At 38.3% G+C, this 130,134-nt stretch overlaps 5 protein-coding genes across 14 annotated transcripts in view; 3 read left to right on the top strand and 2 right to left on the bottom strand.

Annotated features, from left to right (window-relative positions):
- The window catches only part of tcea3 (transcription elongation factor A (SII), 3), a 14,524-nt gene extending 11,235 nt beyond the window's left edge, over positions 1-3,289 (top strand). For all 4 annotated transcript variants that reach the window (XM_038285435.1, XM_038285437.1, XM_038285441.1 and 1 more), the window contains 7 exons: positions 644-712; positions 960-1,120; positions 1,209-1,265; positions 1,361-1,515; positions 1,617-1,763; positions 3,004-3,075; positions 3,175-3,289. In XM_038285435.1, coding sequence (XP_038141363.1) covers positions 644-712; positions 960-1,120; positions 1,209-1,265; positions 1,361-1,515; positions 1,617-1,763; positions 3,004-3,075; positions 3,175-3,183 — 670 coding nt within the window. In that variant the 3' untranslated portion in view covers positions 3,184-3,289. The remainder of the gene's footprint in view (positions 1-643; positions 713-959; positions 1,121-1,208; positions 1,266-1,360; positions 1,516-1,616; positions 1,764-3,003; positions 3,076-3,174) is intronic.
- A 29,705-nt stretch (positions 3,290-32,994) lies between these two features.
- Positions 32,995-39,567, top strand: oprd1b (opioid receptor, delta 1b). Of its 2 annotated transcripts, none has more exons than XM_038285376.1 (3): positions 32,995-33,389; positions 36,757-37,112; positions 37,291-39,567. In XM_038285376.1, exons 1-3 carry the CDS (start codon positions 33,145-33,147, stop codon positions 37,818-37,820), a joined length of 1,131 nt encoding a protein of 376 aa, XP_038141304.1. In that variant the 5' UTR covers positions 32,995-33,144; the 3' UTR covers positions 37,821-39,567. The 2 variants fall into 2 exon arrangements, with proteins under 2 accessions (XP_038141304.1, XP_038141305.1); XM_038285377.1 differs by having other exon boundaries at positions 33,309-33,431.
- Positions 39,568-51,199: 11,632 nt separating this feature from the next.
- Positions 51,200-56,818, bottom strand: rcc1 (regulator of chromosome condensation 1). The gene is made up of 10 exons (XM_038285517.1): positions 56,714-56,818; positions 55,765-55,861; positions 54,921-55,108; positions 54,652-54,831; positions 54,141-54,237; positions 53,920-54,042; positions 53,698-53,838; positions 53,395-53,514; positions 53,103-53,252; positions 51,200-51,912 (listed from the first exon to the last, which is right to left on the bottom strand). The coding sequence occupies exons 2-10, from the start codon at positions 55,841-55,843 to the stop codon at positions 51,737-51,739; spliced, it is 1,254 nt and encodes a 417-aa protein (XP_038141445.1). The 5' UTR covers positions 55,844-55,861; positions 56,714-56,818; the 3' UTR covers positions 51,200-51,736.
- A 3,834-nt stretch (positions 56,819-60,652) lies between these two features.
- Positions 60,653-114,503, bottom strand: phactr4b (phosphatase and actin regulator 4b). Of its 6 annotated transcripts, none has more exons than XM_038285409.1 (16): positions 114,284-114,503; positions 95,324-95,441; positions 95,058-95,102; positions 79,657-79,827; positions 79,393-79,473; positions 76,097-76,597; positions 71,948-72,280; positions 69,768-69,899; positions 67,623-68,151; positions 65,578-65,861; positions 65,064-65,256; positions 64,841-64,896; positions 64,489-64,550; positions 64,258-64,395; positions 64,041-64,117; positions 60,653-62,218 (listed from the first exon to the last, which is right to left on the bottom strand). In XM_038285409.1, the coding sequence occupies exons 3-16, from the start codon at positions 95,068-95,070 to the stop codon at positions 62,203-62,205; spliced, it is 2,586 nt and encodes an 861-aa protein (XP_038141337.1). In that variant the 5' UTR covers positions 95,071-95,102; positions 95,324-95,441; positions 114,284-114,503; the 3' UTR covers positions 60,653-62,202. The 6 variants fall into 6 exon arrangements, with proteins under 6 accessions (XP_038141337.1, XP_038141338.1, XP_038141339.1 ...); XM_038285410.1 differs by lacking the exon at positions 114,284-114,503 and adding an exon at positions 111,797-111,942; XM_038285411.1 differs by lacking the exon at positions 95,324-95,441.
- LOC119783762 lies at positions 98,331-101,095 on the top strand. Its single transcript, XM_038285413.1, has 2 exons — positions 98,331-100,820; positions 100,907-101,095. Exons 1-2 carry the CDS (start codon positions 98,502-98,504, stop codon positions 100,955-100,957), a joined length of 2,370 nt encoding a protein of 789 aa, XP_038141341.1. The 5' UTR covers positions 98,331-98,501; the 3' UTR covers positions 100,958-101,095.
- Positions 114,504-130,134: the final 15,631 nt, after the last annotated feature.

Genomic DNA, 130,134 nt, shown 5'->3' on the forward strand with positions numbered 1-130,134 from the left:
TCACCATCCCCCATTAAGTGCTGCATTAAACCAAAGCGTCCTACTTTTTAAGTTACTTTAGTGCAGATTTCTGCAGTTGTGCTGCCTATGTTTTTAAGATGTAATCTTTTTGTAATTGTAAAGCCGGTAACCGGCAATGAGCTGCAGCTTCTTCACACAGCTCAGCTACGCTTATTGTCACTGAATTGTGCATGTAGGGATGTTGATTGCATGCTTGTAGTGTAAAATATGCTCCTTTAACATTATATACACTCATGGTGAATAAAAAAAAGGGGACATAATGCACCTGTGGAACATAATATACTTTCATGGTTCACTTTTGTCATAATCCTGACACCGTAGGATTACTATTTATTTGCTGGTCACATGTCCAGGATGTTTCTAAACAGTAGTAATACAGTCTGCGTGATATCCTTAAAAGGATTTTTAAATTTAACTGAATCCTATAATTATCAGATATATTTAAAGATTGGGGAGGAGATTAGCAAAAAAAAAAAAAAAAATTTAACAGCCTAATGAGGCCTTAAACAGAGACAACTTTATTAGAATATGATCAAGTTGAGTTAATAGAGGGATTAAATAATCATTCTATATGCTTTTTTTTATGCAAATCAGCATAACTTTTTTTTACTATGTTTTTTAGGAGAGAGTCTTTGGGTTCGAAGCCTCCTGGACAACCACTGAGAAAATCATCTACTGACAGCATTGAAAGGTATCTTTACTGAAATTATATAAAAATACAAAACACATAATGATATTTAAGTCCTTTTTAAGCTCTGAATGAAAAAAATGATATTTAAGCTGTTCCTGTAGCTTTTTAACCTGACAACAGCCAGATGCATGTCTCGCTCCGCCCAGCTCCACTCATGTGAGAGGAGCTGGGCGGAGCGAGACATGCATCTGGCTGTTGTCAGGTTAGTAGCTTTTTGGTTCAGAAGCATAATTTTTTTTGTATGTAGGAAGGGTAAAATTGAAGCACCGAGGACTCCCACCACCCCAACCAGCCCGATGTCTCCAAGTTTTAACTCTCCTGGAGGTCCTCTTCCCCCTCACCTTGCTACTGGAGACTCAGTCAGAGACAAGTGCATTGAGATGCTGGCAGCTGCCCTGCGCACAGACAGTGAGGCTGAAAGCTTACTGATTATAGATGACAAATACTAGAGGGGGTGGCGTTTACTGCTCTGTTTAATATATCCTGCTTTTCACAGATGATTACAAAGATTTTGGAGCAAACTGTGACAGCATGGCAGCAGAGATTGAAGATCATATCCTTTACTAAGGACAGCAGTTCACTATTTGACTAATCTTTGGTAGATGAATAAGGAGAAATTAGTTTTTGACCTTGACTGTGTAGATGCACATATCTACCAGGAGATCAGGGCCACGGATATGAAATACAAGAACAGAGTCCGTAGCCGCATCAGCAACCTGAAGGACCCCAAGAACCCAGGGCTTCGTAGAAACGTCCTCGCAGGAAGCATTGAGTTGAGCCGGATGGCCAGCATGTCAGCGGAGGTAACTCACCTTTTTCAAAGTGATCAGCTTTCATTACATCAGCTTTGATTTTCCTCCTCTTTGTTCGTCACACGTTCTCCTGTCATCCGTATTGCGTTAAGGAAATGGCCAGTGACGAGCTGAAACAGCTGAGGAACGTCCTCACCCAGGAGGCCATCAGGGAACACCAGATGGCCAAAACGGGTGGGACCACCACAGACCTGCTGCAGTGTGGCAAGTGCAAGAAGAAGAATTGCACTTACAACCAGGTAATCGGAGTTGCTCTAACAGCCGTCACAAAGGAAACGGAAGAAAGATAACTGAATATAAAAATTTCAAGCTTAAAGATGAGTGGGTGTTGCTTTGTCTTCTGTCCTTCTACTGAAGGAGGAATAGTGGTCTGAACAGCACCCCACAGATTTTTCTGCTTTGTCGCACTTGAATGTTAATATCAGACAAAAAATAACCCAAGCTTGTTAGAATTTAAGTTTTTCAATCATTATTTCTTCTGCTGAAGGAAAAAAAAAGACAATTTACTCTTCACCTCTCAAAACACAAATAATAACTCAGAATGCATGAACATTACACTGATAAATTGTTTACCAATATAAACATGTTAGACATCGTTGGAAAGCTTAGATTTTCCACAATTAATCCATCTAGTTCATTTTATGGACACAGTGAACACCAAAGCACAATTAACATAGATATAGCAGCATGTCAAAATGTACCAGGACAAACCAGTCACAACAAGCAATCATGTTTTGTTTTACTCACCCAATTTTCATGTATATATTCAGAAATTAGAAGGTGTTAGCTTTCAAATAATGTATCACACATGTAATTTGGGCTTACAGTTCCTGATATTTTCTTTTCCATTTGAGTATGCAAAATGTGAGAATTTTCCAAAATGAGGTGGATATTAAGAGGTTAAACCTAAAAACTGGATGTGCCAACATGTGCTGCTCTTAACTGTTTCCAGTAACTGATGAGTAGTGCTTTACTAAACTGTGTTTTAAAATCTTTACAAATCATTCAAAGATGGAGTCTCTTGAGCTTAATGCCATAACTCGATGGCGCAATATTCTTAAATCACAGCAGGTGAAACCATCATATTCGATGTTTCGGAATCAAAATGCAGACCATTTTGGACCAAATGACTGAGAAGTAAAGTTACTTGTAAAGACAAGGCCATATTCACTCCTCTAGATTAACTGCTGCATCAGAAATACAAAATATGTCTTATCGGATAGGTTTTATATCTGTATTAGCTTTGGTTTTTAGGTGTTTAGGGGGAGCTGAGACTTAAGTGAGTAGACCAACCCTTTTAAATTATATATGGAAAAGGGAGCATTAATATAAATCAACGTATGGACCTAAAGAATCACTAAATATATCTCAAATTAAACTAATACTTTGGCCAAAAGTTATGCAGTGTTGCTCTATGTCTAAGCTGCTTCTTTCAGCGTTGCTCTCCTCTTACCAGATCTTCATCTGTATATGTTTCAGGTTCAGACTCGCAGCGCTGATGAGCCCATGACAACATTCGTCCTATGCAATGAGTGTGGTAACCGCTGGAAGGTAGGCGTTTGATCTGATTTACAAATGGTTGCATTGGAAAAAAAAACCTGTTAATTAATATTAACTGTTTCTCTCTCTGATTCCTTTAAAACTTTTCAGTTCTGCTGATGCCTTCAAGGTGAAACGTTGTTCCTCAAAGGATATTGTATTGTTTCCTTCCCAAACGTGTCGCAGAATGAGTTGATATACAGCTGCAAATTATGGTTTCAACAAAGAAACGTCTTCTAAAGGTTTTTACTTGAGATTTATGAGCATAGATTAATAGTCAGAATTTAAATGTTAGACGACGGATTAATCATAAAATCAATAGGTTTGTAATTTAATAATTAGGATTCTGGACCTATCTCAATTATTTTACTATGCTCTGTCATAATACGGCCGTTTATTTTGTATATATACCTAACAATAAAACTGCCAGAATCCGTTGATCTCAGAAGTATTATTTAAGTGTGAAAAAATCAAATCCTTTTAATTTACTTTTACATCAGCTTCATCCATCTGTGAACCATGCGAACAAGCTTTCCAAATGTTGATACAAACTCATTGCTTTTCAAAACAAACATAGTTTAAGTTAGGTGTGAATACAGTTAAGATTATCTGCAATTATCCAAGAAGTTGTGAGCAGAAGTGAGTTGTATTTCTCAAAAGATAAAATAAGGTTATATGTGTGTCATGATTGGTGCCCTGATAGCTGACCTAATTGCTCACTTCACTCACTTGCCTAATCCTCCCCTGCCACTAATTATCATTCATCTTATCCACCTGCTCCTGCTGCTTAATATTCGGCTCAACCCAGCTATCAGGGGCCAGATCATTCTGTCAGGAATTCAGAATGTAGGACCCAGTATTCAGGCTAGACAGACAGTGGGAAGTTTCAGTGACAGTGGGTTATCAACAAAACAGAGAAAAAGCAGAGCTGTGGATCTACGGATCTGCAGCGACTGCTGGGGGAGGCGGGGCACCACCCATCACTGGCACTCCGGTTTAACAGTTCAGTCTATCCTCTTGGGTGAGGCAGGATCCAAGCGATCGACTGCCAACGAGATGCGGAGCCGGCAAGAGTGTCCCCGATGCAACAAACTCAGTAAACATGCAGGAGTCTGAGCCAGTTCAGGCAAACATTTCAGAACTGGATGGTTCTGAGATCCAGGAGTCCAAAACCTGATCAGGGATTCCAATCAGAACCAGGAACAGACAGAGCCAGGGTTCCAGAAATCCACAGAGCGTTAAGGCAGGTTCAGCATTTCATGAGTCCACAAAGACTTCAAGCAGAAAACGTTCAAATAGAAAACAGGTGAGCCCAGTAGTTGAGAGGCAGGACAAGACGTGACACCAAGAAAACATCAGAACTTTAGATTAAATCCCTCCACGGAGTCAAAACAGGATAGCTGGCCTGAGCCGAATATAAAGCAGCAGGAGTAGGTGGGTAAATTGAATAGTTATTGGTAACCGGGTAGGGTTAGAGAGGTGAGTAATTAGGTCAGCTATCACGGCACTGATCAATACGTGTATAACTGTTACAAATGAAAATAATTTACTTTACATTTAAATAAAGAAAAGCCATGTCCAATGTTATTTCTACCCTTCTAATGAACATATGAGTAATGCTTGATTAGATATTACTGAGACTAAGTGCTTCTCTTTATTACTGATCAGCTGTTTGCATGTTTCTGCTTCTATCCATGACCATTTCCAAGTCTTTGAATGACATGTTTTCCCATTTTGTGAGTTTCTTTTGAGGGTTGTTTTCAGAAATCCTTTTTGTTTATCATATTCTAACATGTTCTGCCATTTTCCCATGTTAATGTTGGTATTAGCTAAGTTGGCCTTGTTATTCCTTTATGCTTAGACTTTTATTTTTGTGTTCTGTTCTTTGTACATTTGCATTCTGTTTCTTTAACCACAGTGTGTCTTAGATCAGCTTCTTTTTTTAAGATTAATTCAACAGCTTCCCTGCCTTCTTTCTGCCCCAGCTGCTCCAGACTTCTACTGAACTGATATTTTGGTTTATTTGTCATTCTACAACCCTTACAAGCTCTCTCCGTGTCACAGTTGAATTTTTCTGTTGGACTCTCTTCCATACTCTCTCCATTTCCATGACAATTTTGCCTCTTGCCCACCCATGTTTCATGACTTATTACTACTGCGATTCCACTATAAATTTGCTTTTTTATTATTATTAAAAAAAATCATTTTTTTGCCATGCCACGGTCCTGTTCTTCACTTGGGGATTTTTCTACCGCAAACCATGACATTGAAGCTGAAAGTCCTGTATGTCATAACAGTACTGTTCTCCCCCCTCCACTGATTATCTGATTTATGCATTGATTCAAGGCAGAGTTTATTTGGGAAATTCCAAAATGTTAATTTTGACAGCAACCAATTTCTTCTCTAATTTATGTGCTTTGGATCACTGAATTGCTGAACAATCGAATTTTCCCCAAGAACAAGCTATTCTAATAAAAATGTGATGCTGTTGTTTTTGAGAACTTTTAGTATTTTTAGCATTATGATTATTTTTGATTATGTTGCCTGATTAGATTAAAAAATACCCCCTAATCATTATTTCACCACCTTCATTCCTGTCCAGTGATCCTTCAGTAATGTTCAGGGAGTTAATAATTCCATCCCTCCATCTATCCTGGCCAATCTCCAGCATTTATTGGGAAAAAGGTGGACAGGTCATTAGCCCATCTAGGGCAAAGACAAAACCATAGAGGGCAAACTATTTATTATCTTAACTAAACGCTTGCAGTGTACAGTGTCAATTTTTCAGCTATGTAAAGTAGCCACTGATGTGGCCTGTGGTACTAACATTTCCAATAATGGTGGCCTCTCTGACACTTTCAACTCTTCATGACTATATCTTCCATGCATTCCCAGAAAATGACAGTAGAGGGCGATGGGACACAGGTTGCAACTTTAAAACAAATGATGTTTTTGCACATTGCTACAAATTACAGGAATCCTGGCTTATATAAGATATGGTAGATGAAGGTAAAGACAAGAGAGGACAGAGAAAGAATTATCCTGCTTCAGCTTCACTAATCTGATAACCATGCCCCATCTGTCCTCCGAATCTTGGGAAATATGGACAGTGATTTTTGTTTTGCTCGTTGCTAATGTTAAAAAAATGCAAGTTTATTTTTTCTAAAAAAAAACAAACAAAAAAGCTAAGAGAGTTTCCTAACTGCCTCTTGGCTGCGGATCCACCATCTGTTTTAACCTGAGTGGAAACGCATTCATTTACTTTTTCTGCATCATTTCTGCCATTAAAACACTCTGCTGATCAGCAGGCAGTGATGTGCAAGCATAAACATTGACTCAGCTATGTGGCAGTGCTTCATTTTTATCTGCTTCACACTTTAAGCTTGAAATCTTCTGGAAAATGCTCCAAAAACTTGAGTTAACAGCCAGGAAAAGAAAACATATAGTTCCATTAAATAGAATATAATCCCCAGTGTGCTTACACAATCAACCGATATCATTCACAAAGCTAAAATATGTTTTCTACCATAATTTGTTAATGGGTTGTGCACCATAATGCTCCATATTTTGTGGCAGCTGCTCGATTCTGACCTCTTTCTGTTCTGAACAGTTGGTGATTCCTGATTAGAAAAAGCTAATTGGTCCTCTTAGGAATACACATGGTAAATTTCTCACTCTCTCCTACAATCATGCTATCAATAAAAAAAATAGCTGAAAGGGATAATATGATACAAACACATGAAGCTAAATCAATTTCAAATAAGTTATGCGAAGAAAAATGGCCTGAAACTGTAAAATTTCGAATGCTGCAGCGAATTATTAGCAAATCTATAAACTGCACAAGATGGGAAAACATCAATAAAACTAAGATTTTTTAAATGTTTAGTTCCAGTTTAGCTATTTCACCTAAGTATTTATTGACAGAACTTGCAAAAAAATCATTAAAAATGATTGTAATGAGCATTTTTCTTGGAAAAAAAAACTTGATCTTTAAGACAGCATTCTTTCAATTCTGCCAAATGTTTGCCTTTGTCAAAGTTTTACCATTTTGAATACTTCTTCCCTATTTGTCCACTAGCAAACTGATTTTAATCGTAATTTTAATTGGAATGGTATTTATATATTTGATTGCTTCTGAGTTTTTTAATGTTAGAGGAAGTCATGAACATTGTCATTGTTCTTACTTCTCTCTCAAAGTACTCCGGCTATCTCCCAAAGTACAAAAACATGTCTGCACAATATAAAACATCAGTGTACACCATATGTTATAAAGTCCAGCCTGACTTTATAAAGCTGCTTGATTAATAGTAACGAGAATATCAAAAGCAGGTTATGACATATAATAACTCAGAGGAGGTTCTGCTATGACCATTTTAATAAAATAGATGCTTCAGGTGTTTTTATTTTTCTAAGCTAAATATTTTAGTGGCTTTTGAAGACCTTTTTTTGTTCCTGCTTCTGTAACATATTTTTATAGTAGCACCTTGTAGCTCATGCTGTTATCTCTTTGAATGAGTCATCAAAACTATTTCCATTCTTTGAAATGTTGACACTGCAGCACTGAAGAAGACTGGTGGAGTTCACCAGCCTCTTTTACTAAAGATCTTTAAGTGTATTAAAACTTCCATCAGACTTTGTAAAGAGGGCTTCATTGTAATAAAAAATACTTTCTGTCTGATAGTGTGCTGGTTCCCGTTCTGCTGCCAGACACATCTCTAACTCATGGATGCCTGGAGCACAGCGGTCACTGAAGCTGTTTCTGGCATCTCAGTGTTGCCAGCAGACTCGTTTGGTTTCTTGGAAAAAGGCCTACGTAGCACAGTTCCTCTGGATTTATGGGAGGCGCTAAGTAGGCTTTTAAAAATTGTTCAAAATGTGGATAAGTTGTGTCATTTTTTTCATGGTTAGAGTGAGACTCTAGACTATTTTCTTTGGTGGAAGATGAGGCAAAATGGCTTTTTGGCACTAAAAGTGTCCTGCCCCTGCTATAGATGTGCTACTGGATTAGGATCTGGCCAAGTTAACAAGTCCAATTTGATATTTTGCTCCACAGACTATAACATACTCTGTTATATAAAGAGTATATTAATGTTCTGAAAGGAGTTCCAGCTGTCAGGGAATGTAATTTCAATGAAAGGTTTTAAATTTACTGCAGTAATACTTAAGTTTTATTTATAAAAGTGGCATCAGCATGAATATCTAAGCCAAAGATTTCCCAGCAGAATAATGCCCAAAGATTCACACTGATTCTGTAGATCGACCTTCTTCCCTTACTCACTGCATCCTAGTGCAGTTTTAGAAATAAGCATATGACATTTAAGCTGATTGACAGCTGTTCTTGATCAGGTTTTCTTGATTGCTCTTCTATATCTTTTTTAGCCAATGGTAAATTGAGGTGTAATGTTTAGGAGACTGCAGAAAGAAAATAGACCTGTTCTATTGTGGAATCACCACAATAGAACAGGTCAGGAGAACCTGAATTGTTAATATTGACATGGTATCTTGACCAGAAACCAACAGGATGGATCCAAGGGTGTACCTCCAATTCTCAAGTCAACTGATAGGGAGTTCATACATAACAGCTGAAATGAGCCTCCAAAGGCTCTGGGTTCTGGTTGTGTGGTCCCTCACTTTGGATTAATCTAAAACCAAACTCATTACCTCTCACCTGCGCTGCATTCTGATTCGACACCCACCACCACCATGAGGCCGAGTTGGAAACCAGGCAAACAGTTGAGTCAACCTTGTTAATTTATCCTTTTTCTTAGACATTGCAATTAAATACATGAAATATACTTGAGCTCGTCAGATTCCGTTTCTTCTTCCCCTCCGGATGTTTGTGTCATTAAGCTTTTGACGAGCTGACTGGGAGCAGGTGTGAAGAGAGCTGTCAAGGAAGGAGCTAGGGAAAAGGAGACCAACACAAGAGGGCAACAAATAAAAACCTGAGAACTCAAATATATCCAGAAAGTACAACAAAATAGGAATAAAACTAGAAAACATGGAGCAAAGTAAAACATAACAGAACCAAGACTGTGAAACTCACCTTAGTTTGCATGTCTCCTCACTTTGGCAGCAGGCCATGCAGTAGTGTCTCTGCACCACCATGGGTGAGGTTTCTTTACAGAGAATACTTGTAATTTACCGGGGTACGTACTACATAGAAATTGTAAGCTTGAAGTGGGATTGCTGTTATAACAAGATAAAGTATGAAAAATGAGTTTTTCCTAAATTCCAAAAAACAGAACCGTACTAGATACATCACTGACATTCAAAGTATATTTTAATTTGATAAATATTTGAGGAAATTTTCAATGTTAAAGGGGGCAAGGACATTTAACATTTTACAAACCACAAAAAAAAAACATTAAAAAGCTTTTTTTTTTCTTTAAATGTAAAGCACTGGATATATTAAGGTATTAGTGGTGCTGTCATTGCTTCACTTGTTGGTTTAGTTGAACTGCCATTGGTGCCTTAATCTAACCATTTCCAAATGACAAACTGAACAAAAAGCTTGGAGGATCCTTTCATAACCTGACTCTGCCTTAAAGTTCTCCAAAATCTCATACCAGACCTTCCTACTGAGTTCCTTGGTCGTAGTGCTGGTCAGGGCCGGTTCTAGCCCTTTGGTTGCCCTAGGCGAGATTGAGTTTTGCGCCCCCCCCCTGTGCGGTGAATTGTGCCTACAGTTGTGCAAAGTGTGTGTTACATAATTGCAAATTGAGTGCAAAGCAGTGTTTGTTCTTTTAGTTTTGTGAAGTGAGTGGATTTGCTATAAGTATTAATAGTTTTAGAAATTGTGCTATAAGAATCAAGGTTGTGTTTAAGCATTCAGAAAAAACTGTAACTTAGCATGGAGTGATGCATAGACAAATACCAGAATAGGTTTCAGTACCTTTTCTTTTTTATTATTTTAAATAATTTATTACACACTCAAAGTTAGGACTGTGCAAAAACACTTTCAACCATCTGTAAGGACACTTAGGTAAAGTATAGCTAAAAAACTGGATTGAATCATTGAATGAATTTATTTCAGACAATTAACAAATTTAACACACATTAAACAAATATTAAATAAATCAATTTCAGAAATTACCAAATAACAATAAAAAATAATAAATTTAAGAAATTCTTCAACCAAGGACTACATAAAAAAGTAATTGATAAACATTAAATTAAAATTTCTGTTCCAGTTCAATTAAATCATTTGAACATAAATAGAAATGAGATACACAAAATTTTCCTCTAAATAAAATATATCAGGTATATTTACCCTGATTTCTGACATTGATTAGTGATTAAAGAAAGGATTAACCCTCTACAAAAAAGTGCTTTTATGAATACCATTACAAAATTAAAAGTTTGAAGTTGTTGTTTTTTTTTTTTTCACATATTCTATGATGAACAGCCATAACTTCATATATTTTGATGATTATTTGTACATCCCTTTTGAATACTCAATGCAGATAATCACTACAAAATATTTTATTTATATTAGTATCTTCTACCCATTCTCAAGCTAATAATATAGCACATAATTCTGCTGCATATATACTGAGAAAAAAATGATGTCAACATTAGGGATGGGGATCGTTAATATTTATTGATATCGATACTCCTTATCGATCCGAGTCTTTATCGATACCACTATCGATACTTTTCTGTTATTTGGTGGAAAGACGATGCAACAACATTTTTTTAACAGAACTGGTATTGCTTCTATTGCTTAACAAGTGAGCATAACAAAAACGTTTCTAGCCTTCAATAAACATGGCTAATGTAATAGGCCACTTCGAAATGACATAAAACTAACTAGAATATATTTTCACAATAGGGCTTGGTCGTCATGACGTAAGCACTTTGCGTTGCCGCCATATTGACGGCCCCTTTTACCGCGGCTCAGACTACTGCCTATGACTACGGCATACTGTACTCCTTCTCAGCCTGATTAATTTCACCTTAACTTGATTTCAACCATGGTAAACCGTTGCTGTACTGTGGGCTATAGCAGCTCAACACATGATCGCCATGGGAACAACATAGAAAATGGGTTAACTTTCCACTGCTTTCCTGCCTGGAGGCGTAACCATGGAGACCAAGCGTCAGAGATAAAGAGTCGTCAGCTAGCTTGGATCGCGGCTGTAAGACGACCGAACATAACTTTCCACAGTATCCCGATGTCATTGAGAGTGTGTTCCCTGCATTTTCATTCTGGTAAGTTAAAGATGCACGGTTTTATTTTATAGCCTACAGTGTTTCTTTCCTTCAAAGTTGGGATCTTTTACGGGAAAATAATAAAATCGGCAGTGGGAAAAGGCTCAAATGCGTAAGAAACCCGGAGGGTTTAGGGAGGGTTGGCAGTTAACGTTACTAACTACACCTTTGAAACACATAGCAGCTAGTTAAAAGTACATTACATGCGTGAGTGGTTGTTTGCATTAGCGGTTAGCAGTTGCTAAACTAGCAGGTTCCAGAGCCCGTCTGATCACAGCTTACCTTCGTACGGATTACTGTGTTCCCACTGTTTGCTGGCTTTATGATCTGCAGCTCCTGAACCCATCCATTCATGAACTGCACATGAGACTCCAAGGACTTGTAGCTTCGGAACAGTTTTGAAGTATAGGCGCTCACTCATCGGGGCTCCACTCATTGTTTGGAACTTCATATGGATCCAAATTATTAATAATGCTGATTTTGTCAACATACCGGTCCCTGGCTTCTCTATTTAATGTGTCCTGGTAAATTCCAGATCTTTTTCGGGATTTTGACATCTTTTTTCTCTCTACTTCTACGTCTCTTCTTTCAACAACAACGTTGTATCAGAGCTATGTTTACAGTGTTTTAAAGTGTTTTAACAATATAAAACTGGGGAATAAATAACCAATATGCAGCTATGGACATTTTTACAGTAATGGATATTTGAAAATAGCAGCAGCATCAGAGATGTGCAAAATGACAGCAGCATGTTATTTAACTGACTAAGGTTTCTATCATTACATTTGATTTTATTTGTTCCTGCTCCCGGTGGTTGGAACCTTTATTCCACTCTGGATTCTTGTGAGTGTAGTCTTTGTTCACTTCAAAAAAAAAAAAAGAAAGAAATAAACAGTTTTGAAAACTTCTGTTTTCATTCTTTTCCTGCTTTGTGTGTCAACGTTCACGGTTGCTAAGCAACAGAGCATACGGCGGTAAAACCCGCCAAAGGGTAGACCTGGTCGAAGTCACAGCCAAAACTCTTCCGGTCTCCTTATTTTCAAGGACTTCGAAGGATCCAGTCTAGGTAGACCGCGTCCTTGGAGGACCCGTCCTAGGTTTTCGAACAGAGCCTTTCATTACTGGACGAACTGATTAATCCAGGTGTGTCTGGCCAGTTACTTAGGTCATACACACCTGGATTAATCAGTGCATCCAATCATGAAAGACAGGAAACAAAGGAGCTGCCTTAAATTCAGGAAGTAGTGGAGCTGTGCATAGAGCCTATTACTATTTTTAACTGACCGGACAAGCTAGAAAGTCTGTGTGCGCTTACCATTGGTACTCTGAGTGGATGATTAAGATGGGCCCGACTGCGGCGGCAGGAGGAGGAGGAAAAGTTAAGTGCCAGACTTCACTTGTTTTACTTTTAATATCTGTTTGCTTACAATTTCATTCCAAAATATTGGTGTACATGCTGCAGTGATTGACGTCACGACTTCCGGGTTGGAGGGCGCTTGAAAAGTGATCAGAATCTTTTCCGATTTTCTCTTAAATGTGAAAAAATAAATAAAAAAACGGTGGTATATTTATTTGTTCATATTTTGCTATTTATATATACGTAAGGTTAAGTCAAACTGACGGACGCTTCATAACCGGTTTAATTCGCTTTTTTTTCTAATTCTATGATTAATGGGAAGTAAGCCTAAGGGCGACGCTAGAGGGCGCCCCCAACACATTTGTCGCCCTAGGCAATTGCCTAGCTCGCCTATAGCAATCGCCGGCCCTGGTGCTGGTTGTTCTCTAATGTTCTCTATTTAATCTCTGAGATTAAATGGAGCTTTACTTTTTATAAAACATTTTAAATACCATGTATTAAAACTCAATGATTTTCTACTTTAATTTAAAATCAAATGCATTAAGATGGCTGTGATATCATGTGCCAAGAAGTTAGAAAGCTATAAATATGTTTGCATGGAGTATTTTTTTACTGATCTAAACTTACATTTTTTAAAAGGTGAGGTGGAAACCAACACAGAGTAAGCAGCAGTCATGTACTAACATTGCTTTGTTGTTTTCCGTAAATGTTCTAAATATGTGAAATGATGTAAGTGATACTTTATCAAAGACTATTTATGGATGTAAAAAGTGAGAACATTTCACATTTTTACATTTCAAAACTATTTTCACAATTGTTTTTCTGCTGACACTTTTACAGACAGAGCTAATGTGATTCTGCCAAACTCAGTCATGTGGATAAATGCATCTGATCTTTGCCTCTTTAGGTGTTATATATATCCGTTTCTGTTTTGTTTGTTTTTTTTTTTTGTTTTTTTATGCATGTTTTATTCTTTAATTGTTGGTAGAAGTAATGACAGGGTTTTAACTGTTTGTTTTTGTTAGCATGCATCTTGTATCACGTGTAGATGTGCATGCAAGTGTGTGTGTGTGTGTGTGTGTGTGTGTGTGTGTGTGTGTGTGTGTGTGTGTGTGTGTAAGCAGGCAGGGCTACTGGGCTACATTATTCTCCACCATCTCATTTCACACCTGCCTGGCACCCAGCTACCACCTTCAGTTTGAGTTAGTGCAGGTCTGCAGTGACCCTGAACTATGTGCTGCAGTTGCACTAAAAATAAGACATTTTCACTGAGTTATTGGGATAAAAATGCAGGTAATTCGGTGAAATTATTAAAAAGAAACAAACAACAACAAAAAAATTGTTTCTTAAGAATATACTTTAAAGTTCAATTCTGGAGATATGATCAAATCTCTTTAGATTATAAGGTGATTTTTCTATATTGTATGCATTGATCTTAGAATAGAGTATAAAATAGAAAATCCCATTGTCTCATTATTGTCCCACAATAGGGAAATTGTGGTGTTACAGCCGCAAAAAGATTATAGCAAAAGTGGTCACACAAATGTGGACCTTTAAAAAAAAAGGTGTATAGAAAAAAAGACTAAGTGACCAAGTTAAGAAAATATCAAAGAAAATACTGGACTGTATAGTGTTTTTACAATGTAAATACTGTGCTTCTGGGAAGAATAGATAATATATACAGCTGTTGACATTTTTACAGTAGAGGATATGTGAAAAAATAGCAGCAACACCACAGATGTGCAAAAATTACATCTTTGGGGATTTTTTTTAATAAGCATCAATGTTTATAATCAGTTTCCTGTCTTTCTATCCTCACTTTGTTTTGTGTTTTGATTTAATTAAAATATTTTTATGTCATTATGCTTCATTGTTTATTACAATTAATAGAATCTGGCAATTTTATATTAATTATGTCAATAGTTAGGCATTTTTGTAAAATAAATGTGAAAATGAAATCATGTTTGTTTCTCTTGCTTATACTGTGTCTGAAATGTGTCTGAAACAAGTAAGCATCTAAGGCATTTTAAAGGCAGAGCTAAGGATTTCTGTTATGCTCCTTCCTCAGCTTAAAGCATTCATACAGCGTTTTGCAGAGTATTACTAGTTTCTCCTTGAATGTTTTTTAGGTCAGGATTGAGGTTCTGCCTAATGACTCAGTTGCTTCATAGGAAGAACTGCTTTGAAAAGAATGGGACGAACATCAATCACTGCAGCATGGAGGCTGTATCTGCCTCCCCTCTGCTTTGTTTGTTTTTTTCGTTCAATCATCAGTCATGACGTCATGGCTTTTCAAAGTCATACAATGATTTGGACATTTTGAAAGTACTGTACCTCAATGCCAGCTCTGAAGGCTGTGAATCTATGTGCAGATTTTCCAACACATTAAATCTCTGTAACACTAACAGGATTTTTCATTTGAGAGTCTCCGTTTGTGCCTTGTCTTATCTGAGCCATTTGCCCCCACCAGACGCAAATCAGGGAACTAATCAAGTCCTAGACCCACACAAATCACTGTTGCATAACTAATTGTCAGCTGAAGCTTCAACAACAAATGGAACCGCTGGCTGTTATCACCGAACACTGCTGTGAAGGAGCTTAAAAAAACAAATAGAGAAGAAAATAACATCCTCTGAGATTTCCATTTAGCGGCTACAGTCGGTGAATAGCTGCCTGTCACAACTATCATGCCACAGGAGCTTCCTCTGTGAAGATTTCACAGTTTACTCAAGGAGTGATACCGGTATATTGAATGATGTAAAGGGGTTGAAAACACTAACTAGAGCTATTGAGATTCAAATAACACCTGCTATGAGTTTTCTTTAAAGTAACAACATCTGACAGTTTCCTGTATTTTTTTTTTTTTATTTCAGTGTCAAATAACTGAATTGGTTATGAAAAATTTGGTTGGATATTTCTGTAGGATGCCTAAAGTTAAATGTCAGAGTATCAGTTCCATTCTTGAGAGTATTGATTTCTGTTATTCATCCGCTTCTGAGGGGAAAAAAGTCAATAAAAGTCCTTACACCAAAGCCTTCATCACATAAACGATAATAGTCCCCTTTCTTCTAAATGATTACCGTCATGCTCAATACTTCATAATTTACTGATTTACAAAAGCCTTACAGCAAGATTTTTGTTTGTCTATGAAACATTGATGTTCTGAGCCTGTTGGAATCAAAACACCACATGTTGATTTGCAACACATCAAGAATTAGACTGAAAAAACATCATAAAAATGTATAGTTTAGAGATTAAATATATTAAAAGTGCCAAGCACTGCTACAGCAAATAAGTCTGGATTTCCTGGGCAGGATGGCAGAATTTCTGCTTTGGCGTTACTTTGTACTGAAATAAAGGCATTACTTGAAGGAATATATCTATCCTGTACCTTCTTTCATTTGTGTTGAATAAACATTAAGGTATAAACACAGAAATTTCCAGAAGTGAATTAATTCTAATGAGATGCCCGAGGAAGAGACTAAGGCCACGTTCACACTGCAGGCCTTGATGCTCAATTCCGATTTTTTTTGTGAAATCCGATTTGTTTTGCGTTGCCGTTCACATTTCCAAATATATGCGACTTGTATGTGATCTCCTGTGTGAACTGCATTCATACAGCCTAAGTCTCCCGCATGCGCAGCAGAGGACGCAATGACGTCACAAGCAATGCTCTATGTTAACGTAAGTAAACATGGATGGTAGTGCTGGAGCACATCTAGCGATCTTTCCCAACCTTAAAAACTCAATCTTTCCAAGATGGTTAAACATAAATACTGCTCTCTGCATTATCGTCCACCATTGTTGTTGTTTTTCTTGCCACTTCTGCTTAGCAAGAAGCAGTAGAGTGACCACTGTTGGGTTTTAATGGCATTCAGGTCGGATGGATGCAACCTGGCTGTTCAGACACAGACCGCATTTGAAAAGTATCGTATCGGATTCAGGACAACATAGCCAAGTGGCCTGGGTTGCATTGGAAAAAATCGGATCTGTGTTGTTCAGACTGTCATGAAAAGATCAGCTCCAGGTCGCATATGGACAAAAAAATTGGATTTGGGTCACTTCAGGCTGCGGTGTGAACGTTGCCTAAGATTTTTCCAGCTTTATGGAACAAACAGTAACTTCGTGCTCCCTTATGAACCGGAATTGTCATCATCACTGCCCTGATAGCTGACCTAATTGCTCATTTGACTCACTTGCCTAACTCTGCCCGGTTACTAATTGTCACACAATCTTATCCACCTGCTCCTGTTGCTTTATATTCAGCTCAGCCCAGCTATCGGGGCCAGATCATTGACATTGTTTCAGTTTGTGTTGTAGGTCATTGATGATTTCCATAGTTCTGTAAATTCCTGGAACTCTTGATCTGTCTGTTCTTGTTCTGTTCGGGATCCTTGACTGGGCTATGGACTCCTTGGTCTCAGAACCATCCTGTTCTGAACTGTTTCCCTGACCTGGCTCAGACTCCTGCTCGTTCGCTGTGGCTGCAGCATCTGGTTCACTCTGTGTGGCTCCTGCCGCATCTTGTTGGCAGTCCATAGCTGGAACCTGCCTTGCTCTATCTGAGCAGACAGCCCCACTAATTAGCTAGCTGATATCAGACTTAGAATGCCATGTCTGTATAGTAACATTTTAAATGAATATATTGAGGATAAATATCTATGTTTAATTTCAACAGGAAGACAACATTGTTTTCTTAAAGAAGAGAATCTGATATTTCTTAAATCTTGAATATTAAATGTTTAAGAAATCTATATTTCTTAAATATAGTAGTAGTGGCACTACTATATTTCTCTGTGTAAATTATCATACAATGAGACTTCAAATCAATTTAAAACAAATTATCTTACACTTAGGTTCTACTCTTTTTCTCCATGGTTCTTTTAGATCAAACAGAGCAAGTTCAGATATTCTTTTTTACCATCCAATTTTTATAGAGATAAATTGCAGCAGGGTAAAATATTCAGACGTTAAAAGTCATTTCTACAGTTCAGATTTTAAAAATTTGAAAAGTTTTAGGGTTTTTTTGGGATGTTGCGGGTAACATTATAGTGAGCTTAAAGCATTGCTTGCAGCGGTTATACAGTCAGGTTGTAGTGGGGATGGATGGCAGTTTGTTACTAATGCACAGGCAATCAAAGAGATGCAGGGTAGTCCATGGATGGATAACAATTTAATTTAGCTTCACGTTTGTCTCATATATCACCTTCAAGGACAATTTATAAACAACACTCACCTTTAAAGCCGCTGCCATGGAGGTAGCATGCAAACCTTCTGCAGAGTGTTGCCAATCAAGGTGACATTTCCCATTTCTGGAACATCAGCATAGAGTTCCTCTTAGCATTTATATACTCATTGTAGGTGATTTTTTTTCTTCCTGACTAATGTCCTAAAGCTGCTGACCTCCAAATGTAATCACCTGCTGTTTTTACATGAACATCCTACTAACGACAAATGGAACAACAAACTGTTTCAATGTTTATAGAGCTCCAGTCAGCTCCAGTTATTGGCAGAAAGCAGCGCACTTCTCAAGGCTATTCAACATGACAGCTAACAGATGCCCAGCTCTCCAATGGGCTTTAGTTCTGACAGACATGCATATGATTTACTATATTGTCATGGCTTCAACAAGCACATCACCTTCTTAGATTTCTTTCAGGTATATAAGGTGTTTCAGAAATAATCAAATCTTGCAAATAAAATAGAGAATAAGGAATAAGAAGAGACAATTCATGGCTTTAAGTTTTTTTTATTCTATGCTTCTAAATTTATGGAATATAGCTCACTTCGACGGACATAAGTGTCACTTAGATAACCTGGCAGTCTGACAGATATAAGATTTAATGATGCCTATTGCTAGCAAACTTAAACAATACAGAAATGAATAGGAGCGAATTATAATACCGCAGAATACACCTATGCAGTGTTATGAATGAAGGAAATGTCAGAATCTAATATGTTTCTTCATCTTGTTTCATCTTTAAAAATTGAATGGAGATCCTCATTACGCAACAACCCAGTAACATCCAGACTTAAAAGTGTCTCCTGCCATGAGGGAGAAGGTTGAGAAGACAGCCTAATGTTTCCCAAGGTTTCCATTGGACTGATGACTGATGTGGGTAATCACGCTGCCTGTACAGACTAATGATGAGTGATTTCCCCTTAGGGGAGCAGAGGGAAATAAAGACACGACATCAGCTTTCTGTTTTTGCATTCTAATGTCAAACTCATTTCTCGTTCTTTTCCGCTTCCACCAGAGGTCTCAGAACTCTGCAAGCAAGGAGATGATCGTATAGATTCTTTCTCTGCAGGGAGCACTGACATCTCATTATATTACTCTGTTATTAGCCCTTCTTTGTGAAATTATTGGGTCTGTTTAATTAATCTGTATTTTATTGCAACAGAGCAGGTGGGAGAACTACTTACATGACTTGTATCTCATAGCTTTGCTCTTGTCTAGACTTCTGTTTCAGCTGCTATCAGAGCTTCAGTGTCAGACGTCTGTATTTATATGAGACTGAATGAATGTAGAGGCCGGGATGTTCTGAGGAGACATTAAGGGATGTGCTTGGGTAAGTTCATCAAATGAGGACCCCTCTTTATATATCCACAGTGAATTTTCACAACTGGCTTGAGAAATATATAACGGCAGTCATGCCGATTAAAGCAGAAATTAGATTTCTGAGCATTCACATTCTGGGAACTTTCTTCAGCATTGGTTTTTTCTGCCATGGGCAGTCCAGCAATTTTGCAAAAAATACAACAACAACACAAACACTAGAGCTGCCCTTATATTTCTTATCATGCAGAAGCAAAGTTGTGCTTTTGTATAAATCAAATGGTGATCACTCCTTTTAACATGTTAGATTGGCATTTTTGAATTCCACTGTTTTACTACTGTATGAAACTTTGTGTTGAATTATTTGATTTGACAAAACTACATCCACCTCATAATCTAAAGATCTTAATAACAAAAAATCCAGGAAACAGATACAACACCCACCCAGGAAATGCACTGTTTAACCCACTTCCATCAGAAAAGGATTCAACTGCATTGGATCAAGCATGTTCATGTTTTTCTTCAAAGGTTGTTTTATATTACTTACAAGTGATTTTAGTTTGTTTTTTTCTGCATGTCAAGTGTGTTCTCTAAGTCAACAAATAAATGAAGGATTCAAGATAAACCACTTGAAACCTCTAGCTCTGATTTTTATCAAAGGTTATCAGTCTTCCAGGAGTATAAAGAAAAAAATCATAGATTTCTGTCCTAATGTCTGATGTAATTTATTAAAAAAAGGAAAACCTTGTGTTTTACTCTGCCTATGGGGAAAATGCAGGATATAGAAATGTTCCTTACGCTCAATGGTCACTCAAATCAATGGCTCAGATCACTGGGTGGACCACTACTGCGTGTGTTTCCTCTGCCACTACTTTACCGTTACACTCGTTGCCAAATTTCAGCGAGCCTGCACTGATGCAGATATTTAAGAGCTGAACGCTTCACTTGCCCTACCCACTACGTGGTTTGAGATGGCTCTTAATGTGGTGGACCCTCTGCGGGAATGCTCAGGGAATGCTCAGATGAAGGGAATGCTCAGATGAAGGGTTAGTCCTTATGGTTAATGTTTAGGGGCCGGTTTGGGATTTGGCCCCTAAGAGGTTTAGCCTCAGTGGAAGTGATGTATTTTGGCGACTTATCCAATCAGGGCTCTACTTTCTTGCTGTTTACCTCAATAGGCCGAGGCTAAAACCTCAAAAGGGATTTCTAATGAAGGCTGACAGGGAGTGTCCTGCTGCTCCAGAGCAGAGGGGAGAGGAGAGAGCTGATTAATGCACATTAGATCAGGCGCTTCCAAAAAAATCAAACAGAACTCATTGGCAGGACTAACAGCTTATTAATCATTAATACAGATTCGGAAAAAAGTTTAATATTTGCGAACTTAGACATGTTTAATGATCATTGCTTCGAAGTTTCTCTGAATTTCTAAAAAGTCAAAATAAGACCCCTTTACAGAGAACTTTAATATATTAACAGATTCAGAGCAAATTATTTTTGGTTATAAAACAATTCAGATCTTCTAAAGCACAAGAATGCCATTTGTTTGGTGGGAAAAAAACATGTTGTGACTGATATAATAATAATAAGATCAACTGAGGATATCTTTCATGATACTTGAAGAACTCAGCCATAGTCAAACCCCCTTCTAGTCTAACTCGTCCAGAGCACTGCAATCTGCTTCTGAAATAAGCCGCTTTATCACAGCTGAACCTCAGAGGATTTGGCTTTGTAAATAATAAAACACAATTGCTTCTCTCTCTCAATATATAGCAGACAACTTTGTATCTATTTGCTATTTCGGATCAAAATCTAACAAATTATCCCCTGTCCATAAAATGTTTAAAAGACCCTAGATGTTCACAAAATGTCGGGAGAGACACAATTTTTTTACTCTTTGAACATCATGATTTCATACTAAACCCTTCCTGCTTGAGACAGAGAGGATTACCAGAACTTTTTCAAATCCTTAATGACTTTTGTTTGGCAGCAAATAAATCCCATGCATACATTCAAATCAAGAAAAGAATAACTAAAATAATAATAAAAACATTTTGCCATAGCCTTCTATGGATCCAGATCTTATACTGACCGAAACTCACTAGGTTTTCTTGGAGACCAATGTGAGCAGGAGATATCTTCAGTTTTTGTTGTTTTTTTTGTTTTTTTTGCCATAGCAAATATTTCCAAGCAAAGAAATTAAATCATGACAATCTCTTTGCAAAAAAGACTGAATGCTGGAAAGCAAATGGCATTTCTGCAAAATATTAGTTTATGTGTTTGATAACCTAGACCTATTTATGTCAAACTGCACAAGATGCATCGGGTGTGTACACCTTTAAAGCATGTCATTTATGTCATTTAACCAAAGTCTGACAAAAGAGAACTATGGAGGGATTCATCAGGGGGAAATAAAATATAAATAGTTCAGAGAACACGAAACATTGTTTTCAAACACAGATTGACCACCAGAGAATAGACCTTAACACTAAGAGTGTAGCAGAGTAGAATTACCACAACAGTGGGGCTTTATATTTTTTCCTCTCATAAGGTGCTCTAACATGCTTAAAAACCCTTGTGGGTAATGATCCAAGCTGAAGAAATTACGACAAAATGTTAGTCTTTCTTTCTGCAAGTATCTTAGAGGCACGCTGGCCGTCTCTATCATATTTGTTTTAGTTTTCTCTTATGAAATGCATATAGCCCTGTCACAATATTCACTATCAGCTTTCTACTTTCATGCAGCATAAAGATATTTCCTGTCCATTCATTTTTTTAGGAGATCTGATTTGGCGTTAATCTAAATCAGACCATGTATTATTCTGATCACATTTTACAATTTTGAGCTGTAACCCACGTATTAGCATCACTGATTAGAAACTGTTGTAAGCCACTGAGGTGTTGCTGCAATAATAATCTGTGTTAATCTCTTTACATGCTCTTTTTGCTCTATTTAGTGTTTATTCTACATAACAAATGCTCCGAGTGGCTCTAATTGGGATAGTTTTATCTGAGTAACTCAACTAATGATTATTTAACCATTTGGACCACCGAAAAAATAAACACAAAACAACAACCAAACATTCAAAACAAAACAGTGATGGGATTGTTGAACCGACTAAGAATAATGGGACACTGAAATCCTAGTAAAGCCAGCTCTGTTCTCACATAGAAGTCAACCATACATTATTGTATTATAAATTTCATAAAACACAGTAACTATAACTTATAAATGCCACTGGCAGGACTTGATATTGGTCCAAAGTACATCTAATTTAGTAATTTTACATTTAAAATATATATATTTTTAACAAAGACAACATATACAGAGTTAAGAAAAAGTGTAGCACCAGTTCAACAAAATAATTTCCAAAATAGCCTAGATCCTAATATATACACCTTCTCTTGCTGCAATATGTAATATTCAGGTGATCTGATTCGCCTTATATCCTTTACTCAATACGGCAGTGTAGCTTTCATTATCTTGGCGCTGATGACTAGCTTAATTACTAATTTCATTCACCTTCACAACTCCATCCGTTTTCTCATTACTGGTAATCTGATCCACCTGCTCCTGCTTCTATTTAAGCAGCCTGTTACAAGTCATCAGTGCCAGATTATTTTTCTTGAGCCAGTTGGGAGAGTGCGCCAACTTGCCTTCCCTTCAGTCATCAGGTGAGATTATTCTCGAGCCAGTGATGAAAGTGATTCACTGTTATCTTAGTGTTTCTAATTACCTGATTCTGTTCTGCCTCTTTACCACTGGGTCTCCCTTTTCCCATCAAATCTGTTTGCCAGAACTGTCTATGGACTCCTGCTGGATTCTTGACACTGACACTGACCTGGATATCCCTTTGGAACCTTTTTGGACTCCTAAACTCTGTTCACTATCAGCTTTCTGCTTTCATGCAGCATAAAGAAATTTCCTATGCATTCATCTTTTTAGGAGATCTGATTTTGTGTTAATCTAAATCAGATTGCAATGTATTATTCTGATCACATTTTAAAATTCAGAACTGCAACCAATATATCAGCATCACTGATTGGGAACTGATGTAAGCCACTGAAATGTTGCTGCAATAATATTCTGTGTTAATCAGAAAGTGAAGAGACCTGCCTAATCACCAAGGGAAGGTCATTCCACAGTTTAGGGTCTGCAGCAGAATGAGCACGGTCACCTCTGCTTGCATTTAGACTTTGGCACCCTCAGTAACAACGGGTCAGCTGATCTTAGGTATCATTATGTCTTAGCTCAGAAAGACAGGGCGGACTATTTAGAGCTTTAAATGTAAATGGAATGATTTAAAAATCAATCCTGGCTAAAATAGGGTAAATAGCCTCTAATTTACTTGTACCTGTTCAAAAACGTGCAGCAGCATTCTGCACCCTCTGAAGCTAGGAAACGCATGAATCACTGATAACCTTCTAAAGTGCCTTACAGTAATCCAGCTGAGGGGTTACAAAGGCATGGACCACTGTTTCAAAAAGCTGAGGTGAAAGGATAGGTCTAAGGTTTGCTAGCTGCCTCAAGTGGAAGAAGCTGGATTTTACAACAGCTCTAATGTGAGATTCAAACTTCACACTAGAATCTATTTTAACCCCTAAATTTGTAACAATAGGCTTGGCATACTGGACCAAGCCTATTACTGGGCTGAGCCTCTGTTTTTTCTTCTTTGGGTTTTAAGAAATTTAGGGTCATCCAGGCTTTCCCAGAGTGAATCAAATGTTCTGGGAAAAACAATCCAGGTGACCATCACACCTCTTTGAAGGATTTTTTTTTTTAACAGGTATAATCATCAATTTTAAACGTGATGGTATCTGTTTACACATCCCACAATGGCTACAAAATCATCTACAGTTAGCAAAAACTACACACTTGGTTTTTGACTTTTTATGTAAATTAACAATAGTAAATTAATCTGAGGACCATGTGTTCAATAAAAGTGTAAATAAAAAGATTTGTCCTGCTGTTTAGCAACCATATATTTTCATTTTAGTCTGGCATCCTCTTAGAGTGGTATACACAGTCTGTAGTTACTGCAGAGGGAAAGGCTCTCAACCTTTTCCTTATACCATCGCTGATTCATAAAGGTCATTTTCCAGAGGGTGGCAATTAAGAATATGGTAGAGATAAACAGAAGATAATTACAATCTGTCAGTGGTATAGAAAAAAACTTTTTAGACGCCATTCTTCAGAGCCATCAATAAAATAGGTGGTTAGAGTAAACATTGCTTATAATTTTACTAAGGTTTTAGAAACCAGTAGTGATAAAGTGACAGCAAAGTGAAGTTGTTGCCTTTTCCAATACACTGTCTTAGCTAAGCTCTTGCTCAATATTTTATGCATTTCTCAAAAACTTGAAGCTCATTAAGGCATATGTTTATTTAAAAAAAATTTTAAAAGCTAAACAAACCTAAACAAAAAAAAAAAACCTGCCATCTCAACTAACTTATATGTGATGGATCAACACAATATAGGTGTGAAGTTTGTTGATGGGGTTGCTACTTCTCTAAGTACTTCTTTAGACAATGCAGCCCCTTTGAAAAAGAAAAACATTAGAAATAGAAAGCTGGTTCACTGGTTTAATGCAGAGCTGCGCACTCTGAAGCAAAATGCAAAGAAACTGGAGAGAAAATCACGCTCCACAGACCTACGGGAATCAGTCCAGCTTTAGAGCTCATCATAGCACTGAAAGACTTCTAGTGAAAGTCACTAATGATATTTTCATGGCCTCAGATAATGAACTTGTTTCTGCACTTCTCCTGATAGATCTCAGTGCTGCATTTGATACAGTTGATCATAATATCTTTTAGAAAGACTATAATATATTCAGTAGAAAGACTGCTGAATATTTTGTAGGAATTAAAGGGACAGCTCTAGACTGGTTTAAATCTTATCCATCTGAGCGATTTCAGTTTGTTCACCTTAATGACAAATCTTCCTCATGCTCAAGGGTTACTTGTGGAGTACAACAGGAATCAGTCTTAGGAACAATTCTCTTTACTATATATATGCTCCAAATCGGTAGAATTGTTAGACAGCATCGGATTAATTTATCATCTGTGTATAAATCCAGATGAAGCTAACCCACTACATACAGTAGATTACAGGCATGTCTTGAAGACATCAAAACCTGGATGACTCTTAACTTTCTCCTTCTGAATGCAGACAAAACAGAAGTTATAGTCTTTGGACCAGAGTATTTGAAAAAGAAGCTGATTAGGGTAGTCAATGGATGGGATTAAACTGATTTCAGATAATAAATTAAAAGATCTTGGTGTTGTTTTTGATCAGGACCTGTCATTTAAATCCCATATAAAAGAGTTTTCTAGAATTTCCTTCTTTCATCTGAGGAATATTGCAAAAATTAGAAATATCCTGTCCAGGGGTGATGCTGAGAAACTAGTCCATGAATTTGTTACTTCGAGGCTGGACTATTGTAATTCTTTACTATCAGGAAGTCCACAAACTGTAGTTAAAAGCCTTCAGCTGATCCAAAATGCTGCAGCCAGAGTTCTGATGAAAATTTAATATAGAGATCATATCTCGCCTATCCTGGCTTCTCTTCATTGGCTTCCTGTTAAATCCAGAATAGAAATTAAAATCCTCCTTCTCACATATAAAGCCTTAAATGACCAAGCTCCATCAGAGATATATGACTGTTCCTTATGTTCCTAGCAGAGCACTTCGCTCTCAATCTGCAGGTTTACTAGTTGTTCCTATAATTTCTAATAGTAGAATGGGAGGCAGATCTTTTAGTTATCAGGCTCCTCTCCTGTGGAACCAACTACCAGTTTTAGTCCGTGAGGCAGACACCCTGTCTAATTTTAAGGCTAGGCTTAAAACTTTCCTTTTTTATAAAGCTTATAGTTAGAGTGGCTCAGGTTATCCTGAGCTATCTCTATAGTTATGCTGCTATAGCCTTAGACTTCTGGAGGACATAGGGACCCCTATTTCATCATTCTGCTTCATTCTATCTTTATTTTTCCACTCTGCAGAATCTGTTAGTTCAATCTCTAACGTTATGCTCTCTCTGCTTTTTCTCATAGTAGCTTTGCCTCGTCTGTTTCTGTTTGGCTGTGACACCGTCCTGGAGAGAAATATCAGCTGTGCTGCTGCCATCAACACCTTTGTTTATAGATCAGCCTATTTTTCATGTTAGTCATGTTTCTCTGACGGTGACTGGCTGGATGTGCTCTCTTCATCCTCTGACATGGGAGCTGGCTCAGTGCTCATCGGCCTGGCTGTGTGTTTCCTGGACGGGGCCGCCTTTTACAGTTGCTTTTTGTATCTCTGCTTCTGTCTCCTTGAACCCCAGTCGGCCTCTGCAGATGGCGGAGGCTCTTCCTGTTAAAAGGGAGTTTTTCCTCTCCACTGTCACTACATGCATGCTTAGTGTGAAGGATTGCATTCAAGTCAGTGAGTCGATGCAATCAGCTGGTTTTCCTTAGATAGAAAACTTAAATCAAATGGTATGTATGATCTGGTGAACTGTAAATAGCCGTGAGATGACGTGTTGTTAATTGGCGCTATATAAATAACCTGAATTGAATTGAAGAGGAAGGGAAAAAAGCTACATAGGTTTTTTTTAATCCCAAAAAAGCCTGAAAAATATGCTTTAAATGTGTACTCAGGGTCCCCAAGCCAGTGTTTTTCAGGTCAATCTCTACCAGCTTTTCACACATAGAGACAGAATTTTTGGTCCATTCTTTGCCCATTCTGTCACATTAGATGGTGTATATCTGTGAACCTCAGCTATCAAGCCGAGCCATCTAATCTCCACAGGTTTGATAATGTGTTGAGCTTGAGCTACCTGGTCTTATGTCCTTCATATCAGACAGGTGTTTTTTCTTCCAGTATTGCCTTTTATTTAGCACAAATGAACTTTTCATCAACAGATCACATTCCCTTTTCGTGCTGATGAAACAGAAGAATCAGCTGGCATTATCATCTATCACCATGTAGCGCATACATTCATGAAATGTGCACATATATATTGTTTTTTTTTATGTTTGCCAAGTTTGTCTTTGTCCCATGCCTTGCAGAAAACGTAGCACCATTTTTTTCTCTAATTTTTGTGTCGTGCATGACTAATAGGTGTTTGTTCTCAGGTTCTGCCACCTGGGCTGTGGATCCCTACAGCTCCTCCAGTCTCCTTGTTTGACCATCAAGGTCAAGTGTATAGCCATATATGACTCCACACTTTTCCTTTTTGGATGATGGGTACTTTAGAAGTACAACCCCTCATACAATTTAGAAAAACTGGTCTTGGTCTCATGTAATATTCTAAACTTTACTGTTGGTCTTTGTTAACTGCAACTGGGAAATCATCATTGTTAACAGAAATAAGGCTTGAAAACATCTGTCTGTGCTTGATTTGTCTGTATTATTTGTTTTACTGTGTGAATTGAGTTCCTGAATTATATCAGCTTTTCATTAATATCAAATTCTATGAATATGACTGTAAATCCATGAAACATTTCAAGGCTAAAAACTTTGTAAAAGTTTTTCCAATCTACTGAAACAATTTTCTCCATCACAGTTGCCTCCTTGCCCTCTGTGCTACAATGACATAAACAGTCTATATTAGAAATCTGAGGGCATCGTGTCGGCCCTAATCTTCTCGCTATCACTGCTCTGTGCTGAGCTGATGTTGGCTCTGTGAAAGCAGAAATTGGTAAAGGTCATTTTATATAGAGGTAGCTGAAAAGACAGCAGACACAACAATAGCCACAGAAGCAGTCTGAGTCTGAAACCATCAGACAGATCCTCTTGAATGCTATTCACATCGGCAAGCATTCATGATCACATTGAGTGACAGAGTTGTGAAGGTTTCTGATATTATTGGGAGGAAATGGACAAAAGAAACACCAATCCACTAATTATATCTAGTGATTTTAGAAAAATGTTCTGGATATAAGCACAGCAGGTTTCATTATTTTGTACATTTATTCAGTAGGCAATGATTCATTTAACACATTTCTCTATATCTCTTTACAATAGATTTAAAAAAATATTTCCTCTAAGGGAATTAATGTAAAAAGAAAAAAAATTGTGTGCTTTACCTCTAATAATGAATGCAGAATCCTCAAATGAATGTGCCTGCACATTTGGACTATTTAATTACCATTGAACGAAAAAAAAAAAAAGGACCATGATCACCTTTTTAGTTCTGCCTTTAAAAATCCATATAATTGACTGATACTTCCTAGGACTTCAACCCACATTAAATATTTACACAGCCGTGGCAGGTAACTGCGTCAAACTTGTGCTTTAGTGAGGTAATTTCAAGGCGCTGACTGACTGGTGAAAACAGCCCATCCTCCAATGAAGCCCCATTAGATCCACAATTCAGCTCAGACATGTTTGATCAAGCTGTTAGGGGATATTTTACTCAGAGCAGGTGCCTGTTTGGTGAGCTGCTTTGTAGACAGTGGAAAAAAAATGTTTTTAGACGGGAAGGAAATAAAATGTGAACTGTTGGAGTAAATATGATTAAGTAGATGCTGAAAATGGTTGCACTATTTTTTCAGTGTACATTGGGAAAACAATGTATTTCAAAGATCTGTAGATTTTCTTATTTTCTAATTGCACTTTTTGTTGTAGATTTTAATGACAGTTTATGTATTACAGCCAATTACTAATCTATTAATTGAAAAGAGATTAACTCTGAAAAAATTAGATAGGTTCTTTTAAAATTCTTAATGAAAGCATAACCTCTGGAGTGAAGGATGTTCTGTACTGGGATTCTGCCCTTAAAACATTTTTTATGGACTTAGCTGTATGGTATTGCATTAATCAAAATGTACTTTAAATCCTACCTGAAAGTAAGACTATATATCAGAGCCTCTAAGCTCACGTTTCTCTCCTGGATGAAGCAAATTATAAAATTTCTGCCATTTTTTGTTTCCCTATAGGTGGCTGTACTCCCTTGGGCTTAGTGCTGCTGATTGCTTGCTCAAAACAGGGAAAGCTCGATTCAGTGGGCTGACCTTATAATACCAGTATACCATACCATACCATACCAACTTTATTTATGAAGCACTTTATACACCGAACAGGACCAAAGTGCTGTACACAATCATAAAATACAATAAAATTATAAAATAGAGAAAAAACGAGTGTAAAATACATATTAGTATACAAAAAGAATAAAACAAAGTAAAACGTCTCAAATTGTGTCAAAAGCCAAGGAAAAAAGATGAGTCTTAAGAAGGGACTTAAAAGCAGTAAGAGAAGAGGCCTGTCTTATGCTTAGAGGCAGATCGTTCCACAGCTTAGGAGCTGCCACAGAAAAAGCACGGTCTCCTCTGAGCTTGCATTTCGTCTTTGGGACCCTCAGAAGCAACTGATCAGCTGACCTGAGGGAACGGGAGGGTGTATAAGAATGTAACAGCTCAGACAGATAAGAAGGAGCAAGGCCATTAAGAGTTTTAAAAACAAATAAAAGAATTTTAAAATTAATCCTAAAATGTACTGGCAGCCAGTGTAAGGAAGCTAAAACAGGGGAAATGTGGTCGAATTTTCGTGTACCTGTTAAAAGACGTGCAGCAGCATTTTGAACCCTCTGAAGATGAGAAATATACATGTCGCTGACCCCTGTATAAAGTGAGTTACAGTAATCCAGCCGTGTCGTCACAAATGCATGGATCACTGTTTCGAAATGCTGTCTGGAAAGAATGGGTTTTACTTTTGCTAGCTGCCTTAAGTGGAAAAAGCTGGACTTTATAACGGCTCTGATGTGCGCTTCCATTTTAAGACCAGCATCCATCTTAACCCCTAAATTTGTAATAACCGGCTTAACGTACTGAGCCAAGGAGCCAAGACTAGTCACGGAATCAGCAGTGGATCTGCCAAAGATCATTACGTCCGTCTTGTCCTCATTGAGTTTTAAAAAATTTAGGGCCACCCAGGCCTTCACATCTTCAAGACATAAAAACAGAGACCGAAGAGAGATGGAGTTTACATTCTTTAGCGGTAAGTATATCTGTGTGTCATCTGCATAGCAGTGAAAGGCAATCCCATGTTTTCTGAAAATAGAGCTGAGCGGAAGAAGGTAAAGTGAGAAAAGGAGCGGGCCTAGAACTGAGCCCTGTGGGACACCACACGACAGTGGAGCAGAGGGGGACCTATGGCCATCAAGACAGACACAAAAAGTACGTTCAGCCAAATATGATCTAAACCAATCTAGAGCTATGTGACCGACGCCCACCCACTGTTCCAGACGGGAAAGTAAAATGACATGATCAACTGTGTCAAAAGCAGATGATAAATCCAACAGCACCAAAACAACAACGTCACCTGAATCAGTTGCTAAAAGTATATCATTAAAAACTTTTAAAAGGGCTGACTCTGTGCTATGAAATGGTTTAAAACCAGACTGAAAAACCTCTAATACATTATGTTCATTAAGATAGGCCATTAGCTGATTACAGACTACCTTCTCAAGAATTTTTGAAATAAAAGGCAATTTAGAGATAGGTCGATAATTTGCCAGAACAGTAGGATCCAAAGCTGGTTTCTTAAGTAGAGGCTGCAGAACTGCATGCTTCAGAGCGTTAGGAACAATGCCTGAGGACAAGCTACTATTTACAAGAGCAAGGACAGAAGGACCTATAGCAGAGAAAGCTTCTTTAAATAATTGGGGCGAAATAACATCATCTGGAGAACCAGTTGGCCTTAAGTGATTAACCACCTCCTGCAATAATTGCAAGTTCACACATTCAAAGCTGTGGAAAACACCAGAACAAGGCACCACAACTGAAGGATCATAAGAAGAGGGGATAATCTGGGCCCTAATAGAAGCAACTTTCTCATCAAAAAAGTGTAAGAAGTTTTCACATGCAGCAGGTGAGGTCTCCATAAAGCCACTATGTGAATCGTTTAGAACAGAGTTAATAATTTTAAATAGGATAGCAGGATTCTGACTATTTGATACAATCAAACCCGACAGGTATTTTCTTTGGCTGCCTTTTGCAATCCTTTGATAACAGCGCCAACATTCCTTTAATGTTTGGAGAGACACCTGTAATTTGTCCTTTCTCCATTTGCGTTCTGCTCTGCGGCAGTCTCTCCTGGCAGCCCGAGTGACCTCATTTAACCAGGGTTCATGCTTGGATTTTGGAAATCTAATTTTTAGAGGTGCCACCAAATCCAAGGCTGCTTTACTGGTAGAATAAAACCAGTTGCTGAGTTCCTCAGTGTTATTTCCCACATCCTCTGGAATAGTACAGTTCTGATTAAAAACAGAAGAAAACTGACCAGCAGTAGTAGGGTTAAAAACACGACAGAGCCGAGCTGCAGCCCGAGTTTTAGCTTTTCCATGGGACAGCGTTGTCTCAAACAAAACAGTATAACCTTCTGCATTATGAATTAAATTTGAATCAAATGTATTGAATCTGGACTGTCAGTGTAATCACAATCATTTGATTATAGAAAGCATTCAGACATAAATTGGATCAGTTTGTCTAGTTAATCATATTGGGATGCCGTCTGATGTGAATAGGGCTTGGTCGTCGTGACGCAAGCACTTCGCGTCGCCGCCATGTTGAATGCGTCTTTTACCGCGGCTCAGACTACTGCCTATGAATACCGCGTACTGTACTCCCTCTCAGCCGTGTTTTAATTTGATTAATTTCACCTTAACTAGATTTCAACCATGGTAAACCGTTGCTGTATTGTGGGCTGTAACAGCTCAACACATGATCGCCATGGAAACATAGAAAATGGGTTAACTTTCCACCGCTTTCCTGACTGGAGGCGTAACCATGGAGACCAAGCGTCAGAGATAAAGAGTCGTCGGCTAGCTTGGATCGCGGCTGTAAGACGACCGAACATAACTTTCCACAGTATTCCAATGTCATTGAGAGTGTGTTCCCTGCATTTTCATTCTGGTAAGTTAAAGATGCACGGTTTTATTTTATAGCCTACTTTGTTTCTTTCCTTCAAAGTTGGGATCTTTTACGGGAAAATAATAAAAACGGCAGCGGGAAAAGGCTCAAATACGTGAGAAACCCGGAGGGTTGGCAGTTAACGTTACTAACTACACCTTTGAAACACATAGCAGCTAGTTAAAAGTACATTACATGCGTGAGTGGTTGTTAGCATTAGCGGTTAGCAGTTACTAAACTAGCAGGTTCCAGAGCCCGTCTGATCACAGCTTACCTTCGTACGGATTACTGTGTCCGCACTGTTTGCTGGCTTTATGATCTGCAGCTCCTGAACCCATCCATTCATGAACTGCACATGAGACTCCAAGGACTTGTAGCTTGGGAACTGTTTTGAAGTATAGGCGCTCACTCATCGGTGCTCCACTCATTGTTTGGAACTTTATATGGATCCAAATGATTAATAATGCTGATTTTGTCACCGTACCGGTCCCTGGCTTCTCTATTTAATGTGTCCCGGTAAATTCCAGATCCTTTTCGGGATTTTAACATCTTTTTTCTCTCTACTTCTGTCTCTTCTTTCAACAACAACGTTGTGTCAGAGCTAAGTTTACGTTTGCGTAGCAGTCAGTATGGCTGCGACGTCCCACAATGCAACGTGGATCCCGAGCCCTATTGGCGCTATCGGCTAAAAATGACCAAAATACATTTATTTGAAAAATGAAATAAATCTGATTTTAAAATATTTGTTGCATATTTTATTCTCTACAAATGGGCTATAGTAGTGTTTTAGAAAAGATGCAAAAACCATGTTCTCTTGTGATCTTGGTAGGAAGCCTGTGGAATAGCCTTCTTTTGAATCGTGCACCAATGCGCGCTGCGGCTGGGAGCGCGCACGGACGCACGGAAAGGCGCGAGCAGGAGAGAGACACAAGTCCAGCATCCTCCATATCTCTCCTCTCACAGAACTGTTTTGTTGTGCGCTCCTGAACACCTGTCGTGGGGGAGAGAAAAAAGGCAAACAACTAAGATTTCTCTGCGCGTTGAAACTCTCACTTCAGTTGTGATGGAGTTCCCAACAGTTCCTTCAGAGGACTTTCGGGAGGTCTATTCCGTATCTGTCATTCCTTATTTGAATGCAACATTCCTGGAGGATCTGCTGACTGAGTCCTCTAAAAGCAACCAAACCAGCGGAGTCCAAACCAGAAACACCACAGGTCTCATCATCGCAGTCTGCATCACGGCTCTCTACTCTCTCATCTGTGTGTTAGGACTGCTTGGGAACGTGCTTGTTATGTACGGAGTGATCCGGTAAGCAGACCTGTCACCATTTAAATGAATAAAAAATCACAAGTGATTCTATTTAATTTTTTCTATTTTTGTTTTTTGTTTTTTTTTGATTGGTATAAATCATTATTGTCCAGGGGAAAAAAAGAAAAAAGCAGTAGGGTTGATCACTTTCATTTATAAATGATTAAAACAACTATTTACCAACTTAGGACATTTGATAGGGATTGGTATAAAATCTATTTTCATTCCCTTATATTCAATATGGGTGTTCTATGGCAAGCAATTTGTTGAAATACTTGATGTTCTATTTAGGGCTGAAACAATTCATCAGATTAATCGTGATTAATCGATTACTGAAATAATTGTCAACTAGTCTAGTAATCGATTAATCATTAGTTGGAGTATAGAGACTATAAAACATGCCTTTATCTACAGAGCGACGCACTTAAAGCAGTAATTATATCAAAATATAACAATATGTGAGATAAAAGATCAAAAAATGAAAAACAAAAGACATTTTCGTTCATCAATATGCTCTATCCAGAATTCCGTGGAAAAGCTTCAGTTTTACCTGGTTTCATTTCGTAAAAATCTTCTTTAAGGAACCTTTGACTATCTGATTATTAATAGATTGATCGAAAAAACAATCGACAGCTTAATTGATTTGCAAAATAATCGTTATGTGCGGCCCTAGTTCTAGTATTTAATCATTACACTACACTAATTAGACACTAGCACTGCGCCGGCAGAACTCCTATTACTGGTTACACTATATATAGTGCCACAAATGTCCAAACTGGCAGGCTATCGTAGTTAAGAGCTCACATTTTGGTTGCTCTCTACTGAAATTAACCCAGACATTTGTAGTAAAAAGCAAAAAAAAAAAAAAGAAGTTGTTACCTAATGCACCTTTTCATGCACACTGGTTAACTATTTAACATTATTGCACCGCTTACCTACTTTGCCCCAATAAATTGTTAAACTCTTGACATGTAAGCCTAAAGCAGCATTACTAATTAAGTAGCATCCATTTGCCAGCTACTATAGTTCACTAGTTCAGGTTCTCAGTTCACTTGTCAACAACTTTTCCCTTTTTGGTTGCATGGCTTTACTACTAAGGCTTATGTTTAACTATGGAGGATTTCAAACTCTGAGGCCAAAGCTTTTGTTTCCAGTAAAGTAGTGTGCGGTTTTTGTTTTCTTTGTTGTGCCAGTTCACAATAAATCAAATTAAAATAAAATAATCAGTTAGTTAACTTGGTAAGCTCTTTTTTTTTTCAATATGTTTCATTCTGGGGTCGGGGAAATTAACACATTTACGATTCAGTAATGAGTTGAGAAACTTGAGTTGATGATGAGATTTATTAGGGTCTAATTGTAACTTGTTTAGTAATCAGTTGGTTTGGTTTAGTTATTAAGAAACTGTCATGAAGCCTGTATATTTTGATGTTTATGCTTCTAGTTTGGCACTTCAGACTTGCTATTGAATGGGCAAAAGAACCATTATCAGCAACTGATGCGACTATTATATATTTTTCTTAAGAAGGAAAACATCATGGCAGTTCTGCTGTAACAGCCAAAAGCTCTTGCTTGGCACACATAAACATACCTTCACATTTACAACAGCAGAGAGGGGAGGGGAGGAAGCACCCTGTGATCTAGTTTCATGTTCAAATGACTTTACTGAGCCAATTAGTCCTGTTAGCAACAGCAGTGAAGACAGGGAACAAATGTATTAACCTTCAAAGGCAATAACAGGCATCTTACATTCTGAATCCGATTGTTTGAGATCAGAATTATTGTGGGTTAAATAAATGAGCACAATGTAATGTCAAAGTTTGTTTCAATCATAAACTTTGCATCTGACAGGAAATGGAACAGACCTCTGCCACAAAATGATAAGAAGTTCAAGTTTCTGGTAGTTTTGATTATTTACTTTTATGCAGTGAGCTTCAAGTCTATGTGACTGGAAGCCTCTTAATCTTTCGCTCTCTCAAAAGCCGGGGTCTCCAGCTTCCCTCCTCCAGCACTATTACCCTTTAACTTTTAATTTTTTTCCTAGCTCTAATGCATGGAAGAGGCTGTTGGATCAAATAATTTATTATCTGCTCAGCCTTGCCAAACAGTTTGATAAAAGCCTAGAAATGAGCCACTCGTTTTATTCCGGTTTGGTAGAGCAAGAACACATCCATAAACTGAAGGGCAGTAGCACTTGAGGACTGGAAATTTAGGCTTTAATGGTATATTTGATATCTGATTTCATATGTATAGCTTTTCCTATCACACCTTCTCCTTCCACTCAATGTTCCATCAAAAGGCAATCATACAGCACAGATTTTTCAGCAGGTAGCCTTTTTGGCCTTTTTCTCCTCTCCTTGTGGATGGCATTCAAATCCTCATGATTGTGAGAAACTGTAAGAGTTTTGTATCAGATATGCTTTTTTGACATGTTTACAGTGTTAGAAGATATAACCTTCAATCATTAAAATTCAGGGGAAAAAAAGTAAAAAGTACAACTACACTGTATTGCATGACACTACTTCCCGTGTGATCTTGTCTGCAAGGCCCCATCATTGAGGAGGCTTACAGAAGAGGTGTGTCTCCGCCCAACCTGTCAAAACACATTTTTCTTTTCGCGAGGAGAAAATCAGTCTGAGGTCAGAGACACTTTCGAGAAGCGCAGCCATCCTCGAGCGTGGCCGCTGGATAGAAAATCGTGCGTGGGGTGAGATCCGAGCACGATCCAGAGCACACGTGGAAGGAGTTGGCGTGCGCAGAGAGCGATTTTCTCCTCTCGAAGCAGCAGTTTCTCGCACAACTGTGATTTTTTTTTGTGCAATGGTAGATAAACCATGCGCGGGTGTTTTGAAATAAATGTGAAGCCATACATATGTTTCTGTCTTTGAGTTAAATTACTGCTATAAAGTGCTTTTCACTGACATTATAAGTTGTGAAGACAGTCCTTGATAGTACATCCAGTCCCCCCCCCCAGAAAGGCATATAATCTTATTAGTGTTCATCTACTGTCATTAAAACAAACATTATTTTGGGAAAATAAACAAAACACATAATTAAGATAGCAAATCAATATGATCCTCTGTTAGATTTCTCTGTTGTAGTAGACTCATGTCATTTCAATCAGGCTTCCACACTCATTTCTGAGGTTTACAAAGGCTTCTGGGCATGTATGGCACTTGAGCTACGAATCCTATCTTATTAGATGCTTTTTAACTCAAAGATTTTGTTTTCCAGTAAAATGATTAAAAGCAATAACTGTTTGAATATTTTATGTGAATTGATGCAGCTAATAAAGCATCCGTGCTTTTCAGCAAATGCTTCTTACTTCTAATTCTAATGAATTCCTTGACTTCTCTTCCAAACAAACCAGGTACACCAAGATGAAGACCGCCACCAACATTTACATCTTCAACCTAGCTTTGGCCGACGCTCTGGCCACCAGCACCCTCCCCTTCCAAAGTGCCAAATACTTGATGAACACTTGGCCTTTTGGGGAGCTCCTGTGCAAAGTGGTCATCGCTATTGACTACTACAACATGTTCACCAGCATCTTTACCCTCACCATGATGAGTGTTGACCGCTACATTGCTGTGTGCCATCCGGTGAAAGCCCTGGACTTCCGGACGCCTGCCAAAGCGAAGGTCATTAATGTTTGTATCTGGATCCTGTCCTCTGTTGTGGGAGTGCCAGTGATGATCATGGCTGCTACCAGGGTGACGGATAAAGGTGAGAAGAAATAAACAACGAAAATTCTGCTTTATTAAAAACTTTCTGTATCACTACAGCTGTAAGTGTTGATTTCAGGCAGTTCACACACCAGGAAGGGTGATTTGAACTGGGTTATTAACTAAATTAGCCTCTGCACATGGCCTCCTATTAAAGCTCTAATTGTTCGCCCCCCCAGGTAACACTGCCTGCATGCTCAGATTTCCTGAGCCTGAATGGTACTGGGATACAGTGATGAAAATCTCTGTGTTCATTTTTGCCTTCGTGGTTCCCGTCCTCGTCATCACCATCTGCTACGGCCTGATGATCCTGCGGCTGAAGAATGTCCGGATCCTGTCCGGCTCCAAGGAGAAGGACAGGAACTTACGGCGCATCACTCGCATGGTTCTGGTGGTCGTGGCAGCTTTCATCGTCTGCTGGACACCCATCCACATCTTCATCATCGTAAAGACGATTGTGGAGATCAACCACAAGAATCTGCTGGTGATGGCCAGTTGGCATCTATGCATTGCCCTGGGCTACACAAACAGCAGTCTAAACCCCATGCTGTATGCTTTTCTGGATGAGAATTTCAAGAGATGCTTCAAGGATTTCTGTCTGCCGTATCGCTCCCGCTCTGAGCAGAGCAGCTTCTCCAGGGCGCGGAATAGTGCAAGGGAGCCTGTATCTGTTTGTGTGCCTGCAGGGGTGCAGAGGGCGCCTGGCTGACTAAGCGTGGATCAGTCAGATGAGGAAGGGGGTCAGGATGGACTGCTGACTGATGACACACAGTACTCAACCACAGGAGTCTGATTCTTTGACCTTCAAATGAACAGTAAATAGAGTTTCAGAAGATCTTAGAAATATGCGAGTGCCTCTAGTCAAGGAATCTTAAGAAACCAGTTTTTCCTCTTGAGCTCTGCATGAGATGCTAATTTAATTTAGGAAAAATGTGGGAATAAACTAAAAAGCTAGTAATTTAGTTCCTTTTTATAGAGAATTATTTTTTAAAGTCCAGTAAGTTTTAGTTTCACAAAGCCAGAGATCAATATAAGGGGTCAGTGATTGACCATAACATAACATCAAGACTCTAGTAATCTAGAAATGAACAGGATTGTGGTTAAATGTTATATGGTATCTGATTTTTAATGTGCAAGAGTTACTTTTTCTTCTGGAAGTTGTAGGGACCTGTAAAGGATGGAGGACTTCAAAGCGGTTTAATTGGACAGTATCAGGATCACTTTGTTTTCAAATGTAATCATATTTTTAATAGATGTCTTAAGAACAATCAAAAGCTGTAAACTAGGTTGTAGCTTCAAGTGAAATCTTTTTTTAAAAATGCCATTCGTGTTTATTCTGATCTTATATTTGAATAAAACAAAATCAGTTCCTTAAAAAAAAATAGATCAAACAGAATAAAAAGACATAAATAGAGAACATGTTCGCTCTGGAGAGTTTTGTCTAACACTGTCATTATACAAATCTTAGATAGAGTTTAGTTGTGTAATAATTTATCGTAATTGAAAAAAAAGGAAAGAACATTCTTTAAGCTCTCTGGAGAAACCCCATGTAACATTATGTGAATGTAAGACATTTTATGTACTATATTTAGATTTACTGAATGTATTCAGCTCTGTGACACAGAAGCAGTGCCGTCATGAATGCGTAGCAATCACCTGTCAGCTCTCCTCAGCTTTACATAATGTAATATATATGGACTTGTAAGTTGCATTTATTAAGACGTATCAAGGATTGAGCAAAATTTAGTGCCAATGAAGACATAACTGAGGGGTTGCCATATTTAACATTGTGTACCATATAAAATGAAAAGATAGGATATTATAATAGCTAACTTTTATAGCAATGTGAATTATTTTTTGGCTTTTACTTAATCATGCTATTGAAACAGATGAGCTACAGCTGGGCAAATAAAGTGTTGTGTCATTTTTAATACTGTAAATATGCATTTTCTAGCTTAAAAATAATAATATAATTCACAGTTACATGTTTGTATTATTGGTGTGTCCGTAGCTGATAGGAAAGTATTTAAACTCAGCACAAAAAGTACAACATTTGTGGTTGATTCATTATTTGAGTCATGAAAATAAATCTTATTCTCTTGAAATCTTGGCGGAAAACACATTTAGGGGTTTGGAAGTAGAGCTGATCCCATGAAAAACTACTAAATCCTCTGCAGCTGTCAGTAATTCTCTATTTGGTTTGGTTTATGGGACTAGAGGCTTAAAGTTTGAAGAAATAAAAACTTCTGATTATTCAGCCATTTCTCATTTGATCAAAATGGGGTCTTGTTGTGTGTAAGGAATTTTATACTGCCTCCAAAGCCTTGAACATCCACCCTTTAGTGCTGGAAAGCATCGATTAAAAACAAAGAAGTTCTGCTTGCTTTCCAATAAAAGCTCACTGATAGGACTGAATTGCTCTAGAAGAAAGAGGGAGGCATTATCTATCTTTCTTTTTGTTTCAAAATAGTCATTCTTTTACAGAGGGAAACTATGTTTGATCTGTAAAAATGCAGTATCTGTTTACACATTACATATACAATATTTGTAGTAATATATTATATTTACTGCTTTTTTCTGTGGTCTTTTAATTTAGGAAAACTGACACAGCCTTTTTCTGATGCTTCTATTTTAAAATATTGGTGGACAGTAGTTTAATCATGTATTTCCTTTTCTGTGATATTTGTAACCTATCCTGTGAACAAACAAGTTGTGTGAGAACTTCTTGTGAAATTGGTTGAGTTTGTACAGAAGTGTGTACAAATGGTAAATAAATAAGACATGACTCAATAATACAGCCAAGCTGGTGAGATTTTTGATGTCCAAAAGAAAATCATAATTAGATTTTTTTCATTTTTAGTGAAAAATAATCTTTTAAGAATAAATCAAAAGGCATCTTTCCATTTTGCATTAGATTTCTATTTATCAGCGGCTAGATGGTTCATTAATCATAAAAGATACATATATTTTTTTACTTTTTATCTCAATCACAAATTGATTTATGATAGCACATGGAAAAGCATGCATGGGCTTTTAAAGAGTTTGACAAATAAAAATCCAAAAGAGCAGCATACACTTATATTTACTGTTCTGGGGTTAGTATATATAATTTATAAGTTATCTGGATAGTTAGTTTTCTGGTTATATCCATAGTTATCTGGATAACAGTTTTGCAAACATAGAAACAAAAATCAAAATGTTTTCTCCAACAAAATAATTTCAGTAAGATAGAATATGCCATAAACCCATGTCTGAGTCACTCCAGCACCTGCATACTATGCTTTTAGTTCTGTTATATTGTCTTCCAGGACTGCCATATTTATAGCTCCAACTTCTCCTCTCAGCAGCTTTTCTGTCCTTGCTAAACAAAGACTTCTGCACACTCTTTCCTGTAATTTTATTTTTTTTTTTTATCCTTTATTTAACCAGGTAATACCCATTGAGATTAAAAATCTCTTTTGCAAGGGAGACCTGTCCAAGATAGGCATCAAAATTACATCACATCATTACATATGTATAAAAGACACACACATAAAAGCCAAATATGCACTTACAATAAAATTTCAATTAAAACATTGACATGTGAGGGAGTCTAACTCAAAACATCTAATTCTCAACTTAAAAGTATTCAAAGGAACCAATTTACTAAGTTTCATGTTATTTTGCAGCAAATTCCATGTAAAGGGAGCAGAGTAAGCAAAGGCCTTTTTACCCAGCTCAGTACTGACACGTGGGACAGAAAACAAGACAACAGCCTGAGAACGGAGAGAGTAATGACCAGTACTTTTTTTCATAAGAAGTGAACATAAATAAGATGGAAGCGCACCAAGAATAGCCTTATATATAAATATATACCAATGACAAAGCCTCCGTGTAGCCAAGGCAGACCACCCTACACGAGAATACAGCTCACAGTGATGGGTGCGAGCTTTACAATTAGTAATAAATCTCAATGATGCGTGATAGGCTGCGTCTATCATCTGCAGGCATTGAGCAGATGAATGCATATATAATATATCACCATAGTCCAGCACAGTTAAAAAAGTGGATGCCACCAACCGTTTTTTTACATTAAAAGAAAAGCACAGCTTATTTCGAAAGTAAAAACCCAATTTTAGTCTCAACTTTCTCACTAGACAGTGAACATGAGGCTTAAATGATAGGTTGTCATCAATGACAATACCAAGATACTTATAAGTTGAAACTATCTGTATTTCACGACCATCAAGAGTAACCACTGAAGGAACATTCAGTGACCTGTTCCGAAGGTCTGTGAAAAGCATACATTTAGTTTTTTCTGCATTGAGCACAAGTTTCAACTGTAGCAAAGTATTTTGGACCACATTAAAAGCATTCTGTAAGTGTGCAATGGCTTGTTTAAGAGAAGGTGCACAGCAGTAAATAACTGTATCATCTGCATAAAAATGAAAATTTGCATCAGACACATGCCGATTAAGATCATTTATATAAATAGTAAATAAAAGAGGGCCTATAATGTAGTGTAATGCTGTCACTACTATTTTTTTAGAGTCAGATCCTGTCTTTAGTAACAAGTGATTTTAGTTTTCCACATAGATTGCATATAAGGAATGATTGACACAAAGGAATAGTTTGGGTAATATCATTTCCTGTGTCTCCCATATGGCTTATGGCTTTCTTTCAACAACAATAGCTGCTTGCTTATCACTTCTCTATAGTAGCTTATTTTTTATGGACTTAGAAACTAATAACCATTGAGTTTGTAAATTCTCTTTCATATGTTTTAGATCTCTGCTGCTCCTCCCCATGAATCTGCTTCTATAGCTGTATTTCTATTCACCGTCAAATTGTTGAAATTTTTATTTCTAAAACGTGCTTGTTTTTCAATCAAATGATTTACACTAAGATTAGCTGTTTTTTCAGCTGGTGTATTTCCCAAATACACCATCAAGTGACTCATATGTGTCACTTGATTAACAACCTGATGTTATAATGGATGAAAAAGACAGAGAAGATAAAAGAAATGCTCCAGGTTGACATGGGTGCCATTGTTTTTAAGTTTTCATGTTAACAAACTTATTCACATGGGATTTTGATTGCATTTCTTATTTAATGGAAAGAGTAATTGTGTTATTTTTTTCATATTTTTCTTGTTCTGGCTTTTCGAAGTGAAGAAGGACTGCATGTCAGCAAATTTGTGGTTGTGCCATTTTCTTTCATTTTCATTGATAAATTGAAATCCGTTCAGGAGGCTGGCCTACTGTAGACAACTGTCAATTTGCTACTCGAGGGAAAGATTATTCAAATCTGACATTAACAAAAATTATTCAACATAGCTGTTACCAAAGCATGATATAGTCATGGGTTTACTATAAAATTAATTTATGCATTTAACAGAGCAGTTAGATATGATATTATTATCATTTTAATTAAGCTATAACCAAGAATTATGATTCAGAAACAACCCAATATGAAGCTTTCAACTGATTATTTGATTCTCTTTTGAATTTGAGGATTACAAACCAAAGGCAAATTGACACAGATAAAATGACATAATTCTTTCCTCACATGAAGATGAAATGATAACAGGAGGATTTTATGGAAGCATTTATTACCTCCAGTACATAATGTGTGAAATGTAACAGATGCGAGGTTACAGCCCACGGTGGACTTAGTGGCATATTGTAATTGAAGCTTTCATGTAACACTGATGAGAACTGCTGAGTAAGTGCTACATAACCCAGAACTTAATATGCACCATAAGAGACATTATGATTATTAGATAATATGATGTGGGCTTGATATTTTCTGCAGCAAATGCTTGTAAAAGGAAAGGATTTGACTAAGGCTGAAAAACAAAAGGCTGTGAAGCATATTTTTTCACTTGAGAAGAGCACAGGCTTGATATTGAACAGGCTTGCCATCTGCTAGCGGCCGTAACAGACTGCATGACAATAAGGATACTGCTGAAGTGAAGCCTAACCCCTACATTTTATTCTGTAAAAAAAAATTAGAATTGCATTTTAATCTTTTTACTTAAACCATATATTTTCTAACTACAGAATATTTTGGCTAACCCACCATCTGGTGGGTGACAGCTGTTAGGATCTGCTGTTTTATGTTCACATAGAGAGACCTTTTAGAAAAAAATACATAAAAAAAATATATATATAGATATAGATATATATATAGATATAGATATATCTATATCTATATATATAATTTTACATATTCCCTGTCTAGGATGTAGTCCAGTGACCTCTTAATACATTAACCCTGTAATGCCAAATGTATCATATTTGATACATACGGTTTCTGAAATGTTTTGCGTCTGACACCTTTTGCATTATTTAATGGTAAAAACTTTGCTCAAAATCCTATTGTACACAATCAGGTATACCTGTTAACAGAGGGCAGAAGACTACACAAAAAATAATCTTGACTTATCGCATAGTAATAAATTATTAATATCAAAAATGTATTTTTGTTTTCTCTTTTTACATATTTTGTTAAAAGGCCAAATAAGGACTTCAAACCAAAAAAAAGTAATTTTCTGTTTTGTTTTATTCTTGGATTGGGCTTTAAAGGGTTAATTGAGGCAGTATTTCTGTTACCAGTATTTTGACGATTAAAGCTTCCAGCTAATTAGAATCTTGAAATTCGTTTTCTCTGATATTTAAAATGTCACATAAGATGAAACAGTTTTTTATGTAGAAATGTTGCCCAATGTACTGTACGATACATGCTATCAATACCTGGTCAGGCTCAGTTTTGCATGAAGTGCTGCATCATAGCAGCACTGCATGGATGCAATCAAAACAATGCTCTGCTGAGTGAAACCCCAGCATGCTTTAAAAGCAGCCTTCAAGATATATGCTGTGTTTGGTCTGGGGTCTCTCATCTTCCAGATGTTTGTACTTTTGGCAGTGTGAACAGATCACGAGTCCTGCATCTCTGTTGATCTGATTACCTGGGCTTGATAAGACAAGTGTGCAGTAACAGCAGATTAGTCATTTCTGTAAATTGTCACTGACTGGGGAATCTTCCAATTGGACCTCAATTAATTTGGGTTCTATGACTCTCCACTCTTCATCCATACTCTGGAATGAACAAATTGAGCTTTAAAATGTACTTTCATATTGAAGAGGGCTTTAAAAAACTGAGCCAGGGTCCAGTCCTTTTTTTCATTGACAAGTGAATTCTCACTATCTTAATGGTTCATGAGTGACTTAAAACAGAAAAGAAGAGATGGAGCCAAGTGCGTAGCTCCTGAAGCTCCTATTCTAACTACAGGCTCTGTCATTAATATTGTTCAAACTTTTGATAGGCCTCTCCCAGGACTGCTTTTATCCTTCAGTTTTGTGCACTTATTTAATCAAACGTTTTCCTTCCAGTTAAAGGTATAGTGAAGGATGTTCTTTTTCCCTGTGGATCATCAAAATAAGTGGTCCTCCTGTCAATGATTCTGGTGATATGTTTACGTAAGACCGTCCTGTGTGCTTGTCTCCATTTTTACTTACCAGTGGTGAATCTGGAATAGAGGAAAAATTGCAAGTCCTCTTTTGGAAAGTAAGCTTGTATGAGCGATGCAAACAGCAACTTTTAAACAGAGCGTGCACAAGCCAATTTCTCTTCATGCATGCTCTGTTTGAAACTAGCTGTTTGTATCACTGATACAAGCTCATGCACGCTCTTGTACACATGTATAGGAGTTCCCTTTGGGGAACGGGTACAGGGTTGTGCATGGAGTGGAGAGGGTGTTTTGTTTTGTTTTTTATTTGCGAAGATCTTCCACTTTACCTTTAAATTTGCTTAAATAGACCATTAATTGGAAAGCCGATTTCTTTCTCCCCCTTTTTTTTAAACTTGGCTCATGCTAAGTCAACAGTCTTTCCCATAACCTTATATTCCCTAAAAAAAATGTTTAGTTTTAAATCCTTTTTAATGGTCTTATGCAACATTTTTATTTCCAAGGAACTTGAAATTCATTTTTTCTTTCTTGTTTGGCATACAGTTAAAAATTAAAAGGAATAAAATATTTGACATGACATGTCTGTGCAATATAGAAGTTTCCCTCTTGAATGAATTTAACTCGATTACTTTCTGATGATATTCTGCTTTATAAAAATGCCTGACAGCTTATGCAACGCATGATATAAGCTCTTGCTTTAAACTTAAGCACTTTTATAGAAGGTAAAAATATCTCTCTGATAAACCAATTAGTGAAAAAGAAGTAGCACCTCTCCTCTTATGCCAACCAACCACCTCGCATGTGATATCCCTGAGAGTCGCCCTTGGCAAATCCTTTTATCACATCATACATCATAAGTCAGACTCCTGCTTAGCTGCTGCCTAACAAGAAGCATTTTATTCTAACCTGCCCAGCACAGCCCTTTGAAACTAATTACCACACAATCAATATGAGAGAGAAAAAAGTCCATCAGAGGGATGAGTCACACATCAGCATGTCCTCCTTTCACAGCTGCCGCTATACTACTGTGGCCTCCAGAGAAGCCTTCAACCCACGGGATGAACGGACAATCTATCAAGCAAATCACCAGTAATTACTGGTGCAGTTTGCAGGCGGTGGGGGACCTGCAGTTTAACAGCAAAAGACATGTTCATCTGCAAACGATCCCTATTTGTTTTCCGGCATACTTACTCACAGGAAGCACGTATTCTCAGAAAATACCATTAACGTGCCTCAGTCACAACAGCAGAGTATTTTTTAATGTTTAGATGATGGCTAATGCATGTGTAAAAGCAGTGGCATTTGTTGATTCAGTGTACTGAGAGGTAGCTGTTTGTTTATCAGACAGGAAGCGTGACGATATTAACCGTTTAAACGCACAGGACGAATGTGTACTGTGATGTGCCCTCGGATAACAAATAAACCCACGGATCATGTGTTTTATTCCCACCTGTAAAGCGCAAGCCGTAAAACAATGCTCGCCTAAAGAGGAATCCAGCCCACGCGTTTGATGAAAAAGTTGCGTGGGTTAAATGTTTTCTCATACAAACACAAACACACTCACTTAGCATTTCATCATAGCACTGATAGAGAAATGACAAGCGCTGAAGAAGTGGATTAGGAGGTTGACACTGATGGTTTCTATCAACCCCTTTTTTTGTATGTCTGCTATCACATGGATAGAATATAATGTCTTGCAAAAGTATTCATACCTGTGAATTTTTTTCACATTTTGTCCCCTAAAAATCAAGATCCCATGGGTTATTAAATAACAAGTTAAAACAAATGACCCACAATGGGAAGATTGATGGAGCTAAGTGAAGGCAATACTGGAGTGGCTAAAGACTCGAGACTAGGGTAGAGGTTTACCTACAAATAGCACTAGATTTAAAGGTATAGTGGAGTAGATCAGCAAAATAAGCTCCACTTATTTTGCTCGTCCCCATTTTTACTTACTGGCGGTGGGTTTGACATAGTGGAAAAATTGCAAACCTTCTTCTGGAGAGTAAGCTTGTATGTCTTTCCGTAAAAGTAAAAAAAAAAAAACAATCCAATGGACTTAGTTTCGAAGATTTGAAGACGTTTTGCTTCCCCTCCAGGAAGCTTTCTCAATACAAATGAGTTTGAGTCTTTATAGTGACAAGGCCTTGTGTTGCTTGGAAACATGCAAATTGAAACAGACGAGTGGGCCGTTTGGTTTCATTGTTAGCATGTAATATCCGAAACCTGTCTATGATTCTGAAGGTCGGTCATTAAAGGGGGGATTGTCTCCTCTAATACCTGAAACCTGTCTATGATTGTTAAAGGTTTGTCGTTAAGGAGGTGTTGTTCACCGGCTGAAGAGAGTTTCTCTGTGATGGGGTGGGGGGTGTGGTGATATCTGGAAGGGAACATCTCTATAACTGAGTTGTAAGTTTTTGGAAGCTGGAATCTGAGTCCACCACCACTGTTTAAAGTTGTTTTTTCTCTCTTAACAAAGATGGCTTCCTTCACGCCCCTCTCAAACCACCTATTTTCTTTATCTAGAATGTGAACACTCTGGTCCTCTGCTGATGAAGATTCTCAGTCATCCAGGTCATAGTCATTCCCTTAAACTTTTACGGAATGACTATGACCTGGATAACTGAGAATCTTCATCAGCATAAGCTTGTATGAGCGAAGCAAACAGCAACTTTTAAACAGAGCGTGCATAAGGAGAAATGGGCTTGTGCATGCTCTCGCAAGCGTTTAATAGCCGTTCCCTCTCAGGAGCGGGTGCAGGCTTTTTTTAAAGGGGAGAGGGTCAATCTTTAAAAAAAAATCACGAAAATCTTCCCCTATACATTTTATCTAATGTGCCATTAGGGCCAAGTCAAAGTCCAGACTTCCACCAAAAAAATAATTTTTGAGAATTAATGGTCTCCACCAAATGTGATTTTGAGCTCATACGCAAAGGAGAGAGTCAAAAAAGCTAGATCAAGGCTTAAAAGACTAACAGGTGTCACTTTAGGAGGTTTTATCAAGTATACGACTCACGATTACGAATAGAAAGACGCATAAAGAACAAAGATGTGTTACCTCTGAATGGAAGTGAATTCATTAGATTATATTTAAGGGTATCAGAATACAGAGGCCAGAAATTCTTGCTAAACATTTAAGATTTTCATTTGTAAATAATACACCATGTTCACTTTTCCTTCCACTTTACAGTCCTTTAAATAACATTCAGTTTGTTTTTCATGATGTTTGGAGTCTGCTTTCTTTAGAAATGACTGTATTGTTAAATGATTTGCCCCAGCCTTACGATAACGAATGAAATTTGGCTCTGGTGCTAACATCGGCATATTTATGTTAAAGTATATGTTGACGCATTGATTAATGAACACTGTCTGTCCTAATTAGAAAAGAGAAAAAAAAAATCAAAAAGATCTCATTATGTTTTTTTTTTATCTCTGTCTTTTTTCTATCTTTATTCTGTTGTCTCTGGTTGCCTTATTAGTTCTGTTTGTTTACTTGTGCCAGGTGTTTTCTATTTAATTTCTCTTGTGTATTTTTTTTTTTGTTTTTATGTTTTTTGTTTTTGTTTTTTCTTTCCTGGTTATTTTTCTCTTAGTTTTTGGTTTAGATTCTGTTTGTGATGATTTTCCCTGTTACCTCTGTGTTATGTTATTTTTTATTTAGCCGGACTCATCGCTGGATGGGTTCCAATAACCCTTGTTATTCTTAATAACTGCACCTGTGTTCAGCCATGCTTAACACGTCATTCCCCTGTTCCATGCCCAAATTTTTTTTATTTGTACCTCTTATTAAAATATCCTTGATTCACCATATGATTAAACATAAACTTCACTTATTAAATGAAACATAGTTGAGGAACTGTAATAGATATACATTTAAACAGCGTGGTAATTAAGTAAGCATCCATGCAATTTAAAAGCTTCCAAGTTACATACAATGAAACAAAAACTGCAATGCTTCTCTCCTTTATTAAATCAGTTATGAATGCCGACCCACACATGCAGCTTAGAGCCGAACGTATGCGTTCTGTAGTGGATCAGTTGGCTGCTGTGATTAATGGGACTTTGTCTGTTATTAGGATTGAATGAGCAGCAGTGCAGGTGCCGGAGATTTCTCAGTCTCCCTTCTGATTAGTCAAGAAGAACATTAGAGCCCACACTCATGATGACAAATCCATTTTCAGCCTGTGTGAATGAAAGGAATTAATCACAGGATTCCATTGCTGCCTTTCAGTGAGAAGGCCTGTTTTTAAGCTGGGAATGTTGGAGGGTTTTTTTTTATTTTCCCCAGCATTATAAATCACTAAATGCTCCTGCTATTTCAAAGCTTACAAAAGCATTCATCCTTGACACCTGTTAACCATTTAGAGCTGAAGTCTCTCAATAATTTGAAAAAAGTCAAAACCCGTATTTTTAAAATGCTGTTTGCTTCTCAGCTTTTGTTTTATGGAAGCCCTGCAGGTGCAGCTTCTGAACATGTATGTGAGATAGGAAAAAAAAGAGCTCATTAATGAAAAAAAAAAATATCCAAAAAGTTATTAAGGTAAAAATGGTTACAGGAGGAAACTTCTGCAGTAAAAGTTGTTGAATGATGCCCACTAAGAGGAGCGGTCAAGGTCTTTGACTAACAACCCACATAAACTGCTGCAGTTTCACCCATAAGGAAGCAAAGTACTAGAAAAATAATCTTTTAAAAATCTCAAGGTGTGCAAACATCAGTCTTTTGTTAAAGCTGAGCCCACATTTCTTGACCATCAGGGCACAGCACCATGCAAATAAACAACTGATGCTCTCAGACCAGTTCAGTGCTTCTAAATGTTAAATTAATGTGACACATCCTTCTGACGCTTGTTTTTACCTTGAGAACTCAGGAGTCCAACAGCGCATCCTCAGTCCAGCTGGTCAGATGAAAGGAAGAGGAGACCAAAGGGGACGAGTGAACGCAATTCACTTTCACAAATGAGACTTTAGCTTTAATGCATGTGCTTGTACTGTCATTCATATCCTTTAAGCCTTTCTGTTGATTAAAATGCATGACTGTTTGTCTGGAATGCACGGTTTCCAATTGAAATGGACATAAAATGAGTCAGAGTCAAACTCTTGAGCACTTAAGATCAATACACTTACATTATTCTTTTTAAAGGCTCAACAGGACCTCATCTAGCTTTCATTAATGACCCTATAGCAGTGATGCTCAGTAGGCTTTATTCTAATGGAGAGTCGAAGACCACTTAAAGTGCATGTTTAAAACTTAAAGAAAATAGTTGGACTGGTGGTGAGCTAATAAAAAGCTAAATATATGGGTCTTATCCCCCTTAAGATATATATATATATATATATACACACACACACACACACACACACATGTGCCATCATTTTTAATAAGAATCCTTGCACAAAATCCTGCTTTGCTAATTAAGAAGTTAAATGTTATTACTTAAATCGTTTGCATTTAGGTAGGGTCCATTAGATTTGAAAGACTAATCATGTTTAGGTCAATTGCTAATTTGGTGTTATATGCCTTTAACTCGGTGGTTGTAAATCCTGAACCTCAAGTAGTTTTTAACGACAACGATAAAAACTTAAAAGGGGGCATACCTACCCTTACAGTAGTGTTTTTCAACCCTAGTCCTCAAGGCACACTGCCCTGCATGTTAACCCGTCTCCCTGCCTTCACACACCTGACCTGGGTTAAAGGTAATGAACGGGCTTTTGCAGGCGGTCGAGGAGGAAATGCAATAATTTGAATCAAGTGTGCTTGAGTAGAGAAACATCCAAAACATGAACAGTGGGCCCTGAGAACCAGGGTTGAAAAACACTTCTTTACAGGAACTAACAATAAACTTACATCGAGTTAAGGTTTTCGCTGTGAAATTAAATATACACACATCTTTCTCTTCTAGACAGCTCTATATGATCAATAGATCACGACTAGTTTTGAAAGGATATATTTTGGCCAGAGGAAAAAACAAACCTGAAGCTTTAATTCTTGTGCAGTCTAATCAGAGGCTCAACTAAAATCAAAGATGCCATTTATTTCACATGCAACACACATCAAGATTCAGACTGAAAGTAATTTTCTATCCAATGGTTTGCGATACAAGATTTGAGTAATATGCAAATACCTAAATGTACAACTGTCATAAGGGCATCAATCAAAAGAACAATCCTCACTCGCCTTGGAACCTGGTTAAGACAAAAATAATTTATAACTAAAAGAAACAAACAGGAATTCTGCTCAGTTTCATATGAAGGTGTCGATACACATCACTAGTATTTTGACATACCATAATTTGGTAGTATGGTGGGACTTCCAGCATAAGGGAGTTTAACCAGTACTAATAAAAAATAAAATAGGTCACTAGTAAGAGAATTTGAGATTTTTATTTCATTTTTTGACTTCATTTTTATCTAGATTGTCCTTTGTTGAAAAGTGACACCGACCTTTATTTAGAACTTTTTCACCTAATGTTAATGTTTGAAACGACTATTAAATGTTCCTTTTCAGATCCTTGTCCCAAAAGACCATTATGATACACATAAAAATGTAGAGCCTATGCTTGAATATAAAGTGTTTTCAGAACAAAAATATTGGACATATGCATTTGACGTCGAAATTTAAATTATGCTGCAAATTAAAAACAGGTTTTAAAAATCACTTTTATTGTCAGACAGGAAAGGCAACAAGATGCAGAAACCAAAATGTGTTATTAAATTTCCAGTCACAACAGCTGTGTTTGCAGATATGACATGAACAGTAGTTGCACATCTTAAACTCATTATGAATGTCCTGTCTGAATCATAATCAAGTTATTGCTTAAGAAAAATACTTTAAAAACTAGCATTCAGTGGCTTAATCCAACAGCTTCTAGCTTCATTTTTGAACATGCAGTTTCTTTCACAAACACACTAAACCCTCACAGTCATACAAAATGGTTTAATGGGAATTTAAAGGAACAAAAACACATTAAAAAAATAGTTTTTTGATTAACCAAAAACATGTACTTTTCACCCATGTTAAGAAAAGTTCTACTAAAAGACGCCAAGTCTCCTCTGGCCTTTGTGGTCTGAACATTGCTCTCCTAAAGCACAGAGCCACAAATAGGCTCCTGAATATGAAATCTGAACAGGCCCCATCAAAAATGATCAAAACTATTCCAGCTGTGTGTCAGGTGGATATCAGCTTTCCTGCTTCTCTTTAACAAGTAAGACTGTGTGCTGCCCTCCACTGGAAGCTAGCAGAACTACACGGTTATCTAGCTGCTTCCCGGTCATCTTCACTGGACTCCACTCGTCATCTTCCTCTCCTGTGCCGAGCTGCAGGTTGGTTCCCATGCCCCAGGCATACACAGAACCTGTAGTTTGGGGTTGGTGAGGAAAACAAGGCCGTAGGTCAGCAAGGAGATACAAAATTACAACTAGAAGTCAAGTGCAGCATTAAACAAAATGTACAAAATCATAATTTGGGAAAGGGAACAAAAAAATTAAAATAAACATTTGATCAAGATGGAGAATTAAAGGGAGTCTCATCTAAGATCATTACATTCTTAAAGTAGAACATTTCCCGCTTTCTGGTGTTAAAATAGTAACCCAGCTTCTCTTTAGATTGTTTACACGTCTCAGGAAAACACCACAGGTCTAACACTTTATCAGAAAGCAGAAATGCCTGGACAATTACTTCCACAACAGAGACCAGGAAATGGACTGAGGAGAAACTCTACTCTACCAGTAGCATTGAGTCCAGCATGAATCTCTATAGCTGAACAAAAAAGCAAGAAAACAAAGCAATAAAATTCACAAACAAATAGAAATCTACAGGTCCTCTCCGGCTAAATAGCAAGCATAACTGCTGATGCACCAACGAATCAGCCGGCAGGTGGTTCCCATAATTGTATCATTTATCATCAGGAAATACACACTCCCCCTCTGAAAGAATCCATCATGAAGCTTTTAAAGGTCTAACTGACCAAGCGTGAGACGCATAGAAACTAACAGTAAGGCTAAGATTATTATTTTTTTCTAACAAGACAACTTCGTCACTAAAAAGTTTAAATGGAATTGCCGAAACAAAATCCAGTGGATCTTTTCCGCAGGAGTCCTGTGTTTTCATTATACTGGACGAGTTGGTACAAAGATGAAGCCCAAGAAAAAGTAAAGATCCTTAGAAACAAGACAGAAGAGAATAGGAAGAAATGAAACATTAATATATGCACTGATCTGAGTTAAGAATATATTAATCTGCATAAGTAACTTGAAGGTTTTCCATGCTTAAATCAAGCCAGGGGAAGAGCAAGAGAGAGCAGCTGAAACAACAGCTAGGAAAACAAGGTGGAAAACGAAACCGACCATGAAAGTTACTTGTTCATGTCCTGTTGGGACTTGACATGTTTATGTGGATCAAGAGACACTCCGCACCAAAATTTTATAAAAGTTAAATTGACGAGACTTCGAAAGCATAGCAAGATACCAAGGTAAAATCGAACCCAGGGAGCTCTTAACCATGATCACGCTGAAAAACAATAACTGCCTTTAGCTAGTTCCTCACCTTCTCTGGTAACAGCACAGCTGACAGAAGCTCCACATGACACTCCCATTGCTGGATCCATTATCACAGGAGTTGGCTCACTCTTCTCTTCAGCTCCTGGACCCAGACCCAAGCGACCGTACTCTGCCCTACCCAGGCTATAAACCTGCCCTACAATAAAAAAAGGCAAAACGATTATTTTTTTTCTCACATATATATATATTTTATTCAACAATAACATTGTGTCTACATAATATTAACCAGAGTCAGTGTGTATTTATCTGAAAGCCTGCATAAGGCGTTGTCTGCTTACCTTTAGCATCAAGGCAGAGCGTGTGATGCTGTCCTCCAGAAAAGTCCACCCAGGCAGTGGTAGAGTTCTTGAAGCACGTCAGTTTTACGGGAACAAAACACATCTTGGTGCTCTTAGTGCCTGAACAGATGCAGAAAAATTTTAGATTTTATTGAACATTAATATGCTAAGAACTTTGACTATCAAAGTGAATTAGTTCAGTAAATGGTGCTGATAGTTATACAGTCGACTATAGAGTTGCATATAAAACTTCCATGAGAACAGATCAATGATCTCTCCAAACAGAAAAAACCCCATACTTACCCAGCTGATGATAGTTTGAAAGACCAAATCCGTACACATATCCTTCAGTAGACACAGCGAATGTAAAATAGGCTCCACAGAATGCATCAGTGAAGTGAACTTTCCCTTTAAGCTTCACCATCTGTGGGACCAGCAGTCGCTCTGAAAGGGAAGGATCATTAGATTTCCCATTGTATAAAATTAAAGGTTCAAAACAAGGTATGGGCTATAAAAGTTACCCACCAAGACCTTTCCTCCCTCCTCTGTTGGAGAAATGCTCTGGTACTCTTCCCAGCTGCCCCTGCTCTGCGCACCCCGATGTATACAGATTTCCATCCAATGTCAGCAACACCAAATGATCGTTACCTATCATTGGATATTCAGTTGTTTCAAAACAAGCAAATGAGTTAGCTTATCCTGCAAAACTAGGAAACAGAATAAATGTAAAATCAAGTATAGTGTACCTGAGGCAATTTTCACTACAGGTTCTGTGAGGGGGATTTTGACTGGAACAGGACATGGTTTCATAGCCTCCAGAAGACCAATAACACCACTGTTGTCCTGGAAAATGTCAAGTTCAGTAAAAGAAACTTCAGTTGAAAAAAAAAAAAAAAGGAGGAGCAAAAGCCATAACAAAAATGAAAAGTGGGGCTAAAAACATGGGAGGGCAAAGCTTTTTTAACAATAGCATTTGTCAAACCAAAACTTTTTAATATTACATAATTCAGCAAAAGCAGCACAGTAGAAAGATTAAAAAAATGCAATAATCAAATGGTCTATTGACATAATCATCCCTTATCCAATGCATTTCACAATTAAATGATTTGTAATATCATGCTAACTGAATTTAAGTTCCCAAAGTAAACATCTCTCACACAAAAAATGGATAAAGGAGACAATAGTCAGCACACACAGGTTTCAAAATGTACAGGAAGTTGATTTATGATAAAAGATATAACAAATAAACAAACAAACCCTGAAGGAGCCCCAGATATACACCGATCCATCCTCTACGAGTGCAGCAGTGTGGCTGTCCCCTGCAGACACCTGGACTACTTTCTCATTCAACGCAACTTTACCAGGAACCATCTCAGATCCTTCTTCTGACGTGTCCCTACCCAGAGCGCCGTCATCGTTGCAGCCAAATGTGTAGATCTTAAAAGAAAAATCAATAATTGAGATATTCTGTTTTCCCCTTTCTGCAACCTTAATGAAAAAAAAAAAAAAGATAAATGCTGACTTACATGACCGCTTTCACTGAGACACACTGTGTGCATGCCTCCTGCCACCACCTGCACAATCTTTTCAGGTAGTGAGACAAGAGCTGGCTTCTTCCTCTCAGTGATGTCCTCACCTAACCCCAGCTGTCCAACATCACCCTGGCCCAAAACTAGAACCTGACCCGCCTCTTTACAATGACTCCTGTGTGACACTGGAACACAAACAGAGATTATAAATGAACTACAACCTCATGAAAGGTCATTCTTCATTAAAGGCACAGCACAGCTTTTCTAATAGACGGTGCTAAAAACAAAACAAAGGTTATCTGTTCTTCTTTACATGAACTGATCAACAACCAGGTGATAAAAACACACTCCAAGAAAGAGGATTGGGTAATCACAGCAGGAATATTTGTCTAGCTGGAGCCAGGTTCCTCTTGGTGTGATAAGCACCAAGTAAAACTGAACTTTAACACAACAATTAAAATGTGCTCTTAAATTTGTTTTGAGTTACAAAGACACATTCATAAAAATATAAAAACTTTAGACAAAAGTTAAATGTACCTACTATAATCTATTAATGTGGTTATTTTGACCCCTCCATGTTTGCTTAATTTCTAAATTACTATTTTTATCAAATAGCCAGAAACACATTTGTGAGCTAAAAGAAATCAGCCAAATTCAGTAACAAAAGGTCAAATCTGAAATAACTACACCTCTGTACCATATGGTCAAAGTTGAACTCTAATCAAATGCTGTCTATTGCCAACAAATCAAGAAATTCTGAATACAATGCATGCTTTGAATGATTGGAAGTAATCCTAAAGGATTTTTAGAACTTCTATAACAACTCAGTTATCCATTTTACCTTTTGTTTTCTTGGAGTCGTTAGCATCTTCAGTAATTAGTGCACTCTTCCTCTTGGTGGTGGTCTTTTTGGCAGGCATGGCAGCAATGCATTCAAACTGTAGAAAATAAGGCACACTGGAAAACCAGAATTATCTTTAAAACATCCGAAAATTTCTAAAAAATAAATGAACAAGAGATATACATGCAGATGTCTGCAATATGATGCATAAAATTATTTTTAAAAAACTTTCAAATTTAGGACTTAAATAGAAACCTAAAGTTCTCCTCTAGCCCTACTCCTACAAACAGACAACAAACAGCCTTTATTTCACCGAGCAGTGGCTGATGGAATTCAACAGCTGTTAAAGGATCGTTTTACACAGGAAATATCTGTACCTTCTCCACATCTGCTCCCAAACTCTGGCGAACAGCACCATCCAATCGTACCATGCATGGGTAATCCACTAAAATGTGTTAACTATGGTCTGAGATTCTTTACACCAATGAAATGATCCCAATTGCTCATTTTACCCAAATGTATACATGCCGATTTATCATTTTCGTCCTTATTTAGAATACTCTTGCATTCAGCTGCGTGGAACAGCATTTCACACGTCTGCTGGTTAAATGTAGCTAACATTGTAGACAATAGTCGTTAACATTAAATAACCCGTGAAACAAAATAGCATAGCTTATCAGCAAACTGAAAACAAAACAACAGTTAATACTTCTACAAGAACGAGCCACTGGTTTCAGACAAATGTGAAACTCTAGTGTTCAGAAGTCAAAGCTAGCTAGCTAGCTCGTGGCTAGCATCACAGATGTTAATGAATGAAGAGCGGTTAAAAAACAAACCAAAAATAACATTCTAACCCTCAGCCGTGAACTATGGTGATGAGGGGTTAATTTAATCGATGTTACCTTATCGTGATGAGTTCTAAAGTATTACATTTGAGTTATTTACTCACCCTAAAAGTTGTCTCAGTCCGTAATTTGAGCAGAGGTGAACATTCACAGCCTGTTCCCGGTTTTCACACGCGGCATACACGTCACGTTCTGCGGAACGTGCAGGACGCACGTTTTCTTAAAGAGACAGCGACGCTTCGAGCTGGCCCCTAAAAGTGTAGACATTAAAAGGCTTCTTCTTCTTCTTATGGGATTTTATGGCGGTTGGCAGACTTGTGAATTGTGCATTACCGCCACCAACTGATATGGAGTAAAGCAAGATAACAGGAAACGATTCACCCCCCCCCAAAAAAAAAAAAAAAAAAAAAAAAAAAAAAAAAAAAAAAAAAAAAAAACCTGTGTAACTTAAACCAACATAATACTAAATCACATTTGCCCATATAATTTTAATTTACTCTAGGTCATCTTAACTCTGCCAGTTTCTGATGGTCCCATCGGTCCTCCCATCATACTTCCAACCATCTCCCAGTTCAAATCTTTAATGTCCAGATATTTTTCTGCAGCCTTCACTATTATTTTGATTTTTTCCGTTTTTTTTTCGTTGTCTGTGCAGTACAATTAATTACTTCTACCATGAAAAGAACAAAATTTGTCTTTTTAACAATAAGTGAGTCTTCATTAATTTTTGGAGATTTCTCTAGAGGTTTGGAATTTGCTGTGTGTTGAACTGTAGGTTTGGGTTTTTCTGACTGAGATGGGATCCTTTTTGCAGCTTCAGCGTAGGTTATTCCGAGCTCAAATTTCATTTTTTTAATTTCCTCAGACCTTTTGCTTGCTTCACAGCCGCGATAGGCAGCAGTATGTTCTCCACCACAATTACAGCATTTTATTTTAGCTTCTTTTCCACATTTTCCGTACTCATGTTCTCCTGCACACCTTCCACACCTCTGTTTCCCTTTACAAACTGCTGCAACGTGACCGAATTTTTGGCATTTGAAACATCTCAATGGTGGAGGATTGTAGATTTTGACATTATAGCTTATGTAACCGATGAATACTTTGCTTGGTAATTGCTCTTCTTCGAATTTAATTAGCACAGATAAACTGTCAGATCTTTCTCCGTTTCTTGTTGTTTTTAACCGTTTTACTTCTTTTACTTTTGCACCGCTTATGTTTTCCAGAATCTCTTTTTCAGAAATTTTTAGAGGAACTCCTCCAATGACTCCCCTGCTGATCTTTTTGTTCTCCATTAGGCTGCACTGAACTCTTATCCCGTCAATTTTGTTGATACGTATTGCTTTGCCTTGCTGGGCGCTGTCTCTGCAGTTAATTAGCAGGTCTCCACTGTACAGAATTCTGGCACCTTTGACTTCTCCGACAAGTTTATTGATGGTTTTTGTTAAGTGAACCGGATTCCAATTTGTAAAAGAGTCTGCCTGATTAACGACTTTGAATATGACTTTGAATTCATTTTGTTGTGCTGTGGAATGTATGGAATGATCATCACTGGATTGTTCTGAACTAGATTCCCCTTGAACTGATCTCTGTTTTTTCCGCTTTTTCTCATTTTTTGATGTTGCTATTTTCCAACCTTCATTGTCACTATTTCCCTCTTCCATCCCACAAGAATCGCTTCCTGTTTCCTCGACATTAAAAGGCGACACTTTTTAAATCTTTTATACGTAGGGCACTCAGTGAAAGACTTTAACTTTCAAGCAAAGAGTGCACTGCAAAAAACTGAAATGTAAGTACGTATTTTTTTCTTTAAATAAGTGCATTTTTTCTTGAACTGAACAAGTAAGTGAGATACTTTGCAAATGGAATAAGAAAATTTACATTTAAAATAAGGGGAAAACAATGCAGTCTCCTATTTTAAGTGCATAATGTCCAATAATATGATTTGATGGATAAAAATGCTCCTTCCACTGGGAGATTCTTATTTACCTACTCAAATTAAGTATTAATATACTTATGTTTAGACATTTTCACTCATTTTTAGATCATCTCTGTAGGTAATTCATGAAAGAAACACATTTTTATTTTAGGTTCAGCAAAACTTTAGAGGCTTATTAACCTTTTAACTTTACTTTTTAACTTTTCAATTAGCTTTTTATCTTTGTCTTTTTACTTATTAACTTTTTTCAACTTCATTTACAGTAGAAAATATATCATATTTTTGTTTTTAAGCAATATATCATTTAATATGTTATATTGAATAATTTTAGATACAATAGATGTTGAAACAAATTTAATGTAAAGAAAAAATGAAAATGTTTCAAATTAAAGTTGCAATACCATCTAAAAATCTAAGGCAAGGCACACATTTTTTTATGCATAGCACAATTCAGTACAAAGACAGTTTAAAGTACTTTACATGAATTAAACTGATACCTCGATTAAAAGATTAACAGTCAATAGCAGCTCTGAACAAATGGGTTTTTAACTTTGACTTAAAACAACTTAGGCTTTTAGCAAATTCACAGTCTTCTTGGAGTTTGCTCCAGATAAGTGGAGCATAGGAACTAAATGCTGCTTCTCCATGTTTAGTTCTAGTTCTGGGTGTACAGAGTAGGCTTTAACTAGAGGACCTGTGTGGCCAGGGGGGTTGATACATGTATTCCTGTGCGATCCATTCATTGATTTATAGACTAACAGAAGGATTTACAGTCTATTCTCTGAGCTACAGGGAGCTAGTGGAAGGACTTCAGAACTGGACTGGTGCACTCTATTTTCTTAGTTCTAGTGAGAACACGGGCAGCAGGGTTTTGGATCAGCTGCAGCTGTCTGACCTTTTTCGCAAACCTATGGAGACACTGTTGCAGTAATCAATTCTACTAAAGATAAACGTATTGATGTGTTTTTCTAAATCTTGGTTGGACATTATTCCTTTAATCCTGGAGATGTTCTTCCGGTGAAAGGCTGATTAATTGCCTTTATGTGCGCAAAGGTTCAGGACTGAGTCCATCAAGACAACAAAATTTTGGCCATAATCAGTGGTTTCTATCTGTAGTATGTAATTGAAGATGTGAGTTAACACTGGACCTCTCCTCCTTTGGTCCGAAAATTATTATCTGTTTTGTTGTTATTCCTTCGGAGAGAATTGTGGCACATCCACGTTCTGTTCTAAGCAGCCAACGCTCTGATGGATTCATAGTCACCTGGTGGCATTGTGATGGAAAGCTGTGTGTTGTCTGCGTAGTTATGGTTACTGATCTTGTTTGCAATAATTTGAGCTAAGGGGAGTATGTAGATATTGAATAGAAGGGGCCCCAGAATGAAGTCTTGAGGAATTCCACTTGTGATGTTTCTGGTCTCTCTGGTCCACTGTGGTACCAGACAGACTGACCCAGTTAATATAGTAAAATCACTAATACTAATTATTGCAAGCTATACAGCATTTAAAAAATTATCAAACTCTATGTTGAAAGCAATTTAAACTATATCTGTATCTCTTCTAACATACTGCCCATATCAATTAAAATATAAAAAAAAAACCCTCATATTTCATTGTATTATAAATGCAATGCCATAGAAACATTAGCACCTTTGGTAAATCTGGTGAAATAATGAAGTATTCTGACATTATGCCAATTTTAACCTCACACTAAGCATATTTAGTGGTTAAAAAGTCCCATTAGCAATCTAAATTAGAGAAATAGATAAAAAAAATATATTTTTTTGTAAATGGATAAGAGTAGCCTAGTATTTTTTCTTTCAGATGAGATGAAGCTTTACTGCATCAGCAAACCAGGTTGGTGTGCCATAAAAACAAAGGCAACAGAAGACAGCCATTTCCGAATGTGGAATAATTTCTATTTTCACCAAATAAATTTTCTGTAAATAAAATTTGTATCAGTGTGTGTATACAAGTGCAATAGAATATGAATATAATTCAATGTTTTTATTTGTAAATCCCTACAAAACTATTCAACTGTGGGGGGCGCTGTTTGACAATCATAATGTGCGGGGAAAAAAAGTCAGACACAGCTTTACTTCAGATAAGATAATTATAACATTATTTATTTAGATCCAGATGTGATTATTTACAGTTAAAAAGAAAAATTCATCAGTTCACACAATTCAACTTCCAATTAAACTGTAACTTAGAGATGTTGTTTTTTTTTTTTACAAAAAAAGAAAGGCTTTCACATTCCCATTTTTGTTGCATTTAATCATGAACTAATGTTTTGTACTTAAAAAAATAGCAACCTATAATACCTTTTTTTTCCAAATGAAAGGAAGACAAGATATACAGAAGCATCAGTTAAACCTTTATGAACACAACATGGAGAACCCTGTAAGCTACTGGCCAGAAAAAAAAAATAAAAATACAAAAAAACATTCCTGCAGCTTCAAAATTCTCCAACCAAAACTGACTCCCTGTTGACCGATTATACTTCAGATTTTTTTGTGTGTGTTGTATAAATCCCTGATCTATGCTCACAGCAACTTATATTCAAGCTCTTATTACAGACACTATGAGAATGACCTTATTTAAAATGGCTACAGAATGCGTTGCTTGTTCATCCCTCAAAAGGAAGTACAAAAACTCATAAAAAAAAAGGTATAAATGAAGGAAGATCATCCAGATCCAATGTCACTGGACGTCCAGTTGGCTCATGCATTGGATTGCAAAAAGCAGCTTCCTATAGTCCTTCAGGCATTGCTCATGTTGGCACGCATAAAAACGCAGACTGTCTCACTGACCTGAACTTTTTTTCTAAAGCTAATTTGATGCTAAATTGGCCACCTTACATCACATCCACAAATACAGGCAAAGCCAAACAATGAAATAAAAAGGCTCAAATGAGAGCTCTCACTACTCATGTGGTAACAATTATAAAATAAAAAGTTTGTGCATAACAGAATATTTTTATCATAACTTCTTTCCCCAGTTGCATTCTAAGATATAACAACAGCAGTCTGTACATAACTAATACAAAACACAATATCCCAGAGATGCCAAATCCTAAAGTGGAAAATGTCCAAATCTTCACATTCCAGTCCTTCAGTCTCTGTTATCTATTATTACTATGTGAAATATGATAGGTCCTCATCATTATTACTGTTTTATTGTATGCTATTACATTAACAAGATGAGCTATTGTTTCCATATACAGTAAAGAGAGAAAAAGGCAATACAGAATGAGGCCGCGTTAAAGGTTTTAACTAGATCCAAGTCCCTGAAGGGCAGCACACAGCAGCAGAGTGAGAGTCAGCCTGTAGTGTAGCTCCTCTGCTGCCTCACTCCCTCGTTGGCACGTTGGGTCTCCTCCCCTCCTTCACCCCGCCATCATCTAGAAAAAATACTGCATCTGGACCTCGCCCGCCACTGCCTTGGTTCTTCAAGCAAAAAGCAATATAGAGAGGGGAGGCAATGAAGGAAAGCGGCGGGCGTTCTCGCTGTGAGTGACTTCCAGGCTCTTTCCCTGATTAAACAGTACAGCAAAGTCTGGAAGTGGCGGGAGGAAAAAAAAAAAGGGCAATCTGCAGTCGGAGCCCCTTCTTTTCACAGAAATCTTAAGTGCTTCTTTATCCAAGCGCCTGAATGCTAAGGCCGATGAAACCTATGATAAAAGAGAAATCAAATGAGTTATGAAAACATATTTATCATCCTAAAACAAATTATTTCTACGGCTTATGGTGTGTATTCCCTAAAAACAAAATCTGCATATCTTTATAAGAATACCTAAAAGATTGCTTTGCTAAGGGGTTTCCACCCTTTAAGCTTAAACTACTGCTATTCAGTTGTTTTTTAATGCCGATACTGCTAAATGAAAGAGGCTTTCTGGTCTGCATTATAAAGACAGCTGTTCCAACATCCCCACTGAACTTCAGGCAGCTTGGATCCTGGGTCTCAGCACTCTTCTCTCTGACCTACTATCCTTATTTTGCATCGCTAACTATAGTCCAGTATGCTAGACACTTCCAACATAATCTCTGGTTCAAGAGTGGCTTGAAACGAGAGCAGCATCACATAGTTGTATCCATGTTCTGGATACATCGATGTGAGGCGCTCTTAACCTCTTACACCCTAAGGGGGTATAAATAAATTTCTGCCTGACAAAAACACGCAAAAGTAAATAAATTATAGCCTCAAAGCTATTAGATTTAAGAAGAAACTTTTGGTACGTCTGTAAAGGTAAGATGTCATAGAATGGTTTTCTGGTGTCAGCACCATTGTAGCTTTGACCCTGCCTGAAATATTAGGGACAAAATACAAAATATTTTGCATTTTTTGAACCTCGCCAAAATTCTTTTTGAAATAAACATTGCAAAACACTACCAAAATATTATTTATAGCACAAAAAAGTAGTACAGACTTTCAAATCTAAATGTTGTGTAAAAATATACAAAATGTGGACTCAATCAGATGAATCATATTTATTTTAGAATGGTATTAGTGAGAAATTTCTTAGGCGGAGAGGCCATTTTGGCACATTTATCCATAAATGTCACCAAACTGTGCCAAATATGTTTTTTACATCAATACTGGGGGTTTGGTAAAATTACGAGGTCATGTAGCAGCTGGACCCGCCGGTGGGTCCGTAGGGTTCAAGGGGTTAAACTGCAGATTTCGACTGCAGCCAGAGACTGAAGCCGAGTTATCCACAAGTCAGTGAATACACCTGTCTATTCCGAATCAAAGTGAATGCATCATCAAACATGCTTAGCGATTACTCTCCCTGTATAAGCTTGAGATCAGTAGCTGGTGTTCCCCATGTTTTAATCGCCTGATTTGGACCCACTCCGCCAGCTTTAAAGGAGCCTTTCTTTACCATCTTCACAAGCTGCATTCATATTTGTTGTTTATGCAATTTTTTATTTTTTTTTTACCAGGTTTTCCTTCCACTTAAACTTTCAAATTTGTTTATATTTGTCCCTGTATGGCCTACTCTTCTTGTGGATGTCAGTTCTCTATAAAAACAGGCCAAAGGCCCAAATTACATAAGCCATAATCATGTTGAACAGAAATAAACCCTTCAATGTCAATTTTTATAGTTCCAGTTTTACCATTTGAATTGAAACGATGAAATAAACTTTTCTATATGCTTCAGATTTAATTCATTTCAACTTAGTTCATTTATATGGTGCAAACTCACAATGCACGTCATCTCAAGGCACTTTACAGAGACAAATCAAACAGATCATACAGTCAAATTGATTGAAAGTTTTCTATCTAAGCAAAACCAGTTGATTGCATCGACTCATTGATTCGAAGGCAATTCCTCACACCAAACTTGCTTGGAGCGACAGTGGAGAGGAAAAACTCCCTTTTAACGGGAAGAGACCTCCAGCAGAACCAGACTCCATCTGCCGAGGCCGACTTGGGTTTAAGGAGGTTAATTGAAGTGCACCTATCATATAAAGTTAATATAAAAAGCACACCTTGTATAAATTCTGCTTTCTTCATGAACCTCCATTTCAGTGCTTTTATAGTCGTTGAGCTCCTTTCGGATGGCAGCCTATAGAAAGCAAAGCTTACAGTTAAAACAAGGATTTTAGAAAAAAGACAGGACATCACACAGAATTTATCTGGCCAGAAAACAAGATTTTCCACAAAAAGTAATCTCTACTTCAGAGATTTGTAGAGAAAAAGAAACACCTTGTCAGCAGGAGTCAGCTTAGTCCACGGCTTGTCCGCCCTTCTGTCGTAGTCTTGGGCCTCTGTGACTTCCACATACTCGTGGAAGCGCAGGATCTTTCTCGCCTGCAGCTCTGCGACTGTGGGTCTTTGACTCAGCTACGACAGAGGAATCATTTTTGTTAGTGTTCAATATTTCCAGGGAAAACAAAATATGACACCTGGGTGTTTGCTGTTGATGTTTTGGTTCACCTTTCTGGTCAGACGCCGTTTGATCTCCCTAACCTCCGCCTGCCTGTCAGCCTGATTTTTAGCTAAAAAAAGAACAGGGACAGAGCTTATTTTAGACTTGGATATGAAAGCGTGGTTTGATGTGAAGGAACGGCAAAGAAGAAAGAAGACTTTCCAAAATTAGAACTCTCAACTGATTTGAAAGACCTTTTTAAGCACAAATTATATAGGCAGATTTGCTGCACGTTTGAATGTAGTACGGCAACAGTGAAAAACAAAAAGTCATTCACAGATTGAACTATTATAGCAGAAATTGATGAGCTATTCCTGTGTCTTACTGACAGATTTTAGGAGAGAGACAGTTAATACTGACGCTGAAGGATGTTTCTTTGTTCAAGCTCCTCAGCAGTTGGTCTCTGACTAAGCCGCCTGGAAAAAAAAACACAAAAAACATTATTACTACACTGTTTTCAATTTTTTAGTCAAGCAATAGATAGGAAAATGATCTAAGCATCTTTTTGTGTATTAACTTTTAAAGGTTCCGTTTAACTTTGTCTGTTTATGCCTCAAACCAGTGTGACAGACTTTATAATAACCTTGTGAGTGCAGTGCCAATCTGTGTACGAATGGCCTCCCACTGCTCCCTGCTCTGCCAGGTTAGGCCGGTCTGCCCTGGAGGCTGATCCTCTCGGTTGTTTCTCTCCTGCGGGAACCTATCCGGGGCGCAGGGACGGCCGCTCAGCTTCAGAGCCAAAGTGTCCTTCCTCTTGACCCTGCTGGCCAGGGCACCTGCATGACAGAAATGCAAAAAAAGGTGAGAGGTGGTAGCTGCAAAGAAGGCTCAGAACTCTGCATTACTTAACATAACAAAACAATAAAACGGGTCCCTAAATAGTTTAATATCCATATCCCTGCAAAAATCTTAGGCTGTAAGGATAAAAACTATCTTTAAACAGATAGGAAATACCAATATTTTTCTACACTTTTCTTTTGCAAACTAATTCAGAGCTAAAAAAAAAATAAATAATCAAATTTCATGCTTTTCCCTCTGCAGAAACGTTGCAAATTATCATTTAAATGACTTCTCTGTTAAATCGAGGCTAAGCTTACTGAGTGGGGGCTCATCCTCTTCATCAGAGTCTTCCTCTTTATGAAGCACAGGACCGTCTGAATCACTGTCTTCCCCGTGCCCGTCTTGCTGTCCCCGCTCATCGTCTTCCTCATCTTCCTCCTCCTCGCTGCTATTTTCACCAGGAAGGACACAAACACCAGCATCACCGACCAGGCAGCGGCGACTCCGAGGTTCCAGCTCCGGCTGCGGGATCTCCCCATCGTACTCCTCCTCTTCCTCATCATCTTCCTCCTCTTCTTCCTCTGAGTAGTCATCTTCAGATCTGACAGCGAGGGCAAAATGATTAACGGTTATTTAACCTGATGATGAACTCGTCTTTACTTATTCGTCAGCGACATTTACAATCATTTTTCTGTCCAGGGAGCATATCCCAGAGTCAGCCTTATATCTAAAAAGTTTACAACAGACAGTTGTTGGGGAGACTCTGTTACTGAATTGAATATTTAGGTTTTGCAGAAATTAAATAATTCAAAAAATATTTCTAAAACTCCACACATTTTACAGGCCAGAGACCAATGCATGTCCGGTTAGTTAGAGAAAAAGAAAAGAGTGAAAGTTTTTTATGTTCAGTATCAGTGGCGCTAGAGGAGCTCGGACATGTAAGAAGATATAAACTAATTTGTATGGCATATTGATAAACGTCTGGTGTTCATTTGGGCTGCATTTAAAGGGCTTCTAAGTTTTCAACCCGAGTTTGTGGTGAAACATGCTCATTTGGAAATATTGGCAGCCATCTTTGAATTGAGGTGCTCACTGCATTCTCTGAGGGATAAACCTGGATTATGAGGTTTTAGCTACGGACGCTGCATAACCACAAATATAAGCTCTTAAAAATATTCAAACACTGTCCTACTTTTGTCTTGCTTTCAAATGTTAATAAAATATGGTTTCACAGCAACTGGTTTTCTCTTAACTCTGCTTCTAACATACCTTATGTCAAATATATTGTACTTTATTATATATTCCTATCTATCGTTTAGAATGGGAAATCTGCTTAAATCAGTATTGGCAATTGAAATGCTTTAAAAACAGAGGACTGAAAATCTACTGTAAGGTTTTGAGCAGAGCATGTTTAGTTGTGATTGTAAGGAATGTAACTGATCCTGTGTCATTAAGGTGCGACCATATTCTTCATTAAACCCAAGTCTGTCTTACTAAGCATTCTTTAGTCTGTCTACTAGTTTAGAATACAAAGGAGAGGGCCACTGTTTGACATATTGTTTCAATGCAGTGAATTGGTGTCTCATTAGTAGCTATAGAAAACAGGTTAGGTGTCTGTTTTTTGGCTTCTTTGATTGCTTAAAAGATATTTTACAATACTAAAGGAGTCTTCCCTACATGTGAACATCTCTGATCTTTAATTAAAATTACATTTCCTTAGCCTGATAAACCAGACTAAATGTGAGATTAAATGTGTAATTTAGTCTGGCCCCGATGAATGAGACATTGGAAGATTGTTGATGAGAACAACCTGTTGCATTTCAAACCATGCCTGCGCCTATTGGCCAACGCTCTGACCAATGAGCACAACTGACTGTAACGTAGTAAGCGCGACAGAAAGCTGATGGGGGAGTGTAAACCAACAGCCTGTCAGTAAAACGGCGAATACGTCCTTCTTAAAAAGGAATGAGCGTAGAGCCTATTCCTGCTCATGTTTCAACAAAAAAAAGTCTAATCCTTCCAAAACTGATACCAAAGCTGAGTCAAACGAGAACTGTTCAATAGTTGTTGCCATCTTCCATGTTGTGCTTTCTCCAGCGTCATGCAGCTTTGTCGTCACACCACTCGCAGGCAAAACTGATTTTGGCCGCTGGCGGGTGGGGCTAGTTTACTAGGCTAACATTTCCTGGTTAAATCTAAATATAAAGATTTTACGTCAAACTTTATAATATGCAAGATACTGCATCCAAACAGATTCTTGGAGTTTTACATTTCAAACACTGATGTTGCAGTAATGACTGCTATTTTCTGTACTGTTCAATGCCAGAACTTCTCCACATGACACTTTAAAACAAAGACTTACAGTTTTAGTGGCTGAATGCTGACAGGCAGAGGTCGGCCGCGATCCGCTTGATACTCTGGAGGGGTTTCAAAGAGCAACGCATGCGCTCGCTGTGCCCCGTCTGGATGAGGCTGCGCCGGGCCAGGACTGGACAGGGCTCTCTGGATCATGATGTGAAGCGGGACAGGGGCTGGTCTCTGGGGCGACTCCACCGTTGGACTCGGTGGGTCGAACAGCATCGGTATGGGCTGAGGCAGAGGGTGTGGGTAGGAATGCTGATGGTGGAGGTGATGGGAGTGCATGTGCTGGCGGAGCGGAGAGGGCGGTATGTGGGTTGGCAGGGGTGGGGAGGGAGGAGGAGGGGGGAGCTGGAAGCCCACAGTGTGGCTGCTGTGGTCCTCCACAGAGTGTGGGGACGGGGTGACGGGATGGCTCGGAGTAGAGTCCTCAGTGCTGCGTTTAGTGACCGGGGTCGTTCTCTTAGGGGGCATTGGAGGAGAGGGCTTCGATGGATGAAGACTTGCACCCCCTGTGACTTGGTGGAACTCAGCTACAAATGAAAAAAGAAAAACACACATTTCTTTTTTTTATCAAATAGTTTCAATCATAATCAGAAAGTTACAGATTAAACATAGCAGTCAGCTGCTGGCAAGATTCCTTTTTTCAGCGCAGTTTGCCCCAGTGACATGTGTGCACAAACTTCAGTCACACGTGCAATCATTAAATACACATGAAAAAACACTTTTATTACATGTGTGACTGAGCATCGGAGCACATATGCAGCGTTTGCCAGAGACACACACTCTGCCCGAGTAGAGCAGAGTGCTGCATGTGCCTCAGGTCAGAGAGACAAACAAGATGCATACATGCTCTTCACAGCCAGATTCTAAACAGTCCATCAAAGCTTACATAATTTGCCTCATATCGAGCAAAATAGGCTCCTAAACACAAAGCTTCAGCTCTTTACATGCACAGCTATATACTTACTACAGTGCTTGCACAATTATGTGTACTCCTTGAACATTTTATCACTCTACAGCCACAAACTAAAATGCCTGCAGAACCAAAACATGCTCTGCAGGCATTTCATGTGATAGACATCTTTAAAAACAGGGTGCAACTCTGACATGGAAGAAAATTATATGTGGTTTTTAAATTAGGACCATTATAACGAGAATGTCGGATAGCGTATCAGTTTAGCTGCATGGTTATGTCCTGGTAGGTTTGCACAGCTTTTACATTTTCAAAATTTGGGATGTTTTTTTTAACCTCACCCTGAGTTCAGCGTCTCCATTGCTTTCTCTCTGACCTGCCTGCTATGTTCCTTGGTCTTTATGATGCTTTTTGCTTATTAATCTTATCTAACTATCTTCTGAAACAAACACAGGCTTTAAAATACAAAAAAACAAACAACAACATTTATTTATCTAAGAATAAATGTACACAAATGCAGGATATATTTTCACTTTTAAAGAAATAGAAAGCTAGCAATCCCTTTCCTTCCAGGTCACAATTAGGATCTATTTTATATGCATCTAAAATGTCTAAAAGTTTGTGGCTATAATGTAAAAAATGTTATATTAAAAAAAAACAAAAAACTTTGCATAGCACTGTATATAGCCCTCCAAACCTTTTCAGAACAGTTGAAAAAGCACAGCTTTTTCTAGAGGCGCAGTGAGAGAGCAGCAGAGGTCTCAGGGTTATAACATGCAGTTGGTTATGCCTGAGAGGAAAACATCCTCCTCTCTACCTGAAGTCAAGCTGTTATCTCAAACCATTTCTCCACTCTACTTCCAAGTTCCTTCATATGCACTTGTCCATTCTTTCTTATCATAATATGATCTTAATTCATAATATTATACGTAAAAAATGACGCAGTGCAGCTAAAATCTGCTCAAGGAGTGTCCTTATTCACACATATAGCCTCTAAAACAAATCAAAACAAAGAAGCTTCCTTGTCTTAACACAAAGCAATGCTCAGTATCAGCTTATTGGAAGCATGCAACTCTTATTTAGAGCATCAAAAGAAAGGAATTCAATCAAGAAGTTAAAGGTATAGCAGCAGAAAAAAACATGTTGGCAGCAAGAAGGGGCGTGAAACGATGAAGAAGAAAGACTCTGAAGTGAGGAGGGGGCGACCTGCTGACATAAGCATCTCCCTTTTACCTGAGCGCAGGCCCCCAGCCCGCCGGCACAGGTAGACGGGCAGAGACAAGTAGACGTCGTAGTCACACTCCCGCTTCCAGCAGGACCAGTAGAGGGGAAGCTGAGCGTTTTCTCCCCCCTGCAGGGCGGATACTAGTAGGGAGGAGATGGAGGCCTTTCAACGAGTGCTTATTAGATTAATGAAGCTACGTGGAGGTGCTGTCAAAGCTGTTGGTTGTATAGTTATACTATACTATGATAAAAAACAAACAAAACAAAAAAACAAAGGCAGTTGAATAATATTATGAATGACTGTAACCTGAAAGAAATATCTGCTTCCTCATCATCTAAAAAAATAAATACAAAAAAAGTATAATGCGAGTAAATACAGAAAGCAGTTTGCAAATGATAATCTTTCCTTGAAAACGTCCCTGTTTGGTATTGCAGTGATTCTACCGAAGGTACACAGTGAGAGCCATTATTCACAAATGGAGAAAAAGTGGATCACCTCTGAACCCTACCATGAGTACTTTAAAAACAGCTCCAAGAGGACATAAATGACTCATGTAGGAGGTTGCGAAAGAACCCAAAACAAAATCTGAAGCACTGCAGGCATTTCTTGCCTTAGTGAAGGTCAGTAGGGCTGAAACAATTAAGATTAATAGTGATTAATCGACTATTGATAAATAGTAACTGGAGTATAGAGACTCTAAAACATAACTTTTGCTGACAAAGCAACCCACTTAGAGCAGACGTTATACCAACATTGTAAAAAAAAAAAAAAACATTTTGCATTGAAGATAAAAAAACAAACAAAACATTTTTGTCCATCAATACGTCCTATCCAGAACTCCTTCAGTGGAAAAGTTTTAGTTTCACCTGGTTTGATTTTGTAAAAATTCTTCTTTAAGAACCTTTGGCTATCCAATCATCAAATGACTGACATGAATTCTGCTCTCTGCCAAGCTCTCTACCAGGATGCCATCTCTGAATGGCTTATAAATGAAAACTAAATGTTTTAGGTATGGCCAAGTCTAAGTCTTAGTTTAAACGGGATTTAATGTTGTAGCATAACCTCCAACAAGCTCAGCTTTAAAAGATTGAGCACTGTTGTTGAATGGGCTCTATGCACAACTCCACTACTTGCTGACTTCAGGCAGCTCTTTTGTTTCCTGTTTTTTTTTCTACTGGGTGAACTTATTAATCCAGGTGTTTCCGACCTCAGTATCCATGGCCACTCACACCTGCATTAATCAGTTCATCCAGTAATGAAAGACAGGAAACAAAAGAGCCGCCGTCATTTCGGGAAGTAGTGGAGTTGTGCATAGTTGAGTTGTGCCCACTGAAGCAGCTCTGCTAAAATTCACCCTCAATGACGAAATGTTTGTGGATATTTTGTGGCCACCAGGAGGCAGTGCAACCAATTCTTTAATTCTGGGGGCCAAATGGCTTTTTTTAAATATGGTTTGGACAGTTTTTTCTCCAAACTAAATAAAATTATCAATTAAAACCAACATTTAGCATTTCTCAGGTTTTTGTTTTAAAAATATTGGTAATTTATATGAGGAAAAATAAGCCAAAACTTAAGAAATCTGTAAGACATTGTAATTTTTATTCTTTAACATTATCTAAACCGAGTTACCGGTAGTTGTTTTGAATTTTGAATTATTCCAGTACTGCACAGGACAATGATAACTGTTCATGCTTTCCAAAGCTGGAACAGTGAATCATCCAATAACAACTGTCTCTTTAAAGCAAACCATGCACCTCATTACAAACATGGATGGCTAGTTTCTCTAACGTCAGGAACAAGGAGTATGCTCATTTATCATGAAGCTAAATATCAACAGATGTGCTGTTAAGACGAGAGCAAATAATAGCGAGTCTTGGCCAAGAGGGAATTAAAGCAAGATCCCAGATGAGACAAAACACCTCACTGTAAACAACAACTACTGTCTGCACTAAAGCACAGTCACTAGAGGCTCTGTTATCTTCAGAGTGTAAAATGCTGAAAATGTTGACGCCAAAAGAGTCGATGCATGATAAATAAGTAGCCTGGGAAAATCTTCTCAAGCTGTTCAAATGACATCATTGGCACAATGTCAGAAAGTGAGTAAGTGGAGTTTCTCAGGTCTAAAACATGAAAATGTCGACATTTCCTGAGTTCACAGTATTCACCTCTGTGATTTTGCAGCACTTACCCAGCATGGCGTTGTTCCTATTTACAGGCTTCGGTGGAGGCGGAGGAGCCTGCTTGGTGCCCTGAGAGGTGGGCGTTAGGGCCGAAGGTGAAGGCTGATGAGTATTGGTACCCGCAGAAGACACAGATCGAACTGGTTTGGAAGTCCCAGCTGAGGGGGAGGAGTATTGGATGGTGGGGTGATTGGATGGGGTTCGAGGTGGGCCGTCACTGCCAGGTTCAGCGGGGGAGCTCATCAGCCACTTGGGAGGCATAACTGACTGTTTAGGTGGCAGAGGTTCACGAAGGGTGTCCTGCAGCGCCTCTTGGTCAGGCACAAAATGGCTGTCTGACTCTACGAACACAGAGCAGCAGACAGGTTATATGTAATATACAGTTGTGTTTCAAAGTTTACTTAAAAATTTAAATCGTGACAGTGAGTTTGAATATATATTTACATATGCATACATTAATATGGGTCCTTTGATTATTACACAGCAGCCAGGGACATTTGATCACTAGAAATGAGTTGCATTTTTTACAGATTTTGCAGTTTTAGCATGTAAAAATATCTTAAGATATTTTCACTTTCTGTCACAATATAACATAATCTGATGAGGCATATTAGTCTATAATGCAAATATGAATGGTTTGATTTTATTTGCTAATAAGCAATTCTTGACATTCTGTGTGTTACTGATTGACTCAAACGATGAAGACTCCTCGTCAGGGTATTTTTTTTACAAACCAAAGGAGTCAAGGAAGCTCCATCACTTGCAAACAGTTTGTGTGGCAGCATTTTTCAGTGCTCAATAGGGAAATGTGACAGCCATTGTCATGCAGTGATAAAAATAACAAGAACAGCACAACATTAGCTGCAGTTAACACTAAATTGAACAACTTTAGGCTGTTTCATGGTGGTGTGAAGGATATCACAGGGCAGGTTGACCATATTTCCTGGCAGGATAAAATCTTGTAAATACAACCTAGTAACTGTCAGGTTTTTGTATTTGGATGACTAATTAAGCTAAGCTTAAGAGCTCCAGATATGAAGGTGTTACTGTGTTTTATGAATAGAAAAGTTGAAAGGAGTCTGTTTTTCCTTCTGTGTAGTAAGTTGGTGGATCCAGAAGGATGAAACGCATGGGCTTCCTGGGGGAAGGGGATGTATAAGATGTTGCTGCTGTGGACTGTATTTTACTTTTTCATTATGGTTTTTCCCGTTTATTTAGGTCAGGGAGGTAAATTATTTTTCATGTGGTCTATTTATTTATTTTAAAGAAGGTTAGTTCTTTTGAGACATTAGATAGTTTTCTTTTTTTTTTTTTTTTTGGCTGATGGTTCAGTCTGAAGTCATTTTGTTCTTCTTCATTGAAAAATAATTTAATGTTTTCACCATGGAAAATAAAACTACCATTTATTCTCTGGCAGTCTGACAAGGATGGATCATTTTCATGTTGTTGTCTTTTCACACCCCTTCACACTGTTTCTCTAAACTAAAAAAGATGCAGGCATTGAGCTGTTATAGGCAACATAACAGGATTTTTTAAAATTTCCTTTCCCCTATTTAGACTATTTTCTCAAAATTCATCACATAAAACCAGATTTAAAAACAGTTTCATGTTGAAATTTAAAAAGATAAGGAATAAATCTAATAAAAACGTAAAAATTGGCTTAAATATCTGACAGGAATGGCGGGTGTATTAAATGAATAAAAAAGAGAAACAAAATACTATCTGGGAAAGCTGCCGTTTACTGTTTAATATTGGCTTTTTTTCATTATTTTCATTCTATTTGAAATAGATATTTCGTGGCAGGGTTTTTTTTTGCTCTCATACATAATTTTAAAATACAAAAAAACTACGGCTGCAACTAACGATTATTTTGCATCAATTAATCCGTCAGTTATTTTTTAGATTAATCGCTTAATAATCTGATAGCCAAAGGTTCCTTAAAGAAGATTTTTTACTAAATTACACCAGGTTAAACTAAAACTTTTCCACTTGAGGAGTTCTGGATAAAGCATATTGACAGACAAACAAGTTCTTTTTTTATCTTAAATTAAAAATGTTTACATATATTTTTATAATTTTTATAAAATTACTGCTCTGAGAGGGTTTCTCTGTCAGCTAAAGGCATCATTTACAGTCTCTATAATACATTTAATTATTAATCGATTACTTAAAGAGTTGACGATTATTTCAATAATCATATTCATTAATCACGATTAATCCCATTCATTGTTTCAGCCCTACAAAAAAAGTATTGTGATGCTATTTCTCATATCCACTGATTGGGTTTTGTGATTACAGTCTCTTGAAAAATGATTGCTATTTCAGGCTTAGGTTATTAGGGTTCAAAATAGACATTGTAAAGCTACTTCACTATTGTGAGATTTTTAGGATAGATTAAAACTTAAAGAATGTAACATTTTTAAGTCTCTACATGGATGTTTCCAGGTGGGTATTAGGCTGACATCTGTTGCCAGTGCTGAAACTGTTCTTTGCCAGCACCGGTCAACCATGTCTCCACAGCTGGTCTAACAAGCGGTGCATATGTTGCAGTGTAAGCATATTCTATGCGTCCATGCCGAGCCAGACCAGTTTTACAATGTGGGGAAGTTGTCATGGGCTTGTGGCATAAAAGTTACATTAAAATAACACAAAAATAGACAACTTGCCAGACGCAATTACTGTTTGAATAATTTATCTTTAATTTATTCTAAAAAAGAAAATGCAACTGGCAGGAAACGTAAAAAGCAGATCCTTACTAAATAGCTTTCTGCAAAGCTCCGAACGTTACAGCTAAGAGCATAAGTGAGCAATTCTACAGCTGCACCACTCGAAGCACCGTCTACTGCAGCTCTTGTTTGAGAACGGGTATTATCTGGGGATCAGCTGTGAAGGTAAACAGTGTGGGCAGCTGCAATTACGACCACAAAAAGCCCACCTCCTTCTGACCAGCCCACTGCTGCTCCCAGGCCATTTCTCAAAGTCACAGCTCCGAGGTACAGAGCTATTTATTTACAGAGGAACCTTTATCAACATGACATCACCGAACCAAAGAGGAAATCATCCGGAGTAAAGCAGGAAGTCCAAATCAAGCACAGAGGAGGCAGAGAGAAAGAAAACCAGGACAGAAAGCGGGATATGTGATAAAGATAGAAAGAGAGTAGGAGAGGAAGAGAAAGGGTCGTCAGAGAGAGAGAGAGAGAGAGAAAAGGAAAATACAAGGTGAGATTTAGGAACAAGCTGCAAGAGGCACAAGGAAGGAATAAATTATTCCCATTAAATTAACAATTTCATTCATTACAATCCTTTTACATCATACAATTTTTAAGGATTTGTTGTTAGAAATATATTCTTTTGTCTTTATCCCTCTTGTACATTTTTTACATGTCCTTGTTACAAAGACAAACAGTCTATTTTAGAGTGGTTTCATTTGGTGTAACATCATAAGGGAGTTTGTAACTACAGTATGAATGTTAGATTGGTTTTCAATATTCTCTATCTCAGATACATCCTAAAAACAGTTTGGCATTTGATTGTATTTAGGAGTTTTTAATTTAATAGAAAGATCTAGTGAAACTAACTGCATAAATAAGTAACCTAACCAGAAAAGTGAGACAACGGATGTGTAATTTAATCTAAATACAGATGTTGAATGTACAGGTCAAAGATAATTTTATTTATCACATTAAAAGGAAAAGCAGTAAATTTTTTAGAGGTCAGAGTTAATAAAAAAACTATTATTATCTTCCATGTCCAGTTTAGCTGTTAGCTTTGTGTTTTTGGAGCCATTGTGAGCTCACAGTATGAGCATTCAAGAGCAATAATGGGTGTAGTGATCATGACAGATTAATTAGGAGAGGCGAAGGGAGGACGATCTGTTCTCTCCTGTTCCTGAATAAGAAGCATAGCTGGAGCAAGCCTCCTGGGAGCCGACAGGAGGCTGTCTATATCTGGGAGAACAGCACTATGAGCTGAGGAGTGACAGCAAGATGGAGGGAAAAAATACAGAGCTGAAGGTGCACCTCTTACCTTCATGATACGTCATCGAGGTCAGGTTGGGTAATGGTAATGTTTTCTATGATTTTCATTACAACACCTAGCTAGGATTCTATCATTGCAGTTTTTAGAACATTTTGGGCAGCAGGAGGGTAGAGACTTACCTCTGCGGGTTCTTCCCTCCTCTGCAGAAGCATGACGAGGGAGCGTTGGCTTCCAGTCCGCCTCTGCAGGCCTCCTTCTGCCATCCTCCGATGGGGCTTTCTGCAGCCCCAGTCTCCTCTGCCCATCGTCGGGGTGAAGCCTGCCCACCCGCCTGCCTTCATCCATCTGAGCGTGGATCTGTCCCTGCCAGGCCAAGTTGGATTTCCACTCACCATCCCCATGTGAACGTGCCCCCACCCCCCCACCTCTCCACCCTTCTTCATGGAGTCCAGCCCCCCTGGAGCACAAAGCTCCACGCCGGTCTCCGTCTGAGGGAGAGCGGCCCCTGTGGTCCTCTGGCTGGGTGAGCCTCCCAGGGTTCATCCTAAAGTCTGTCTCTCCGTGGTGCTTGACCTGGTTACCAGGGCTCCTCCCGGTGCCGATGACTCCTCCACCTCCACTGACTGGAAGTGTGTGGCCATTCTTAACGTAAGACTGTTTCACATTTTGTGCCTCTCCATCTGAAAAGGTTGAAACACAAGCAAAGCAATAAGTTAACATAAAACAGTAATAAGTGTAACAGTAGGTAAGAACAAACTGTTTGTCCTGCAAAAGGATGCCTGCAAACAGGGCGACAGCATGCAGACAGTGTCAAATAGCTGTTACCGTCATTATGACCTGTGACACCACTGTTTGTCACATTATATAATATCTAGTCTTTGAAATAAACAGCTAACTGTAATCTAATGTCTACCTTGGGTTAATAAAGCTTTCTAAATCTGAATCAGTTATACTTGCTTTAATTATAGCTCAGGTTGTAGATAGGGCTATGCTAAGTTTAAAATATATCCCTGTCTATAGGTGGGGGAAATCAAAGAAGAAGGCGCTAATTATCTTTTAGCAAAGGCCATGCTAGCAGCATGAACAGGGAAGAACATTCATTCCATCATTCATTTTCTTCTGCTTTATCCGGGGCTGTGTTGCAGAGGCAGCATTCTAAGCAGAGATGCCCAGACTTCCCGATCCACACACACTTCCTCCAGCTGCTCTGCGGGGACCCCAAGGCGACACCAGGCCAGCCTAGAGACATAGTCCTACCACATCCAGAGACTTAAGGTACTCAGGATGAATCTCATCCACCCACAGGGTTCTTGCCACCAAGAAGCTCTCTAACTACCTTGGTGACTTCAGCCTGGCTGATGGATGAGTCCGCCTCTAAAGGGCTGGTTATACTTCCGCAGCAGTGTGTCGCACTGAGCTTGTTGCAGGTATGATCCAGTAATTTTTGATTTATGCTCAATTTTAAAGCGTAGTCTGCACTATGTTTTTCCACGTCACAATGCAAGAAGGGCAATCATAAAGTAGCTGTGGGTCTAGATACGGCCCGAGGCGGTGAGGAAGTGGGGCAAGTTTGTGCGACAATGGAGGGACATGAGGGTGGAAAAGAGTGGGGATCCAGGTGGAAAAAGGGTCCCAGCGTTCTCACGCACCTCGCTCTTCTAGATGGTCCATCTTCACAAGTCGTTTTCCGCAATGGCGGTAATACAAACAAAGCAAGCCGGTAAGGTACCAAACAAGAGATACGCCTAGTGTAGAGCGGATGTAGATTTGACCAATCAGAGGCCTCCTGTCTGCGGCACTGTCTGCGGTCACCTACAATTTGGGAGAGGTGCAGCAGAGTGTCTGTGGAAGGGGCTCGGACGTCTCTGCGTTCATTGCGACACCCACAAAAACGCACGCTTGGCCTGCCGGTACCTCTCAGCTGACTCCGGAGTCCTACTAGCTAAAAATGCCAAGTAGGCCTCATTCTTCAGCTTGACGACGGAGAACAAATATCCTAAATTCACACATTTTAACATTTATTTGATGCATTAAAGCTTTAGCACTGATCATATTAAAAACACACACCACAGATTGAGGCTTATAGTAGCTTAGATCTATTTCTGAAAACAAAAAAGGGGAAATTACAGTGCATTTTCAATATAGGCAAAAATTAAGCATTACTCAAGCATTAAAAGCCATATGCAGGTTTGTGAAAACAGAATTAGGATTTTGAATCTTTGCTTATTTGAATCCTTAGCAAACCTAAAGTTGATAAAGGAAGGGAAACTCCCTGAAAGTTCCCCTATTAAAAACAAAATGAGGCGTTTAGATGTTTTTCTACTAGCCAAGAAAACAGAGATGGACCGCTTCTTAGAGCAGAGACCCTCTTTACTCTGTAAAGGTAGCACTGGTTTCAAAGTTTTTGGCAACGAGTCAAGGAAGGGTAAAATAAATGGCTACTATAGAAACTAACATAATCTTATTACCAGTGTAAAAACAAAATTTGCATTTTTATGTTAAATTTTGTAAAATGTAAAATAATTTTTCTTGCTAGAAATAATTATTCAAATAGAAACTGCTAATAAAACCCTGTATTTACATAAATTTGTTTTTATACTTTCTCTAGTGTTTAGTGCAATAATAACAGGAGAAAAACTGTAGTCAGGCTTTAACAGTTACTCAGAAGGAATCATGACTGATCAGTTATTAAAATAATTGTCAAATTATTTAATAATAAAATAATTATTAACTGGAGTAAACTGACTCTAAAACATGCTATTTGTAAAAAAAGAGAAATGATTAAATTATGCATTTAAGATAATAAACACCTTGATTGTTTTCAAATATTCTCTTTCAAGAAGTCCTTAATTGGAACAGTTTGGGTAAATTCTGTAAAGGTTCATCTGTTAATCACCTTTTGCTATCTGATTATATGGATAAATTTAAATTAATTAATCGATTAGAAAAACAATAATTAGTTACAGCCTTAAATTTTATTGACATCTTTTATGGATCTGATTTTGAGGTACTGAAGTTTCTTTCTTAATATGTATATGCTAAGAAATATAGTAAAAAAAAAGGAATTTGTATCCAAAAGAGAGTAATGGAAAACAAAACAACCTACATAAATCAGTGTTTGTTGATGTGATGCAGAAGCAGCTGTAGGTTTAATGAATGGGCCTCAGCGCTAGCGGGGCCAGCAGAAAGCTTGCACACGCCCCTCTTGAAGCTATTTTACTGCAGGGCACAATTTGTTCCACTTTTCCAAAGCTCTGGAGAGGGGAATGTTATTTTAAACTTATATCACATTAAGATAAAAAAACAGCCAATACGTTTCCTTGTCTTAGTGAGTCTCAGACACCTGATGGATGCTGTTCCTGCGACAGTGTACTGGTGACCTAACTGTAGTGTCTGTGATCGCCTCTGGGCAGCTTCTGTCAGAAACAGATATGGCTGTTCAAAGATTTCAAACGAATCACAGAGGACTTCCTACCATTATCTGGGACCTCCTTCAGCAGCCCTTGCTCTATGAGCTCCTGTCGAGTACGTCTTGTCGACATCTTTCTCTCCAGTTCTGTAGAGAACAAACACAATTCAAATAAACAGAGAAAAAACAAAACATACGGCAGCATTAAGGTAGGAACACACGCTTATGACTTGGTTGAAAGTTAAAAGTAACCGATATGAACAGGGAGAAAGGCTGGGTGGAGACCGTTCTGACCCTGTCCCAAAAAAGGAGCTTAGTTACAACACAAACCTTCGGATGTTTGAGTGAACTGCGCGCTGCTTTTCTTCTTCCGCCACTTCCAGGGTTTGAAGATCTTACCAATGGTAGAAAACTTGCCTTTACGCTTCGGGGTAAGCGTAGTGTCCCCCATGCTGCTCGCCTCTCCCACCATTGTGCTGTGGTGCTGCTCCGCTTCATCATCTGAAAGCAACAAATGGTAAAGCGTAAAATTTCAAGCTACAGCATAACGGGAGGAACTGTGACGTCAGAGCAAAGGCCCTTTAACAGCAGAGATGCATAGAGAAATCAGCTGGTGACAGGAATCTGCTGAATTACTAGCCCTGACTGCTTACCAGCCGGATGGAAACTTATGAACACTTATTCACAATAATAATAGGAGTTCTTTCTGCAGCATAGGCAGACAAATCAGTGGTTTTTATCTGTTAGAGAGTAAGACTCCTGGCAGATAACAAGAAGGCTCAACAAAGGACAGTCATTTCTCTTCCTCCAATTAATTCCTCTGTCTTTCCTGGAACAGGATGGATCTAAACAATGTGGCATCCTTTTAAAAATCACAACCTTTAAAGTACAAAATTAAAAGAATTAAAAACATTATTTTAGCTTTTAATAATGCTAGTCATTAGCATGCAAATCCCCTTGGTTATTGAACATGGAACTGGAACACACTTTATTTGGGTTTGATGCAGTTCCTAACAAGAATACAAAATATATATGGTGTTATTCTGGACTCACTGTTGTCCAATACATTAGAATTTATTTGCTCTTTTTCAGCTGGGATACAACCATTCTAAAAATCTCCAAATGAATAAAACTAGAGGAGTCTTGCAGTAGTACGCTGTGGCTCGACCAGCAACGCCAATAGACAACCACTGTAATTAAAGCAGACTGTAATATTTCCTGTTTTGCTCTAACCTTAGAACCCTGTTTTTCAGGGGTTGCTCTCCCATGCATGGTGGGGTGTCAATGCCTCCAGTCATAAGATATATAAGAAATAAGGCAAGAGAAATATTTTCAGTGCTATCATATATATTAAATATTACCATTTTCAAAGGTAAAATAAGATTCAATTAAAATCAAAATCAGCAGTTCAAGGCTTAACTGTAGGAGACTGATAGGTGCATCTTTTAGTAGACGTCATGTTTTTTTTATTTCTATCTGGATTGAGCGACTGAGCTTTTGTAAAACACACTGTCTCATCATGGCTGATATCATGTTTCACTGTTCTTGGGCACTGAGTGTGCTTTGGGAGGGTGATGCTGAGAGCTTGTGGACTCCTCCAAAGAGCTATCGTTAACACAGGACACTGCTGCTGGCTTTAAGCCAGCTTTTCTCACTGTCAAGAGCTCACATTCCTGAACTGGATGGAGACTAGTTCCTTATCAGCACTTCAGGCCTTGCTTGGTGCAAAAGACGGGCACACAACTGATGAGGCAAAAAGCAGCAGAAAAACACTGAAAAAACACATGATACAGCTAACGTTCAAGAAATAAGAGCATTTGTTAAAGAACGCTGCTCACCACGGGATGTTAATGAGGCAGGGAGCACTCCATCAAATGACACTGCAGTAATGGCTAAATATTCTGGGATGCAAGACTGACAGCTCCATCGAAGGAGTGCTGAGCTCAGGGAGAGCTTCAAGCATTAGGTTTGTGTAAAGGCTGCAGCTGCAGCATTGAGCAGACATAATATTTACCACTGGAAAGAGAAGAGAGTGTAAAACTCCCAGCGTGATGCACACACAGGATGTCTTGGCGTCAACAGGCTGATTCCCACAACAATACGCAGTAAAACAATACCATTGCAGGTCACTTGGTAGATGACTAAAAAGCCCCACAAAAGCAGAATAAGAACATTGTTCTTTCCTACAAGGAAAATCTACATTTCAAGGATTCGGGTTCGTCAAGGAATGACATATAGCCCCCCATCCAGGGTTTGGTATGATGAAAGATTGCTGAAAAAGGATTCAAATCCATTTCAGAGCCAAAACAAACTCTTAGGTATTTGCCATCACTTCAAACAGTAAAGAAACAAATATTTTTTCAGGACAGAAAAGTTTTGGCCAGTGACTGTTATTATGGACAGACTAAGTACAGGAGCCCAGAGTTTCCTGTCTGAATAGAGCAAAGAGTAATGTGTCTGGCTACTGCTGGCTAAAGATAAAGCTAAACCATCTTCTCTAAGCTGACAACAGACTAATTAACCATGTATTATAAGCAAGTTATACTTGAATTACAAAAGATTACAAGAGAGCAGAATGCCAAAACTGAACCAACCTCTAAAGATAAGCACTTAAATTTGGCTTATAGTTGTTATATATATCTTTTCTCAAATATATGTGTGTCAAAATATTTAATGGTATATATTCTACTGCCCATTAATGCAACTAAAGCTACTGATCACAGAAAAAATGGACAGACAGGACAAAAGACCATGCCTCCACTCACTCCTTCAAGAGACACCAATTAACCTTCACACAGGTTTTCAGACTGTAGGAGGAAGCCAGAGCAAACGGACAGAACCCACGCAGGTAAGGGGAGAGTATGCCAAAAAAAGAAAGTCATTATTGCTTTGTTGCTGAATAATGCAATGATAATACTAGTTAATATATTACCCACTTTTTCTCCATGCTCCACTTTGTTTCCATCTCTAAGATTACCCATCCATCTACTGTACATCGGCTGTCAGTACCAAAGGAGGTAAAGTCCTTCCAAATGGCCAGGCACTTACTTAGCAAGCAGAATATTCATGTATAGCACCATAGTATACATTATCACAGTGCTTAAATATAAAATTATCATATTAGTGAAAGTCAATGGTATTACTTCAGCAGCATTAGGTATCAGTTTTAATTTGGGGTTTTAAACCAAATCAGTTCAATCTAAGACATTTTTCAAAATTGTTATTATATGTATAACTAAATTGTTATTATATGCATAAATACCATGATTGTGTAAAAGTGGCATCGTCATTAAAGGTTACTATGCAGTGAGAGTCTCATACCTCATAAAAGATTGAAATCTGCCAATTTTCCTTGAATGGATTAGTGATCATCAGCAAAAAAAAAGATGTATTTTTTTCATACTCAATAAATGCTTCAAAACTAAGAATTTTCCCTTCTCTTCCAGTTCTTCAAATGGATTGACCAAAAATGTTTGATTTGGAGATTAATGATAAAGCTGACTGAGAATCTTGAAAGAATAAAATGTATTCTATCATTATAATTATTTAATTCCTTAATCTCCTGTTGATTCAAAACTACTCCCTCTAAAAAAAAAAAAAAAAGATTGTATTACTTTCTTTTGTTTTGCTTTTATGTTTTATATAGAGTTTGGTCAAAATGGCAAACAATGGCATGCAGGTCAGAACTCAAAGAAATCCAGGGTCGGCAGATCCTTGCTAAAACCGGATCCTGATCTACCTGGAAGTGCAGTGTTAAGCGTCCAGCTTCCATGGTGGTGGGACCTGAAACAGCATGCCATGAGGAAGCAGGCAACATTCAGAAATCCAAAATTTCCAGCTGTCCTGTGTGTATCCCTGGAACCCAATCAAACAGGAGGAAAATCCAGATGAGCATGTTCCAGCGGAAAAATTAAAGCATAGAATATCCAGATTCAAGGAGCAGGAAAATCCATCTCATCTCCGCAGGCAGGAATGTAAGGATTTGGAGAAGCTGCTATTAAGCATAGGAAAAAGCAGCTTCTCTGTGATCCAGCTTGGATAGCGTTTCACACACAGAGCAGACTGCTCTGTCAGAAACGCCTCTGATACAGAGGCTCAGCTGAGCATGTGAAGCAGGATAAGAGCCGTGCCTGCGCACACGCTGTGCAGATGACGACTGTGCAGGAAAGCCAGTCCAGCAGGGTTCTGTTTGAAAAAAATCCCTGACAACACGCATTCAATAAAATGTGTCAATCCGATGCTGGAAAGACTAAAACTATCACTTGGATACGCTAAAAAGAAATTAATATTTCAATGAAAAATTCTCCAATTTGTTTCCGTTGAAGTGAGAAGTGATTCAGAGTCTGGTGGTACTGAGGCTGTCTGTTCCTGTGAGTTTGAAAATGGCTGTAGATGGGATAAAAAGAGCTACAAAGAGAGAAAAAGTACAGGCGTGATTGGTGGTGGTAGGGTACTGGAAACGCAGTCACACAATCAGGGTGGAGTGCCATTTCCTCCCCGAGAACAAAGACTGCCTCTTCCCCTTAAACTCAACACAGTCGACAAGAGAGACGTAAAAAAACAAAAAACAAAAGAAAAATAAGTCTGATGAAATAAAAACACAATAATAATATAATTTAGGATTTTAGAACACAAAATATGTTCTATACTCAGAAGCTCTGACAAGATGAGGCCTATCAGTCAGAAAACGTGGGAGTCTGATGACGTGTGGGTGGTTTCTCTGGCATATACCATTCTAACACTCTGTCAAGCATCTTCTCGAGAGGGCGAGACTGGACAGGTAATGGTGTGGCATAAGGAGCTAAAGGAGCTTGCTTTTTAGTGAGTCTGGATGAAAAGCTTATATAAGACACCCAAATGCACTCAAAGAGTCCTCCATCTGGGAAATACCTGCAACTTTACAATAACCCTTAACCTGGCAGGGTAGATAATTACATTTTATATACTTAATTTAGCACAGTGCTTATAATCAATGTTACTGGATCTTGAGGAAATTACAGTAATTCACGACTTTAAGGCAAGATTGTGTCAAAGAAATACCAGTAGGAGAACAGAGTCATATTAGTTAGCTTATTTATATGAACATGTAATGAACATTTCAGTTTGACAAATTCCTTTTACCTTTATTTGTTGGCGACTGGTGGAGTTTTCTCCAGGGGGGGCTATGAATTCAAAATAGTTGTACACCAAAAACCAATGAAACCTATACAAAGGTATCACACCATTATATTTATATGAATGCCAAAAACAAAAACATTATAAAAACACATTACAAAAACAAAACATAATTTCATGTGCAGGTTCACTTTTACTTCGTGAAGAGAAATCTGTGTTTTGCATGATCCAATATTATCACAAACCTAAAAAAAAAAAATAATGTACCAGTTTAATAATGGACAAGCTATTAGTCAGCCAAATATTTTTTTACATATAAAAGCTATTTATCTTCTGAGGATGCATTTATTTAAAGGGGAACACAGTTTTTTTTTTTACATTTTGCCCTTGATTTTACATTATTACATCATGTTCTACTCACCCATATGAGTTCTATTGTCATTTGGAGCTGTTCTGAAGATATTCGGTTAGGTTATATCCAAGAAACGTCTTCCTATGGGTGAACGAGTGGAAGGTACAAACTAAATTGTTCATAATTTATTCTTTATGGTACGCCAGCATTCATAACATGTAGGCTAATCACTGTCCCCCAGACATCCGTGGTTATATTTTTGATATTTATATGTTTTAAAAACAAAGCAGCGCGTGTATGACGTCATCCACACGTGCCAACTACCGTTCATTCATTCTGTCCGCTGAACTGCTGCTAGTTTGACTCACATGCCTGGAAGATGTCTAGTGCTACAACCACAGATGATCTCACTCTCGAAATGGAATTGAACGATTCATATTAGCTAGCCAATTGAATAGAAGGGGTAGAGCGTACCCGCCTGTGGCCCGGGCTGCCTGTCACAGCTCCAGTCCGGTTACCAGTTACGCACTAAATACCATAATATTAACACAAAAGGAAAACATAAAAGACAATAAAGAAAATAGATTTATGTTTAAATCCAAAGCTGAAAAAGTTAGCTCCTGGAAGTAGCGAAGGATCCCATTTCCGGTGTAGATCGCGCAGAGACGAGTGATAAAACAGAAAAGATTTTAAGGCATTTATTTTCTCAGGAAATACATTATTAACCCTTAACACATTGTAGTTTGGGACACTTACTATTGTTGGGGAGGGAAAAATGTAATTTAAGGCCTTTTTAACAAAATAAAATTGAGGGCGACCTGGATGTATATCTGGATGTGCATGTGCAAATGAGCTGATGGGGCATCCACAGGATCGTGCTTCTGGGACAGATCGGGTAGTGACAGTGGTGAGCAAATACACTTCCTGTCACCTTGGGGCGCCGGAGAGGTGCGCAGACTGCGCACCGAGCTCTCCTATACTTCTGTATTGCAGAAGAGCTACTGTGCATGAACAACTTTTAACGAGAGTCTATAGGCAAAGATTGTTGCGCCCTAGGGCGGAAATACGTCAGTAATCTGACGAAAAATGGAATGACGCTTTACTACTTATTAAACATAAAATATCTATCTTGCACATCTTAAAACATATATATACTAATTTATATTTAGAAATATTTTAAATTGTAATTTAAAATAAAATTCTAAAAAAAAAAAAAAAGTAATTGATTTTTATTTTTATGTCTTAATCAGGGTCATTGGGTGGGGCGGTGCCCGAGCGCCCTCTATTCGCCAGCCGCCACTGCCTTTATTAAACCAACAAATTTACTTTATGCTACAGTTTAAAAGTTTGGAATTAGCTTAAAACATAAATGAACAAATTGAACGAGTCTGAAGACAGTTACAATGGGTAATTCTACTTTGAAATTTCCATTAAATTTCCATTAAATTAGATTTTAGATTATTCATTTTAGATTCATCGTAAATGACTTAATTGATGGATGGCACTTAGAGTCCCTCCCCCCAAAAAAACAACAGATTTTGTGTGGCTATTTTCTCATCATGGAATGTTTTTATTATGAATAAGCTGTATTACTTTTTATCTGGGGACCCTTATAAATATAAGATCAACGTTGAGTTCCAAGCTTTATAGAGTAGCCCAACAAAGCCTTGTTCTGGCTTAGAAAACATGCAAATTGAACCCAAAGAACAGGTTCAACCCTTAGTTATGGGGAGTCATTGAGGTCGTTGTTGTACTGGCCTATGCCTCTGAAAAGGTTGTCGTTTGGCTCATTGTTGGCCTGGCTAACCAGGTGAGATGTTTTGGTCCCCCTTTGTTGCTTATAATTCAAATTCTAATGCAGACATTTTTAATTGAAAAAGCTTCCTGCATGGGTAGCAGGACATCTTCAAACTTGGAAACAAAGTCCAGTGGATTGTTTTTTAACTTTTTTGGAATATCAAGGAGAGGCTCGGACTAGAGCTGTTTCTCATCTCCATCAAGAGAAGTCAACTGAAGTGGCTTAGACATGTAAAAAAAAAAAAAAGAAAATTAAAAACCTGGATGACTGAGAACCTTCACCAGCATATGGCTTAGACATCTTTTCCAGATGCCCCCTGGGCATCCCTCCCTCTGAGGGTGTTCCAGGCACATCCCATGGTGAGACTGCTCAGGGAACGGCCCAGGACACTTGAAGAGACTATGGGCCGGATTTATCAAGATCCAATTTTGCGTGCAGTAATTTGCGCTTGAAACTGGAATTTTGCGCGAGGGGCTGAACCATGGTTTGCGGCTGATTTAACAAGAGTGATTGCGTAACTGGTGGCAGGTGCAAAACTGTTGGAGACGCCCTATTTAAATGATGGTTTTGCGCGTTTTGTGGTTTGCGGCAAAGTAGTTTTAAGTTTGTGCAAACTAGTGCATTAAGAAATGTTAATCTTACAGTGACACCCCCAACCCCTCCAAAAAAAAAAAAATTATATATATATATATATATATATATATATATATATATATATATATATATATATATATATATATATATATATATATATATATACATACATACACACACACACACTTTGGTAACCTTTATTTCCTAAGATGTTATGTGGCTGAATTTCTACTTCACTGCAGTAAAAAACAAAAAAAAAACAGGTCTTTTGTATTGGCCTGTAGAAAAATGCACATACCAAATGGCTCACAATGGGACTGTGGATGAGATGACTACGCATCCCCGCAGCATTGGCATGTTGCTCCATAGGCGCAGAGGTCTGGTTTCTCCGTTAGGGCGTCAGGGCGACATGGCATTTAGAACGTCGGGCAGCACTTCTGAAAAACGAGATTGGGAGATCCCAGATGCAAAAAAGTGCAATGTTGCAAGGAGTTTTGAGATATCTGGTATTGCGTGGGTCCTCCTTGTGGCTGGCTCCAAATCCATTCGGAGTTCCCCCAACAGCTCCAAAATGGCAATGCTGGATTAACGAAATGTTTTGATGATCGTTTCCTCGTTCATTCCAAAAATATTCACACGGAGTGAAAAAATGCGTTCTCTGCGTCTCCTTGCTTCACTTCCATGTCTCCTTCTTGCGACAATAACCGCTGCCATGTGTGCGCAATTACGCATACAGACCATTTGCACCATCTTTTGAAACGTGTTAAATATAGAGTCAGATACCGTTAGCAAAATTGCTTTCAGGTTTAATAAATTACTTTGCGAGTGCTAAATTAATATATTTACATGTTCTCCTCCCACAAGACACACTTTTGCGTGTAAACGCCCCATATTGCATATTCATTGCAGAAAAAGTACTAAATGGATAAGAAGCGCTATTTAGCACGTTTCAAAGACCAAATCCTTTTAGCACGCTGTTGATAGATCAGTTTGTACATTTTTTAGCGTGCGCAGTGAAATAGCTCACGTTTTTATACACGCAAACCTTTCATAGATCCGGCCCAATGCCTCTTGGTTGCCTGGGAGAGCTTTAGCCTTCCCCCAGCACAGCTGGAGGAGGTGACTAAGGAGAGGGAAGTATAGAAGTCCCTGCTTAGACTGCTATCCCCATGATCCCGTCCTGGATGGGTGGATAACGACGAGAACCAGTACCTTTAACCTTATGCAATACACAATATGTAAAAATAAAAAATAAAACATGACCCTGAAATTAATCCCTATGGAACACCTTTGGACATCTTTGGAGAATTAGACTCATATCTAAGTAAAAAAAACTAAGATCTAAAACTAAACCCCTTATAAGCCATAATCATTCATACCTACAGAGCAACAAGCATAGAGCAATTTCAGCCTCACGCATGTTAAGGATGACATAGTATCAAGACTAGGACTGAAAACATGAGTAAAGGTGTAGCTGTGATGTTGTTTGCAGGGCTCAGAAAACAGGAATTTAAATGAAATCCCAGAAGACAGTTTCAGATCAACTGGGTTTAATGCTTCATGGAATGCCTTAGACTAGAAGAGGAGTGAAAACAAATGGGACTATTGATAGGACAGTGGGAGGTTGAAAGTGATGCCAAAGGAAAATAATTTTTTTAAATTTCAAATCATGTACTGTGCACTGTGACAGGAGGTTAAATGTACACCACATGCATGAGTGTTTAAAAACACTGCTGAGCTTCATACACATGATCCAATGATTTAACATTCCTGGTGAACGTGAAGGAGGGGAACAGAGAGAGGGAGAGAGCAGGCCATGCAAAGATGATTACACAATCTTCAGCCCCCCCTCTCTCCAAGATGTTCAAAGTCTTTGAAAGCAACATCAAATAAGGGAACAGATTTAAACTGCGTGTTGGCGAAGACGAAAGTAAATCCTGTTCTTTGACAAAGTGAGCCCTCAGTAAGGTCAAAAACTCACCGCAGGAGTTGTGCTGTTGTAGGTCCTGAGCTGGGATTTCCACACGAAGGCTTTGTCCCATGATCCAGCCCCTGAGGGGCCTCTACCTGCTCTGCACCAAGCACCGTGGGCACAAACCCAGACAGATCAGCAGCTGCACCTGCTTTCCTTCTTCTTCAAAAACAGCACTGTCTCTTTCATCTACTTTTACTCAATGCCTTCCACTTCAGTCCTTCCCCCTGTCCCTCCTTCTTCCAATCTCCTTAAGACTCTCCCTCCCTCTAGGAGCTGGACTCCCTCTCCCCCACACTCAAGGACCCTCCCTGCTTGGCTCGCAGCACAGATCAGCAGTCCCCGAAGGATGCCTGCCATTCCAGGGAGAAAGACGGGTTATGTTTTTAATTTGGCGTGCATACCGCAGTATGCAGGGTATTCTGTAGATCAAGTTGTGAATGTAGACGCCAGGACATTTAAATGAACCAGGGAAAGTTGGAAACTACTTTTTAGTTCAAGTAATTTTCATGTATTAAAATATGCATGTAAATAAAATTCAATTACCAAGTATTCATATTTCCTGAATTTTTGTTTTTCTCTCCAACAAAGATACCACAAACATTAAGGTCATTTAGTGGGTTTTATGTGAGAAGCCGACACAAAGCAGTCCATTATTGTCTATTTAGTCGAGGCTGGCTGGTTTTTGTTTTACCGTATACCTACAAATCTGCAGAGTGCGGACTAGAGATATATAACTCATAAAAGAGTAATATTGGAAACAAAAAACAGTCGATGGTTGACTTTTTTTTATCAAAACGGACCAAACCTACAGCCGAGGCTACGGTGGAATCATACGCTCGTTTGAATTACCTGGTCAAAATTCAGGCTCAAATCAAAAATAAAATTTGGTAAATCTGTGAGCTGCTGATTCACTCAAATTGACTTAAGTTTATATTGGTTTTAGGAGAATACTGAGCAAAATAATCAGTTTCTAAATGTGCAAAGCTGGTAGAAACAAGTTACTAAAGGCCTGTAGCGTTAATTACAACTAAATAATGACTCAGGAAAATTGAATACAAACACAGAACAAACTTTTCTCTTTCTTTTTCATTTTCTTTCTACCAAACAATTTGAGGCAATTAAGTCTAAATAATAAAATCAGAATAAAAACTATTGAAGTTAAGCCGCTGTCACACCTTGACGATTTATCCAGCGCATGCCTGACGTCCAAGATTCTTCTAAAATGCTGACATGCGCTGAACTTTCTCTGTAAGGGGTGGACTCATTTGTTCATTTCAATTTGCATGTTTTCTAAAGGCTTTGTTGGACTACTGTATAAAGGCCATCAACTCAACGCTATTTCTGACATTTTCAATATAGAAAGCTTCCTGGATGGAAAGTGAAATATCTTCAAACATGGAAACAAAACCCAATGGATTGTTTTTAAACTTAATTGGAATGACTACGACCTGGATGACTGAGAATCTTCACCGGCAACTTTCTATGTGTTTTTTCAATTTTGGACATATACATGATTAGTATTCATAATGACTCCAGAACTTATGTCCAACTACAGCCTAACGTTGATATGTGTTGGAGATAAGTTCTTAATAAGTTATAGTTATGCACACGTTACTCATAGGTTTTGGATAAGCAAGACACCATGACTTATGAGTGACTTACTCCAAAAGTACGTCAACGATTAGATAACTTACCTGTAACTTAAGCCCCACGTATGGCATATGCTGGCATACGCCAAAAACATTTTGAGCATGTTTAAAATTTTTCAACATACTTGCTGTATGTCAGCGTGCTCATAACTTACACAAAATTGACCCAAAACGTATCCAACATGTGCCTGCGTTTTTGCTGGTTTTTGTTGGATGTCAGGCATAGGCTGGCTAAATTGTCAAGGTGTGACAGGGGCTTTAGTTATTTAGACGTGACAACTTGTGAGGGGTATAAATACTCGTGTCCGTTTACTGCTTTTGTGAAAAATGGTAGGGGGCATTTATTATACTGCTCAGAACACTTTCATGTCCTCTATGACATTTCTAACAGGTTTAAAGAAATTATTGTGACTCTGAGGCACATTTGCCAAGGAAAACATTCTGTTTTTAAGGCAAATGCAAAATTTAAAAAATTGCGAGAATAAGAAGCTGGGCTCTATGGTTCAGGGCTTGGATTCCTGTTGAGGTTTGACTGACCTCAGTAAACTTCACCCAGCTTTCCCATTGAGGGGTCCAGTTCACCAAGCTGTCTCATTCTGCCTGAGCAGACTCAAGGTTTCAGGGCATTAAGGCTGCTTCTTGAGCTGCCTATAAAAAGCAAGATCTAAATTATTTGGAATTGCCCCTGCTTTCTCCAGGTGTCTAAAAACCACCCTTACACCCGGTCAGCATCCAGAGAACTAAGCCAATCCGCATGAGCCCAGAACCGTTTGCTGACCTGACCTGGATAACAGACAGTGCCAGGCCATTTTAGAAAGGCAACCATAGAAAAGAGGAATCAAACTTTAGGGATTCAAGCTGAGGTGGGGTAGTTTGTAGCATTGCAACCTTCCAGCAAGAAGGTCCTGAATTTGATGGGTCTGCATGGAGTTTGAATGTTCTCCTTGGGTATGCATGTGTTATCTCTGGGTACTCCGGCTTCCTCCCACAGTCCAAAAACATGACAGTTAGGTTAATTGGCTTCTCTAAAGTCCCCTTAGGTGTGTGTGAGAATGGTTGTTTGTCTCTGTGTTGCCCTTCGATGGCCCTGCGACCTGTCCAGGGTGTACCCCGCCTCTTGCCCTTAGACAGCTGGCTGAAGATAGGCACTAGCACCCCTCGTGACCCCGCTCGAGATAAGCGTCACTGATAATTGATGGATATTCAAAGAGTTTTGAAAATTGAAGTTTCACACTGCACTGAAGGCATCAAAACTATGAATTAACACATGTGGAATTATATACTTAACAAAAAAGTGTGAACAATTGAAAATATGTCTTATATTCTAGGTTCTGCAAAGTAGCCACCTTTTAATGTGTTTACTGCTTCACACAGTATTTACTGGCATTCTCTTGATGAGCTTTAAAGGAATAGTACACCCAAAACATGATTAGCCTTCATTTTCTACTCACCCCCATGCTGAACAACACTCTGGAGTACTTTTTTGATATCTCAATTGCATCTGGAGATCTGGGAGGCTTCTTGCTGTCTGCTGACATTCAAATAATGGAGGTCTATGGCGCCCGAGGCAGAAAGGTCCATAAAAGTCCACAAAAAACGTGTCAATATTCCTCCATACTGCTCGTCCAATGTATTCCAAGTGTCCTGAGTGGGTAGCATCCAGAATTTACTCGAAACGAAGTCATTTAGAATGTTTTTAGAGCATAAACAGTAGTGTATAGGATTTCCTGAAAGGGCGCACATGCGTGTTCACGACGCTACGGAAGCCGGCAGACCAAACCAGCGCATTCAGCTCGGCAAAGAACTCACGCTCTTCCTCAACACTGAAGTCCTCAGACATTTTTCTTTCGTTGTTTCTTTCTTTGCACAGGTAAACAGCACATTTCTTCTTCTACGCTTGCATTATTGGCAGAGCAGACGCTGAATGCGCACTTTCATCTGGTTTGGTCTGCCGGCTTCCGTAGCGTCGTGAACGCGCATGTGCGCGCTTTCAGGAAATCCTATACACTACTGTTTATGCTCTAAAAACATTCTAAATGACTTCGTTTCAAGTAAATTCTGGATGCTACCCACTCAGGACACTTGGAATACATTGGACGAGCAGTATGGAGGAATATTGACACGTTTTTTGTGGACTTTTATGGACCTTTCTGTCTCGGGCACCATAGACCTCCATTATTTGAATGTCAGCAGACAGCAAGAAGCCTCCCAGATCTCCAGATGCATTTGAGATATCAAAAAAGTACTGCAGAGTGTTGGTCAGCATGGGGGTGAGTAGAAAATGAAGGCTAATCATGTTTTGGGTGTACTATTCCTTTAAGGGGTAGAACCAAAGGCCTCCACTGCTTGCTAGGTTGGCCCATTTTACATGGACGCGCTTGACGTCACATCCACAAAGGAGCGCGGGAACTTTTTACCCAAAGTACATTCAGGGAAAATAGGCTACAGGCTTATAGGTGCATCGGCGCTGAACTAATGAAGTGTCAGTCTGGACGTCAAACAATGTTTTACTCATAAAAGGTCAAATAAAATGGCCGATCTAAAAATATTTTTCAGTAAAATCTTACCGGACTATTGATAACTCTTTAAAACCTAAAATAATTAAAATAAAACAACTTTAAATCAAGTCCAGCTGTATTTACAAAGCATTTTGCATTGTCACAGGAACCAAGTGCTGTCCAGAATGCATGAGATAATTAAAATGAACTGATGCAAAGACACATGGAACACTGAACCCCAAAACACGTAAAAACAAAACACATAACCGCTCATATAATAAGAACTAGCCTAACAAAGTGAAATAAAAATTTCACATGGTTTTAAAAGCTAAGGCAAAGTGATGAGGTTTAAGAAGTTAACCCTTGTTATGGGAACACTAAGGAGTAACTGTTCAGCTGACCTGAGAAAGTGCTATAAAGGTATAGCCACTCCGACAGGTATGAAGGAACAAGTCCATGGAGGCTCTTAAAGCAGTTCTAAAGAACTTTCAGTATTGGTGTGTTTGGCTCCCCCAGTGGCCAAAAGCTGTATTGTTTTGTCTGAAGTAAGACAGCATTTCCCATTAGAACCAACACATAGCATGGTAAAATCCTTATTTCCCGAATGCCTGCAGTTGGATTGAACTAAATTTCTGTTTCCAGTGGCTGTATGAAAAATAAATAGCGATGAGGTAATTAATCTAAATGTGGTGAAACAATATCATAAGACGATGTTAAAAATAAAAAACGTTTAACTTTGATTTTGAACCATATTTCTGCACTGCCATGAACCCCTCTCGTCCCTCAGCAACTGATGTGCCTTGAAACTGACAAATATAACTTTATGTTTGATGAGTTCAGAGTAAACGTATAGATCCCAGCAGGTAGTCGAATTGCCTGAATGTCAACCCTGAATAATTTGAAAAAATATACAAAAAACATACATATATACCCTCAGGAAAACGTAATCGCATCACAGTCTGTCTTTATCATGATGGGGAAAGTGACCCATGCCGGTCAGCACGTTTGTAGTCATTTTGTGTGGCAGGGTTACTGCCACCCTCTGTTGGTCAAAGTTATATGACGCCCTGATGCCATGCCAGAGGTGTCATTCAACTAGTAAGTGGATTTATATTCACAAAAGTTATGAAAATATTTTACGAAGGTTGAAAAGTTACTTAATGTTGGACTAAAACTAAATAAAAAATTATAAAAGTATATTAGGTTAATATAAAAAAGCGATTTCCTTTAAATAGTACAGACATTAAAAAAACTCCTTAAAAACTACATTCGTAACTATGATACAAAAATGGGTTTCAGATTTGAACACAACCTCTGTCTAAATCTTATTTTAAAGTAGCCAAAGGAAGTCCTGACCGCACAATCATCTCATACCACAAGGCGCAGGCATGTGTTTTTAACTACAAAGCTGCTTAAAGGTTAAAGAAAAGAAGAATCAATGTAAACAGGCAAATATCTAAGAACTTCATTTGGGCTGATGAAATAAAAACATTTTATTCCTTAAAGAAAAAAAAGATTTTGGAGTCAGAACCTAAATAAAGGACTCAGAGATATGTTAAATCCAGGGAAAAATAGCCACACCTGGAGGAGAAACCAACATGCACTAGTTTAGTGAGGATGTGTTCCTCTAACTTTGAGAGCCTCTTAAAATGAGGGAAAGCAGAAAAAACCGATAAAGAATGTGAATCCACGGCTTTCTTTCTGTGTAGCATCACCACTGCTTTACAATCCACAAGTAGCCAGTACTCACCACGATTTTCCATTACAGAGAATGAGGCCTGTCAATCACCGATTCCTAAAAAACAAAGGGTTGAGAATCATCAACAGCTCAAGACTTCCTGAGAATTACATTTCTAATGACTCATTACACATTAAAGTATCTCTACATTCAATAACTACCCTAACCCTAATGAACTTCATACATGAAAATAACTATAAAGAGCTACCTTAAATCTCACTTCAAGTAATTTTAGTATAATTATTATTTTTTTGTGCGTTGAAGCAAAAGAAACATACGCTGGGCAATCTCATGGGTGGTTTAGGGGTGGCAAAGATCCTAAGAAGAAGACTCGATGCATTTTTTCCTCATTTTTCCCACATCATAATGATGGCAGCTCCACTCTCCCTAACTCATCTGAAAGGCAAAAAAAGAAACCAAAGTTAGCCATTATATATATAGATATATATATATATATATATATATATATATATATATATATATATATATATATATATATATATATATATATATATATATATATATATATATAGAGGGTTTGGATCTAAAGATAATTTTTTAAATATAAATTCAAAGAAACTTAGACTGGTCCCTTCTAAATACCTCTAAAACTCACAAAAAAAACCCAACAAGTATATAATTAAATAAATAAAACAAATAAGCTTGCTGGATATAAAGAACAAATCAATAACAGGAGATATTCTTCTAAATAAAACAGCTCATGTAGATATTCTATCTGCAAAGAAAACTGTAACTCATCTCTGCAGTTGACTCACTCCTATTTGCTGTTTACTCTGAAATAATAAGGGTATAATAGAAATTTTAGCTGGCCAGAAAGATTGTCACAGCCAGCAGCCTATGCCCACATAATTCTATGAAATATCACAGAAACTGTTGGGATGAAAAAACAGTTTGAACATTCGGTCAAACTGGTTTAAATTCTGACATTTACTGCTTTTTTATTTTTTTTATATTTGCTAAATTACAAATGAATAGATTGAATTAACATTCAATAAAGTTATAAGTCATAATCTGAACCAATATTTATGGTTTCTGTTACAAGTTTGAGTTTCGGTCTGTGTTACAGAAGAAGAGGGGCCACCAGAACTCTAAGTTATTCAGCAATTATTAGCCCCATTTACACTACACTTTTCAAACTGTGCCCGATTGGTCTGAGCACGGTAACCGAGATAACTGTTGAGTGTAAATGGCATGCACAACTGAACCAGACTGCCAGAAACAACCAAAACCATGCTAAACTGGCTAAACTAGATCGTCACTAGGGCCCAGCACAGTTCAGGTCTGGCTCAGTTCTCAGATAACAAGTGCATGAGCAGACCGCATCATCTCCATACAGTCAGCCTCAGTAACCATGAAATTTCAGACATTTATAAAAATACAAGCTTCATACCCTGCCACAAGATTACCATTGATGATGACCACTGCTTAGCAGTGTGATGAACCTCAATGTCTGTCGTTGTGTCCTGCATCTGTAAGCCCTGATTAGACTATCGTTTGTCGTATCCACTTCCCAAAAGCCGACAAAAGCCATCCACCAAAGGCTGCCTTCTTCGCCTGACTCTCCGCAAACTTCCAGAATGTTATGGCTGTCGCCATGTTGATTTGCTTGTTTCCCTCTAAAGAGCAGTAGTATCATAAATCGTCAACAGGAGGCGAGGAACTTTGATAGTATGATGTGTAAATTGTCGTACAGCACCAAGCTCGGCACGGATCGGTTTTCGGAGGGTGGTGTAAATGAGGTTTCTTTATTTTTTGAAGCGTCAAATTCCAATTACTGTACCTCAAACAATGACAGTTAAAACTATGAAAACCCACATTGATGGACAGTGGATCTATAAAGGACATATAGAGCCTTAAATGGCCAAGCTCCATCTGATATCAGAGATCTGATTGTTCCTTATGTTCCTAACAGGGCACTTCGCTCTCAATCTGCAGGTTTACTAGTGGTTCCTAGAATTTCTAATAGTAGAATGGGAGGCAGATCTTTTAGTTATCAGGCTCCTCTCCTGTGGAACCAACTACCAGTTTTCGTCCATGGGGCAGACACCTTGTCTACTTTTAAGGGTAGGCTTAAAGCTTTCCTTTTTGATACAGCTTATAGTTAGAGTGGCTCAGGTTATCCTGAGCATCTCTATAGTTATGCTGCTATGGGCTTAGACTTCTGGAGGACACAGGGACCCCTATTTCATCCTTTTGCTTCATTATATTTCTATTCTCCCACTCTCTGCTTCTTTCTGTATGTCTGCTTCTGTTTCCTTGAACCTCAGTCGGCCTCGGCAGATGGCCGCTCACACTGAGCCTGGTTCTGCTACAGGTTTCTTGAGTTTTTCCTCTCCACTGTCACTACAAGCATGCTTAATTTGAGGTATTGCCTTCGAGTCATGTTGTGAATTTATTTGTTGAGGACTTATTATTTCATAACCTTTGAATGATAAGTTAATGAGTTAAAAATATAAGTTAACGTTAATGTTGATAACACAGTTCATGTTTGAAACCGTGGTTAAATTTGGGACTGCATTTATTTGTAGTTGTATTGAAGTGGACTCTATTACCCAGGATGCTCTAGGAGCAAAAAGAAAAAAAAAGAGTGTTGTTGAGCCGAGCTGACTGGCGCACGTTGTATGTTACTTTTTTCCTTCACCGTTCTTCACTAAAGTTAAACCAAATGAAACTGACCGTCTCGCTTCGTCATTTTTGGTTGTAAGTCACAAAATTTTTTGGTGCCGAAAACCCGGAAATATTAAGGAGATAATGGCTGACGAAGCTAGAAGCACCGAAGAGCAACCGAACGCTGAGGAACTACTGGTTGAAAGAGCGAAACGGAAGCGGCGGACAATACGGAGTTCCACAACGAAGGTGCTGAACCAGATTGACGGTGAAGTATCAAAGGAAGACCCGGACATTAACCGTGTGCGAGAGATGTTAGCCGTGTTGTCGGCGAAAGAGGACAGTTTGCGCGAGCTGGACCGCATAGCGGAGGAATACACGCCGCTGGACGCCATGGATGCGGAGATTGAACTCGCAGAGGAATACAGAGACCGTATCATCGAGATGAAGGCGCGGGCTCACCAAGTAATCCGTGCACAGGAGACTGTGAGTAAAGAGGACCCCCGACCTGCTCGGCTAAGTGACGTTAGCGCAAGCACCGCTGGCTCTCAGCGCAGCAACCCGACCGTACGACTGCCGAAACTTATGATTGAGAAATTCAACGGAGACGTAAGTTTATGGCAGGAGTTTTGGAGTCAGTATGAGACCGCTATTCACAACAATGAGGCTCTCTGCAGTAAAGAAAAGTTTACCTACCTGAAAACTTACCTCACTGGAACGGCTGCAAAGGCAGTAGCAGGGCTCACACTGACAGACAGTAACTATAATGCTGCAGTTGATATACTTCAAAGCAGATTCGGAAGGAAGGATCTTATTGTAAATGCCCACATGTCAAAGCTTTTGAATCTCACTCCTGTAAAGAAGTCATCCGATGTCAGTGCGCTGAGGCAGTTATATGATGACTGTGAAATTCAAATCAGAAGCCTAGAGTCACTGGGAGTAGTATCAGACACGTATGGAGGCATGTTATGTCCAATAATCCTCCAAATGCTGCCAGAGGACATGGCTCTTGAATACAGCCGACAGAGAGGAGAACAGGATGAGTGGAAGGTGCCAGATGTGCTAAAGTTTCTGCAGAGAGAGGTAAACAGCCGAGAGAGAGCTTTACAAATGACCAGATCATACAACCAGAGAGAGAATCAGTCTGCTCACAAAACATGCAGCAAATCATATTCAACCTGTGATGTGAAACTAAGGAAACCAAGCATGACATCTGCAGCTACACTACACGCTGCCAATGAGAAGACACAAAACTGCCTGTTCTGTGAGCGTGCTGAACACAAATCTGAAAGCTGCCCAGACCACCAGGTGGCAGCACGTAAAGAAAGGCTGAAGAAACTTGGCAGGTGTTTTATCTGTTTGGGACCCAAACACATTGCAAGGTTCTGCAGGTTAAAGGGCATGTCATGTGCCACATGTGGAGGCAGGCATCATGTGGCCATCTGTGAGAAAAATGAGGCTTCCACGCCTGTTGTTTCTGCCAACATGGACACTGTCATTTCCTCTGTAATTCCCCAAACAAAAAGGGGCAAAACTGAAACTGAGAACACTGTGCTGCTACAAACCGCCAAGGCATGGGTGGTAGGTCCCACAAGCAGGAAGATTGTTCGCTGCTTGCTGGATGGAGGCAGCCAGGGAAGCTTTGTGCATGAAAATGTGGTGAGGGCGCTGCAGCTACCTATTACCAGACAAGGGACGCTTACCCTCCACACATTTGGCTCCTCTGCTCCCACAACGGTGAAGCGTAACATAGTGAAGCTCAGCTTGGAAAATGTTTGGGATGGACAGCAAAGAATTGAAATAGAAGCAGTTGTGACCCCCAATGTGTGTACAGCATTGATGAAAGTTCCTGGTGAACACATTCAGAACGAAATGAGAAGAAAAGGGCTTCAACTCGCAGACTTCGCTGGTGGAGGTGATGAAACTGAACTTTCTGTGCTAATTGGCTCAGATTACTACTGGCAGATCGTATCAGGCCGAGTAGAAAGACTGACAGAGAGCCTGGTGGCGCTTGAGAGCACCTTTGGATGGGCAGTACAGGGCCCAGTGGCCATGTCCAGCATAACAGAGACAACATGCATGCATATTCAGCTCAGCAAGGATGCACAGATGGACAAACAGCTGCATGCATTTTGGGAGCTTGAGTCCCTGGGTATCACAAGCGAGAAATCTGAGAATCCAGATGATGTGGAAGCATTGCAGCGGTTTGAAGAAACCTCCATCTTTAAGGATGGGCGTTATCAAGTGGAGTTGCCATGGCGACAGACTCATCCTCCACTTCAAGACAATTACCGCATTGCAAAAAGGCGTCTTGAGAGTTTGAAAAGGAAACTACAAAGGGATGTTACGCTCTACAGCAGATACAATGATGTGGTGGAGGACTACTTAACACAAGGAATGGCTGAAGATGTCCCTAAGGAGTGTACACCACCACCAAGCAGTCGGATTTACTACTTACCCCACCATGCTGTACTGAGGGAGGATAAGGTGACAACGAAATTGCGAGTTGTCTTTGATGCTTCATCCCACGAAGATGGCAGTCCCTCACTAAATGACTGTCTCTTAACAGGTCCCAATTTGAATCCAGATCTGATGAGTGTTTTGATCAAGTTTAGACTGCATGAAATTGCATACATGGCAGACATTAAGAAGGCATTTTTACAGATTTCACTCTCAGAAGTAGACAGGGACTCTGTAAGATTTCTGTGGTTCACAGGCCCACCAACGGAGGATAATCTGCGTGTCCTCAGGATGACAAGAGTGGTGTTTGGAGCTTCATCCAGCCCATTTTTACTGGCTGCCACCATTAGGAAGCACCTGAGACAATATGAGGGTAAACACCCAGAAGTGATAGACATTGTCCGTTCCTCACTTTATGTGGATGACTTTATCTCAAGTGCAAAGGAGGTGGCAGAAGCTCAGGCAGTGACAACAACAGTCAAAAATATTATGTCTGCGGCAGGCATGGAGCTGTGTAAATGGATGACGAACTCTCCTGAGCTTAGAGAAAAATGGCAGGAGATCTCGTTGGATTGCACTGCACAGCCAGAAACACACGGGTCGGTCCTGAAGGTTCTAGGCCTGGTGTGGAGACCTGCCACTGATGATTTTGTGTTCGACCTCAGAGGGCTGCTTGACATTCTGAAGGTGAGAGAAAACACTAAAAGAAGTGTTCTGCAGTCTTCCGCTCGCATTTTTGACCCTCTTGGATTCTTGACCCCTTTCACAATCAGGATAAAATGTTTATTCCAAGAGATGTGGGAGAGGGGACTCAGATGGGATGAGGAGCTGCCGCCCGATTTGACTAAGAAGTGGCAACAGTGGTGTTCGGAGCTCCCCCAACTGCACCAGCTGTCAATCCCACGTTGGTATAGAACACACACACAACAGCCAAATGGTCAGGATCTAAAGCTGCATGTGTTTTGTGATGCAAGTGAAAGGGCTTACAGTGCAGTTGCTTATCTTCAGGGAGAAACGAGTGACGGAAAAGTGACCACAAGCCTCGTTGCATCCAAGTCCAGAGTGGCTCCACTGAAAAGAATGACGTTGCCACGGCTGGAGCTGATGGGAGCTGTAATAGCAGCCAGGCTGGGGAGCACCCTCAAGGAAACACTGCGGCTTGACAAGGCCCAGGTGAGACTATGGACAGACTCAATGATAGTGCTACACTGGATTCGCAGTTCTGCTCACAAGTGGAAACAGTTTGTAGCAAATCGAGTGACAGAAATTCAGACTCTAACAGATCCACAGTCATGGTCTCACTGTAAGGGAAAAACAAATCCAGCTGACCTTCCCACTAGAGGTCTAACAGTACAGGACTTGAAGCAGAGCACACTGTGGTGGAATGGTCCTTGTGCTTTGATATCACCTGATCAGTTAGAGAGCAGTCAGGAAGACATTCAGGAAGATGAGGTAAAGTCTGAGCTGAGATCCAAATATCAGCTTGTTGTACAGCTTGTTAATCAAGACACAAACTTCTTAAAACCTCCTTTGTGTCTAGAGAAGTACAGTAGACTGAAAACCGTGCTCCGAGTGACGGCTTGGATGAAAAGGTTTATCGCTAACGCCCGCTCAACTACAAAAATGAGTGGTGAACTGACAGCAGAAGAGCTGCATGAAGCAGGAAAATATTGGATAAAGGTTATTCAGAACCAGAGTTTCAGCTCCGAAATTCAATCGCTCAAAACAGGAAAATGCACACATGCAGACTCCAGAATCCGACAGCTGAAACCCTTTCTGGACCAAGATGAGCTGCTCAGTGTAGGAGGAAGGCTCCAGCATTCCGACTTCTCTTACAGAGAAAAACACCCATGGATTTTGCCCAGCAATCATAGATATACCGAAATGCTGGTACATTATCAACATGAGAAGGTAATGCATGCAGGGGTGCGAGACACTTTAGTGCAAACGAGAGAACAGTTTTGGATTTTGAGAGCACGGCAAGTAGTTAAGAAGGTGGTGTCAAGATGTGTATTTTGCAAAAGGTTCAAAGCAAAGGCTGGGCAACAGACAACAGCACCGCTGCCCAAGGACAGAATAACTGAGTCACCACCATTTGAGATCACAGGTGTGGACTTCGCAGGGCCACTCTATGTGAAGACACAGAACTCCATGACCAAGGCGTACATAGCGCTGTTCACTTGCGCTGTAACCAGAGCTGTGCATTTAGAACTGGTCTCAGACCTATCAACAGAGAACTTTCTGCTGGCACTGAAAAGGTTTGTCTCAAGAAGAGGATTATGCAAGGTGATCTATTCAGATAATGCCAAAACATTCAAGAGAGCTGATCAGGATCTGAAGGAACTCTGGAAAGGCATCAAAGATCCACAGCTACAAGAATTTTTCTCAGAGAAGGGCATCACCTGGCGGTTCATCGCTGAAAGAGCAGCCTGGTGGGGGGGATTCTGGGAAAGGCTTGTAAGGTCAGTCAAAGTAATTCTTAGGAAGGTGCTTGGCAGAGCTAAACTTGGCTTTGAAGAAGTGTGCACCATTCTAGCTGAAGCTGAAGCCATAATAAACTCGAGGCCACTCACTTACGTGCACAATGACGTGGATGAACCACAGCCGCTGACACCTTCTCACTTCTTGGTGGGTCAGAGACTGACTTGTTTACCCCCAAAGCCATTTCCAGCTGAAACAATCCATCCAACAGCAAATAAGGAGGAGATGACACGGAGGTGGCGCTACAGGCAGAGACTTATGACCAACTTCTGGAACAGATGGCGAAAAGAATATTTACTGGACTTGAAGTCAGCCCATCGCTGCGACTCCCAGCAGCCCTCTCTGCTGAAGGTGGGAGACGTTGTGCTAATCGGAGAGGATAATCTACCAAGACAGAGCTGGAAAATGGGGCGAATTCAAGAACTCTTCCCAGGACGTGATGGTCTTGTCAGGTCATGTGCTGTTCGAACATGTTCAGGCGCCCTTCTGCGGAGACCAGTTCAGTTGCTGTATTCTTTGGAAATTTAGATAAACTGTAGTTTATCGGGGGGGAGGATGTTGTGAATTTATTTGTTGAGGACTTATTATTTCATAACCTTTGAATGATAAGTTAATGAGTTAAAAATATAAGTTAACGTTAATGTTGATAACACAGTTCATGTTTGAAACCGTGGTTAAATTTGGGACTGCATTTATTTGTAGTTGTATTGAAGTGGACTCTATTACCCAGGATGCTCTAGGAGCAAAAAGAAAAAAAAAGAGTGTTGTTGAGCCGAGCTGACTGGCGCACGTTGTATGTTACTTTTTTCCTTCACCGTTCTTCACTAAAGTTAAACCAAATGAAACTGACCGTCTCGCTTCGTCATTTTTGGTTGTAAGTCACAACAAGTCAATGAGATCAACTGGTTTTCCTTAAAAAGAAAACTTTGAATCAGTTTGACTGGATGATCTGGTGAACTGTAAAGTGCCTTGAGATGACCTGTGTTGTGAATTGGCGCTCTATAAATAAACTAAATTTAATTTAATTTAACTGGAGAACATGAATTATTTGTTCCAGTTTAGGGTGAAGAGCTGGAAACTGGAACTTTCTTCCATACAGTTTATTCAAGTTTATTCAAAGCCACTGTAACTTGATTTATCTCTGAAACACTAGAAGTTCCTGCTTCAGCTCTGGCTGTCATTACTATATCATTTATGATTTAGTGCTATACTAATAAACAAGGTATTAAAACAACCATTAGTTCCTGCTGTCGGCATGATAGAATAACTAAAAAGTGGAGTAAAGAACATTGTGTCCTTCCCAATGTTTGGCACTTGTGGCAAAGGTGCGTAAAGTACATCCTTATAAATCCATCCATCACTCCAGTGGAACATTGGAACATTAAATCAGAGATAATTTTCCCTCATTACCAAGCTGCTCACTGTGCGCACTGATTGCATTAGCTCAGGTCTGGTTTGGCACAGATCAATTTTTTTTTTTTTTTTTTTTTTTTTGTAAGCAATTCCTAAATTATACAGCTTTTAACAGAAATCTGTCTTACTTGAAAAATATTATCTGTTCTTCTTACCTTACATGGTCTATTATCATGGAAGGTCAGAGAATAAACAATGCCCGGGTGAGTAACTTTTGTGCTCCTCCATTTAATTGTAATGGTCAACAAATTCTGCTTCATCCGACTGACATGTCCTAGGGTCCTTTTTTCCCACCTGTTTTACAGGAAATATTAAGGATGCAATAATTGTTGCATATGATGAAAAGGAAATTTTAATAATATTTTTAAACTGAATCATTGTATTTGTTTAAAAGCTACTCTAGAGACTTATTTCTTTATTTTTTTTTGCAAATCTTCAAGTATTACTAATGAAAGTGCAGCATATATTTATTTAACTAGTATACAGATGTATATGGAGGTGTATACTATAGAGTACACACACTAATACATCCAAGTATATATGTATACTATACATTCAAACTAGGCCTGAAACAATTGATCGGATTAATGTGGATTAATCAATTATTGAACAACTAATTTAGTAATCTATTAATCGTTAACTGGAGTATAATGACTCTAAAACATGCCTTTAGCTGACAGAGCGACCCACTTAGAGCAGTAATTATACCAAGATTGTGCAAAAAAATATATAAAGGTTTTGCATTTAAGATGAAAAAGAAACAATTCTGTCGATATGCTCTATCCAGAACTCCTCAAATGGAAAAGTTTCAGTTTTACCTTGTGAAACTTAAACTTGTTAATTTTGTAAAAAAGTCTTCTTTAAAGAATCTTTGGCTATTATTATTAATCGAAAAAATAATAAAAAGATTAATCGATTTGCTAAATATTATTAAGTTGCAGCCCTAATTCCAACAAAATCTAAAGCAAAATTCAGTCAGTCTCCTCTAAAATTACAGCCCAAGTTCACTATTTATCTTAAACTAACTTATTTGACCAGATTACTGGTCCAACCAACATCTCTGTGGTTAACTTGTGGGAAAGTTTGATTTTCAGTGCCAAGATGATACAAAAGTCCCCTTAGACTCTGCTTCAAGCCTGCTAGCACATGAGGCCATCTCATAACTATAACTGTAATCAGGGCTCAGTGTCCTAACAGACTACAGCTGCATCTGTCAAAGGATTGATGATCATACAAAGCTCTGAAACAAGACTCTTGATTTTGGTCTTCTCTATTCCTCATTATTAAAGCCTGTTTAAAGGTGGGGTCAAAGGTGAACTTCCGTCTTAAAAGAAGAAGCCAGAGTTAACAACAATCAAACAGGACTGCGTTCCGAAGTGCATGCGCTGAAAATGCAATTATAGGACTTATCGCCTGAAGGAGAACCTTAAACAGTGAAAATGAGATGGTCTATATCAAATTTAGAAACAACCTTAATCTCACCTCAACCACAGAAAGCCATAGAACCACTCACTCTTTGTAATAACACCAATGACAGCATTTCAAATCTGACCAGCAAACACAACACACAGCAATTTTGGTTCATTTTAAACAAAAAATCAATTTCTTACTTATTGCTTTTATTATTTAAAAACATAATAGTTCAATATGACCACAACCACAAGATGCGTCTAAAATGATACGCTGTTTTTTTTTTTTTTTTTTTTTACAAGATTCCTTATTTTTACATGTACTATATGAGGGCAGTTCTAAAAAAAACTTTTATGCATTACTAAACATTAAGACACTGAGCATATTGTGTGGAACATCACGCTTGGTCTAATCCACTGTTCCACTTATGAGGCCCCTGTGTTGTAAAGGGTGTCTGTATTAGGAATAGAGTACATAATGTAGTGTTTTAATGAATCATGGCTTTTATATCATTTTTTATGCTCCTTATTTTGAACATATTTCAGGATCAGCAAACCAGACATGGAAAGGTTAAAGATTCTCATTAAATGGTAACCTTGGCTAAAAAAGAAGCATGGTTTCTCTACATTTGTTCCTGCTAAACTGCACTTTTAGATGAGGGTTATCTTAATAAAAATGATAGGAGCTGATTTTTACTTTCTGCATGTTGGTTTTTCCATGTCTATTTCCACTTTTAAGTAAAAGGGACTGTCTTTCGGCCAGCCCACTGGCAGTGCACTACTACAGGTGCTGGTCATAAAATTAGAATATCATGAAAAAGTAGATTGATTTCAGTAATTCCATTTAAAAAGTGAAACTTGTATATTATATTCATACATTACATACAAACTCATATATTTCAGATGTTTATTTTGTTTAATTTTGATGATTACAAATGACAACAAATGAAAATCTCAAATTCATCATATCAGAAAATTAGAATATTGTGAAAAGGTTCAAAATTGATGGCCCCTGGTGCCACACTCTAATCAGCTAATTAACTCAAACCACCTGCAAAAGCCTTTAAATGGTCTTTCAGTCTAGTTCTATAGGCTACACAATCATGGGGAAGACTGCTGACTTGACAGTTGTCATAAAGACGACCATCGACACCTTGCACAAGGAGGGCAAGACACAAAAGGTCATCGCTAAAGAGGCTGGCTGTTCACAGAGCTCAGTGTCCAAGCACATTAATAGAGAGGCGAAGGGAAGGAAAAGATGTGGTCGAAAAAAGTGTACAAGCAAGAGAGATAACCGCACCCTGGAGAGGATTGTGAAACAAAACCCCTTCAAAAATGTGGGGGAGATTCACAAAGAGTGGACTGCAGCTGGAGTGAGTGCTTCAAGAACCACCACACACAGACGTATGAAAGACATGGGTTTCTGCTGTCGCATTCCTTGTGTCAAGCCACTCTTGAACCACAGACAGCGTCAGAAGCGTCTTGCCTAGGCTAAAGAGAAACAGGACTGGACTGCTGGTGAGTGGTCCAAAGTCATGTTCTCTGATGAAAGTAAATTTTGCATTTCCTTTGGAAATGAAGGTCCCAGAGTCTGGAGGAAAAGAAGAGAGGCACTTCATCCACGTTGCTTGAAGTCCAGTGTAAAGTTTCCACAGTCAGTGATGGTTTGGGGTGCCATGTCAGGTCAACGCAGCCACATACCAGGAAGTTTTAGAGCACTTCATGCTTCCTGCAGCTGACCAACTTTTTGGAGATGCAGATTTCATTTTCCAACAGGACTTGGCACCTGCACACAGTGCCAAAGCTACCAGTACCTGGTTTAAGGACCATGGTATCCCTGTTCTTAATTGGCCAGCAAACTCTCCTGACCTTAACCCCATAGAAAATCTATGGGGTATTGTGAAGAAGAAGATGCAATACACCAGACCCAACAATTCAGAAGAGCTAAAAGCCACTATTAGAGCAACCTGGGCTATCATAACACCTGAGCAGTGCCACAGACTGATCGACTCCATGCCACGCCGCATTGCTGCAGTAATACAGGCCAAAGGAGGCCCAACTAAATACTGAGTGCTGTACATGCTCATACTTTTCATGTTCATACTTTTCAGTTGGCCAACATTTCTATAAATCCTTTGTTTTTATTGGTCTTCAGTAATATTCTAATTTTCTGATATGATGAATTTGAGATTTTCATTTGTTGTCATTTGTAATCATCAAAATTAAACAAAATAAACATCTGAAATATATGAGTTTGTATGTAACGTATGAATATAATATACAAGTTTCACTTTTTAAATGGAATTACTGAAATCAATCTACTTTTTCATATTCTAATTTTATGACCAGCACCTGTAAATATGGATGCAGGGGAAGCATTGTGACACCCTATGGGTGTTTTCAAACAAGGAAAAGCCTTTAGGAGTCTGTTTAGACTCCTAAGTCTGTTTAGACTCCTAAAGGCACCTCTAAAAGTGGGTCTCTATGTAGTTATTTGGTGGTATACTGTAGCTTTTTCAATAGTAACTGATGCTTACCTATCTGTGATGACACAAGAACCAAAGTTCAATGCTATAACAGTTCCTTAAATTGATTAAATGCTTATTGGTTGACAGCAGATCAGTTGCAGATGCTTATAGCTTTTAGCATGCTGAGGTAAGTGCATCTTCATTAGAACACCAACACAGTATAGGAAGTGATAAAACGCCTATATAGTTAGGTGATTGGCGCAATATGTGAGACATAATTGTGTCCGACGATATCCATGAGAAAAATGCAACCTGCTGGAGAGAGATGTCCTGAAAGGCTAACCAGATAGAGAATATAGAACCACAAAAAACTGGATGGATGGACGGACGAACGGATGGATAAATATATCTATATCTATGCATTTCATCTGCATAGATAGATTTTTCTATGCAGATGAAATACGACGCAGATATGCAATAGAAGGACGGGGTATTAGAATGAAAATGTACTTCTCTTTTCACCACAGGGGAAGCTGGAAACAGGCAGATGCATTTGTGGTCTAAGATTGCATTTTTTTTAACTCCCGCCTGCCACGGCCTTGGCTGGATGACTCAAAATAATCGGGGAGAGTGGTGAGTGTTTCACAGAAAGAACAAAAAGTATCCCTGGACTCTGACAGTAAAAGCCGATTAAAGGCAGTGAACGGGTAGAACTACAAAATAAGACAAGCTTTCTGAACAGTTCGGCTCCCTTTCATGCATTGAATAAACAGAAGTTGTCCAAGGTTGCTGCTTGTGAGCTACAACACAGAGAAAACAAAGGCAGTCATAGTCTAATCAAATATTAGTGTTTCATTTTTTACCACACTCAATGCCAGAAACAGAAGGAAAAGGGATGTTGATTGTCTAGTTCCCCTTTGAGTTGTGAACCGTCAGTCTACCTCTGTCACGTATTTTTCTACTGCATGGAAGTCATGAGACTGTCCAAACTGTTTAGCTAAAAGACTTACATGCAGACGGCTTCAAACTTCACCACAGGACCGTTAGTAGTCTAGAACAAACAGATCGAAGAAGAAACATCCAGCTAATGACACCAACTTCCAATTAGGACTTAATTAGTCTGACAGAAAAGAATAAATGAGCCATCCTTTTGTCCAAACATCATCAGTCACTAACCCATGCTATAATTGACTATAGCCCCAACAGAAAGAGAGTGAAGGCTTGTTTTAAAACTTACATTATCGAATCACATCCTTTTACAGCTTCAGAGCAGATTCTGTCTTTTTTCCTTTCCTTTGCAAAACTCACGCTCCGAAATAGGAGGCACCAAGCAGGTATGAGAAAGCAGCCGCTTCAGACCACGTAGAGGTCCCAACTGTGAAATCTTCTGTGCAGCGCACACACCCTCACTGGCAAGTCTTACTAGTTTTGATTCAATTACAACAGGAGCAGAAACGGCAGCAGCTGGCTGGGTTATATGGCATCTTTAAATAGCAGTTTGCTTCTAACTCCAGGGCTCAGAAAAAAAAAAAAACCCAGATGGAAACACAAATTAAGTTCACACTTAAACACCCCCCACATGCTCTATGGTATGAAACTTTAACTAAATTAACAAAGGTTAAAGTTACCTGTAACGGGTTAACTAAAAGACTCGTTAAGTCCAGTCATGAGACGTTCATCAAAAGTCCACCATGTCAGAGCTGCAGACCCTTTACTGCTAAATGAATCTAACGGCACAGTTTCTTCATCTAGCTTCAAAATGGACGGACAAGGCCGTCTGTTCCGATTCCGTGCTGGGCCAGCGTCACCACTGAGCCTGCCCCAGAAAAGCGCCACTCACCACAGGGACCAGTGGCCCACTTTTACAAGGAGCCCAAAACGCTAAACTTTTCCTCCTCAGTGTCCCTCCAACTGGTGAGTAAGCTGTGCTGCAGGATGGCAAACCAGAACACACCTCAATCAGGCACCAGACAGTATGGGACTGTCACGGTACAACAACCTTGATTAAAAATACAATAATTTCTAAGGCCTTTAGTCAGTGAAACCCCACAATCACATTGCTTTAATTTGCAACAGAAACAAATCAAGCTTTACTGCCTCTATTAAACATCAGTGAATCAGTCAATCAGCCAAAGATTAAATTAGACCAATTTTCCTTTGCTTGGCTCTCATCAATTATAAGCAGGTAAAACCCTGAAAATGATCACTTGTTCAATTATTTTTTTCCTATTTGTGGAATTCTTTTAAACTTGGAATTTGCAAATTATTTCTTTTATGAAACACATGGCTGCAGTTGCTTGACTTTTACAATTCAAGGAGCCCCTTTTAATCTTGCTCCTGGTCAGTTTAAATTGTCTAAAACTGCAAAATTATAGAGATTGACTTAATAGAAGTACAAGCCAAAAATTTGTGTAAAAGTTAGTTTATTACTGTTTATAGACATAAGATCAGAGAAAAATAACAACAAAGACAGATTTCTTTGAATGGAACATTCCCTAAATAAAGATAAACAATAAGTTGTTTGTTGCCTAATGGCAAATGTGGGAAATCTTTGCAGATATAACGTGAAAACACACAGAAAACAAAATTAAAACTAGACTTTCTATTATTTTATTTTTAAAAGTTGATCAGAGGGTCTAAAGGAGGGCCTAAAGAATACCATATTTTCAAGCACAAGATTGGTTTGTGTTATACCATTAGAAAAAAGGAGATGCAATAAAAAAAAAATATATAATTTCATCTATAAGTTGCAATAAATACACATGTATTCTTACTAAAAGGTAAAGTAATTTGCTATGAATTGGAGTGAGTGATGATGATGAGACCGCATCCAACAGGCTTAACAACACAGTTATGTGAATTCTTGCAAACACCTGGCAACTATTATTATATTTCAGTCCCCTATTATAACAATATTGCAGACACTGACAGCGCTATAAATTATAAATATAGTTAATATTATCACAGAACTTTGTGTCAAAATAATCTAAACTATCCATAAAGAGTTAAGGACTACTATCCTTCCGTTTTAATACCAGAGAAAATATTGATATTGATCATTTTCCTTTCTTCTTAGTAATGGGGAAAAGTAAAGGTTATCTTTCAGCTAGCTGGCGGACAGTGTGCAGCAGCTGGAGAATGAGCAACACTAATCTCTTAAACCATATCCTGCCCATTGCTAATGAAAAAGCACAATAAACCCAACTATACCCACACTGTACCATGCAAACATGTAAAGTTTGCAATCAATCGCTGCTCCCTGCCCAGTGACTGCTCTGTGGAGAAGAAAGGGAGGGAGGGGGTGGACTGGAGACATTTAACTGAGAGCTTCTGGAGGAATCTCCTCATCTATGGTCTAACAGAATCAATCAAACCCAGCTGACAGCTTAACCATGGCGGTTGGCTCTTAATGGCCCATTAAAGAGAGGACTTTCAATGGGAAGTGGGAAGAGCTGCAGCACAAGGCAGCTTTTTATTTTTTCTTGGGAGAGCAAATTAAGTTTGGGGGGGTATTAAAGTTTAGACAACCAGAGGAAATGCAGTGCTGACACACAGGGGTCTCACATGTCACAGCCCAACCTGTTTCATATACAAACAAAAACAATCAGTGTTTGGCTGGTTTGCTTTCTAACAGGAATTGATAGCTTATGAATTGGCAAACTGATTTTTAATAATTTATTGTATTTTCCTAATAGCAATTTCTTTAAATCTCTTGGTAAATGAATATATTTATATTCATCATCGAAAAGAGATAGGCGGGTTGTATTAAAAAACGAGTAAAGATTAACAACATTATGTTGAGATTCAAAACCAAACGCATATATTTTACAATCGTTAACCAGTCGATTTACATCAATCTCGGTTTAATCCCGGTTAGAGAGAAACACCTTACCTGAGGCGCTCCCTCGGTCTACCGCGTTGAAAGCATCAGATTCAGCGGTAGAGGCTCCGCGGATGCTCTGTGCTCCTGCGCCGGTGGATGCAGCTCAGAGGAAAAACAGACAGGTGTTGTGTCGATCTTGGTTCTCCTGTCAAAACGAGTTACTCCGCTTGCTGCGCTTCTACACGGACGCGGTGCAATGGTGCGTTCAAGCGCAGCTGGTAATCTACAGAATCTATTGAAATAACGTCAAATTATGGACTCTACACAATCCAGTAATCAGTTTTCGTTCACGTTTATTAAACATTGATCATACTTGATAAATATCGTATAGTTTATAGTTTTTTTATTACAATTTTCCACAAATTGTGAAGCCTCTTGGGACTTTTAAAGTGGCTTTGCTTTAGATTCTTCTCAGGCTTTGCTTACTTCGCTGTCCTTTCTGTGTTTTTCTTTCAGTTACTTTCCTTCAACGTGCTTATACAAATTAGGACAGCAAGCTTCTATGGCCATCAGTTTCTGTGGCATAACCTCTCTGTGAACAGAAAGGAAAATGAAGGTGTCATTAAAGGGAAACGCTGTTTTTTTTTTTACATTGGCCCTTGATTTTACGTTATCACATCATGTTCTACTCACCCATATGAGTTTTGTGTCATTTGAAGCTGTTCTGAAGATATTCCATTTGGTTATATCCATGTAAATAAACTAAACAGCTCATAATTTATTCTTTATGGTACGCCAGCATTCATAACATGTAGGCGAATAACTGTCCTCACTGTAAATGATAAATAGATAAATTATAAATTATGAACAGTTTAGTTTGATTACTTATACCCTAACGGAATATCTTTAGAACAGCTCCAAATGACACAAACCTCATATTGATGAGTAGAACATGATGTAACAACGTAAAAATCAAGGGCCCAATGTAAAAAAAACGGCATTTCGCTTTAACTCTAATGGAGCACTGTGAAATCAGCTGTCTTCCTCTTGACTGTGTGGCATTACTTAACATTTCTGTATTCAAATTTTCAATAGAACAAAATATATTTATATTCTCTACAATGGCCTAACTATCAGTAAGCAGAGACTGCAGTTGCTTAGGGGCCCCCAACCTCTTAGAGGCCCCGTCACTGACACGTGGTTGGACCCCTACACAATTGTGGAATAGGACTCTTTGCAGATGTAATGGACGAAAAATTCTCTTAAACCCACCTGATACTAGGTAGATTGACCGGACCTTATTTATGGCAGATTTCAACAGGATGATAAGCCGTTTAAACACGACACCAATAGCAAAGCAGACAGTGGTACTTTTAATTACAATGTTAATAACTGTGTATAGTTCATTAGATGGTTGGTAAAAAAAATATAGGCTACTCATATAATATGTTTCAAACTGCAATAAAGATCTAAAAAGAACGATGTATTTGAGTATTCTATTTTTTAAAATATGACTTGGAATTATTATTTAAAAAAAATCAGCAATTAATGCCTTAACAAAACCCCTGTTTCACATCATGAATTACTAGAAACAACTTTCAGTCTCAGGACATAGAAATAAATCACCCATTAATAGTCTTCCTTTGTGTTAAACTATCAACTTATGCTGTCCATGATGCAAAATAAATCATATTATTTAATACACATGTGCTTCATTAACTATTGTCCTAAATAATAATTATATACTATTTTAAAGGGAGCCTTGAGAGGGTTAACCAGACAAATTGTTTTTGTCACATTGGGACATTTTATAAAACTATGATTTTATATAATTAAAATCGTTTTAAAAAATATTACGTATGTGGGGAATTTTTATGGCTATAGAAGCTGATAAAATCTGTGGTTAGTTGTTTTAACATGAATAATCTAGTAGATGTGGAGTAATTGAACGCATCAGCACCCCCTCCCCCGTGGCCGTAAAACGCCGTGTAGAGGCGCACGTCTTAATCGTCAACGCAGAACTGGTGGAGGGGCAATCTCGAAGCTGGAACTGGATTCGCCTGAACACTGAGGTAAAGTCTGCCAGCAGGGAAAATACAGCAGCTTCCGGTTAAATATATCCAAACAAAAGCAGGTGTTTGCACAAAAGCATTAAATTGACTTCGTTGGCGCATTCTCGCCTTCACAAACAAGCTGCAAAACGAGCGTCTGCATATCTGTCAATGCAACTAATACTTATGGGTAAACAACACAGCACTCTTTCCCTGCACCGATCACATGCAAGGCCTATGCATTCTGATAGTGATCAAACAGAGACCCCGAGGGTGAGTTTATCGACACACTCCCTCCAACATCCTGCTGATCACACCGATCCTTTGTTGCGCCTCAGCGCTATGCAGGAGCCCCAGCAGACAGAGAGCACCGCTGTTCTCTGCCTTCTGCAGATCCGTGCAGCAGCATCGCAGCGCAGACATGAACCCCACTCTCTTTGCCTGTCGGCAAACTTGCAGCATCGCAACTTGTAGGTTATTGTCTGCAGAGGAAAACCAAACTCACCCGGCTGGTTCTTTCATCCCCCTTCAGACTCCCCCTCTCCTCCTCTCTGATTGAAGTTAAACCTCATTTAAAAATAGCAATCCGGTCATTTTCCTCACACTTTCTCCCCCCATTCCAACACCCGGCCAAACATTTCAGGTCCTTCCCGGAAACCATCCCTGCTCTAGCATCTCGGTAGTGGTAGTTTTTCCTGGAAGATGCAGCTGACCGGTTCGCAGCGCAGAAGCGAGCCCCCCTCTTTGCCGCGGGGACTTCAGTTCCCACCATGCATTGCAGTGCATTGATCCAGGGGAAGAGGCTTGGATGAATGGGTGGGGGAGCATACCGTTATATGGAGCACCAGCTCTGCGCCTGTTTTCCCTCACCCGCTTTTCTAAAAACATGTTTGAAAACTTCTTCAGTCTCACTAACAATGGCGTAGCAGAGACTGCAGTTGCCTAGGGGCCCCCGACCTCTTAGGGCCCCCTTAACTGACACCTGGTAGGCCCCCTACCAATTTATGGAGCAGGAAGTTTCATTGCATATGTAATAGTGCGGGGGAAAAAATTCCTTTAAAAGCCCAACGGATTTTAAGATGTCTGATCGGATCGTATTTATACCCCAACAGATGCCAGATTTTAACTTGATGGTGACCCCTTTAAACACGACACCATAGGAAAACAGACAGTAAGGCAAGGCAAATTTATTTTTATAGCACAATTCAGTACAAAGACAATGCAAAGTGCTTTACATGATTAAAATATTGGAAAATAAAACTTAATCAAAGCAAGTAGGGGAAAAAATACATAAAATAAAAAATGCAGAAACATAAAATAATATTAAAAACAATTGGACTGAAGAAAATTAAAAAAAAATTAAACTAATGATCTTTCAGTTGAACTGTTTAACTAGAACAGTCTAAGGAAATCCTAAACAAATGTGTTTTTAGTCTTCATTTAAAGGAACTCAGGCTTTCCGCACTTTTACAGTTTTCTGGAAGTTTGTTCCAGATAAGTGGAGCATAGGAACTAACTGCTGCTTCTCCATATTTAGTTCTGGTTCTAGGTATGCAGAGCAGGCTGGAGCCAGAAGACCTGAGTGGTGTGGAGGGTTGATACACTGATAGCAAGTCTGTGATGTACTTTGGTGCTAAGCCATTCAGAGATTTATAGACTAACAGAAGTATTTTAAAGTCTATTCTCTGAGATAGTAGTACTTTTAATTACTATGTTAATAACTGTGTATAGTTCATTAGACGGTTGGTGAAAAAATACACTTATATAATATGTTTGTCCCCATATTCTTCTTTCTAGTGAAGTCATAAATAGTTTTTCCAAGAAGCACACATCTCCTTTGAATGGTGGATTGTAAACTTGTTTTGGTTAATTTTATTTTGAAGGGATTATCAGCAACAGTTAGTACCATTAGTTGTTTTGTTTAAAACTGTTAGTTTTAACATGACCTTTATTCCCCATTGAACATTTACCCAATTCAATTCAGTTTATTTATATAGCTCCAATTCCCAGCACTCTTCATCCCAAGGCACTTTACAGTTCACCAGATCCTACAGTCAAATTGATTCAAAGATTTCTATCTAAGGAAAACCAGTTGACTCATTGACTCGAATGCAATCCCTCACACTAAGCATGTTTGTAGCGACAGTGGAGAGGAAAAACTCCCTTTTAACAGGAAGAAACCTCCAGCAGAACCAGGCTCAGTGTGAGCGGCCATATGCTGATTCCGACTGGGGTACAAGGAGACAGAAGTAGAGACACAAAAAGCAGCTGTAAAAGGTGGCCCCATCCATGAAACACACAGCCAGGCAGACAAGCCCGGAGCCAACTCCCATGTCAAAGGATGAAGAGAGCACATCCAGAGAAACAGAAAAAAAGGACTACACTGGAAAACAGGCCGATCTCCAACATCAATAAACAAGGGTGTTGATTTAATATTGTTTTTCAGTGTAAGGTCACATTGCTACTGAGAACAGAATAATCTTACTTTACAGTTTAAAACACAGTCCTGGATGATAATTTATCAGATGCTTTATAAAGAAGACGTTCCTTTATTCTGTTAGTTTTTGATGATGAAGTCAGACGGCTCCTGACATCCCACTTGAGGACAGATTGACTACCTGTCAGAAGATTGTTACTTTTCATTGCTCTAAGAGCTTATCAAGCATTTCCGTTATCTTGATTGCAGTTCTGTGAACTTTCAGATAACTGGAATAGTAAAAGAAACTGTGTAAAACTTATTTTACAGCCTTCATCTGTTTTGCGTAACCTCACAAGCCTCGGCAGAGTTGCATAGAGAAGCTCGCTGTTGCTGGTTTTTCAGGAACCTTTCGAGGACACCTCTGAATCTCTGCCAAAGGTCAGAAATGCTCAAACTTAGAGTCTGAGAGTTTCCTCCCAGTTATTCTGGCACATATGCCAGAATTATTTCAATTTATAATAAAAACAAATCATTCATAATAATAATTCAGGAGTGTTAAATATTTCTCTTCAATGGATTGATCAGCACCGTACAGCAATTCAACTATTATAGTTTTTGTAATTATTTTGTCCTTTTTTAAGCCACTCAGACCACTTAGTCTAAGCAACAAAGTTTAAAGAAGTGCTGTTTCTGTTTGTTCCATTTCAGTCTGAGCAGAACGCCCTCTGCTGGTCCCTCTCAATATTGACTCAGAGTTTATTAACTTTTATTGCCATTTTGGACACACAAGGACCAACTCTGCCATATTTAAAAATAAATACAGAAATAAATAAATGCTCAATAAATGTATAAGCATACAATTAATTGCCAACAAAAAAGTGAGACATAAATGTATATAACTCTTAATTAGCTTCTTTATTTATTTGCCTTTGTAATATTTACCTTATTTATTTTTCTGTCCTTTATAATCTTCAACTTTATTTTTTAATTACTTATATTTTTAAGTATTTATTTATGTGCATGTTATAATATTTTTGTCTGTTTTATTCTTCCTTTGTATTTTTTTACCTTAGTTATTTCTTCGCCGCTGTTTATTTCTCTCTGCCCTTTTTACATTTCTCTCTGCCCTTTTTACATTTCTCTCTGCCCTTTTTACATTTCTCTATGCATTTATGCCTCATTATGCAAATGAGGAGGGGGTGTGTCCTAGAGAGTCAACTTCTGCTCATTGGTTGGCTTGGCGGTCCATCTTCTTAACTCACAGAGCTCAGAGTACTAAGTTAAATGTTCTCTTTTCTGTTGCTGTTGTTCAATTAAAGTATGTTTTAAGATCATTTGAGGCGAGAACCTTATACATTTAAGCATCACCATATGGCCCATTCACAGATTTAATGCGTAATTTAAAAGAAAATGTGACGAATTTGAGAGGACCGCGGCAACCAGCGGAGCTCCGAAGCTGACGGCAGCCAGGTCTATAGCCAGGCTATGATGGCGATTTTTTGTTGTATTTGGCAAAGTTTGGCAAAGTCCCTACTCAAGTTCTAATGACTTCAGACTCGACATCAGACTCTCCTCCTGTAGATTCGACCGATGTAGTAAAATGCTAACCAACACGCTTCACACACGGCTATGCCGAGAGAGGGCCTCTGCAACAAAAAATCGCCATCATCACCAGCGATTCTTCACACACGGCTATGCCGAGAGAGGGCCGCTGCAGATGGGCTGTGGTTAGACCTGGCTGCCGTCAGCTTCGGAGCTTTGCTGGTTGCCGCGGTCCTCTCAAGTTCGTCACATTTTCTTTTAAATTACGCATTAAATCTGTGAATGGGCCATATGGTGATGCTTAAAAGTATAAGGTTCTCGCCTCAAATGATCTTAAAACATACTTTAATTGAACAACAGCAACAGAAAAGAGAACATTTAACTTAGTACTCTGAGCTCTGTGAGTTAAGAAGATGGACCGCCAAGCCAACCAATGAGCAGAAGTTGACTCTCTAGGACACACCCCCTCCTCATTTGCATAATGAGGCATAAATGCATAGAGAAATGTAAAAAGGGCATAGAGAAATGTAAAAAGGGCAGAGAGAAATGTAAAAAGGGCATAGAGAAATGTAAAAAGGGCAAAGAGAAATGTAAAAAGGGCAGAGAGAAATAAACAGCGGCGAAGAAATAACTAAGGTAAAAAAATACAAAGGAAGAATAAAACAGACAAAAATATTATAACATGCACATAAATAAATATTTAAAAATATAAGTAATTAAAAAATAAAGTTGAAGATTATAAAGGACAGAAAAATAAATAAGGTAAATATTACAAAGGCAAATAAATAAAGAAGCTAATTAAGAGTTATATACATTTATGTCTCACTTTTTTGTTGGCAATTAATTGTATGCTTATACATTTATTGAGCATTTATTTATTTCTGTATTTATTTTTAAATATGGCAGAGTTGGTCCTTCATATATACAAAGTGAATTGTTGTTTTGTTTTGTTTTGTATTGGTGCAGGGTTCTTTACTAACTGAAAAAAAAGAAAATCTGAGAACACTGACTGTTATTCTCAAACAGTTCATATCTATGAATGCAGACACTAATTAAAAGGATTACATCTGTGTAAGAATTACAAGGAAACTTTTAAAACAATGGGAAAACACCTAAACTAATAAAATCTCTTTGTTATTGGAAACTTGAGAAAATCTGAGAACACGGATTGTTATTCTCACACAGTTCATATCTATGAGTGCAGACACATATTAAAATGATTACATTTGTGTAAAAATTACAAGGAAGCTTTTAAAGCAATGGGAAAACACCTAAACTAATAAAATATCAGTGTTCTTTGTAAACCTTGTGAATGATTAACATTAAACAGTAGAATAACTTATCTATTTTTGGGTTAATAGTTCATCCTCATGCTGGAGATAGATTTGTTGTAAGTTTGATCATGGTTCCTTCATTAAAGTTGCAGGTATGCACAGCTTTTCATTGCTGGAAAACAATCTACATACAATCATGTTAAGTCTAATATGTACCAAATCAATTCCGTTTGTGTTATAATATTATAATGTTATATTATAATATTGCATGACACTGCAGATGTGGAGTTCAGTTGCTTACCTTTCCTATTGGATTTCTTTTCACTTGTGCAGCTTTTCAGTCCATTTCCTGAGCATTTTCAAATTAATGTTATTTTGTTTGTTAAACGATTTAAATCTGACTTTATAAGTCATTTTAAAAAAGCTGGAATGAACTGTGTCGGAGAAATTGATCCTAAATTGGAACATAAAGCTCTCAGTCACCAGCAGCATGTCTTAAATTCATATTTCTTTTTGAAGTTTGTGTAAAAAGGCAAAAAATAGCAAATTAAAATAGAAAACGCAATTTTAACGTCAATGAGGTGCACAGTTGGGAAGTTATTAGTTACATTTACTTCAATAACTTTTTGAGAAAATTGACTTTTAGAAATAGTTTTAATGCGTTATACCTTTGAATTTCACTGGAGTAAAAATGTGATAAAGTATCACTACTCTTGCTTAAGTATAATTTCTGGCTACTCCATCCATTGTGTGTAGATTCACTTTGCAAAAACAAGCTTGTTTTAATCAAATATCCACCACTGAGAGAGTCCCTTTCCTCTTTTTTATACTCAAGGCTTATCGGTTAAATGTATCTGCTGAGTCTGCAGTGTCATTTGGAGGTTGATAGAAAATACAGAAAACAGTATAGTTTAATTTAACCTTTTCTACATATTGTAACTATTTATTTTTTTTTTTTGTTTTATATAAAAAAAATTGAAATAGTGTTTTTGCAGTCATTTCTTACTTTTTACTTTTTTGCTGTAGTAAAAATATGATGAAGTAGTGCTACTCTTACTAAAGAACAGTTTTTGGGTACTCCTCCCACCTCTGAGTAGGTGGTTCCAAAAGGTGCAGTTGCTTAAACCTCACCCTCAATAGGCGAGTGATGATTAACTAAAGAGTGATGCATTTCCCAGGCCTTTCTTCATAGTTGTGCTGAATATTTTTATAGCTTCTTCCTAAATAATTTTCAGGTGTGCACTATGATGCATTTATTTACTTTTCAGGCTTGCCACCCGAAAGCTGAATTTATAAATAGCATAGTTCAGAAGTAAAAGACAGCTCCATAAAAAAAAGGGTTATTGCATTTTATAATCCAAACCATTTAAATACTAACACTGGTCAATCTAAAAACTTTCAGGGGAAAAAAAAACACTGAAAAAGAAACTGGAAAAAGCCTTTTCTTAGACTTAGAGGCTTTACTGATTTACAACGGGGATAATTTTCCTTAAATGGAGAAAGCAAAGAAACAGTGGTGAATTTACCAAAATGAATCTATGTCAAATTCAGGTTATTATCAAAGGACCCAAGGAAAAGAATGTCTGAAGCACCAAAGGCCACATCTACTGTATGGGCCAGCACCTATGGGAGAGTTCAGAAAAATAACTTTAAAGGCACTTCTCACACTTGTCCAAAGAATCTGTTGACAACCTCTAAGAATGATCACATATTATTCGGTAATCTGAGCAGAAAATTGTTATGGTTTTTGGAAGGTGGGGCTAATATTGTATCTGGGGTACATCTCCGTAACATATCACTTTAGAAAAACAACAACTATCATACCTAGAGTCAAACATGGTAATAGTGTGTGATAGTTTGTTGTTTCAGGACCTGAACAAACAGATGTCGCTAACTGAATTCTGCGCTCTTGAAATCTTGAAGGAAGAATCTGATCTTTAATTCTTGGTGAAGTTCACTTTGCTCATGCTGCAAGGAAATGATCCAAATCACTGCAGTAAGTCTGCTTTTGGATAGCAAAAATAACAACTATATATAAGATTAAAATGAAGGTTTTTGAGACACCCATTCAAAGCTAACATATTGTGGCACAACCTCAAACAGGTCATGCTTGAATGAAAGCTCTTCAACTCTGCAGATTTACATGTTTGCAAAGAAATAGGTGAAAGTTTCTGGGAGAGACTTCCAGAAGACTAGCTTCTAGGTATCACAAATGCTTAATGGCATTCATGGAACAACTAGTTATCATGTTTAAGAGACAATTACCAGAAATCCTTTCAATTTCAGATAACGAATGATATAAAGCTATTTTATTTAGTTTTAATTAAAGAGTAATTATATTACACCCTACCCTTAGTTACCTTGGGTGTTATAGGTTTTCAGGACTGATCGTCATCTAAGCTGTCATAAAGCAGGTGTAAATTCTCATGGACCTTTGTGATGACGGATCAATGAACTAGGTGAGTGAACCTGTCTCTCTGGAAGCTTATCTTTCAATCTGATGCTGCATTCTTAGTGTGAGTGTCAGATTGATTAAGAGCAATTTCAGCGCGTACCAGTCAGCAATACTCATACAATTCTAGATGGAAGTTTTTTATAAAGCATAACTCACCTTCAAAGACATAATAAATTGACTCATTGTGTGAAATCAAGCATCTATCCTCATTTCCTCCTTTAAAATAGTTGATGTATGACATAGAGCTTATTACAGCTTTGTAGCACTGGTAAGGTTTTGGGTGAGGTCGTGTTCAGCCTGGTCTTTGCTTGTTTCCTGATGTTTATGGATTTTGTCCGTTTCTGTGGAGGAGTTCCTGTTATTTTTTTTTTTTTACAGCTTTACAGATTCCAGCTGATCGAGCTTATCCAGGCAATCACCCTCCCGAGCATTTGCACTCCTGGTTTGTTCTCAGCGGCAGGTCATGTCCAGCTGCTTACAGCAGACTTGTTGCTTTTGTCTTGTTGTCACCAGCATACTTCCTAAAACACTTCGAATTTTCTATTTATATATTATTTTGTTTGTAAGCCTCTGCTTAAGTTGTTAGAGCAGCTGAATAGATATCTAAGAGAGGCTGTTAAATCTTAACATGAACATCTTGATATTAAACTGGACTAATTCATTTGCTCCATATCAGTTTGAGAACTTCATAAAAAAATTGTCTTTAAGCAAGGAAGTTGTTTCCTTCCTTTAAAAAAAGTATATTTGTCACAAACATTTTTTTCAGGATTAGTTAAAATATATCAAATCTAATTTGAGAACTGTAAGAAAAATACACAGGATATGATTGTCAACATCATTGATAATTCATTTTATGATCTTACTATCAGGAAGTCCACAAACTATCATTAAAAGCCTTCAGCTGATCCAAAATGCTGCAGCCAGAGTTCTGATGAAAATTAAAAAGAGAGATCATATCTCTCCTATCCTGGCTTCTCTTCATTGGCTTCCTGTTAAATCCAGAATAGAATTCAAAATCCTCCTTCTCACATATAAAGCCTTAAATGGCCAAGCTCCATCTTATATCAGAGATCTGATTGTTCCTTATGTTCCTAGAAGAGCACTTCGCTCTCAATCTGCAGGTTTACTAGTGGTTCCTAGAATTTCTAAAAGTAGAATGGGAGGCAGATCTTTTAGTTATCAGGCTCCTCTCCTGTGGAACCAACTACCAGTTTTAGTCTGTGAGGCAGACACCATATCTTTTTTAAAGGCTAGGCTTAAAACTTTCCTTTTTTATAAAGCTTATAGTTAGAGTGGCTCAGGTTATCCTGAGCTATCTCTATAGTTATGCTGCCATAGGCTGAGACTGCTGGAGGACATAGGGACTCCCATTTCATCATTCTACTTCATTCTATCTCTATTCTCTCACCCTGCAGAATCTGTTAGTTCAATCTCTGACGCTATGCTCTCTCTGCTTTTTCTCATAGTAGCTTCATCTGTTTGGCTGTGACACCATCCTGGAGAGAAATATCAGCTGTGCTGCTGCCATCAACAACTTTTTTTATAGATGCTGGAGATAAAACAGTTTTCTCTGACCGTGACTGGCTGGATGTGCTCTCCTCATCCTCTGACATGGGAGTTGGCTCGGAGCTCATTTGCCTGGCTGTGTGTTTCCTGGAAGGGGCCGCCTTTTACAGCTGCTTTTTGTGTCTCTGCTTCTGTCTCCTTGAATCCCAGTCGGCCTTGGCAGATGGCCCCTCACACTGATCCTGGATCTGCTGGAGGTTTCTTCCTGTTAAAAGAGAGTTTTTCCTCTCCACTGTCGCTACAAGCATGCTTGATGAGTCAATGCAATCAAGTGGTTTTCCTTAGATAGAAAACTTTGAATCAATTTGACTGTATGATCTGGTTGAACTGTAAAGTGCCTTGAGATGACCTGTGATGTGAATTGGCGCTATAGAAATAAACTGAATTGAATTGAATACCTGATTTTATTTAACGAAGAGATTTCTCGGTGGGACAGTCACTACTTTCTAAGACATAGGTAAGTTTCAAATCTTTATAGTCAAGTCTCATGTCATGTTCAAGTCCTGTGCTTTAAATTCAAGTCATTGAGAACTTACAATAAGCTATTCCATAAAGCATGTGAGTAAACAAACAATGCAGATCAATATTTCACTTTTTCTATTATTCTGCGGGGTAGTTTTTTCTTTAACATAATGAAAGCATCAATTGATCAAGTCCAGTCTCAAGTAATCAGATCTGTGAATTAAGTTTGACTTAAGTCACCATGTCAAAGTCCGCACCAGTGGGATAGACGTACTGTAGGAGAGATTTGAACCACTTTCATTTGTGGATCAGAAGTATCACTGTCTCACAATCACTTTTATTTCTATCTCAGCAATGGTTTTCTCTGCTTGGAGGTCAATCAATGACTGACAGCTTTTAATTCTTGGTCAGTTATTTTAGAGTTCCTTGCTTTCTCACTTCAGTTTAAAGCTGGATGGCCATAAACAAAAATGCTCTTGTCATGATCTTGAAACTGATGGCTGGCCTAATTGCTCTCTTCATTCACCTGTCTAACTCTGCCCGGTTGTTCATTTCTGCTCATCTAATCCACCTGCTGCTGCTTCTATTTATACGGCTAAGACCCAGCCATCGTGGACTGATTATTGATGCTCTTGTTCATGCTTTCATTCTCAGGGGCCAGTGGAGAGAGGTTGTTTTTTTTTTCAGCATTCCGTAGCGTTTCATGTTTCATTACTGACAGTCAGAGAAACAGGACTACACTGAAAAACAGGCCAAGCTCCAACATCGATAAATAAAGGTGTTGATGACAGCAGCACAGCTAATATTTCTCTCCAGGATGGTATCACAGCCAAACAGGGGGAAAAAAATGAAACTACTATGAGAAAAAGCAGAGATAGCATAACAGAGATTGAACCACAATTTACCAGTGCAGAATCTACATCGATCCAGCTGTTAATATCCCACTGCAGTCTCCCCTTACTGATGAACAAGATCCCAAGACACTTTAGCTCCTTGAGACAGGACCCAAGAGAAAGCAAAGAATCCTATGATCAGGATTCAGATAATTGCTATTAAGCAAAAGAAAACAGTTAATCAGCTATTATTTGGAATCAGGTGTGCTGAAGAAGGGTGTTGTGGCTTGATCACCAGGATGGAAAAACATTCTATCTAATTGGAGCATTTCTTAAGAAAAGGAAACCAACCATTAATCTTTAATTTGCGCTTCTTCATCAGGATCACAGGGGGCTGGTGCTTATCTTCAGCAGTCTTTATGTGAAAGGCGGGGTACATCCTGGACAGGTCGCTAGCCTGTCACATGCACACACACCTACAGTAAGAGTAATTTAGAGACACTAATAAACCTAACAGTCATGTTTTTGGATTACGGGAGGAAGCTAGAGTACCTGGAGAGAACCCAGGCCTGCAAGAGGAAAATATACAAACTCTGGAACTCATTGTATATCTAACCGTTGAATTTTGAAGGTGTGGTGGATGATCCTCCCACCACCACATTGTGTTAGTATTTTTTTTTTTCTTGCTTTATATTATATTACAATTTATGTTTAAGTTGATTATTTCTTTTAGACAGATATTTTCTAATGGGTGCACACTTTAGTTAATGCCTGTCTGAATGGTTTATTTACACTTGTTCTTTTGTTTGAGGTGCTGCTGATGCAAACCAGCTGGAGGAGGAAACCTGGAGCGTACCATTTTGAAAGACTGACGGGGGAGATTTGTTTCAAGTTGTTTTCAATTAGTTTGTCACTTAAATACTCATTTATTGTTTCTGTTAAATAAAAGTTAGTTTTGCTTTATTTGTTTCATAGAATGGTTAATTTTGTATTTATTGGTTCTTTTGTTATGTTGTGCCTCCCTCATGTGGTAGACTTGGGTTACTCCATCCCCTTTTAAGCAGCCTTTAGTTCTTTGTTTGCAGGTCAGTTTTTTTTGTTTGAGTTGGATCCTCAGTTGACCTCAGTTAAGTTGGGCCCAGATCCATTTTAATTTGTATTTAAGTTATTTTGTATTGCTTTTGAGCCTTTGTTAACCATTTTTGACACAATTAAATGACTGCACTTTTTCAATTTTTTAACACCTTTTGTCCTTATTTAAGTTAGGTCCCTCACAGAAGTGATCGGGATAAAGTAATTTTTCTTTTAATGTAAATGATCGGTGTGTTTATATACACTACAAGAGTATGAAATAACATCCTAGCGCCTATAGTAGCTTAAGTGTTGTTGATAATGAGAATCATTTATTGTAGTCCCTTATTGTAAGAGTTAAAACCTCTTAGAATAATAGTTAAATACTCTAAAAATGATCTGAGTTACTTCGATTTCTTTGTTTTTATTATTATTATCTTTAAATTTGGGTCAGTATTTCTTTAAAGAAATTTTGACAATTTACTTTTAGTAAATGATTTTATTTACTGTTTTTAATTTTACTAATTTATCTCTATCTATTATATAACAATCCACCCCCTAACTCTGTCATTAATCCCAAAATATGACATCGTATTTAACAACAGTTTAATTGAATTTTTAGAAACAGATTACATCTGCAGTATGGGAATTAGAAGTACAATTATCTTGAAACCTCTATCAGTTGACACTGCTGAACTCTGGTATCTCATTGTAAAACAGATAAGGGAATCATAAATCTATAAACAAAAAGAGCAAAGATATTTTTATGACGCTTGTAGTAACAGTCTGATGTTAATAATGAGCAGTTTTCATAGGAAGGTTCTTTTATAGAGTATGCTGAGCACTGTTTTTATATTACATTATCTTAAAATCTTAACCCTTTCATGCATGAATTATGATAGTATATGTTATGATTTTTTTACCAAGTGTTTTTATTACTCTTTATGAATGAAAAAAACATTTTCATCAATTTTAAAAAAATATATACTTTCTTCAGGGAGTTGGTAACATGTCCACTTGGGTGGACAATGCGCATTTGTGCAACTGATATAACCTTGTTTTGTTTTGTTTTAAAGAAAACTATTGTTCACAAGATATATCCAAAAACATTGTCTGATCAACATACTTTTTAATGTATATTTCAAAATTGTGAAATGTCACAAAACTGTAAACTGTAAAACAAATCAATTTAAACATTTTCAAAGCAAAGAACAGCTAAATGATAACGATAACATGGAACATGCCTCCAATTACGCATCTGCCTCCTGCTATGACAACCTTTCTATCATTCAAATGTCCTCCAGCACATTATGACAGTTTCAGTGCAAAAAGATTATCTTGTATCGAAATTGGCAAAGCAACCAGGGCACAAAGCCACAAGACACTGCATGCAGATATACTTTGTTTTTCGCGTGCAGGCAGAGTCATGGCATCTGTTTGCATTTCTTGCTTCAGAAAGCTGGGGCCAATGGTCTCCAGGACCAAACTTGATCTCAGGAGGGGGCTTGGACACTGCTCTACGCTTTTGTGGAGGTGGGGTGGCACTGGGTCTCCCTCGTTTTTGTGTCTGAGTGGAAGCTGCATTTATTAGTGCGCGTGCTACAGATGCCTTGAAATGCAGAAGGTCCTTCTTTTCTAATCCACACATTCTGTAGATGTGCCAGGCATTCACTACAGTCACATCCAAGAAGTGAAAGAACACTCGGATGTACCAGCGTTTGTTTTTGCGTCTGTGGGGATACATTGCAACACACTGATCCATGAGATCCACACCACCCATATGTTGATTGTATAGGGCCACAGAAAATGGCCGCTGGATGTTGAGCATCTTTTTTTCTTTCTTGCTCCATCTCTGGGCAAAATCTGGTGGGGAATGACCAACACAGGAAGAGGCCATGTGAATCACTGAACTATCCAGCCAGCGTGTAACAGTGATGTTTTCAGTGTTAGTGACAACAGAGCAAGATCCTCTTCCTTCTTCTTTGAGTTTCTTTTCACTTTTCAGCTTCAGCTGTGCTCCCTGGAGCCTGTTACTTCTACATGTGCCAGTGGCATAGATACTTTGCTCTTTCAATGCCTGAATAAGTGGAATGGTGCAAAAGAAATTGTCAAAAAACACCTTGTGATTCTTTTGCTGTATGTCATCACAAAGGCGCATGACGACATCTGCAGCCATTCCCAAATCACTGACCGCACCACGCCCAGCCAAACCCTGATACACTTCGAATCTGTGCATGTATCCAGAGCTGCCTGCTCTTACCCACACTTTCACACCCCAAGGTTTGGGTTTCTTTGGGATGTACTGCTTCAGAGACAAACGTCCTTTGAAGGGAATGATCTGTTCATCAATTGATTGGAATTCCCCAGGTTCCACTGCTGAACGGAAGGAGTTTTTGAGTGCATCCAACACTGGCCTGATTTTGAAGAGCTTGTCAGGATTTCCTGGCTCCTGTGAATAATTATCAACAAAGTGAATGTATCTCCGAATCTGCTCAAATCTGTTCAGTGACATGGCATCTGCTATCAAATCAAGGCGCAGCCCTTCCTCTGATGACCAGTACATTCTTGATCTTGGGTATCTGAGGTATGACATGACTAAATTAATCCCAAGAAACCTCTTCATTTCACCATTTGTAATGGAAAGGTTTTCTTTTCCTTTTTGCAGTGCATAGAGGTTTGAATTTAACACTATTTTATCTATCAGGTCGTTGGGAAATAGATGCATGAAGAAATCTATTGGCTCTGTTCCCTCAATATTCACCTTTGACTCCCCTAAAAACTGAGGCAAGTCTTTTTGAAAGTCGTTATCTTTGGCTTTCCAGACATGTCTATTTTTTGTGTATTTTTGGGCTTTGTCAGACAAGACATCCACAATTTCCTCAGCTCTCAAAGCTTTTTCTGCCACCTCAACTTCCTCAGGTCCCTCAACTTCTTCCGTATCCTCTGGTCCTTCCACAATCTCCGTTTCCATGTCACTACTGCTGCCATTTGCTAGCTCTCTTTTTTCTGGAAGCCATTCATCATCACTACCACTGACATCATCCTCACTGGAGTCAGAGGGTAAGTCCTCGACTACCCTGTAGGTTTCGCTAGCATGCTCTGCACTTGACCTCTACAAAACATAAAAACAATGATCATTACTTTCATCATACGATGACAAGTATTGCTATAATACAAAAATAAACTGATATGCTGTCAAAATAACACTACAAATTAAGTATTTTCAAAATAACAAAGTTTCAGCAATACTACATATTGTCGTCAAAATATAGCTAGCGATGCATGATGTCCAACTTAGTGGACACATAATTACTTACAAATTTCTAATAACACAGCATCAATTCTTGGAATTTATAAAAAATATAGAACTCCTTAATTGTTACTTGATGTCCCCATATTTTTTTTACCTGCAAGGATCGCCTAGAATAGAAGGAATGAGCAGATATTCCTCTCTTGCACGACCCATGTGCTCCTCTGTCGGCCATTTTGTTTTTTTGAGGAAAAAAAAGTCACTTGCAAAGGCTGACGAGTAGGTGGCAATGTGACAAGTGGCAGGATGATACATTAGCGTCCACTGTAGTAACATATGTGCAAATGTGACATTAAAACATGTTCATTTAAGAAAAAACAACCATTTAATAACTGTCCACTGTAGTGACCACTATGCATGAAAGGGTTTTAATATTCAATCGGAGTTAACTGTGAACATAGCCGCAACAAATCTCTAATATGTCGGCAAACAAATAAGGGACCTTTGGTGCGAAGCATACTCAATTTGTGCTAACTCCTTTATTTATAGACTCGCAGATATGCACACTCTTTCTGAGATGATGAAAAGTTTCTTGTTTGTGTTATTTAGTTTCTATCCCTAATTAGAATTACATTTAATTAGTATAGAGGCTCAATATAGACTAGATAAAAAATTTAACAATTAACACCACAACAATAAATGTCCCAGTGAAATGTTGAAAGCATCATAAATGTAAATGCAATATTAATGTACAATCAGATCATGAAAAAGACAGAAAATGAATTTTCCACTTAATGCCTTAAAATACATAATATCAAATAATTAAATGTATTTTTCATATAAATTCACTTAAAAATACATATAATTATTTCTTTTTGTGTTAAACAATTCCATGGCTTTTTAAAAAAATTGTTTAAATTGTTAATTTGTCCTCTCTTATTCAGTGGATGGGATTTTTGGCAGACTTTGTTGAGAACCTCATTTCTGATTGGCTGCTTCATAAATACAGTTTGGCTTCAATTAAAGTGTCGACATTGTGAATTAAGAAATCTATTACTTTTTCAGTATCAAGGTATATTTTATTGTTAAGTTTGCAATTAAAGCTAACTGACTAAGAACAAATATTTCCATCAAATCACTGATATTTAAGACAAACTAATTTTATTTTATTGAACTGATACAATTTATTTGCTGACATTTTTCCTGCTGGAAGGTGGATTTGGCTACAATCCTAATCTTTTGCAACCTCCACTTTCCAGGGTTGCACTAGCTTAATCTCTATCCAGTTTACTGATTCCTGCAGAAGAAAAGGTTTCTCACAGCATAAAGCTGCCACCACCATGTTTGTCATTGCGATGTAGTTCAATTTCTATGTCAGAACATTTTGTTACACTGTTATCTTTGTACCATGTGTAGTATATGGCAAACTGCAAACATGTCTTTCAAATAAGACTTAGACTTCCTTTATTGTCATTGCAAAAAAA

Source organism: Cyprinodon tularosa, unplaced genomic scaffold (assembly GCF_016077235.1).
Source record: "Cyprinodon tularosa strain WSP-4 unplaced genomic scaffold, ASM1607723v1 ctg210, whole genome shotgun sequence".
Taxonomy (NCBI): Eukaryota; Metazoa; Chordata; class Actinopteri; order Cyprinodontiformes; family Cyprinodontidae; genus Cyprinodon; species Cyprinodon tularosa.

Coding starts and splice junctions, on each gene's coding strand:
- LOC119783762 (XM_038285413.1), top strand. CDS start 98,502: ATGTCAAAGCTTTTGAATCTCACTCCTGTAAAGAAGTCATCCGATGTC. Junction 100,821..100,906: donor GGCTGCTTGACATTCTGAAG/GTGAGAGAAAAC, acceptor TTTCACAATCAG/GATAAAATGTTTATTCCAAG.
- phactr4b (XM_038285407.1), bottom strand. CDS start 89,227: ATGGGACAAAGCCTTCGTGTGGAAATCCCAGCTCAGGACCTACAACAG. Junction 68,152..69,767: donor GGCTGGGGGCCTGCGCTCAG/GTAAAAGGGAGA, acceptor TTTCATTTGTAG/CTGAGTTCCACCAAGTCACA. Junction 64,118..64,257: donor AGCTGACTCCTGCTGACAAG/GTGTTTCTTTTT, acceptor TGCTTTCTATAG/GCTGCCATCCGAAAGGAGCT.
- rcc1 (XM_038285517.1), bottom strand. CDS start 55,843: ATGCCTGCCAAAAAGACCACCACCAAGAGGAAGAGTGCACTAATTACT. Junction 55,109..55,764: donor CGACTCCAAGAAAACAAAAG/GTAAAATGGATA, acceptor TTTGTGTTCCAG/TGTCACACAGGAGTCATTGT. Junction 53,515..53,697: donor TTCAAACTATCATCAGCTGG/GTAAGTATGGGG, acceptor GCATCTGTTCAG/GCACTAAGAGCACCAAGATG.
- oprd1b (XM_038285376.1), top strand. CDS start 33,145: ATGGAGTTCCCAACAGTTCCTTCAGAGGACTTTCGGGAGGTCTATTCC. Junction 33,390..36,756: donor GTTATGTACGGAGTGATCCG/GTAAGCAGACCT, acceptor CAAACAAACCAG/GTACACCAAGATGAAGACCG. Junction 37,113..37,290: donor TACCAGGGTGACGGATAAAG/GTGAGAAGAAAT, acceptor TCGCCCCCCCAG/GTAACACTGCCTGCATGCTC.